We start from the raw sequence: 106,518 nt of genomic DNA on the forward strand, positions 1-106,518 counted from the left end.
TTTTTACCACGGTGTGATGTGTATTTCTTGGATTTTAGACAATAAGGAAGAAATAAAAATAAGCTTACCACGAAATATGTACCATATTGCGTTTTGGCACTTGCACGGTGCTAAAGTGGTTGGACATATTGGAATATCAAAAACATTAGCGAAAATAAGAAATTCAGCTTATTACTGGCATAAAATGCGTCAGTATACTCAGGACTACAATATATGTATCGGCTTGTAATATTTGTGAGGAGAGGAAAAATACCGTCTATGCAGCATTGTTAAGGCTTGAATAAGGGGGCAGGGCCTAATTTATACGGGAAAAGTTTACTGTGACGTCACACAAAAATATGACTTTCATGTATTTCTCATTATACCTGAAAATAAAATAGTTTGCAACTTTTAACTGTATTGGCATAATAAACAACAATAAAACTTATCAATGCATTTAAAAAAAACTTGCTAGTTAAATCCCATGTAGCTGGTTATAGACAAAGCACTAATCGCGATGAACTTGTAAACATGACGTCATTTTGGTATAAATGACGTATTTCATGTGCAGTGAGAGGCAGATTGGGGAATTTTTAACAAGGAAAATGTGTGGGGGGGTTTATTAAACGGAATATCATTTACAGGTTTTAAATAGTCGATTAATACCAATGCATATCCTTTGTTTAGTTTGATTATTAATTAACTATCAAGAGAATGTATTTTATTAATTATGTCGTGTTTTTATGTACATGCTACGAATATTTTACATCGAGATGCCTAATAAAATCGTATTTTCACAAGGGCATACACTTAATAGATCTTAACCATTTTTTTAATGAAGATAAAGGATATTTTTCTTAACTTGAAAGGTGCTGCTGCTTTCTTTAAATCGACGGCGTGATTTTATAAATACACAAAATATTTGGTAAAAGTCAAACACATTTCGACATTTGTTTATATGTACCTGAAAATTTATCTATTAAAACGCGAATTCTATTCAAAGCAGCAGCACTTTTCAGAATCTACAAAGTATGCAGAAATAATCAATAGCTTGAATTTTTAATTTCCACTAGGGTACATCTATGCCCTTGCGATATTGAAATTTGTTCATAACCTACATTCAGTACTCGAACTATGCATTCATCACGTGACTGTCCATCGATGGGACCAAACTTCATACAGTACAGAGTGGGTTAAACTGTGCTATTTCCATAAGTATTTAACTTCTGTGATAACAGAACAGGCTAATTAAAATAAATTCAATTTTAAAAAGGTCCCCCTTTTTTGCACGTCTATTTTCCGTTGATTTCTCATAGTAGGCCTTAACAGTGCTGCGTAGGAAAAAAGAGGTCACACATGAAAACTTTTCTGAGTATACTAGCATCCATTTCTATCGAAAAAATACCATTCCTAATCGATAAAAGTTTTATCTTATTGTATAATTTTATCTATCCTATGCGATGTTTTTCTTCCTCTTTTTCAATAATTGTGTTTTGGGAAATATGTCAAGACTAGAACTGGTTGTAAACTCAATTAAATACGAACAACATATTTAAAGTGATTATTGAATATAAATCGTTTTATTATCGAATAGAAATGAAAAAGTATCAGATAGGATTCACATATCTTCGAATAGAATGACAATTTAAAGGTGGTGAATTCTCGAACAGAAATAACATTCTTTTTCCGCACAAGAATAACAACAAATCAAATAGGAATCATATTTTATCGAACAGGAATGACATGATTTAGAAAAAGAACAACATTTTGCTAAATAAGAACAACAAAAAAGTATTATAATGCAATGTTTTACCCACCATTTCATAAACATTTGATAGCGGAATATTACTTTACAAATAGGGAAGGTTTCTTTGGAAAAGATAAATATATAAGGCAAACATTTTTTTTTTTAAAAAGAATTACAAAAATGAAAAAAAAACACCTCAGTCACAAATAAAAAAAAAACAACATTTTTTTAAATATATATATATATATATATATATATATATGGAGAATCATATCCATTTTTTTTTTCAAGTACTACCACTTAATCTTCTGTCTTTGACTACATTGTAACATGCCTGTTGAAAAGGGGGGTTTAATCAATTTAACTTTGTTAAAATTCTATCTTCGCAAATACGGTGTGTGTGTGTGTCAAAAGGGGGGGGGGGGGGGTCTTTAAGACAATAAAATCCCTAGATATATATGCGGAGTGTTACAGGTAACGCTTTCTTGCTGACAATCACGCTATATTCCGAGTACTTAAGCTTGCAAAAATAACGGGAAAATTGAACACGTTTCTTTCCCGATTGAAAAGAAGTCTGAGTTTTGGAAAAAATATTTTAAAGATGCCACCTAAAACAGGTTTAAAAAAGAAAGAGGGGAAATCCTATCTTCTTCTGAACCTGAACCCGTTCGATCAGAGGCAACATCAGTGAAAAAAAGATAAGAAATAGTTATACTGCTTCTTTTGCTCTACTTTGACAGCAATAACATATGATCATGACCATAGTTACACAACTATGTTGTCATCAACCTTTGCTTCTGCCATTATTATTGATTGTTTGTTAATGTTTTGTTTAATTTTCAATGGATAAAATATTTTAAATCTTTAAAAGTAATTACAAAATTTTAATATGTCTATCGGGAAAAAAATCGTAGCTCAAAGCGTGTTCTATCTTGATCCTGATCGTGTAAGGCATTGCAATGAACGTGTTATTCTATCGTACATTAGTGCAAGAGTGGTCGATGAACGTATTATATTGTAAAACGTGGGCGATCCTTTTTAATCGAGAATTCGGATCATGATATTCGTGACAGATCGAAGTCTTTTTTCGACTAAATCTTTATAATCCTATTGGTACGTAATTCATCTTATCCGAACTGTAGTCAGATCGTCAGAGATCGCATCACATGAAAATCTCATGGTCATAGCGCATAAAAGCGTAACGAAACGCATCTCTTCGTATCTTGGCATAAAATTTAATAAAAAACTCTGCGACCAACTACGATTGATCTATCGTGAATTTCGCACGACAGTTTGATTAATACATCCTTTGAATTAAAAATTTTAATTTTAAAATATAATTAAATTTTTATGAAGTTTTAGGTTTTCGATATGTATGCCAACTCTTGTAATTGAACTGTCGATCCATAAGCAATAATTTTTTTTTTCTACATTGCTAAAGGTTGGTCCTTGTTACACTTTTGCCGGTTTCTGATTTTAATTTACTTAGATTCAATATTCAATCAGAATTCTGGATTATTAAAGAACTTTCTTCGGTAATAACCAATATTTCCCCCCAAATCAACTTTGATGGAGATATATTTAATTAAGTTCTTAAACAGGGGAGTATAAGCTGTTTTCAAAGCACTGAATATTTTCATAAGTAATGACGTCATATGTACGTAATGACGTCACAAACAGGACGTGAATTTCAGGTTTTTAATGAATTTTACTGAAAAATGTACATATCTCGTCGATATTTTGAGTAAAAGTCACCGAGCGCATTTGTGTTCAGGATCAATATTTTCATATAATGTGTAGAATGATAATATCAATGAAATATGTCAATATTGTTCCTGAACAAACTTGCGCTCTATAAATTTTTAAGCTAAAACTGTTGAAATTGTGTCCATTTTGTCCTCTTTCTGAAAAAGATCTAAATTCGGACTAGTTTGTGACGTCATAAAAACAAAAATTGTGAATACACTGCTTTGAAACTATAATCTTTTCTGTTAATTTATATTTCTCATACAATTTATTGAATTCAGCACATTTCAGGAAGTTTTCAAAATTTGACTTTTGTGGGGGCAAATATATGCAATATACCGCATATAGTTCTTTGTTTGTCTTAAATTATGAACATTATTTATTGAGAAATGGAAGACTACACAGGGAAAAGTGGCTCGCATGATTTTCATGCGATTTGCTTTTCGTATGAAATTCATGCAAAAATCATACAAAAATCGTGCGAAAAATCACACATGCAAATTTCATGCGAATGTTCTCATATAAAATTTATGCGAAATTCATGCGATTTTCATGTGACCATATTTTCGCATGATATACATGCGAATTTAAATTTATCAGTTTTTCATGTATAAATCGTGCGAAATTCGCATAAATATTATGCGATATTCATAGATCATTAGAAAAGCAATGAACAAAGAAATTTATCATTTCAATGTTTATTTAGGTGTTTCTGCCACAGTGAGGGATAACAGTTGATAGTCTCTGATGATTCTAATGTAATATTGTTCGGATGTTTCTAATTTATCCATTGATGTGAATAATGTCTGTGTTTAAAGGCAGTTTTTCAGTCTTTTTTTCAGTCTTGGGTCCTGACAAGCATTTCCTACAAAGAAATTTTATTGCAAAATTATATCTTCCCATACTAATATTCCAATTGTTTCGGTCAGTTGGAACCAATTCCTAAATTAGGATGACATGAAATAAAATAAATACAATGATATCACTTGAAAGGTCCATGTTTTATCAATTTGTATATCTTTAGGCTCACACAAGGAGATAATTTCACTAGTAGTGTTACTATATAGCTTTGATTAATCAAATAATTCATGAATAAAATATTTATTTAAAAAAATACATGCTGAGACAAAACTTTAAAATCAGACAAAATATGCCTTATGTACCTTTTAAGAAAGAAAATAAGGAGTAAACATACCTACCCTGAAATACATGTGAGTTTCAGATGTTGACAAACAGCGTACACACCATCCAGGACTTTGCATCATGTGCACCTAAAAAAGAGTTCCCTTTTAATTCAGTGGCACAATTCTGCTAAATATATTATATTCCTAGTACAGGAGTCCCAAATTAAAACTGTAGCCCTAAAAAAATTAAAAATTTGAAAATTGAAAAAAGAAAAAGAAATTGTCTCTCTACATATATTGTTCAACATTTGATTAAGTTCATTTTGATGATACTGCATGTATAATAAGTTATGCTTTGAGCAAAACAAAAGACCCTGTGTTTAGTACTTTCCTTTACTCCATTATAGAGACATGTGTCAGATATCATATGAAACAGTGTGTTATAAACCTAGTACATAAATTTGGGTTGCTATTGTAACCAAATGAAATAAAAATATCTAATTTTATTTGTGATGGCTCGTCACTTCAAACTCTTACAGCAACTCCTGTGCAAAGAGAAAATTCGGACTACTGCACATTCATTCGATAGAATTTTTTGACGCAGTAATTTGGACCCACAATGAATCACTTGTTAAAGCTACAATCTAACGAGAATAGAAGCAAAAGTTCAACTAAAAGTAAACATGCCATGATTTAATGTATTATAAGTATTGAAGATAAATAGTAAACGAAAGGTTCTTCATTTACTTTCATCACTGTTCAGACTTCTTTTTGGAAATATGTAACTTACATATGACGTCATGTGACGTCAGAGTCTAGACGCACCAAATGTCTTGCAGTTTGCCGAGCCCAGTCTAAAATGTATTACAAAATAAATATCTGTTCTCGCCATACTGTCGCCGTACTGTCAACATTTTATTCTTATTTGATGACAAAGGATTGAACAGACTTATAATACTGAAAAGATGACTTTTTTTAAAATCTGCATAGAATGATCAGAATTCCTGAACAGTGAAAACATCAAATGCAACAGTTATCTATTTTTTTTAATTTTTGGCATAGCCCTCAAATCAATCCCCAAGAAGATGGATCTTTAGTAGGACCTATGTCCAAAAATATTTTGTGTTTACAAGTCTCCACACATGTGTCAAAATTATGCACGCAGTATGAGTTAAAATAAAAATAACTTTTTAAATAGTGTTTACATCTGATGAAAAAAAAATGAAATTTTCAACAGAAAAACAATCAGAAAGAGCTAGAAAGGCTTACACAATAACTTTTTGAATTACTTACACAAGACTTTGTAAAGCCTTCAAATAGGTGTCGCTCAGTTCACCTTCACCTTGCCGTGTTACGGTCATGTAGAACCTGAATTAAAAACAAGATCCGAATTTACTCTGAAAATTTTCGTTGCAAACTGAATATCAATAAATAAGTGCATTGCAAACACAAAATATGGCAAACGATTGAAAGAGCATTCATTTTTACCTTTGTTTCAAGGATTAGAGCGCAATCAGCCAAAAGGAAAGTCTGGAACAAGCCACACGAGGTTCTTTCGCTGACGTTTTTTTTTTCCTGTAACAGGAAGTGCAAGTAGAACCTGGCTTATTCGGCTTGTCGGTTTCGTATTCGTCACAGAATCGGGAAATACCCTATAACTTTAATTTTCGTCTTTCAGTTTTTTTTATCTTGAAAATCTATTTCCGTGTTGAAGTCGAACTTTGATGACAACGGTTATAAGATTTACGTTACGGAACCAAAGGTAGTTTTACTATGGAATGCCGTACGTCAAATATTACGTCATCATGCGGCTCAGAAAGCAGACAAGAAAGAGCAGAACGACTGCATATTTTCTGTAAGTTTATATTTTCATCTTGAATTTTCTACTTTTTATACCAGATAGATGTAATAACTTTCTTGGGGATATCTGTTCACAACTTAAATAACAGATCCAGGTAGATAACGTTATGCTGGTGTGTTGAAAGATGGACATGGCACAGGCTCTCTGCATTCTTATATTATCACGATACTATTGTAAAGGCTTAGTGAACTAGGAGAGGCCTAATGTTTGTTTTTTTTTAAATACTGTTGCACCTGAGTGTCTGAAATATAAAATGCAGCAAGCCATATTACACAACACTGTAGAATTATACATACATCTACAAATTTTCAAGAAGGTTTTCCATTGAGGTAATTTAAAAGCAAGAGTTATTCCCCATGGCTGCCATGTTGTCGGGCAACATTCCCAGATCCCTTCATTATTCAACCAAGTTCAATTTGTTATACTGGTTACTGAGGTAAAGTTATCACGATTTTTCTTTTGAAAATACGTTTGTTAAAGTCTCTGTTAATTCATAATCTTGAGAATGTAAATATTTTCCTCCATATATTTCTGGCACGTATGTTTAAAATTGGTTGCTCAAAGAGGAAAATTCACTGCTTTGCCCTACAAGATGGCGGCTAAGGGGAATAACTCCTAGGCAAAATATGTCAAAGAAGTAGGTAAAGATTATGCCTGGTAAAGTTCTCATGAAAAGAGCTGTCTTTTTTATATAAATATCAGCTGTTATAGCCATTAGGTATTTCACTTGTGTACATGTACATTCAAAAATATATGCTGATATTAAGAAGCTTAGTTATCATGGTAGTACATTATATAATAGGCCCATCAAGAAGGCAAGACAGGAGTCTCAGGGGCGGATCCAGGAATTGAAGATAAGGGGGGGGGGCAAGACTTCTGGGTAGGGTTGCCGCCTTGAGACCCCAAGTGGGTCCAGGGCAAAGTTCATGGATTCTAGAGGTTTTGTAGGGTAAAAATGAGGTCTACCGAGTAGACATTTTAAACATTTTCTCGACAAAACTATGTTTTATGCTAACTTTGACAATTTTAGGGGGGCGCGCACCCGGTGCGCCCCAACTTAAGTCCGCCACTGAGTCTAAGCCTAGTTACTTTCCAATAATGATCAGTTGTCACGTACAATTAATACTCACTAATGTAGGTCTATATTCTTTATTGTGGTTACTAAATAATAATGGCCAAGTTCAAAAGCAGTTGCCAATCCTGTTATTTTTAGACTGGGTAGGAAGGTAACTATAGTAATATTAAAAGGATTTTTTTAATGTTCTCAGATTTTTGTTGGATAACAAATAATAGAACTTTTCATAGACTGCCCCCCCACTAAATATGAATAAGCTCCACTCTTCATCTCTTGTCAAAATCACAGCTGTTTGGTAAACAACAATTAAACGAAGTCAAAAATAAAATAGTTTTAATGTCCTAAAATATTGAGAAAAAATATTAAAAATGGCTAGAAAAGATTAATTGGGTCGGATGCATTTTCTATTGGACGGTAGGCAACTTACAACAAACAAATATTTATTTTAGGCCTATGTTTTAAAATATTTAGTAAATATTGTACATGTGTATTCTATACGTACAGGTACATGTATTTGCTAGTAATTATAAGCAGATGGTACTCCATTATACTGCACTGATATGATACATGCAAACAGGTAAGAAAGTTCTAGAATAGAGGGAAATATTTGTTGCAGATGTACAGTTGTGTCACCGGGTCAACAGGTGCGTGAAAGTCAGTCAACATATCGGGTCTCAATAGCTCAGTGGGTAGAGTGCTGGCACTGTACACCAGAGGCCCTGGGTTCGTGTCTTGTTTGAAACTTGACTTTTCACCACCTGTTACAGTTGTAGCAATTGATATATGAATATAGTACATGTATTATATTATCACATTGTATATCACTTGTGTTAATTATTGAATGCATAGCAAAACCATTCGCATTCTGACTAAATTAAGTTAAATAATAGTTAACTTTGTTAATACATAGAAAACTTGTGTCTTGTGTAATAAATATGTTATAAAGATAATGAACAAAATGTTTTTTAACTGACATTTTTGAGTCTCTCTGTAGGCACAGTTAAAACGTCAATCATCACAAGATCAAACTTCAGTACCAGAGTAACCCTAAATCATCCTGATTTGTCAAAAGACTACATGTAAGTAATTTGTATGAATATTTTAATTAATTTGGACACTTTAATCTTAACAATTATGTCTAAGCTGCACATATTTAGTTTTTCCCATCTAAACCAGAGTTCAATATTACAGAGAACAGTCTAGAGGTGGAAACTGATAGATCATTTGAAGAGGATCCTGTTAAAGCAGTCATAAATATGCTTCACAAAACAATGAACACCTTGTTACAGCATATCTTGAACAGCCTAGAACAGGTATTTGTTACTTTCACTCAGAATTGTCTGAAAACTCTAACAATACACAACATGTAAGCTAAACTCTTAAGTTCAATATTACAGAGAACAGTCTGGAGGCGGAAACTGGTGAATCACTTGAAGAGGAAATTGTTAAAGCACAGAGACGTGTACCAAGGAACAACAAGACATGATTGTTGCAGCATATCTTGAACAGCCTGGCATATTTATTTGTCACTAAATTTAAGGTCTAAAGAGTACAAATGTATTTACATATTTTTAGGTCACCTGAGTAAACTCAAGTTCAGGGTTTTGGTGTTAGGGCGGGGCTCTAATGAACGATTAAAGTAAAAAATGCATGAATTCCTCGAAAACCTTTTCCTTTGCTCCTGATTATTAAGTGTTCTAATTAAGTACATATTAATGATGATGAAAGGTGCCTTTACCAAATGGTTAGTTTCAGATCCCCTGGGTCAGGGTACTTGGGATTGGGGTGGAATTACATAGTCTGAAAATAAATTAATGCTTTGACATTTTCTTTTTGGTAATAATCACCCATTTATGTTGAAATAAATTTTATGATAAAATTTCCAGAATTAAGAAATATGTGCCCCCAGGGTCATTGGTTCCTTGAGGGTTAGAGTGCACAACTGGTTAAAAAGTGGAAATACATTTTCTCTTTGTTACTCTGATCTAACTCTGGGTATTAAGTTACTAAAGAAAGCAAGCTAAGTATATAGTTATGATAAGCAACAGTGCCTCTTTCAAAATTTTGAATTTAATGGCCTTTGATTTAAAACATAAACCGGCAATTCAATTGTTGGACAGTTGTTACATGATACTCAGGTGACCTGTAAGGCCCACGGGCCTCCTGTGTTAAATCACAATTCTATAATGGAAACATTTAGATAGACAAAAAGTGTTTGTGACTGAAAGGTCTAAAGGGCTATATATCCCAACTCTAACATAGGGTAATTTGATATATAGATATCATGATATGCTTTTAATTAAAATATAAAATAATAACTTTCATGAAGATATATTCTAAATAAAGGCTGCTTTACTATCACCAGAGGCAGTGAAATAACTTTGCATGCTGTTCATATAAGCAGTGTCAAAGTCACGGGGATAGAATTTTAAATTTTTGGCCATAACATAATAACTAATGAATGTAAAAGTAGGATCTAAATCTCAATATACTGTTAATGGTTGATTATAATTATCATTTGATACATTGTATTAAATTTCCAAAACAGCTAGAGGTCATAAGGCAAGGTCAAGTTTGCAGAATTTATAGAAAATTTACTAAAAAGTACAACTTTTTATATGATAGTATGAAGAGAACATTATCTTACTTGGCATACAGCTGATCATGGCCAAGAAATATCAATCCTACTTAAGGGCATTTAGAGCATATATTTAAATCAGAAAATTTATTGTCCATTTTGCATTTTAATATAATCTTATAGAATGTTTACCATTTGTATTTTCAGTGTTTACTAACAACACCACCTCAACAGAACTTCAAGATAAAGAAATTTTATGTGATGAGAACCTCAATAAAGAAGATAGAAAAAGATCAATGGTTTTCTAGTTGTCAATGTAGAAGCTGATGTCACAAATGTCTTTACTTAGTCAGGGAGTCCAGAAACAAGTTTTGATTCTTTAAAATTGAAAGTGACTTTTTGTAAAATCATTCATTTCTTGTATCTGGGTTAATTGACTAAGTAAGAAAAAAGAGAAGATATTAAATCCATGGAATTATCCAAGAAAAAAGATCATTTGCAGAAACTGCTAAGAGGCAAAAATTGTGTTTCCAAGGATTTGAAGGATAGAATTAATGGATTGAGTTTTGGGGCACTCAAAAATAATAGTTTGATATCAATTTCAAGGGTACAAAAAATATGCTTGTCATCGCATGATATTTATATGAAACCTGGGTTCTTTTTTCGCATGAATTTCATGCGATTTTCTTTTCGCATCATATACCTGCGAATATCATGTAAAAATCACATGATATTTTTATGCGAATATCATGCAAGTTGTTTTTCGTCTCCTTTTCGTGCGAAGAATTCGCATGATATTCGTGTGAATTTCATATGAAAATCATGTGAGCCACTTTTGCCTGTGTAGAAATTCAATCAAATTAACCCTTTTTTCTTTAAAAATCGAATGCTCATTGTCCTATTCTGTTTCGACACTTTTCGCCCGAGCGACTGGGTAAACTATTACTATATTATATTAAAGATATCCAATAAACTTCAAGTTCCACGATAACATGTTTAGCATATTTTCTGAGTTGTACGATTACATAATTATATAGAATCATTGCTGATCGCCAAAACGTTTGACATGTGTGCTTTTCAAATCGTTTTTAATGTTTTTTGTTTCATGAAGGACTTCGAATCGGAGAACTGTGATGATTTAAACTCTAATGGCTGGTTGTGTATCTTTGGCTCAGATAAGTATAGCTCAGTGGTTGATCCGTGGATCATGTCAGCCGGGTTTAAACCGCAGCTGAGTCGGGTTTACCTGAGTCGCATTTCTGTTGCAAAATTGCAAATATGCCTTTTGGAATGTCAAATTTACGTAATAATGTAAGAAATACTGCTTAATCAAGCTTCGTGTGAACCTTTTGGACAATTAAGTTGAAGGAAAAATTAACTTTTACGAACGATGAGATGTTTAAATCTTTAAAGTGAAAACTTTGTAAGAAAATCGCAAAGAAACAAGACAACATACAGTTTTATTAACCCCATCTTCCTCATGTAGATTTTGAATTAATTAACGATCGGTGTTGTCGATCTCATCAGAATTGCTAATTATTCGTTCACTATCACATCATCACGCCATTAATACGATATTGCAACATTGTGATAACGATGAAGCAATAGTGCAATACACATTCTTGTAAAATGTGCTTTAAAATTTATATCCTCTATTTGAATTAATTTCCAAATAATTGTTTATCACTTCCAAACTCAATGACCGTGTTGTGTAGTACAGCGTTCGAGAAATCCATCGGCATCGGAAGCAAGTTTTATTGCTTGCCTTGCGCGCTATTCCTTTACTACCAGGAAAAAAATTCCGTAGGTCGTGAGCTCAACCCCGCACTAAGGCGGAAGTGGGTATCCTAATATAGTGAATTTCTTTGTGTTTTTCTATATTAAGATTTCTTTATTTATGGTAGTTATGTTAGTTTTTAAGCTCTTATATGTATGTGGGAGTGTGAGCATGTATGTGAGAGAGAGTGAGAGCGTGCGTAGAAGGGTGTGTGAGGGTGATTGAGAGAATGAGGGTGATAACATTTAAAGAAAATAAAGGGAAAAAATACAGTGATTAAAATATGCATTGATTTATTGAGGTTTTATTGCTTTTCTAAATAAGTTAAATTTTAAAGATTTTTTTTGTGCTATACCCTAAAAATAAAATAACTTGTTGGAACAAAATGTTTGTCATGTAAATGTTATATATATAAAATAAGTGAATTCATGAAGGTATTTATGTTTCACGACAACAAATCACCATAATCCTCTCGGACTTCTTAGAAATTGAGAAAAAAATCGTAATAAGCTTAAATATTGTATTTGAGGTTGTATTATTATTTTTTTTCAGTAAGATGGAAAAAAAATAAAATACAAATATTTATCAATAGAATAATTGCATAGCCAAAATTTGTACAAATATGAAAATTACAAGAATTACTTACCAGGAATCGTTTTAAAGATTCAATATTGTGATCTGCGTGTGCGTGGAGAGGGCACGTATTTCCGCAATGAAAAAACAAGAAGGACTCTTCCATGAAAGTTTTCCCGAGCTCTTTACCAAATTCTGTATTAGTACAGCTGTATCCAAAGTCATAAGAAAGGTCCCTGGTAAATGTTTTTGTTAGAGAAGACAACATCTTAAGTATTTTTTGTTTAGCGTTTTTAAATGCCTCTAGCATTGATTCTCCTTGTTTCTGATCATCATACAGCATAAGCTGTATGTAGCTTTTACTGACTCCTAAAACTAAAACACGTTCCTGATAATAAAACATAGCAGTGTCAATATATATACATTTTCTTCCGTCTATCAAAGGTTTCCAAAGCGACTTCAAACAAAGCACAATCAGTCTGTAAAAGAGAAATACAGGTAAAACAGGAAATCTGATGTACAGAGTTGGAGATTTGTTGGGATGTGAATGAATCTTTGATTTTACGTGCTCTGGTACTCTCATCCTGTTCATGCTTGGAATAAAGTATACGTCAGACTTTTCTTCTATCGCCATTATACCTAAACGTTCCATGTATTTTATCATATCATCCTTGTATTCCACTGCTTTTGTATTACCTGTGTTTTCCCAGATTGCTTTTAAAAACCTTCCGGAGATCTCTCCTGTATCTTTAAACGTATTAAATTCATCTATTGTTGCGGCTGCATCGAACACTTCTATTGTTGAAGCCGCTTCGAACATGTTTTGATCTTCATCTGAAACGTCCGTTTTCGTAGCTTTATTCCAAACCTCTGTTACATTTTCTTGCTCTAAATCTGTCACTACATACTTAAATGAATTCACAAACCATTGAATATCAACAACCACAACGTCAGACTCAGAATAAGGTTCAATGTAATCATGAATATCATTATCTCTAAATGAATAGTAGATAATCAAACCAATATCATGATAAAAATGTAAGAGATCTGCGAATTCCTGCTTAGTTAGAGGTAACAATTTGTCAAATGATTTCTTCAGTTTCAAAAGACTTTGAATTTTTGTAGTTTTTTCCTCTAAAATGAATTCCTCAAATTTAGCCCAGTCCTTTGGCACCTCCTCTCCCCACTGTTTCCGTGTTTTTGCTACTTCTACAATGCATCTTTCTAATTCAGTTAAATTCTCCAAAGATGATTGACCTTTCCTCGGAAGACATATTGTAAAATACCTTTTGCTGGACAAGTGTTCTTTTATTGTGGATGTCGCAGGAAAGGTCTCTATTACTTTTTTGTAGTAATTTGCCTTTTCCTTGAAGATATATAATAAATTCATGTAATGTTTCTTCTTCTCCATGTATACTGTCATTCAAAAACTACATTCCCTAAATTTTAATTTTATTTTGATATGAAATGATTCATTATTCATACACGTAATTACAATAAATGTCTTTATAGATACCTGTTGTGATTTTCCCTCTGCATGTGTAGCTACAAGGACAACAGGGGCTTCACGGCCACAGTAGCAATCCACAGATTTTAACCAAAACAACAGATAATCTGAAAAATGTCAGGTATATTTTTTAACAAGAGGTCCAAGGGTCATCTGAGAAAATCACAATAATGTAAGAATCCATAGACGTATAAAAGAAAAGAAAATTAACTCATAGATGACATCACGTGTCATAGTGAAAAACAGAAATTTTGCCAAAATTATGGAGCTATCTCTCTTTGTTATCCCTAATTAGTCACGTTTTATAAAATTTCATATAAATATCTATAAAAATTTTGAAAATCATTAGACTATGTTAACTTTTGAAAATTGACCTGGAGGAAGGCGGGAGAACAATGCTATTGTTCGTAGTTAATTATAAAATTTGTTTGTCTCAAGGTGCCTCACGAGCAGAGAAGATTTTCAAAAGCATTAATGCATATTTACAATATTATCAATAGAATCCAGTCACAACATTAAAACCTCTAACCCTGAAACCCTGAAATTCACAAGTTTAGTAGATATACCCATGCTCTTCATAACTATGCATTTAGACTGTTTGCTAAGGGGCAGAGAAAAATGTTAAAAGGCTCAAGAATTTATCAATATGAAAAAAACCAATTTCCATTTGAATTAATTATGACCTCATATTTGACATCACTGAAAAACAAATAATTTCATTCTTAAAGTGGAATTTAATAAAATTCTGATACTGCTTTATCAGAGTAAGTCACTAGTTCCTGTGATTCCGGCAATGCATGAAAATAAATTTTACAGTTTGCAAAGAACATACTATTAGCAATATACAGTGGAAGTTGTATATTACAGTGGAAGTTGTATATATCTGTTAAATTTTGTAACAAATTGAAGAGATGCATTAACAAAGAGAAGGGAAAAAATGAAGACAATATTAAGAACACATGAACACATATAGAATGCTACTAATTAAAGAGGCATTGTTCCAGGTCGATAATCACATGTAAAATAATTGAGTTTGTGGACAAATTGAGTAAGTCAGGTGTAGATTAGAAGCTGAAATATGTTTTGAATCATAAACCTTGAACTTTTAAGAACAAATGTTTGGAGGACCATTCAGCTCTTTATTAAATTGGGCCACCACACTAACCTTACTTAACACTCCAAAACTTTTATCTATGGGGATATTTTATGGACAAAGTGCCCGATCCCTCCCACCCCCTTCTCCCAAAAAAGAAGAGATACATGTAATTCAATATTATTTGGAAAATGGGACTTTATTTATTTCATTGAGACTCGATCTTTGCAATAGTTATGAGTTCTTTCTTGCATTTTATAGATTTATTCTTTCAGCTAAACTTATGCCATTTAGAGCATTTTTTTTGAGTTGAATGTAACAAGTTTCTTTTTTCTGTTGTAATTCATTAAGTATTTGTCATATTAATTTTATTTTCACAAGACAAGAATAAATCTTAAAATTGTGACTTTTATAATTAGGTATGTTGGGGCATTGTATTAGTTAAAACACTAGTAAAAACTTATATATATATATATATATATATATATATATATATATATATATATATATATATATATATATATATATATATATATATTAAAAAAAAAGTAACCTCAGTTAAGCTTTAGCGCTTTCATTTTCAATCTTCAGAAGCATTTATATATATATATATATATATATATATATATATATATATATATATATATATATATATATATATATATATATATATATATATATATATATATATAAGTAAAATTAAAATAAAAAAGGCAAAAAACCGGACACTGTGAAATTTTCAAGTTTAATTTTTTTAAAACGTCTGAAGAAAACAATGAAAGCGCTTACGTTTTAACAAGTGTTGCCTTTTTATTTTATTTTAATATTGATTACCGGACACTGAGATATTTATTTTATTTCTTTTGGATATATATATATATATATATATATATATATATATATATATATATATATATATATATATATATATATATATATATATATATATATATATATATATATATATATATAGTGACGTCACTTCATAATTTTTTTGACGTAATAACTCCGAAAATGACATCAGAATATAGAATGTTTAGCATACTGACCATAAACATGACGTAACAAAAGAAATAATTTGATCAAATTAAAATTTTCAAGGCCACTTTTGCTCATTACTGGGACGCAAGTTAACGGACGCAAATGCCAGTTGGTGGAATGTTTACAAAGACTACAGTCTATCATATGGTATTTTATTTGGCGATATTCTTGTTCTGAAATGGTTTTAGCGAGTGTCAAAATCAGCATGGTTTTATCGAATATCGCTCAAACTTTTGCGTAAAGGAAACCTAAATGTAAGAAAAAGACAAAGTTGACAATCAAAGAAAAATAGCCTATCGTGTTACAAAATTCGATTGCATAAATTCTTCAGGTGTTTTAACCAGATTTGTGGGATCGATGAAGGCTCAAGAGAAATTAAGTTTAGTGTGCCCCATATTTTCTCGTAAAATCCAAAATGGCGCCAGCACAGTCGTAACCCAACCATACCTCCACATATTCGCAAATTTTAATGCATGGAAAATAGATAAGACTTTACATGTCTGAGTAACTTATATTCATTTTTTGGATTCAAAAGTCAAAAGCAGTGGTGAGTTTTTGGGGCGCCGAAGTTGAATTTATATGAAAAAATACGAACAGAATCAAGTCGAGGACAAGATACAGTACATTTTATTCGTAGACGGTAAGAGTCCTGTCACTCAAAATATATTTGATGAAAACTGCATTAATATACTACAGTTTAATACAGAACATGTTTTATTTCAAACAATGGAGAATTATATACAAGAGGCCCACGGGCCTTATAGGTCACCTGAGCATTATGCAACAATTTTCCAGTTATTGAATTTGATTCATGTTTTAAGCCAGATGCTATATGACATTCACAATTTTGAAAGAGGCACCATTGATCATCACAACAATACACTTAGCAGTTGCTTAGCTTGGTTACTGAATACCCATATGCAGGGTAGGGGAACAAAAATGCATTCCAACTAACCAGTAGTGCCCCTAACACTCTGACATAAACCCCTGACCCTAGGTCCACACATTGCACAAATTTCAAAAAGGCACCCTTAATATCAAAAAATAAATAAATGTTTTATAAATACAAAAGAGCAGGTTTCAAACAATAAATTCATTTTCAGTATATAAGTAGAGCCCCCACCCCACCCCTGACCCTGGGGCTTTGAAATTCACAATTCTGCAAGATTAGGGCCCTTGCTCATCATAACTATAAAGGTAGTTCATCTGCTTTATACCCAGAGACAAAGAAAAAAAATTTCAAAGATTTAATGTATTTTCATTATATAATCATTCAATTTTAAAAGAGGCATTCTTGCTCATCATAACTATGTACTTAGTTTATTTAATTCCTAGGAGCAGAGAAGAAGATTTTCAAAGAATTCATGTATTTTCAATATATAATCAATAGAGCCCTGCCCTAACACCAGAAACCCTGACCCTGGGACCATAAAATTCACAATTTTGGTAAAAGCACTCTTGCTCATCATAACTATGCACTTAGTTAGTTTATTTAATACCTAGGAGCAGAGAAGAAGATTTTCAAAGAATTCATGTATTTTTACTATATATAATCTATAGAGCCCCGCCCTAACACCAGAACCCTTGAGCCATAAAATTCACAATTTTGGTTGAGGCACTCGTGCTCATCATAACTATGCACTTAGTTGGTTTATTTAATACCTAGGAGCAGAGTAGAAGATTTTCAAAGAATTCATGTATTTTCACTATATAATCAATAGAGCCCCACCCCTAACACCAGAACCCTTGACCCTGGAGCCATAAAATTCACAATTTTGGTAGAGGCACTCTTGCTCATCATAACTATGCTCTTAGTTAGTATATTTAATACCCAGGGGCAGAGAAGAAGATTTTCAAAGAAATCATGTATTTTCACTATATATAATCAATAGAGCCCCACCCTAACACCAGAACCCCTGACCCTGGGGCCATAAAATTCACAATTTTGGTAGAGGCACTCTTGCTCATCATAACTATGTACTTAGTTGGTTTATTTAATACCCAGGAGTAGAGAAGATTTCCAAAGAAATAATGCATTTTCACTATATACTTATTGAGCCCCGCCCTAGCACTAGAACCCCTGACCCCAGGGCCATGAATTTCACAATTTTGGTAAAGGACTCAATGCTGATTACAATCATGCAAACAGTTTGACTGCTTGATGTCCAGGAGTAAAGAAGAAGATTTTTAAAGATTGCATTAATTTTAGTGGTTTTGGCCCCACCCCTCAGGCCCCAGGGGGGCAGGGATCATGAAATTCACAATTTTTGTTTCCCTTCACCCATAGATGCTTTGTGCCATATTTGGTTGAAATTGGTTCAGTGGTTGCAGAGAAGAAGCTGAAAATGTTCAAATGTTAACACACGACGGACGACGAACGACGGACGACGACGGACGAAAACGGATAGCAATAGGTCACCTGAGTTTACTCAGGTGACCTAAAAAGACCGAAAATCCAGCCGTATCATGTAAAAAAAAAATCTTAAATGAATGTCTATGATAGCAAAACCGGACATAAACTGTGCTCGTAAACAAACCAAACAATGAAAAATGGAATTGCTGATAAACAGTATCATAGTCCTACTCTACCTCTTTGCAAATTAAAATTTTCGTTTAAATATTTTTCAAATAAGCCGTTGGTGGAACTTTTACAATCAACTCATATGGATAAAAACGTGACTTTTCAGTATACTTAACATTCCGTATTCAGATGTCATTTTCGGAGTTATTACGTCATAAAAATTATAAAGTGACGTCACAATATGTATATATATTTTTCTGATCTTTCCAATGATGTCAAACTCAATAATTTCCGTAAAACGGTTAATCTTTTATGAAACAGTTGCCAGAACTTTTGAAATGCCCCTCGGAAGCTTGAAATGGGTAGCGGAAAAAAAATCCAAATGAGGTACTTAAGTGCACTCATTCTTTAATGAATGTGACAAAAAAAAAAGAAATTGGAAAGGCAAAAATAATAAAATAATGAAAAATCTTGGCACCTTCCTAACAGATTTCTAATAATTGTTACTTTATAATTTATATCCAATTGCCACTTCAGGATCTTAATTGGAATGCATGAACAGTATAATAATAAGAGTAAAAAATATATGTATGGGTAGTTGAAATTTTAATATTTCAGATACAATGTATGGTCATTATTCTTTGAATTCACCGCAAATAAGAATTAAAGGTTACACTAAGATTGACCAATAAAGGTTGTTGTTATAAAATGATATATTTATGTAGATTTCTCTTACCCCTATAACTCCATTTTGAGAACATTGTATCCTTCTGATCGCAGAGCTCCTCATCTATGATATCTTCCAAGTTTTTGGACATGTCAACTACCAGAATGTAGAATGCTCGTTTGCTGAGGTAGATCTGATGACAAGCGTAATACATGCACTGTCCTCCAAAATCCAGGATACTTAGAAGCTTTGTCTCCTCTGTCTTTTCAGTATGATCAATTGGGACATTTTCTTTTATATGGATCGAAGGTTCGCTTTTACAAACAGCAACTTTTAATTGAAATTTTTAACACAGCTTTATATAATATTAAATATTAAAAATTATATAATATGTCTCATAGCTTAATTTTAAATCGATTGTAAAATACGATGTATTCTTGTTTATAAAATTTAGAAATTACAAAAAAAACTGTTAGTGGAAGTATATAAGGTTATGCCAAAGTGTTAAAAATATATTGAAGATTTCTTGTTTATTTTTTTATATGGTCTCTACAGAAAAATATTAAAACAAATGTTTCATTTACAAGTACTCTCTCTCTCCCCCTCTCTCTCACTCTCACAATCTACCTATAAAGACAATTAATTTGCGTATACTTCTACCTTCTAGTTTTCCTTCCTTTTCCAGTACTTCAAAAATATCATTGTGAACGTCTAATCCCACAGTAGACTCGATTTTTTGTATGTCCTTCATTGATTTCTTTTGCAGTCTTTCTAATAAAGTTGTTTTTCCAGCTCCCGCACAACCAACTATCATTGCTCGTGCTCTAAATATCGGTGTTTTTCCCTTTTTCAAGTACTCTAGATATCGCTTTCGGGCATCTAATTCCCATTGTAATACCTCTTCAGGGATTTTCACTGAAAAAGATAACTACCTCTAAGTAAATTAATTTACTTTAAGTTACTGACTGGCAATCCATTTTCATATTTCATAATTGTCCTGTGTTGGATCGAACTCAAAAGTATTAAGAAAATTAACATAACAGATTTTTAACCACCTCCTTCCCGTTACTAAAACAATCAATCCAATTTATGATTGAACGTCTGAAACGTCTATTGTCTGCATAAACCTTGTATAAACTATATTATTATAAATACTTCAAAGGAATTTCCAAGTTGTACCTTAACTTTACAGCCATTCGTTGCTAGAGTTAATCTTTGACAATCATTTTTCGTCACGAGTCACTTACATATTGACGTTATTTTGACACTGTGGCGTAAAAATGATGGAGAAAATCGTTACTTCTCGTATGCTATTAATAGAAACTGTACATGACTATAGATGTGCATCGTCTCAATCCACGGTCCGGAGTCCGCATATAGCTCTCTCCTATCCGTGGCTGCTTGATCACAAAAAGTGTCTTAATCTTGAATATATACGCCTCTCTATTGTGACGTCATATTCAGTCAGTGGCAAGTTTTGTTTCCATCGCAATCGAAATGAACAACTGACGTCACAGTACACAAGAAATTTTTCCTATACGAGGGTTGTCCCGTAAAATCGTGGACAAGTTGTCTAGTGTGAAAAATAAACATTGCTGCGTTCTGAAATTTTCACTAATATTTAGTACATATTTTAGTAATATACACAGCAAATTTCAGATAGATATATGCATAAATAAACAAATAATGAGATTTTATGCCATGTATTGTATCACCTTACGGCGCATGGATTATAACGTCAAAGTGTCTAAAACAGCGTCACGTTTTATCTTAATTTGCTGAAAATGAAGTTGGATGCATGAGTCCGACTTAAATTTAGGAATTTCATTGATACACATTCTTTAGTCTCCATAAACAGCCGAAGAACCAATTGGCACCCTCATGCGATCTTCTGAAGATCTATTAGTAAGTTACGGACAATATTCTCACCCTCATTTAAAAAATAGAAAATCTCATATCGGCGGTCCACTGTAACAGCGTCTTTTGCTATTACATTAGGCGTTTGTCCGTATGTTTTGTACTCCCCAGGGACTCGATCAAAAAAAAAACTTCGGTAAGAAAACTCCTATTTCATTTGTATACTTATGATATGGTGATATTTTTATAATCTTTTTTCTTCTATGGGCATTTCAAGTCTCTAAAGGTGTCATTACAACATCGAAATAAAACTGAACTGTTCTCCGGTGCGCCGTAACGTCATAAAACGTCGCCATATTTCGTGTGTTGTGTTTACCATTTTCCCATTTCGAATGCTCGACAAACTGCCAAAAATTAAGCAAATGCCCTTAAAATTTTTACAAAGACTACAGAATTGATTGTGGAATTGAATTAGGATAATTTTAATCCAAATCTTATGTATTTAAAACTTTTATTTTGATTTCAAACTTGTGTATTCTTTAATAAAACCTTGTTTTTTTACCGTGCGCCGTAGGACAATACCTTGTGCACATGCAAGCATAATAAAATCTTTATTTTTGCCTATATTTTATCAAAAAAATTATCATGCACTTAAATATGATGAATAAATATTTACTGAAATTTTCAGCTTAGTGCGCCCATTACTTTTCGAGAAAAACGCTTTGTCCACGATTTTACGGGACAACCCTCGTATATTTTGAAAAGTGCTGGGAGCTTATCCTGGTCTGCATAACATTATTTTTATTCATAACAGAATTTGAGTGAAGTGGGAATTTCTGGCTATTATGCATATTTTCGTGTTCAGTACCTCTCAAACACCACAGACTAGCTCCCAGCACTTTTTGTGTAGGGAAAATTAAAATCTTTAAAGGTGTATCAATTTTTCTCTTGAAAAACAAGAATATGCCCTTGCACTTTCCTCATTTCCTTCATTCAGATTAACAATTTTATTTTAATACAAGTCACGTGACAAACAGCTGATACATGCGATATAACTGGTTCTGTGTTCAGCCTAGTCTTGTCTATACTGGGGAACTATATAACATTTTCTACGGGTATTCAGTAGCTTTGTTGCACTTTTTAAACGAAGTAGTATGATTAAAACGGTGCCCATGTCACATTTTCCATATAGGTCCTTAACATTGCCGAGTACGAATTATCCATCCTCAAATTTTAGTAAAGGAGAAGAAAAACCCACGTACAACGTAAATGTTTTATTACTAGTGACAAGGTTTAAAACAAAAGGTCTTTGTTTCTAAGACTTCATATTTCACAGACATTTCAAGGAAATCAAAATCCAAGATCAAGGTTAAAGTGTCAATGTCGTTGGTATTAAATGATAGATCTTGAAACACGGATTACATATGTGGAGTATGTAGCTCAAGCCATTACCATACAGATGTTATGGCCGATGTTAAAGATTTTTGAAAGTGGGTACATTTTCAAGGTTAAGTTCAAAAGGTCAGTCTTGTTGGATGAAATGTCTTGCAACAAAGATTATACATTAAAGTTTGAACGTCCTAGAACCTACTGTTTAACAGTTATTGCCAAGGTTAAAGATTTTTTAAATCTTGTGATAACCAAAGAAAGGTCTTGTCACAAGGAAAACACCTGTGAAATATGAAATCCCATCTCCCTCAGTTTTAAGTTAGGGACAAGCAAAAAGTTTTTGTGGACAAATAGACTGATAGCTAGATCTGACGTCACAATCACAAGTCTGGTGTAAAAGTACGTAATACGAAAATCTTGAGTGAAGCTAGCGTTAATATTTTGTTGTGTATTTCGAATAAATTTTCGACAATGAAAAAAAGGAAAAATTATTAAAAGTTCCATTTAATTTTTTTTTTGTGGAAAGGTCAATGGGCAATGCCAGTAATTCTTGGGAAATACTGGAAAATAAGAAATGACTACAAAGTTAAAATTTTAATCATATTTGATTGGTGAAAGACATATAATACACCTTACTGGCTACGATATCAACATGGTATTGAAAGAAAAGCTCTGGTTTTTTTACTGCTATATTTTGAATATGGAAAAATTGTTTGTTGTATGTTGTTTCATTCAAGATGTGTTCAACCAATTTGCATGCGTAATAATTTTCATACACGCCGTTCTATGCACAACAAGAGGCCCATGGGCCACAGCGCTCACCTGTACACTGTGGCTTTGAAAATGTGAAAATTGGTTTTATAATTGAAAAGTTTAAATCCAAAAATAAAATTTTTGACCAGTTATGGTTTTGCTATACTTGAGAAGATGATTTTTGAAGAATTCCCTAATATTTCTCTATTTAAAACTTTGGTCCGCCATTATGGCCCCGCCCTACCCCTGGGGGTCATGATTTGAACAAACTTGAATCTACACTACCTGAGGATGCTTCCATATAAATATGATCAATTATGACTTTGTTATTCTTGAGAAGAAGATTATTAAAGAATTATCCCGTATATTTCTATGTAAAACTTTGGTCCGCCATTATGGCCCCGCCCTTCCCCCGGGTGTCATTATTTGAAGACACTTGAATCTACACTACCTCAGGATGCTTCCATATAAATATGATTAATCATGGCTTTGTTATTCTTGAGAAGAAGATTTTTAAAGAATTTTCCTAGATTTTCTATGTAAAAATTTGGTCGGCCATTGTGGCCCTGCCCTAGCTACCCCCGGGGGTCAGGATTTGAACAAACTTGAATCTACACTACCTGAGGGTGTTTCCCCATAAGTTTCATCTTTCCTGGCACAGTGATGCTTGAGAAGATTTTTTTTAACATAAAACCAAACTTTCTTTAAGTCATGATTATCTCCCCTTGAATGAGGGCGTGGCCCTTCATTTGAACAAACGTGAATCCCCTTCACCCAAGGATGCTTTGTGGTAAGTTTGGTTGAAATTGGCCCAGCGGTTCTTGAGAAGAAGTCGAAAATGTGAAAAATGTACAGAGAGACGGACAGCTAGACAGACGGACCGACAGACAGACAGACAGACGCCGGACAAAATCAGAAAATCAGAAAATCAGAAAATCAAAATCAGAGAATCAAAATCAGAAAAGCTCACTTGAGCCTTCGGCTCAGGTGAGCATAAAACAAGGGTTGAGAAAATATAATTCTTACAATATGTATTACTATGCCCAAAACGGCGAAAATGGCGATTCCGACACCTGATTCTTACTTTTTAAGCTACGTATATGAAGGAACTAATAGCTCCATGAAGGAAACATTTTTTTTTATTATTTTGTTATCTTATCTCGGCACCAACAACATTGGAAATATAATTATATAATCATAATGAATATCATAGCACATAATACTTATACAATGTATACCAGTTATGAGTGTCAGTTATTTCATGCTTAATTCAGATGTACTCTATAAAGCAGGGTTGGGGTTAATTACTTTAAAAATGTTGAACTAACATACATTCGAAAACATCGATGATTTGTCAATTACTTACAACTACAATGGCTTTAAACTTTAGAAAAATGTCATTAATCATTCTCAATTACTTTTAGGAAATCAATGTAATTAAAAAGATATCATTTAACATTTTTATTTCCAGACATTTTAAGCAAAAATATTAGCGTTATTAAAATCAAATTTCAGTTTCCTATTGCCATGGGTATGCAGCATTGTTAAGACTTGAAAAAGGGGGCGGGGCCTAATTTATACGGGAAAAGTTAACTGTGACGTCACACAAAATAAGACTTTTATGTATTTCTCATATTACCTTGAAATGAAATAATTCGCAATTTTTAACTGTATTAGCATAATAAACAACAATAAAAACATCAATGTTGCTAGTTGTCAGTTAAGTTCCATGTAGCTGGTTAAAAACAAAGCACTGATCGCAATGAACTTGTGAATACGACGTCACTTTTGTAAAATCTACGTATTTCATGTGCTGTGAGAGGCAGATTGGGGAATTTTTTAACAATGAAAAATGCGTTTGATAATGAAACGGAATATTATTCACATGTTTGAAATTGTCAATTAATACTAATTTATATCCTTTGTTTTGTGCGATTATTCATTAACTATTCATTAACTATCAGGAGAATGTACTTTACTAATTATGTCGTGTTTGTATGTACAGGTTATGTATATTTTACATCGAGATGCCTCATAAAATCGTACTTTCGCAAGGGTATACACTGCACAGATCTTAACCATTTTTTTAATATAGATAAAGGATATTTTCCATAACTTGAACAGTACTACTGCTTTCTTTAAATCGAGGGCGTGATTTATAAGTTCACAAAATATTTGGTAAAAGTCAAACATATGTCGACATTGGCCTATTTACTTTAAAAGAGTAAAGTCCACGAACCATCAAAAAATGCCTCTCGCAAGATATAAACGCAATTTATATCATAGACAGTATAGACTTTAAGCTTTTCATAACCGTTTTTCTTTTTTCAATATCTATTATACTTTTTAAAAACGAGGTCTTGCAATATTGCAATGTTTAAATAGAAAAACGCAATAGGAACGTCATTTTTTGTAACGTAACGTCACGTCAATTAGCGATAGAATGACCTTGCTATTACAATGCACAGATATTCAGAAAAATAGGACTTTTAAAATGCAATAATTAGAACCAATTTTATATTTATCTTATCAACTTCATAATCAATCAAGATGATAATTCTGAATGAATAGAATTAAAAAAATATTGGAAATTACTTCCGCTGCGGTAGTTTTAGATACATAAAATAGTTGATAGTGTAGCCTTTTATCGCAAATCTTGGTTGAAAGTACACACTTCGGCCGATATTGTGAAACGTTGGGTGATGATACTGATGAATATGACTGAAATACAATTGAATCTTACCGACTTACGATTGTGCAATCCAACAAAGAATCTGATTGGTGATTTTTTTATAGGCCCGCCCACTTTTTGAAATGTACGGCCGAAAATATGGAATGTTTCGAAGTAAAAATAGAACATCTGTAGAAAACGGGCAAAAAAGTGGTATATTTTGAACTAAGAATTTTTAAATAGACCTTTACAATACCTTATTAATTATTGTGATTGTGGGCAATCTGTATAATGATCTTCAAATACGATATTTCAGAGCTGGCAGCAGTCATGTCATGTTATATCAGGTGCATGTTCCCGGGGCACATGAACACAACCGTTGGCGTTTCTCTTTTTTTTTCTTCAATGCACCAATAAAAATAAAACGTACTTCGATTTGGTAAATGTTGTTACATTAGTTATTTTTCACATGAATTATAAGTAATATTATATTTTATATTTTTAATGAATAACATTCGCAATAACAGTAAAAATTTCACTTCCCACAAAAAAGAACAAAGATCTAGATTTTTCTGGACGCATGTTTATTGCCATGGCGACCGTTGAAATGGGGACGTAGTATCAAGGATACATTTAAAACATATGGTTATATTTTTGACAGTATGGACAATAAAACAGTATACTTTTGAATAAATTCGATGTTTTACGCGTTTTACCACCTGATTATGAATTTATTTTTTCCCCACTGAATACAGGCACGTAGCATCGTTTTTGAAAGTTGGGGGCAACCTGAGAATTTTTTTTTTTACTTACCTGAAAAAGTTGACAAGCCAAAAAAAAAAAAATTAAAAGTTGCCCAATCTCAAAAATCCTATTTCGTAGTTTTTTCCTTACAATCCTTGCTGTCACTATACTATGGTGATAAAGTGGGGGGGGGGGGAGGGGGCAACCATCCCATCAATGAACATTTACTATAGTAAAGGTTATGTTGGGGAAAAAAAGTGGGGGGGCCCCGGCCCCCCCCCCCTTGGATGCTACGTCCCTTGAATAACAAGCTGTCCGCTATCAGCTGGGTAATAAATGATTTCCAGTAATATCCCGTTTTAAATTTGTGTTTGCCAGGACAATGAAAAAGCTTAGTCACTTATGACTAAAACATGGGGAAAAAAATTTAATGCACTGAAAAGTCGCACAGAAAAAACACCTAAAGTGTAAAATGTCGTCAATAGGAAATCGGCAGAAATACATGTATGTAGGATGAAATGAAATAGTGTGTGCCATCGAGTGATATCCATGTATCGTCTGCGTAAGGAATATATCACATGCTAAAAAAAAAAATTTCCAGTTTGTTTGTTGACTTGTTTTTTTTTCCGCGCGAGAGTGGGCGGGTTCTTATCAACCAATTAAAACGCTTCTTTAACAAAACGAAATCCGTGATTCTAATTGTTCAATTGTCAGATCCAGTAGTATCATCACACAACACAACTCTATTTCGGCCGGAGAGTATACTTTGAAGCGAGATTTGCAATAAAAATCTAGATCTAAATACCAGTACATTACTTGAAAAGAAGTACATGTACATGTACACAATAGTTGAAAGGACCTTTTTTTCTATACATTCTTAAGAACTTGGCGAGCACCCGCGAATATTAGGCCTCAGCTGTTAATTAATTTTCACAAGCAAGCGAGAAATATCCGCAAGATTCGCGCACACCTCAATCTCACAGATATTTTTTCTCATCTTCGCGAACCAGCCAATCGCTGGGTCATCTTTAATCCAGTAAAATAATTTATGTATGGAGTAAGGTATTTGTAGTGTGTTGTTAATACTTTGTTAGCGATTGACTTATATGTAATAATTTTATCATGTTTTTTTTTAATTGTGCATTGCTAGCTTATCGTTTATCACTTTCCATTTCATGTTCACATTATGATTTCCATGCGTATGTAATTCTTATAAATACGTGTCAAAATAAAAAGTTAAATACAAGTACAGACATCAACATTTTACTTATACTTACAGGGAAAGATTGATTTTACGCGAAAAAGGCTCCTTAATAAGACCTTATTATAGACACATTTATAAGAGGAAAGTGTAAAATAGTCAAAGTTTTTCTTGAAATAGAAAAGACATTTATGGTCGTAGTAAGCAATTTTAGAAAAGAAAGGGGGGGGGGGGGGTATACAAAGGACGAACATATACAAAGTTGTATCTTTTAAAAATATTGTTTTAAAGGAAAGTGTTACAGTAAATTATTTAATTTTAAAGTATATTTTAGAAAAATCCTGTACTTCACAATAATGCTCATATAATTGTATGTAATGAACGTATAATTTATGTCAAAGCATGGACCCCCCCCGGGACCTCTTCTAATCGTATAGTGATAAACTACTAATCTTCGTGGTAGCGGATCCAGCAATTTTCAGATATTAAATGCAGAGGAAGACATAGTCCCCCTACTCTACCTTTCCCCCCACCCTAAGCCATAACAATGCAGGGGCTATTTTGAATGTTGATCTACATGCAAAAAAATTAATACATGTGTACATAATAATCAATATTTGAAATGAGAAACACTATAGTGGCCAAAGAAGGATCTTTGATGTGATGTTCTTTTATAAATAATAATAAACACTATCTATATAGGGTCATATATTTTAAATTCAGCTCTTGTTTCTGAAAACAAAATTGAAACCAGTTCTTCATAATACTTTTAAAGAAAGCTAAAAATTATTTTTCACGTTATGCAAGTGCATAAAAATTATCTACGCGGTTTTATGAAGTGAAATAAATGATTTTTCGGTTTTGAAATAATAAAAAAAAAACCATTAATATATATTGCTGCTACATGTGATACTTATACATATATATGTATTGTATGCATCGACGTGAGGATTTGTTAAAGCGAACATGTGCATTTTATGTAAACACACACACGAGTTCTACGTTGAATCCAGTTCATAGAGTTGTTAAATTTTTTTAATAATAGATAATTTCCCATTTCAATTAAATGAATTTAACAAAACGACAGAAAACTACATGTATATCTTAAAAAAAAGAATTTTCCCCATTTATCCCTGCCACTGATTCCCAATGACTGCATCTATTATGACGTCACAAATGACGTACACCGAGTAATGTTCATGTACAACTGTGAACTCATAAGTTTGTTTTCCTTTGATTTCAGAAATGTAATTTTTAAATTCTTTGCAACATTTATTGCCTTCAATGAAAATTGACTGCTTTTTTCTATCACCATGTGTGTTATCTATTTATTTGATGTCTTATGACCTACCAATGAATCACTGACTGTCACTCTAAAAAAAATTACCGATTCTTGATAACAAAGTTTAGATTTAACTCTTATTTCTTATATACTCGTCACAGTCATAAACAAACATAATAATTGACATGAATGTTTATATTTGCGATAGCCATACATATAGTTAGTTGAAAGTTGTACTTGTCTGTAAATCAATCTAATTTTGGAAAAAGAACTGTCGATAAATCGACATTTTTAACGGATATGTTTTTAGACTGAAGCCATCATATTTATTCCAGTAGCCAGACGTGTCTATAGGTGCATCAGTTGACATTTTCTTGCTTGTGTGATATTAGTGTTCATCCACTTACATAATTAATATTATAAACTTTTCTAATTGATCCTTTAAAGTTTGTATAAAAGACAAAGACAAATATGGTTGTTCATGATCAAAGCATTTTTACACGCGTCGACATTTTATTTTATTTTTTTTTCACCATGAGCACACTCGTTACCGCAAAATATTTTCATTGGAAATTATTTGTCGAACAGTTATAATAATTTTTCTCTTTCAATATTTTGCGGTAACGACTGTGCTCTGTGTGAAATTCACGATTTATTGTGTAAAATTTGAGCAATTTTCCGGAAAAACTCGAACCATGCTGCGTTTTAGAATTTAGTATGACATCGTAACATCCGGTTTTGACAAAATTGTTGCACATGTGAAATGTGTCAATGTTCTAGGTTGATAATAACCCAAAACATATTTTCTAATGTCCTTTTCAAAATTTACATATTTGCTAGGCCAATTAAGGCATTTTGTGGATTGAATTCTTTAACAATTAAAACGCGAATTCTATTCAGAGCAGCAGTACTTTTAAGAAACTACAAAACATACAAAAACAATTAATAGCTTGATTTTTTTTAATTTCAACTAGGGAATGCCCTTGCAAAATTGAAATTTTTTAATGACCTACATTCGGTACACGAATTATGCATTTATCACGTGACTCCATCGATGGGATTAAAACTCCAGACAGTACAGAGTGGGTTATACTTTGCTTTTTCCACAAGTATTTAAGCTCTGTGATAATAAACAGCTTAATTAAAGGCCCTTTCACAATTGGCGCACGAGCACTTTACAACACTTTGCGATGGGAAAATTTTAGCTTCGCACGAGCTATCGCATACGTTGCACGATGTCTCGCATTCATTGCATGTGTTTTAGTGGTCGCATCAGGTCTCCTCAAAAAAGTCAACATGCACACTATTCAGACGCGACCAAATGCGATCCAAAATATCGCAATTCAACGCACGAATATTAGTACGATCGTTTTACAACGTTTTATGTACTCATAAGACTGATGCACGATTTTTAAAGATCGTAAGATTAATCGCAGCTGTCTTTGCGTGTGTTTTGCGACCATGAGACTGTTGCTCAACATGTCTCATGTAATCTTGCAACGTTTTACTACCATTGCTTGATTTATCACCTTCAATTGCCATGCTTTGCAACATGTATATATTATACTGTGTATAACTATAAGCATCTTAGCTATGCCAACTGAAGAGCGTCGGAAACGGGTGGTATATATACCCGGCCCTCAGAGTCGCACGAACATTCGTACTATGGAATGCATGAGCGCACGAGCAGTCGTATTGTCGCACGTTCAATCGTCCGATTACCTGATCAGTCGTGCAATCCTATCGCATTATCTTACAACACTCGCTTTCATTCTACAACAGTCGCATATAGACGCAAGATATATCGCAAAATTTATTGCACAACAGTCGCTTTAGATCGTGCGACTTTCGAACGAACACTTTTTACATATGCGATTATTTTGGCAACAGTTTACGATCATAAACAAAATATTCGGTCGCACGAATATTTTGTCGCTTCTGCTCGTGCGCCAATTGTGAAAGGGCCTTAAAATAAATTCATTTTTAAAAGAAATCCCTTTTTTGCACGTCTATTTTCCGTTGATATCTCATAGTAGGCCTTAACAGTGCTGCGCAGTGTGTTTATGCTATATATAATAATCATTTGACATCTAATTATTGAACAAACACAGGCTCGTACCAAACAGTCCTAGTATGCATTATTATAAAACACCCATTCAATATGATAATCTAACTTGAAGAAATTAAGCATTTCAATTGTAAATGAAATGTAACTAAAAATAACATAACAATTAAAGAATGTATTTTATACATATTATTACTTTTAATTTTGAGCAAATACAAATATTTTTAATTACATTGAGAAAAATGTATTTAATATCAGTAAATTACAATTACTTGTTTTTATTAAAATCCTACTATAAATGCTAAGGCCCATGAAATGAAGATAACGGTCCTAATTCAGATATTTTATGTGGTAATTCAAAAAGTTCATAGACTTTTGTCCTAACGTTTTTATTTAACGAAATATCATATTCAAATTGAGTACACTTATTTTAACTTGGAATTCGAATAATTTGAGTAAAAAAAATTACATTATATTCATATTTATAAAAATCATCCAAAATTTAGAACAGCAAAATGGGGTCAAGGAGCAAAGGTAAAACTAAGTAATTTACGAATATTCACTTTATAGTATCTGTTAGCTATACCTCTAATAAATGGAGCTGAAATAAAATAGATTTTACATGTCTGAATTAAGTCTTGCTTAAGATTCTATCAAGTAAAGTAATAATCATTTCGCTCTGTTTCAAAAAAAGATCATTTTCTGAATAAATAATCTAATGATGGACTTAATAATAATGGACTTTATTCAAAAGGCCAAAAACATGACACTGGAGGACATCACAGAGCAGCGAGTACCAATAAAATTGAGCTTCGTTTTCGGAAAACTTTCAACAATCAATAAGTCGTGTATTTGTATAAAACTGCTTAAAATTTTGTGAATGGTAGCGAGTTTGAATTGGATGATGAATTGTCTGAAGGAAAACAAAAACAGATTAAAGTTGAAAACTTTGTCAAAAGAGTTATAAGCATCGTTAAACATGATTTGCGCTTCACTGTTTTAAAAGTTATAGATCTATGCGGTGAGGAATTCGAAAACACCGACAATCTAGTTTAAGCTATTTGCAGAATTGTTAGCAAACTAGGTATCAAGTATTATGGATATGTTTGTAAGAATGGAGAAGACGTAAAAAACATATGTGAAATTAAAAACAAGAGTAATTCTGAAAAACTTTCTCGACGTCGTTTTTGAGGCTACAATGTTGGATACATGTACGAGGGCTGTTCAATAAATAATGTCCTCGGTGCTCAGAAAGAAGCAAAAGACGCTTTTCAATGATTTATTCTTCATGATTTTACTAATTAATCTCTTTTAAGTAAAGTACCTGTCCGTAACATTTTTTATCCAATTTCTGATCGCTTGTAGAACTCACTTTTAGGTATGTCCCTTAGTATACTGGTAAAAAGCAGATCAAATGATTTCCCGGACTTGTTTCTTCCTTCTGAAAGGTGTTTTTTCCAAGTTTGGAAATAGAAACAAGTCAAAAGGTCAAAGATCTGGCGAATATTGTTAATGTGAAAAAACATTAACTTTCTGTTTATCGCAAAAACCCCTTAACTCTTCAGGGCATGCGGGTTTGGACGCTGTCTTAAAGAAACTCAATGTAGTGGATTCCTGATTCTGGGTCCTTCCTCTAATAAACCTTTTGATTTTTTGGCCAAAAACGTGCTTTCTAGACTCCTCCAGAAATCAAACTGTCTCTCCGAATACGATTTTGAACAACAATACCAATAATGTTTAAGAAAATTACATATAAATCTGTCTTTGTGCTCTTGCATACCTATGCACTTGTCAGACATTTGCCGTTTTTATCAAGTACATCTTATGGTATATTTTGTTTTTAGGGTTTTAAGCAATAGATTCATGTTTCAATATCTGTTTGAAAATAAAACAAACGTGGATAACTACTATAACTGATATTCTAAAATAATTGTTAAGAATTTCGTACACGCTGTCATTTTCACTCATTTTTCAAAATATAGGGTGACTTTTGAGTATCAAGCTTTTCTACCGTCAAGCGTTTCTTCAATACAGTGTAAATTACCCCCGATGTGATGTCTATCAAATTTGCTATGTGTCCTAATGTCAATCATACATCATCAAATATTATTTGTTGAAATTTGGCGAACAGTACATAAGTTGTTATACTTTTTGTTGGCAAGGAGGGTGGCCATTTTTGATGCCCATTATATAATTTTTTATCATTGAAATCCACCTGCTCTTTTGCCTATTAAACAGGCATTGGTTGCTGTAAATGTCACATATTTCAGTAAATATTTCTTTGGGATTTTAACGAGTTTTACGGCACCTTTAATGAAGCTTTTATTTTCACTCTAGTTTACTGATTCTTTAACACCCATTTATAATGCAGTGTCTCGAAAAGCCCTTGTTTCCCAGCTTCTCACGATGAAACTATGTGATGAAAAGTGGTCACATAAACTGTTATAAATTCATGAAAGATTCAATAATGAGAGAAAGTCAAGTTTAATGTCATATGATATCTGTAATGCATGTCATATAGTTCAGGACATTATTTATTGAACAACCCTCGTACATGTAACCGTGCTCCGTGGTTACAAAATATGCTGTTTCTAAAATTTGCTAACATGATTTCTATTTAATCAAATTAAATAAAACTTCAAACTATGTGAAAATAAATGCTACTATGTTGATCGACAATCTTCTAATAATCATATTACGATTAGGAACACTGTATACGTAGTTTTTAAAATGATCCTCGTATTTCTTTTCTTCTCAAAATAATAATGCCTTAAAACAGGATCAGAATTGATTAGTTGAGAAAAAAATTATGATTGATTGTAATAACTACACTGTATATGGACATATTTTATAATTTATATTCAACTGTATTCATCTTCTGTTTTTCCGAAAACGAAAGCATAGACATTGCCATTACATGTTTACCTATGATGTCACATATAGAAGCATTTGATAGGACGAGTTATTCCCCTTTACACATTACCGTAAAACAATATATAACAACACATGGACATTATGGGAGGCGGGGGGTATCATTTAGTGATCTCATTGCTCACAGTACATATTGTACCTCTTGTTAACATAAACATAACGGAAACATTGTACAAATGAAAAAAATCAGCGGATTAAGTTTAGGGACTTCATCTCATTTTAAAATTGATTTATTTGAATTTTTATTTAAGATTTTTTTAAATCCATAAGCTGTACAATTATTTAATTTATTTTTGATAAAATCTTGAAAAGTGTTGTTCACACAAGTTAGGTACAAAATCCCGTAAAAACGTAGATGCGTTTCATTACAACCAGGTAGTATTCGAGGTTTCTAATTGACCCCAGCTGAGAGAGCAGTACAGGTATGTTCATGGTGAACAGACACGGGCCGAGGTGTCATTTAGGGGAGAAGGGGGATGGGATGTTGACCGCACAGGAAGGCAGTGTGTTGATTAGAGAGGTACACATAAGAGTCAGTTTTCTGATAATGAAAGCTCTTCGTTTGACACTAAGTTGGATTATATTTTCAGTTTATTTCCACGCCAAAAAGGTAAGCTGTTAAAAAACATCATGTTTTTCCATGTATATATTATTTCTAGATTATCTAATGCCAGATAAAATTAATAAAAAGCTTCTATTTTATAGTAACAGCCATAGTGTGATAAATTGGGTAAATTATTTTCATGCGTAATATTTATTAGTGAGTAATTTATTTATTAATTTTAATTTTTTTGTTAAATTTAGATATACATCGAGGAATTTAGCTAATTTAAATTAAAATAATTTAGCTAATTAAAAATAAAAAAAATAAACGTAAACGACCAAAATCGGTGTTAAAATCATGTGGAACAATATCTTATGCTTTATTATTTAAATAATATCATAATATTTAATTTTGACAAAATAAATCACACATCTCGATGAATTAAAAAAAAAGAGAGTAGGTGATCGATTATGATTTCATTTCCGAAAATAGAGTACATGTAACTGTTTAAATTTTGATAATCACTCTCTGCTTGTCCATAATATAATTATTTTATTTATTTCATTTATAATTTATTTATTAATGAATTCCGTTACTTATTTATTCTTTTCCTCCTACGCTTTAATATTTCTTTTAATGATGAAAAACAATGGAATAAAACTTTCTTTTCTCTTTTTCAGTTGAAGTAAACTTATTTTTTAGTTAACAAAACGAAAAAGAAACTCGGAATAGCTCAGTAGTTTCTTTCTATGGTAAAGATAAAAAGATGGGTGTCCGAATATACACGATAAATGCAAAACACGATACACGATAGAACAAGATAAACGATCTACTTGATAAAGGCAAAACCCGATAAACGGAAAACACGATAGAAAACGCTAAACCCGATAAACGTAAAAAAACACGATACGATAGGATACACGCACGATACGATAGGATACACGCAAGATAGTTTACGATAGAATTGCAAAGAATAACGATGCGAGTAGTGTACCTTATTTGTTCTACAGAAATAAGGTATAAATAGATGCAGGAAACCCCAAGGATTTACGATATTGCTGCAAAAATGTTGACACTGCAATTATTCAGTTACTATTCCAAAAGTTTTCAGTTAAACAAGGAAAAAATCTACCTTTCAGCGCAATTTTCCTAAAATTGTATTCAATCTCGGGAATTCATAAGATTTGTGCAGCAATTTTATTTATTTTTGAATATTCTCCTTTATATTCTACTTTATTTATTTAAAATCATTTAGAATATACTCCTCCATGGCACCTGGTCTAACCTCTGATGTTTTGGAGGTCCGTGTTTGCTCTGCTCCTATTTTGTATTGTTTTATGGATTTTTATTTACCTTGAATACTGTTCGTTATCTTCAAATGTTTCATGAAAAGAAAAAGAAGGATACTTACATTCGCTTGAAATAATAGAATGCAATGATTTATCATCCAAGATGTCATAACTGAGTATATCACTTCCAAGCTCAGAATTAATTCTCGTTAGTATCTGTCCATATATGGTAAATGTTTCTTTTCTTCTCCACCGATTGATATTTCTACTTCCTAAGCAGCGAACAAATTTTCCTGTCCGGTAATTTTTTGATCTAAAATATTTTACAGAACTATCTAGCGACAGATTAAGTAATTGTTTCTTAAAAAAGAGATCATCTTGGCTGTTTGGTCTCTTTTTACAACATGTATGCACGTAATCAAACATTGTCTCGTCTTGGACGCCATCTGAAGCAAATGTCACCTTTTCGTTCTCAATGGATACGAGTCCTTTCGATTGCAATCTTTGAATACTTTCACTTATATTCTTTGATACGTCCAGTGTTCCAATCATTTCTGATAATTGTTTTGTTAATGTTTCTGTGTTTTCCAGGATAAAGATATTCTTACTGCTGCAGAGTAGAAAATATAAAACAGCACGTTCCTCATTTGACAACTCTCTGAATATTCCTACAAAAAAGAACAAGGTTACTCATGCTTTAATATTTCATGAATGCAATGAAAACAGATTAGGGTGGACGAACTGAAAATGCAAAATGTTAAATAAACAATAAACCTTTCAGTTTTAAGCTAATTTTCGACCATGACATTTTATTCTTTTAGTCTTCAAAATAAATAGGGAACCGCCATCAATCATAAAAAGCTGTTGCTCAATTTCATTGAAATATAAAAAATCAAGAATAAAGAAGCTTTCACAAATTTTGTGATTTTTCCGTTTTCTGACATAAACATTGGGCCTTCTGTCTTCAAAGTTAATGCAAATGTGTAAATGATACAGGAAGGCACCACAAGGTAAAGAGTATTGTAGTAAACTGATACTTTTAACCAAGTAAACTTTTGCCTTGATTGATTTCAGTGTAAAACAGAGTTGATAAGAGGCCCAAGGCTTTATAGGTCACCTAGGTATCATGTAGCAATTTTCCAACAATTGAATTTGATTCGAGTTTTAATACAGAGACCATGAAATTCACAACTTGGAAAGAGGCATCATAAGGGCATTGCTTATCATAATGTCAACACTTAGCATGCTAACGCTGGTTGCTTTATACACAGAGTTTGATCAGAGTAACAAAGAAAAAATGCATTTCCATTTAAAATCCAGTTGTGCACCCACCCCACAAAAACCACAGACACTGGGGCGATATATTTCAAAATTTTGGAAATTTTTATCCTAAATTTCATTTCATCGTATATGGTTTATTAATACCAAAGAACAATTGCAAAGCATTAATTTATTTTCGGACTGTGTACATGTACCCCCATGTACTGACCCATCCACCCAACCTCGGTACCACTGACTGAGGTGCTCTGAAATTAACTATTTTGAAAGAGGCACCATTTTCATCAGAAATATAAACTTATAATGTATTATTGGCATAATACCCAGTAGCAAATAAAAAAAATTCAAAACATTCATCCATTTTCAATATGTAATCATCACAGCCATGCTCTAACATAAGAACCCTTGACCCAGGGGCCGTGAAATTCACAAATTTGAAACAAGCATCTTTCCTCATCATAACAACATGTATGTACATATATTTCAATGGTTTATAACCCAGGACAAGAGAGGAAGATTTCAAGAAGAATAATGCATTTTAACAATATTATCTATATGGCCCCGCCCTATCATTAGAACACCTGATCCTGGGGCCATAAATTTCACGATTTTTGTGGAGGACTCATACGATTAATGCTGATTACAATCAGTTTGACTGCTTGATATTCAGGAGTAAAGATCCATTAATTTAAGTAGTTTTGCCCCACGCCTTCAGGCCCCAGGTCGCCAGCGACCATGAAATTCATAATTATTGTCCTCCGTACCTATAGAAGCTTTATGCAAAAAATGGTTGAAATTGGTTGAGTGACTGCAGAGAAAAAGCTAAAAATGTTCACATGTTAACGCACAACGCACGATGAATGAGAATTATAGATACATTTACGTCAATATAATATTGCTGCTATCCTTGAAATATTCCGATCAGAACCCAACAAGTAGCCCTGCTTACAAATGCATTGTTTATACTTTTTTGCTTATGAAAAATATCAGAAAGATCATTTCATTGCACTTTTTTGTAATTTCAAGTATTTCCATTTATAACAACAATTCCTTAAAGTTTATATTAAGTTTATAAACTATTGAGTTTGAATTTGCTCAAGAAGAAATGTCATACATTATACAGTTATGGAATGAGTATGAGGGAAACAGCATATATTGATGGTTCCCAAGGGAAAAAAACTATTTCCCGATAAGGCAAAGCCCCCGAGGGAAAAAGTTTCCTTCCAAAGGCAACCATAGATATAGTATTTCCCGAGTATACATGTACATTTAACAACTGATTTATTATACCGAAGCAATCAGAGACGATTTATTGTTTTAAAAACAGAGTATTTAGACTTTTGAAACAATTTAGAGGCATTTCAATGATCACAAATGCATGTGCTTCAAAAGATTGTTTGATAACTGGTGCATCGATATCAAGGACAATAAAACTACTGTAAACGTGGTTATATTGACGAGTTGAAAAATTGACGATTTTTTATTTACGGAAATTGACGAGTGTTAATTTTGACGAAATATTGAATCAAGAGTTATGTACATGTATCTTTGAATTCGCGGGGATACAAAGGCAGCGACGGAATCACCAAAATTTAATTGTCATACGGATCATTAACAGGGTGTAAGATTGTACATTCTATCTACGTGTGTAAGATTTGATTAAATAAATTGCCCTCTTGTATTTTGTTTTCATAATAAGCGGTAAGTAGCCTGAGGTTACAAACTAGGTCAAGCACGGCGTGATAATTAGGCTGAGTAACGCATGCATTATTTGATGCACTACTTTAAATTAAATAGTTTTTAAAAATGTGATTAAATATCACAATGTTTTTATAACCAATTACAAAGGAAATTAACAGTAACGTTGATCTAGTTTTGATAGGAGAAAGCCGAGAAAATTAAGGGGTAATGTTATACAATGGTCAATGTCTGTTGTGACGCCATATATATGATGTGAAGTTTGACGAGTGTAAATTTTGACGAGAAAAAGAAAAATCGTCAATATAGTCAAAATTAGCACACCGTCAAAAGAACAAGGTTCACTTTTGCCTTATTTGGCCCTGTGAATTTCTGAAAAACTGAAACTGCATACTTTTAGTTAACAATGCATTAAAATATCACTTAGATCTTTGGTGACTCCGATCCAATAAAAAAATGACGTCATTTTCTGGCTAGTCAATGCATTATGACGTCACGAAATGCGTCAATTTCCTCATATACAGAAAAAGTCAACAAAAATGGCCAATTTTTAAAGTTAGCTTTTGATATTTGATAGAGAGCGCAACCTCTGATCTAAAATATGCAACTAGTAAATGATAGAACTGTTTCTGAGGATTCATGGACATGTTTTATTTTTTAGATCAGAAGGTGCGCTCATATTATTTTTCTTCACTGAAAGTACTAAATTATACCTGTTTTCCTAAATATTCAAGGACATTGCAATTTCATAAAGCCAGTTCTCCTAGACATGGACTTTGTGGAGAATTTTTTTAATAGAATATGAAAGCACCAAGTCTCTATTTTATTTCAATGCTTCAAATAGAAAATCAAGTGTTGATCAATTAATTGGTACATCTACAAGGCCATTTTATGCATAAAGTGAACCGACTTCTTTCCACGTTTACAGTATTTAAAAAGTAATTTTACTGAAATTTCGAAGAACAATCTTTGTCTTAGATTTGATGGAATTTCAGTATGATTTTGGCATTGCATGTTGAAAAGTTTTGTCATCATATCTACAATCTTGATACCATTACGTCAAGGACTCGAGATTTCGTGAACTGTTCATTTAATTGTTTAAGAAGGCTATCAAATTAACCACAAATTAACCACCAGATTTAACATTTTTTAGATACCGTCAGACTGTTACAGTAACTTAAGCTGTCTACTATCATTTGGCAAAGATAAAATTCATACAATTTAATCCTAAAATTTGATCATTTTTGTATATCTTTATATGGAGCTCTTCATTTAAAGGAGATCGAAATAGTCTGAAAATGGCTGCCACCCCCAGCCTCTTTAATATCGGTTATAAATAATGAGTGAATAGCCACACAGAGTAACACTGATATTTTTAGAGTCAAAGCGTAGTTCTCAGATGTGGGAAATAGGGAAATTTTGTGGTATTTATTTTATATGGAGTAATAACAGTTGAGGAAATTAGTTTAAAATAGTCCTTATAATTGCTATATAATAATGAATCCTGCATCTAATAATTTCTAGCTTGAATATGGATTGTTACAGTAGCCCATTGGTAGTGCGTTGTCTTAGTTTTTTTTTTCAAATTGATTGATTGCATATTGTTAGACCTTTTTAATTTTTCAGACTTGTGGAGACGCCGTCACTTGCCAGTGTAGAGCTACACATTTTGTCAGATATCAGAGCCAATGAGCGAGGGGTGGGCTATTTCGTTCCAGCACTTACTAGGTCACCAGACCTCGAAGGACCGAACTCCACATCCCAAAGTGGGATTCGATCCCGCGACGTAGGGATCCTCTCCTTACTTCGGGACTCCAGAGTAACTGGTCTAACCACTGCGCCACGTAGGCCAGTTATTCAGAGGTTCAATCTTTGAATTTTGAATTGAACATGAGGTACCGTGACACGGTTGACAAAACAAAGGACCCGCACTCCCAAATCCAATGACCGTAGGTGCTAAATCAGCATGAGATGACCTCACTTTTCGCGTGAAAAATTATCGAATACGTTAAACAATATGAAATCATATATAAATAATGTATTACTTAATATGGTTGAAACTTGTTGTCGATATAACATTAATTTACCTGACATCTCTGTTTTCCACACTTCGTAGCCATCAAGATGTATTCCAACTATTAAAAAATAGCCATAAATGTATGTTAAGTGATTGTGAACAAACAAATCATATTTCTCTGATTGGTAAGGAAGGGGTCAATGTTTGAAAAAAGAATGCATGAGGAAATTTGTTTAAAAAAAATAACTCTAACATGGCTATTTTGATCCAGCGAAAATGTAAACGAAAGATTACTGATAAGAATGCGGAAAATTTTCCAAAATGTGTTACATGCACATGACATACATACACTTCATGCAAATACATGTAAATTATCATTATTTGGTAAATTATTATTATTTGTGCTCGTATTCCAGCAAAAAAAAAATCAACTGTATTGAAGTCAAACTTTTAATACAGATTTAGAGTCATACTATGATAAAATATATCATTTTGTACGCTATGATGAGACCATTGCATATACATTGTTCATGGTTGCTAAAAATGATTCTAAACTGAATGATGTTTGGATTAAAATAATAAAAACTGATAAAATATTTTTTTTATAAAATATATTTTACTTTGAAATATAAATCTTGACCCTCTTTTCATATGCTTTTTATTAATCATTTTATTTTATTTATTTATTCCTATATTTTTAAAAGTTATTTTTCATTTTTTAATTTAATCTGGAAATATGTTTTATGTTTTATCTTGGCTGCGAGAATAGAGTCGTCTCTCCGTAAGATCTTTACTCAGCACTAAGGGCACTTAGTAAGAAATTGATATCTAATCTGATCTAATTTAAAGGTGCATGAACACAGATTTGAAGTTAACATATTCTGTATAATATTAGGACTTATATATTTTAATAGCATTTCACACACACACAAAAAAAATCTTATTTTATTTAAAAGTTATTAAAACTTCACTTTTTGGCGGGTTTGATTGACACAGTCATCCTTGCACTTTCATAAATTATAACTTTATTCTTAATACTTAGGAAAAGTGTCAATCTTGTTGTATATGAATAAAAAATATTAAAACTATAATCCAAAAAATTCAGAGGTGAACTGTCCGAAAGCAGAACATTAACACAATATATTGTCAGTCTGTGCAGTTGTGGTGAGTAGACTTTTAAAAATTGGACGCATCCGGTGAATCGCAAACATCAACAATAATAGAGCTCGTGCCCTGTTTACAAAATTTGTGTATGTTTTACAAGCGTAATCAATTTGCAAAACTCTGTATACAACACTTAGTTCGGAATGACGATACTTGTGAAAGAGTTTTGCGATCTAACATTTATACTCTGAATAAAATTATTTTTCTTGATTAAAGTTTTAACATTTCTAAACTCGGTGCAGACATTGCGAACGGACAGACGAAACTAATGAGGGGGTTTTAATTTCGATCATTTCTACTCTGAATTTCCTGTATTATAGTGTATTATATGTGTGTACACACCTTAAACAGAAAACATTAAAACATTTTACATGAAACTGGTGTCCACTTTATTCACATACCAGGAGTAAAAAAAATGCTTCTACCTCCCATTTGATTAATTTTTTTTTTATTTTTTCGTTTTGTATATAAAACATTTTTAAAATTATTTCCTTGTGTTACTAAAAATCATAGGTTTTTCAAGATATGGAGACCACTATGAGATCAGCAAACAGACTTTAAGTTAAGGTGGATATGCCGATTATAAATAAAAACTGAGATTGGTATATACATGTACAAATATTTCAAGAAAATACGAATGCGAATTTCCAAAATTTCAATCTCACCTTTCCTAAGCTCTTCTGAAATGATTCTATCGCTGTCCTTCAGATGTTTTGAATCACTGAATTTTCCCTCTCGAACGTCTTCATTCAGTGAGAAATAATTTATTTCCCTATTGTCTTTCGATGAGGGGTCTGTTGTTGTGTTGGTTTCATCTAAATGTGGTGTGTTGCTATGTATTTTTGCTATATCATTTTTCATAGATTCCTCATCGGACTTCCTTTTTCTTCCCTCTTCATCGGTTTTTTCTACGTCTGTTTTATCTAAAGGAAAAAAATGATCAGTTCAAACTTTTTTAACAAAACATTTTTTCCTTTATCATTGCCGAGCCTGCACCTCACGCCAATGTCTTGGTAAAATATATTCGTGCATAATATTGACTCGTACTCGCATAGAATTTTTTTTGGTAACAATTATTGTATACCTGTAGGTTATCATTTAATCAAAGTTTGAAAAGTATATCTGAAAATTCAGTATGAATCTTATTAATTTTTGAATTAATTTACAGAAGTGTTTAACTTTGAAAATTTTCTACCATGTTTTCATACTAAATAATTTAGACATTAAAGAAATCTAAAAACGAAGAGTAAAAAACAGACAGAAAGTCAGAATGTCAGTGAGAAAGCAATATAAAAATTATAATCTCTTCTATTTACTATTTCACATTTTCACATATCAGTGACTTTTTATTATATAAAATATATGTTCAATTAAATAGTATTTGAGTCCTTTGAAAGCCATTTACTGTTAGTTTTAGCCTTTTGAGGGTTTGCTTTTCTAATAGAAGCACTCAAAGATTAGGTGACAAGCTTTGACCTAAAGTGAATGGGTTAACTAATAAATTTCAAAAAGGGGATAGGAATTTCCAATATTGTATTCTCAAAGTTTAACCTCACCCATCTTAAGTTTTTCTGAATTTATTCTATCACTGCCCTCCTGTTGGCCTAAGTAACTGCTTATATCGTATTTATTCGACGAAGAATATTCTTCTTTGCCAACATCTTTCGATGGGAAGTCTGCAATCTTGCTGGTTTCATCTATACATTGTATGTCGCACTGTTCTTCCACTGCATAATCTGACAAGGAATTATCATCAGGCTTCGTTTCTTCTATTTCTTCCTCAAATTGTTTTCTGTTTATATTGTCTATAGGAAAAAACGTAACTTAAGAAGACCATTGATATGTTAACATTTTTTTAGAGAAACAAGATTTGTTTAGATTTGTTATTTGACCTACGTACATACATGTATTAAATTTCCGAGTATATAAGTATCAGTTTTAATAATATGACATGGGGTGAAACATACACATGAAAAAGGTTTTTTTTTTCAAATCATAATCTACCCATTCTTCATAAACCGTATTCATCAGCATAAAAAATAGTACTCAATTCGCCATAAACTGAGAGAGTAGTAAAACTTTCTAAATATTACTATTATGTTTTTTTTTTAAATCAAAAGGGGAAAAACAAATTTATCTGAGTTTTTTTTTTATCTATGCCTTGTGAACATTTGTAAAATAATGTAAGATAATCTATTGTCCATTAAAAAATTATGTTTTGATACACATTGCAATATATATTTCTATTATACGTTCACAAACCAAATAAATCCGACAGAAATGTGTTTTCTCAAACTTTCCTCTTACAATCATAATACAAACATATTTTTATGGAATGCCATATACGACAGCCAACTGCTTACTGCCAACTGCTGACTGCTTACTGCCAACTGTCAGCTGCTGACTGCTTACTGCCAACTGTCAGCTGCTAACTGCCAATTGCCACACACATTTGAATAAATTTTATTTTTACATTGATATTTTTGTAAATTTAAAAAAGAGGCGCGGATCTATAAGACATTTTTTTCCAAGAGGGTCACTCTGGTAGAAAAAAATCCAACCCAGAAATCTTTTGCCGAGAAAAAAAAACGTAGTCCTTTCCTAAATGTGAAAAAAAAAATTCGGCCGAGGAGAGGGTGGTTCTTATGCGTAATACCTTCATGTCTATGACATTTTTATACCAACTTAACACGCGAATCCACATTTTCGGTTGGGGAGGAGGGGGGGGGGTTCTATGGTCCTTTTTGGTTGATTTATTTTATACATTAAATAACTTTTTGTGGTTTAGTTTGTGTATTGAATAACTTTACGAATTTCAGAGGGGTGGTCCGGACCTCTCTCTCTAGAACTATGCATGTAAAACATATCTTATGCATGTAAAACATATCTTATTTGTAAAAAAACAAATTTTCTTAGTGGAGGGTCCAAGGTCAGTTACATGTATACCGGTAGTTCGTTTAGTGTCTATATTAACCCATGACTGTACAAATTTTAACCCCCCCCCCCCTGATCTATGCATGTGAAACAATATAACACACAGAGATACATGTATACATGACTGACTTGTACAACTTTTATTTGAGGATTTTTTTAGGTATAGAATATAATGGAAAAAGAAAATTTAGTTTCAAAACAGCTTTCTCTGCGAAACGACAAATCTTTTTTTCATTATTCTTTCTTCAAAGGTTTTGTTGACTCCGGGGAAAGCGGGGGGCTTCTTTAAAGATTAAAAGCAAAAAATAGTCATTTTATTACCAATTTCAAATAAAAAACAAATAAAACAATGTACTTTATCAACTGCATATATTAAATATTACATAAGATAAACATTTTGGTCATTTATTCGATTTAATTTTACTAGGGTGACCCTCTTGGAAAAACTGTCTTGGATCCGCGCCTGTTTTTTTCCTTACTTTTTTGTAAAAATTCATATAAATATCAATATAAATATAAAATTTATTCAAATATGTGTGGCAGTTGGCAGTAAGCAGCTGACAGTTGGCAGTAGGTAGTCAGCAGTTGGCAGTAAGCAGTTGGCTGTCGTATATGGCATTCCATATATTTTGGACTTTTTTATGAATTATAAAATTACAAACTTAAAGAGCTGTCTTCAAAACTATTTTCTTCGTTCAAGGTTTTTCTATTGGCCGGCAACAGTAAAGATTCGTCATTTAGTTCTTGGTTCCCTTCAGTTTCCTTTAATTCATTTTTAGATTCCATGAGTGGAATTTCTTCTACAAATAATAATATTTGTGTTGAATTATATAGTTTATTGTTGTATCAGATTATAATATAATTATCATAGATAGAGGATATCTATACTACACAATGTTCTATTAAACACCGTATGATATAAATACGGTGTTTGTTTAGTGTTTATTTTTTAATTTGAGATAAACCCCGTGAAACTATATGAAATATTTTGATTTCTATTCAAACTGATGACATATAAATTAATGATGTCGCACTTTTGATGATGGCATGGCGAAATGAGGAATATCATGTGAAAAATATGTCTTTGATATCTGCATCTTTTATTTATGACAATCAGTTTGAGGCTTATTTCAAACTAACTTTTGACTGAAAATTGCAAGTACCTAGGAATCATGAATTTTATTCTGTTATCATTCTTTCAACGGTGAAAGTGCAATCGGTGATAGGCTAACGTACATTGTAGATTCGGATCTATCGTAAGTTACACATACAATACTACTCGGCTATGTAAAGGAACGGTATGGAAAATGTGACCTTTGCACCATTTAAATATTAATTACTTTTTTTTTAAAAAAAAATACTTCAAATTTTGCCGAAAATGCTTATAACAGCTAAATATTTCCACTCCGCTTAAATTCTGTTATAAATAAAATAATGTTATGCAGACCAGGACCAGCTCCCAGCACTTTTCAAAATATACTCTATATAAGCAATATGTAACGTGGTTGAGCCAGGCTATCTCCAAATAACACTCAAGGCAGTTCCAATTAACGAAATTTATTTACAAAATGAAAGAAAAATATATTTACATAATCACACTAACACACACACGCACTTGCACACCTCTCTTTCACATATACTTGTAAGAAAAAAAGCAATAAACCTTATAACTTGACAGACAGACTAACAGACTTAATGTTTCCTTATAAAATTATAAAGTTATGATTTATATGGTTGCTCTGTAATGTTCACTTGCACAGTTCCGTTATCTAGGTTTGCCACAATCACGAGCTCTAAGTTCTATCTCCTTTCAGATCAACTTATCTGAATCTCAACACCAAAAGTTTCAGCTTAGGTTCATCAATCGTCCGATCGCTTCTGGGGCTGTAGTCCCGGAACTTGTGGAAAGGCGATGATAACCCTCAGAAAGCTTGACTGTATTGTCCCATCTGGATCGTAAGCTCTCTCAGTTACGTCCTCGTACTTCACCAACGTCATAACGCACGGTCTGCTCTTCCGTGCCTTTTGTTACTAGTTAGGTTCTGTACGTTGCATACTGCAAAATATACTGCCCCTGCAGTAAATTCAACTGCCCTCTAATATACGTCTTACTCACACGGCAGCTCACCCGGGAATTGTCCCAGCCAATTTAAGTCAGGTGACTTTTGCAACGACAAAGAACAATGGGAAATTATTGTTACAGGCCGTAAAGCTAACCTGATGCACAAGTGATTGTCACACAATAATATATTCTAAATTTCAGATCAAACAAAATAGTCTATGCCTTTGCACTTTTGATGTAAATCACGAATACGCTCATCGTTTTAGCGATATTCTCTACATTCCCTATCCCTTTGCAGCTTCAATGCTACTAGATTAATTCATATTCTATACACATTGTATTTATTCAATTATTTTCTTTTAGTTTTAATGATTAGGTTTAAAAATTAGTAATTGTATCATATTTATTTAAGAATTCTTGTAGATCTAATTATCAAACTAGTGAATCTAATCCTCTGGATCACTGTGCTGCGTCATGTCAAGGCTGATGACGTCATATTTAACGAAAGGCTTTCTTCTATTACTCGACCGTATTGATATCAAGTATTGCGATTTTACAAGATTTTATAAATAATCGATACAATAAATAAATTCGAGCTGTTATTTATGCATGATTATGTGGTTAATTAATTTTTGTGGCTTGTAAAATTTCAATGACGTCACAATTAACCTTCCAATACGATATACAAGGAATGTGAACTCTGACCTCTTAACATAGCTGAGTATACCCTATAAGGCATACATGTATATAATATAACGCAACATAAAACATCTCTGAAAGTGTCAAAGGAATTTTTCCTTAACAGTTGAATGCTAGACTCTTAGACCTACGTTTATCTAAAAAAAAAAAATAAATAACATTCGGGAGGGGGCGTTAACATCGGTATTTAGAGTAACCGATACAGATACTGACTTGACACTTCTTTGAATTATACGATTCTTGTTGCTGATTTTAGCAAAATTCTTGCATATCATTATTTATTATATAAGGCAAGATTTTTTACAAATCAAATTTTTAATAAATTTGTTCCTTGAAGCAACGAGGAGGGACCGTGTCATAAATCTGCTATTGATACAGCACCTACCCGTGGATAAGGCATATGTTTATATCACGAGTAGCATCATCCACGCGTATGCATTACAAGTTATTAACATTCTCATATTCAAAGTTGGTTTAATTTCCTTAACATTGACTTGATGTAAAAGAAGTCAAAATCGGTAAGACATACAGGTACTATGCTATCTTGTTTATGTTAATTTTAAATGTCTTTCAAAAAAGGGTACAGAATGGCAGATCATCCCTATATCTGAGAACATAAAGTCTTATTTTAAGAAGATAACCTGATACACCTTTGACATTTAAAATTTCTAATCCATAAATAAACAGGGCGATATACAGGCAGTAAAGCACATTATTTCTGATAAATTAATAGTTTTTGCTGTGTTTTTCTAATTGAATTGAATTAAATTTTTTTATGAAATTGATCTGAATGCTTTTAAGCTCACCTGAGCCAAAGGCTCAAGTGAGCTTTTCTGATAAAAATTTGTCCGTTGTCTGTTGTCGTCGTCGTTGTTGTCGTTGTTGTCGTCGTCGTCGTCGTCGTCGTTGTAAACTTTTCACATTTTCGACTACTTCTCAAGAACCACTGGGCCAGTTTCAACCAAACTTGTTACAAATTATCCTTGGGTAAAGATGATTCAAATTTGTTCATAGGAAGGGCCACGCCCTTTTTCAAGGGGAGATAGTTATGAATAAGAGAAAAATTAATGGCATTTAAAAAAAAATCTTCTTCTCAAGAACTACTGGGCCAGGAAAGATGAAACTCGTGTGAAATCATCACCAGGGAGTGTAGATTCAAGTTTGATCAAATCATTACCCCCGGTGGTAGGGTGGGGCCAAAATGGCCGATCAAAATTTTACATAGGAATATATAGGAAAAATCTTTTAGAATTTTCTTCTCAAGAACCACTGGGCCAGGAAAGATGAAACTCATGTGAAATCATCACCAGTTAGTGTAGATTCTAGTTTGTTCAAATCATGACCCCCGGGAGTAGGGTGGGGCCAAAATGGCAGATAAAAGTTTTAAATGGGAATATATAGGGAAACCTTTTAAAATCCTCTTTTCAAGTACTTCAAATCCATGCTTAGTGATATTTATATGGAATCATCCTCAGGTAGTGTAGATTCAAGTTTGTTCAAACCCAGACCCCCTAGGAGGTTAAAATTCAAGTCCCCCCCAACTGAGTAAACGTTCAGTTCGGTTCTGATATGTGCTTTTTTCCTAGCAAATTGCTCAGGTGAGCGATGTGGAACCTGGGCCTCTTGTTTTGTTTTATACTCACGCGTAGAAATATTCAAAGAGAAACTCGCGCTTAAGTAACATCACAATGAGACTACAGAGACGTTCATAAGATTTAAAAGTATAACGTTATAGGGCAGCGCTAATAAATCAATGAAAATATGTAAAGAGGATATTAAACACAGGTGTAAAAGTTATTTAAGAAATGTTTTAAGATTCGTGTGTGTTATTGGTGTGTGAAGCAAACAGACTTGTCACGTAGTCATATTTCATGAAGCACGCTAGTCACACAAAACTTACCTTATGTTTACATTTTGCATGTTTGGAAGCAAGTAAAATTTACTCAGTATTTGAATTCCTTACTACCCTATATCGTTGCTTTTTTACAACCGTCACTGCAACCTCATGGTGACGTCACGTGAACGCACTTTTCTCTGTGTATATTTCTAGTATACATGAAAATGGTATTCAAAGTGATTTCACAGTTGGTTTTGAAGAAAAACACAACAAATGTGAATATTGCATTTTACATTAATAATTTTATAAAGTAAAAAACATGAAAATAACATTTACCCGTTTTAAAAAATTCTCTTTCTCCAGAGATGTCCATTTTAAGGGGAATGGTCTCCTCCTCCTTGTGCCTCTCTATATTTCAAAAGAAAAGGATTAGAATGACTGTACATAATCATTTTAGTATCAATTTAAACTATATTCCTTTTGTTATTTCCCTTATTGACAAATATGCTGTCAATAAAAGTACAAATTTGAACTTAAGACGTATCAATAATAATCAGTTTAATTAGATGCATGTATTAATTTAAAAAAAAACAAATACTTCCTCATACCTTTGTTTTAAGTTAGATAATCTATCAATCTAATTAACTGAAATGTTGAAGCACACTAAGTGTATGAAAATAAAATTAATTCAACTTCAGCTAATGATGTTGAAATTTCTTTATTTGTGTTGAAGAAAATATATCTAAGGTAGTAAAATATTTTTAAAACTTTTATTAATAACCATTTAAATCTACTTTATGTAATATCATATCATTTCAAAAAAAATGTTTACAGTATAAATTGATATAAAATTTTATACCGCCCAAAGTCTTCAGATTTCCTCTTCTGATAATGAATATAAGCACACATACTAGTGTGAACACGATCAGAAATACTCCTATTACTAGTATCCAAACCCATGTATTACTTCCATCGATATCTGGGATGGGGGTATTTCCTAAACTTGTATTTAAGATGGTCGATCCCAAGTCGACGTTTGTTGTACCTTGAGTGACTTCTGAAGGTCCAATGGTAGTAATTCTTTTCAATAGCAAAAAAAGAATATTCTTATAAAATCTAAATGAACTGTAAATAAGTCTATCCTACATATTTTATTACTGTCTAAGAACCATTACAAGACAGAACCTTCTAACAATTATATGTGATCTTTGAGCTTCATGAAAATTAAATTTGGACATACCAGTACTGCACTGTGGCTTAAACATAAATTTATTTCAAACACACACTTGCATAGTGTACAAAGAGAGAGAGAGAGAGAGAGAGAGAGAGAGAGAGGGAAAGAGAGAGAGAATGTAAGAATGTACGTAAGGAATCTCTTACATACGAGGGTTGTTAGAAAAGTTCGCGGACACATTGAATTACGGAAAATCCATTGTGTACTGTGAAGTATGTCTGAATAAATTCCTACATTTTGTTTGTTGGTATCTAAAAAATCAGGTCCATATTATAAAATCTTCAAATTTTACAACTATTTTTACTATGGGGTAATGAGATTCACGGAGCAATCACTTGACGTAAGCGACGTGACAGCCAGATTTCAACCCGTTACGATCCTGAGATTTTGAGCATAATTTGGCCAGGTCCTTTATTTATAAAATTCTGCATCATTGTTAAGTTCTAACATTAAATCTGAATTCTACTGTGCAAATTTAACTATATTCAATGAAAAAAAAAAAAAAACAGCGATTAAATTTCATTCAAGTAGAATTAAGATAGGGACTATATTTTGTGGTGAAAGTTTTTTTTTACACGAAAATGATCAGTTTTTCCATTTTGAACTATAACAGTACTGTTAATTTTGGATTCTTTTTTTTCCTTTAGGTTGCACAAAAAGCTGGTATTTGCAGTTTAATGTGTTATGCTGAAATATCTATTAAAATATTTCTTATGAATTCTATTAACAAAGTGTGACAAATATAGTAAATTTATATTCTGAAAATCCGGGAAAAAAATTGAGCCAATTTTATCGTAAAATTGACACTTTTTTTTTAGAAATATCTAAAAATTTATATGATCTACCCCTGCTTTTCATGTTCTTTTCTAAATATTTAAGATTGATTTGGCCTATATGCTCAAAATCAGAAAAAGTTTAAGACTTTAAAATAATTTTCTTGCCAGAAAAATCACAGTTTATTAGTGCAGAAAGGTCAAATAATTGATTATGCGAAGCAATTTAAAACTTTTTCTTATTCACAATTTTGAAGTGTCTGTTTTTAAAACAAATTTTGTTTCATGCTTTAATTGAATAAAAATATTAGAGGGAAAACGTCAAAAATATAATTTTTAATTAAGTCAAAAATTCAGTGCAAAAAGGTCATATTAAATGTACTGTAGGCCAAAAGAAGCGTAGAGACCCCAATTTTTTGATTTGAATTTTAATTAGGCTATATATGTAGAAACTAAAAATATACTTGGCAAAAAAAGTTTAAGACTCTAAATATCAGTATCGAACGTCGGTTAAGCTTTGTCGCAGTTCTTAAAATCTTTCATTTCTTCAGTTTTTCCTATGTTTTTTTTCTACTTTAAAATTGAATACTTGTATCAAGACATCAAACTTTTCTACTATAATGTCTTTTGTACTGATTTGGATATTATTGAGATCTTTAAAAAAATCTATGCAGCTAATTGATCAGGTACGGAAACTATGCAAAACCATAGGCGCAACGCAACGTCCATGCCATAAGGGGGAATTGAAGTATCGATGGAGTTAATCATTCAAAATGTTAATCCTTCCATTTTTATGAAGCTACAGCCATTTAAAAACTTGTTCTTGAATTTGTAGGAAATTCCCGGCAGCATCTTAAACATTTTAATCTCTTTTTGGACATTTTCCTGTCTGCACACTTAATTTTTACGTAGTGAAGTGCTCCATGACGATAAAAGACGTTCCCATTTTTGGCTGTGTTTTTACGCGTTGATCATTTATAAACGGCTATAAAACAGTCATATACGAGGGTTGATCCAAAAGTTCGTGGATTTTTTTCATATTTTATTCATTTTTAGGTTGAATTGGTTGAAAATTACAAATGAAAATATAGACACTTCATGAATATTATAAATTGAAAAACAGTTTAAATATCCTTGATAGTAACTCTATGGCAGTTGCCATAGAAACGGTTGTTTGGTAATGCGGGGGAGACATTAACACGTTCATTTTCATTTTAATTCTTAATACGTGAAATGAGATTGAAACCGGCCTGTGTGGTATAGAAAACGAAAATTTTGTCATTATTACGATTGTTTGGTCTTTTATAAACCTTTGTGTGAAAGTTTTACTGATTTTACTGTATATTCAGTTTATTAATTGATTATTTATTGTTCATCTTTAAGTCGTTAGACAACGTCAAATTTCGGTCAAGTCATACGTTTTGTGAAAAATACGTGATCACTCTATCTTAAATGTGTATATAATAGACAAAGACTTGAGGAAAATGCATTTAGTTTGTATTGGTTTTTCGGTGGCATGAGAAATATAAGAAAATAGAACTGCCATGGACGTTATTAAAGGTGCGGTGACTTTTTGGAGACTGTTTTAGGAGCAGAACCCCTTTAAAGAATTAAAAGCGTTAATTAATGGACGTTGTACGCTGCATTACAGTTCTGAAATTGGATCATGATCATTGGAATATCATATGGAAAGATGGGTTGTAAATTGAAATATGAGTGGAAAATGAAGATAAGTTGGTGCAAGAGGATAACCAGGCTTTTTTGAGAGAAAAAATAAAGAAAAGACAGCTTTTTGCAGAGTTACGAATTCATATTGGAAATTAGGGCGAGTTGCATCTATATAACGTGACGTGACAAATCTAACTTGACGTTACGTCGAAGTCTCCCCCGGGTTTCACAACTATCCATTTTCAGGAAGCTCGTGTGACCTCATTGAAAATTGGAAAGTAGTAAAATTTTCCAATATTGTTGCATTATGACTCTATATTATGAATATGCCTGTTGTTTGCTTTCATCAAATCCCGATAAAATTTTAGAAAGAAATTCCACGAACTTTTGGATCAACCCTCGTATATACTAGTTCAAAATTTCTCCCAGTGACGTTTCCTGCATGCTTTAACGGCAGGTAAAATATCATAAATCTCTTTTCGCTAAAATTGTGCAATTTTTAATTTTAATAAAGAATCTTCATGGTCTTTGTGATGTTAACTTGCCAAAATGTAGCATGCTCCGTGAAGCAAGTTTTATCAAAATAAAAGAGCTGTATATTTTTCAATAATCACCGGAGAACACCAAATTCTTGTATATAAATTGGAAAAAAAGGTTAAGATTTTATCTGGAAAGTTTGACCGGTTTCGTGGAAGAAGGATATAGAGATAACGAACAGTATTCAATCTCAACGTCCATTAAACAATATACAAAAAAAGAGCAGAGCAAACACGGACCTCTGAAACATTAGAGGTGGGATCAGGTGCCATGGAGGAGTGAGCATCCCCTGCCGACCGGTCACACCCGCCGTGTGCTCGTTGTCAATAGCGCGCTCACAATAGAACTTGTCCGCGAACTTTTCTAACACCCCTCGTACATGTACATATGAACAATTTTTTTTATATATAAATGTTAAATATAGGAGGTTTCTTTATCTTTGACACCTTTCAACATGAAATAGAAGTGAATTTTAATCAAGTCTAGTGAACATATCTATGATTATATTATAAAATGATTTTCTTATTTGTTATTTTGATATTATTTCTTCTGGCGAGGAGAATACTAATCACATACCCTTCATCTTTACAAAGAGGCTCATCAAGAAAACATCTATTTCCAATAGATAGGCAACTTGGATCTTTAAATGAATTACTCAACATTATAAAATAAAAAAAAAGATTCGAAAATCTATCATATGATTAACATTAAATGATAAGTATACGTATTTAAAGAATAAATCAATTTTGTTTCTTAAAGATATATTTAAAAAATAAATACTCAAAACATTTTTAATATCAAAGTAAATTCAGTACTGTAATCGATTACTGTGTATTTTTATATAATTTTTGATAGCGGTGGTTTACTCGGAATATATATTTTTATAGCATTATTTTTCATGAAAATCAATGGTAATAAGAAGTTAGATTAGAGATCAATATTTACTGAAATGCCTTAAACCTTTTTAAATTTAAAAAGCATTATGATATACTTTAATTTAACAAAAACAATTTTTTTATGATAGGTGTAATAAGTACATTCCAAGATTCCATCGCTCCAGTACAGCTTATCTGGACACCCGTTTCTAAATTGTTTACAGCTGTAGGCGTCAACAAGAGACGTTGATTTCTTTAGTATCAAACAGATATCTAAAAAAATGTTTTAATCTAAAGTATGACGTTTCAGTTGTATTATTATTATAAATAATAAATGAAGAAATGTCGTGAGACTTTTTTTTTCCTCAAAAAAAAAAAAAAAAAAAAAACAGAATTCTCTGTCGAGACTATAGCTCTACTGGTTTGTATTTATAAAAAAAAAAAGAAGAGAAAAGTAACAGCAATAAATAAAACTAGAGAATCTGCTATTGCAAGCAATGGCGTTTGTCACCCAGAACTGTTTCCCTATTTCCAAGGCAGCTATTGATAATTTCGGTCAAGACTTGCATTTTTTGTATCACTAATACAATACCCATTAGCTAAGCTTGAACAACTATCAATTCGTATCAGTCCTTTCAGTACTTTCATTTAAAAATCAAACTTAAAGAATGTTCACTTTCCTCTTGTGTTCATGACAATAACCGATCATTTGAAAATTTAAAATGCGAATCACAATTACTAATCAATAAAATAAAAAAAAAAGTTTCATGACAAATGTTCAACGAACCAGAGAGAACACTTGCGGACAAAATTTGTCACTTTTTGCAGGTTTCCATGGCAACGGTAGCCATTTTGAAACTGAATGACCACATGGCACAACAACAACCAGTGATCGTCCTTTGAGGAAAGTTTCAGAAATATTGTTTCAATATCCGAAGATATCAATTGTTGTGAAAATATACGTTATAAAATGACTGAATACAGTATTTGGTGTCTTAAAGTATCAAAAAGGAATAACATCGGCGAAGTGCACGATACTTTGATCGAAATTGGAGCTTGTGGAAAGGTCTGTTCCGTATTTTGAGATTATAATCGTAATTTCCTCAGTCAACTAGCAATTGCGTTGACCATAAAAATAAACACCGATGAAGAGTATAAAAATAGATCGGAAAGAAATACATCTACATTTACAATATTTTATGAACATTAGAAAATAAATTCACTGTTATTGTTACATATTTTTTTCGTTTTACGTTATTTTTTAACGGGATTAACAAGTGATGTTTACATTACACAAGTGTACATAGTAATCTGACTCATCAGCTGGAAATGCCTGGGACGCATATATATATATATATATATATATACAGTGACACTGAGTGTAGCGTGGACGAAATTAAAAGTGTATGAAATTAAAAATATTTCGCTTGGTTTACGTTTTTCTGAGCTGAAATATTTCAAAGAATCGTAAAAAAATATTGGTTACCGAACATGTTGAGAGAGAGAGAGAGAGAGAGAGAGAGAGAGAGAGTTGGGGAAGAAGTGAAGGTGCCAAGATTTGTCAAATCTAGCACAGGGGCTTGCTCACGGCGTGTAAAAATTTACTAATTCATTTTGAAAAAAAAAGCATAACAGTAATGATAAAACAACTCATTGTTTTATTATTTCCATATAATAGCATGATTTTTTAAAAATAAATAAAATATTACACACCGGGAGCAAGTCCCAGTGATCTAGTCAAACTTATAAAAGATATTCACAAGAACGTCCAAGTCCCTTTCTCTAAATGACTAATGCAATATTCCTCTGGCACTTACCACCAACTCTATCAAGATTACCCTTTATCAATTAGAATTTATAAAATTTTACGGATCATATAATTATTGACATTCCTATGAAACATTCTTAAGTATCAGTCACATTATCCAGCGATGGGGTATACGATAAGAAACCGATGCATTTTTTATGAAAATGGTGTGGTTGCCGGACGGGCACTACTAGTGATCGGCAGGTGACTGAGGCTTTTTTGCGAATCGGTGGGGTCATCGGTAAGAAATAATTCGTAGTTAAATTCCAGCTATGTCTTCAACGATGCCTAATATCGCTCCTCAACGGCAACCCATCATTAACACATCTTTAAAGGATCGGCCGATGTATGGCCGAGCATCGTCCAATATCCGTGGAATCTGAGGTCATCGGGGAGTTGATTGGTGTTCAACAGATAACGGCCGATCATCGGTCGATGTTCGACCAAACATTGTCCCGTAGTCGACCGATGTACGAACGATGTTCACCAATGTATGAGCGATGTATTATACATCGGCCGGTTATACTGGAACATTGTTTTATAATTAGCAATGCATCACTGGGCCTTTGTTAGTCCGGGCGGTAACCACGCCATTTTTAACATAAAATGCATTGGTTGCCCATCGGATACCCATCGCTGGATAATGTGATACTGATACTTTTAGGACTGCTAGGCCGATGTGGACCGATGTTGGGACATCTTTAACACCACGGATTACTACCGATTACCACCGGTCTACGGCTACCGGCCGGGAAATGTAACCTACATGTAGGTATTACCCAGCTGATACTCAGTGTCACTCTTCAAAGTTTTGTTTTTTTTCAAAATGTGACTGTGTCAAGGGTGTGCGTAAAACAAACAACTTGTAAGTAATTTCTGCTAAATATTGTATACAAAAAAATATATTACTGCAGAATTCTAAATAGGAGTGTGTGTTAGTGCCCACAATCTGATTTAAACCAGATCTTTGGTATGCTCCGAATTTCTGATGGTTGCTGTACATATCAAAGATTTAAGCGACCATCAGAAATTCATGGGGTAACAAAAATCTGATTTTAATAGGAGGTTTTAAAATAATTACACAATAAAAACTTTTCAAATAATTTTAGACAACAGTTATATTGTATATTATTGTTTTAATATAATGACATGTGCAAAAACAAATAAAATATGCCATATGCCGAATTAGAAATCATACACTTAAAATATTGTACCTAATTTTCAATGCCATATTAGACTTTCAAATCCTATACATGTATGATCAATCATAATGAAGAATTACATCCATGGGTTTCTTTTAAGGAATCCTTCCATTTATCTTTGTAAAAAAACTGTCATGATTGTTTACAGCCTTTCAAATCCATATCATATTTTTATCACAATATACTGCTCAGGCTAATCTGATGTAAAATGAGTCCAAGTTTAATAATTCAGTGGTTAATTTCCTCATAAATCTCGGATTCTCTGCCTAGACCAAAGGCCACCTTGTGGGAGTGTCTGCTTTTCTTGATATTTCAGTCAATTCCTAAAACACGAAATATACCGAATTTACATTAGATTTAATTATCAATTTTTATGTCACAAATAATAAATAAATAATGCCCTTGTATCTCCAAATAAAGATAAATGATGGGATTTTAAAAGTTCTGTAGGGGATCAAAATAATTAAAGCCCCCTATGTTAAACAACAGGTTTCTAAACAGATATGTCCCAGAATTTTCAAGTAAACTGCTGAATAATTTAAATTGAGGGGTAATCCTTGACAACTGTCACAGCGCTAGGCATTCTAATTACATGTACATACCTTATTAAATATACAGTCTAACTGTGTACTTCTTTTGCTTTATGCTAAATCTTCCTCAATTCCAAGCAAAAATTGGAAAGATCAGGCTCTAAATATCAAGGCCTTTAAAACCTTTAATTATAGTTGTCTTATAAATGGTCAAGAAAACTATAAATTTACAGATTAAAATAATATGTTACACTACAGTCAACGCGGTTTCCGTATTTACCGCGAGTCCTCGCGGTGTGAAATTGATCGCAGCTTAACACATGTAACTCAGGTAAAACCGCGTATTCCCGCGGTACGGGCCCTCACCTGATCCGCACCATCGCGGTTTGCGATATCGGTCTCAGGTACTAAATAAAAGTAATCGCCGTAAACGCGAGTTACCTCCCCCAACATTTCGCACAGAGTAAAATGCATGTCATATATTTAGCGTCATTTTGGTTTTTAAAAAATGGTAAAAAAAAAAAGAATTGATAAATATATAATTTGTATATTTTGATCTATTTAACGCCATTTTCTTGAAGGCCAGCATATTTTTTTGCCGTTAGAAGTATTTTTTCCTAAAAATCGGACCAGACTAAAGTCTTCGGTAGGCAAATATCATTTATTTTAATCCAAAACATTTGAAAAATATATAAATGGATTAGTGATTCACATGGTGATTGATTGAAAATTATTATTTTATTTACTTATCTTTTACATTTTGTATATTTCTATATTTCCCCTCCAGTCCGGTTATTAACGGATATTACGAATTAATGCCTTCCCTTTTTCTAGCAAATAAATTTGAAAAATTAGAAAATCTGAAAACCCCAAACAATATAAACTTAATTAAAGTTTATATTTATTTTTTTCCAACTCATTTATTCAATTTACCGTGTCTTTGATGGTTTCTACATTTAGGAATTGATATCATTCCGATCCCGACTAAGTCATATTTTTTTTATATTTGATGCAGTGTTATATTTTTTAAATTCAACTTTGTGTATTTTATATTATTTTTAAATTAGGTATGAATTCCTTTTAAGTTGGTCATTAATAATCATAATTATGGTTCAAAGCAGTTAATTTTTATTAATGGCCATCAAGCTTGATGAGCAAATTATCCCCCCCCCCTCCTCCATTTTACACCACAATAGCTAAATTATTGTTGTCAGTGGTATTAATGGATTCTGAAACAAGGCTTTTCCCTTTCAACTATCTAAACATTATAAGTAAAGCAACAGGAGAGGTATTACCTAACATTACGTATATACCCCGTAGTTTGTGTGTATCGAAAGTGGGGTGGTTTCCTTCGGGGTAGGTGCCCCGCTAACTTTGGAAATCTATAGTCCGTTCTTACCAACACATTAATTCATTATTTTAATAATCTTATGTTATGTTCTTAATTTTTATTTTTAATATTTTTATTCATTTGCTTGCCTTAATTCAGAATTACTATCTTAGGAGTTCTTCGAGATAAACAAATAAAAGCTTCGCAAAATAAATATTTCCCAACCCGATGCGCTCGATAAATTTAGACAAGACATAAACAGACTATAGCATGGGTGTAGAATACTTGCATTTGAACTTGTTTGATAGAAACATGACTGTATAACAAAATGAAGGTGTATATTGAAAATAGACCTGTTGTATATATAAAAGTAAAAAAAAAATAGTTAATGAGACACAACGTATTCGACGTAATTAGAAGTAACCCTTCAAGAAAATACAGTCAAGCATTTAAATACTGAAGTTATTGTGATTTGGGTCAAAAATAAAAAAAAATTTCAGTTCAAAATTTTAAATTGTAAATTTAAAAAAAATAATTATGTCGGTTTTCTATTATGATCATGACATTAATGTCTTTATTTTATCTCTTTAATTTATCTGAAAAATATTTACATAGATTAATATATATGTGTGATTTAGAATAAAATTCATCTCATGAAATTTGTTGCATCGTTTATTCCTTTGGTGGATGAAACTTCTACCGTACGATGAATTACAATGCCGTAAACCCGTGCACAGACAGGAAGTGTTATGTAATTGATAATTCTACACATGTGTATACATAGGAAAATCATTTGAACAGTACGGTGATCACTACATGTAAATTATACCAGAGGTGCACCGTAAATAAAAGCCAAGGGTTAAAAAAAATAGACAAGTTTATAAAGAAAGGAATGAAGTAAACGTATACATGTAATTATTGTACATATATAGGAGAAGACAAACAGTTTTAAAATTTTCATAATAATTTCAAGCCGACCCTGCCGAATCATGCTTATTATTGTTTTTAATTTTAACTAGACCACGATTTGTAATTAAATGTATATTTTAAATTAAACATATAATTATAAATATGTATTATTTAGAAACGTAAAATTTAAAATTATTAATATGTATGATTGTATGAGCGTCTGAATTAATTAAATACAACACTTAACCCCCCCCCCCCCAATTCATAGAAAATTTATAAAATATTAATTATATTAATTCAGGTAAAGAAACATTTAACACACATTAAATCTAGCAGTATGCTGTAAACTAGTTTACTTTAATATATACACATCAAAATACAAATATAAACGAGCTTAAAATAAATCACCAATTCATATCTAGACATATCTTGGCATGTGCATTTTTATTTATACATTTACACCTATCTGCATTCATATTTATATTGTAATTATATGCACATTATAATTTACACACCGAACCCACTAACACTTACATGTACGCACACTCAATATGTTTGTCGCGTATATTTGAAGAATTATACTTTTTGGAAATAAATTTAGTAAAATATTAAAATACGGCAGATGAAAAACGAAAATGAAATAGAGGTTGACGCGATGCATTCATCAATATTTTTGATAAAAGATACTCAAAATATATTTGACTTTCTTAAACAAGAAAACAGTTAACTTTGAATTCTTCATTTGAAATAAGAAATGTTCAAATTATAACATTTTTTTTATTTACACCGAACTCTTATTTAAAAATATCGTGTAACATTTCTAGATTTATCGTTATCTTTTTTTTTTATATGAACAGAGAATAAAAAAGAGAACAAGCACTTCTAGATTTAATCTCAACAACGGTACCTAACACCGTCACGGTAAACTCGTGGGCCCGCGATCACTGCGATGAGAAAACCGTGACGGTGTATCGCGGAAAGGATTAAAACACCATCGCGGGGTCGCGGGAAAATACGGGATCCGCGTTGACCGTAGTGTACATGGGTGTGAAATTTTAACTTCATGTGTATTTTGTACTAAGATCAACATAAAATAATATATAATAAAAACTAATTAAATGCATTTAGACTCGTATTGTAGCTTTTCACAATTAAATCATTATTGATTTATATCTGTTCATAGTTTATTAATTTATTGTTATGAACACCACAGATACGTTTGACACTGAACCCCCCCCCCCCCCCATCCTGTAAACCTGTGAAAACGACACATAATTTACAGGATTTACTGAGAATATATATATTTTAAAGTTAAAAAACTTTTTAAATACGAAAAAAACTAAATGAGGTATATATACCTTCTGATGTTGCAGAGATGGACGTCTCCCCAAATGCATGTGGCACATCACCACAGGCGAGGTTTTTGTAGCGAAATTCATGATCGGCTTTTTGTATGGCCGATACCTAACGTTTCCCTTGCTTTTTATCTACAGTAAAGCTTAATTAACAACAGCTCAAACACTTGGGAATCCTAGAAAACATCGATATACCATTGACAATTGCCCAGATTTGAAGTGTTTACTTGCTACCGGAAGTGTTGTTGAACCTAATTAATCGGTTGTGGCGCCACCTATACTTCTACAAAGGAGCAAGACTGACAAATATCGGCAAGTATCAGAATGTAGACTACTGACATGCCACATTATATTATAATCAGACTAAACCGGTTTTTTCAGTATCAGTTTGAAAGAATTGACAGAAGCCGTTTTTTAAGTAACCATGGCAACACTGTTCATCGAAAGGAAAACCAATTTACATAATTATGAATCTTTTTGCAGTAAACGTGTGTTCAAAGTTATTTAAAATCAGACCAAAACTGCATGAGGAGAAGCATTTCGAGACATTGTTTACACAAAGACAGAGAGACGGACGACGGACACACTACTATAATATAAGTTCTTATGATCCCTGACCTGTAGAGCTAAGAAAAATGTATGTTTTCACATGCAAATGTATAATCACATCAAAATACAAGGATTCAATAAGTATACTGAACTAAAAATCATAATTATCAATAATTTAATAATGGCAACAAAGTAAAGTGTTAAATTCTCCTAAAATAAGCATAAAATTAAATTGCCATTGTTTCTTTTTACCCTTTTCAATTGGAATCCTTGGATATCTGTAGCAAAACTCCAACAGCTGTGTAATGTTCTCATTGGGTATACACATGTATCCATTATTCTCTGTACAGTTTATGGCAGATGACCTACTTCTCCAATCTGATTGGTTCCTAGGACATGATACTGTGGTATACACAGGGAATGAGTAGAAATCCAGCTTATCCTTAGAAGTAGAAATAGAGTTGAATATATCAAATTTGTTTAAACTGTATACTACATTTATTGCAATCTTTTACTTTAACAATATCAAATGAAAGGAAAAACATCACATACATGTACATGACCAACAGGAGATTGAACTTGTAAACTAATTGTTCAGAGAACAATAAGACGTCTCTCCACCTTCTTAAGTCTTTCCGTGTCATTTGGGTTGAAAAAAATGAAGAAAAACACCAGAAAAACGCCAAAAAATCAAAAATTAAAAAAAAGAAAAGATTAAAAGGTCTTCCAGGTGAATTCGATCCTTGGACCTTCTGATTAACAGTCGAGCGTTCTAACCACTACACCACAGATTCCGTTGCAGTCAACTCGTATTATTGTCGAGTTAAAGTTACCGGGATTTCCTTGATTCATTGACCAGTCAAGTAGTAACAGTTAATAAACTTCTGACAAGCTCCTGGGTGAATATGTGAGTTTAAATGAGATTGTTTTCGAGTTAATATCTAAGGGATATTGTCTGATTACAATTATGATATTGCTATTAACGGGTATACATGCATTTGAGGTTGCGTAGCAATTTATGTATTTGAAAAAGGCCGCTTTCGTTTTCACAGATGTAGTTAACTCATAGGTAAGATTTAATAATCATTTCTATTTGAATTGAATTAGTAATAACCAGCATAAATTTAACTTGAAACATGCATCTCAGGAAGAAAACGGTGTCATTGAGAGCGTGGAAATTTATTTGACAGGAAAAATCGCTATTTTCTAGATTCATTCCATAAATATTAAATCTAATTAAAATTGAAATAAATTCCACGTACTAAAGAAAGCAAGACTATTTGGTATTAAATGTTGTAGTAGAGCAGGAGAATTGAATGATATTAACCACAATCGAAAAAATAGCCAATACAAGCTTAAATTAATTTTTATACTCAGCAACAATTAAATTTCAGACAGAAAAAAATGTAGATTTTGCCGATATTCACTAGAATTTAATTGTACTTAAGAGACTCACCGTAATACTCTCAGGGCAAGGTCAAAGGTCAAGGTCATAAAAAACACTTATAAAGTTGAACTTTACATTACAAGCTCAATCTAGGTAAAAGTAATGAATATATCTTTTTAACTTGTGAGAAAAGGTCAAGGAAAAAGGTCAAGGTCAAAGTTCAAGGTCAAATATGAAGGTCAAAGGTCAAGGTCATTTACAAGAAAAAACATATATAAGAAATTTTGATACTTTCCAAATGACCTTGACCTTTACCTTATCTTCAAGTTCAAAGGTCGAAATCTCTCATGCATTGTCCCGATGTCTTTACAACTTGTCGTTAAAAAGTTTTTAGTTCTTCGTAAACATCAGAAACTGTAAGGGGCAATAACAAGTAAATATGGTTGACAAATCCTTTCACAATGAATAGATTCAAGAGTCTACTAAATTAGTCGTAGGCATTATTGAAGGTTTCGAAAGTCTGCAGTTTACGGTTTCGGAAGAGTAGCGATAACAAGGGTTTACACTGAAAGGGCCATTAACTTTTAGAGGGGTCAGTCAAAGGGGACAAGCATGAAATCTCTGGAATGGTTTTAAGAGTACATATTAAAGATGCAAAGATGTTTAAAATTTGTTAAAGAACAAAGGAGCTACAAAAAAACCCCTTAATTTTTCATATTTTGAATGACCTTGACCTTTGACCTTGACCTACTTTTCAAGGTCAAAGGTCATAAGATCACACGCAGTTGGTTCCAAATGTTAACCACTTGTTGTTTAAAAGTTTTAATTTTTTTTGTGGTAAGCTTTAAAACTTTCAGGGGCAATAACTACTCGAAGGGGTTTAGGAAATCTTTCGCACTTCCCAGTTTGGAGAACCTACTAAATTAGTCGAAGACATGGGTGAAGCATGCGTACCTCTACGGTTTACGGTTCCGGAGGAGTATCGATAACAAGCATTTCTTCCGAAAGGGGCAATAACTTCGAAAGGGGTCATAGTTCATATGCGTTGGGTCAAATCTGTTCCTAACTTTTAATGACCTTTACGATGAACAAAAAGTCTCTTCGATAAATGTCGAAACAAAAAATCAGCGAAAGAAAAATAATAGGAATTTACAGAAGAAAACCAATAAGTCTTTCCACATACCTAAATATCAAAATGATGTGGCTACGCGATGTTTTGGATTCAGCTAATTTTTTTTCTCACTGAAACTTCAATGAATGAAAAGATTGACTATACGAAAGAAAGCATGGTAAATAACCTGGTTGTTATGGAAACAGGGCTAGAAGGTGTAAATTATAGTGGATATTGCTATTTATCAATAACATCAAGAAAAAAGTACTAGGCAAAGTGTCACAATTGATGTCCATATTTGATTTCCATATGTTTTTGTCTGATAACTATTTAACTAATAATATAAGCCCAAAATGTTTACCATACTTTTAAGGTTGTTAAGCAGGTTTTCCCTGGCGATTTAAATCCCTTGAAATCAGATTGGGCGTAGCAATTGGAGAGAGCAGAAGTGTTTAAGGCTGCTCAACTTTCTACCTTATTTTTGATATATGTTTTAATATCTTATGACCAGAGGTCCCCCTATTCTGGATTAGTGTATTTTATTTGTTTTTGTAAGTTGTATTATTTATTGACGGTTTTTATTCCTGAAATGGCCACAGAACTGTGTTCTATAATTTCAGACGTAAGTTAGATTCAAAGTAATATTTGCTCATGTAAAGTATATGTGTTATAAGTAAAAGTATAAGTGTATGAGTATATGTATAATGTAGACGTAGTGATGTATGTATAAAGTATGGCGTACATTATTCGTCTTAAAGTGGTTGTCTACAAGTACATGTAATACACTTAGTTTATGTGTGAACGTAAAAGTTCTCTAAAGTAAAGTAGTATGAAGTGTATTGAAGTATGAGCACAGTGCAGTAAATGCAACAATGTAATGTGTAATGCAGTAAAATGCACCTAAGTAAATGTACAGCAAAATGTACAAGTAAGAGCAATGTATAATTATCTTATGTCTGTATCTAACTTTGATTTATATTATAGATCCCATTTAGGCCAGCTATCCAGCCATCCAGCAGTGAGCCATTGAGCCATGTAGAAACTCGTGTATTTGTACATTTTTGTAAATAAAAACTATATAAAAACTGATTTTGGGAAGCCGCCAGCCACCCTGTGACACAAAGCTGTTTTTTGTGCATTTTTAGCTCACCTGAGCCGAAGGCTCAAGTGAGCTTTTCTGATCACATTTTGTCCGTCGTCCGTCCGTCTGTCTGTCCGTCTGTCCGTCTGTCCGTCTGTAAACTTTTCACATTTTCGACTTCTTCTCAAGAACCACTGGGCCAATTTTGATCAAACTTGGTACAAAGCATCCTTGGGTGAAGGGGAATTTAAATCGTTAAAATGAAGGGACATACATTTGTATCCCCTCGCAAGGGGAGATAATCAAGAAAAGACAAAAATAGGGTGGGGTCATTAAAAAATCTTCTTCTCAAGAACCACTGGGCCAGAAAAGCTGAAACTTATGTGAAAGCATCCTAGGGTAGTGTAGATATTAAATTGTTCAAATCATGACCCCCGGGGGAAGGGCGGGGCCACAATGGGGAATCAAAATTTTACATAGAAATACATGTATATAGAAAGATCTTTAAAAATTTTCTTCTCAAGAACTACTTGGCCAGAAAAGCTAAAACTTATGTGGAAGCATCCTAGGGTAGTGTAGATATTAAATTGTTCAAATCATGACCCCCGGGGGAAGGGCGGGGCCACAATGGGGAATCAAAGTTTTACATAGAGATATATAGGAAAAATCTTGGAAAATCTTCTTCTCAAGAACTACTGGGCCAGAAAAGCTGAAACTTATGTGGAAGCATCCTGGGATAGTGTAGATTCTAAATTATAAAAATCATGACCCCCAGGGGGAAGGGTGTGGCCACAATGGGGAATCAAAGTTTTACATAGAAATATATAGGAAAAATCTTGGAAAATCTTCTTCTCAAGAACCACTGAGCCAGAAAAGTTGAAACTTATGTGGAAGCATTCTTGGGTAGTGTAGATTCTAAATTGTTCAAATCATGACCCCCGGGGGAAGGGTGGGGCCACAATTGGTAATCAAAGTTTTACATAGAAATATATTGGAAAAATCTTTGAAAATCTTCTTCTCAAGAACTACTTGGCCAGAAAAGCTGAAACTTATTTGCACATGGAAGGATCCTCATACATGTCCAAGAACAAATATGATGTCGATATCGACGATATCGACAATATTATGTCGATATCGTATCGATATCGATCGTAATCAGCACTATTAATTTGAAATACATGGTGCTGTATTTGAGACTCTATATTATGTCGATGTCGTCGATATCGACAATATCATGACGATATCGTATCGATATCGATCCTATTTGCACAATCTATTTTCACATTGAGGTATAACATAATTTTGGAAAGTCACAAGTGAAGTCCAAATTGATTCCTTATTGGATATAAAAATAAATCAATATGATAAAGAAAATTTTAGGGTTGTTATTGTTTTAGATTAGATTAAAAGTAAGATATTGGATTAGTGTGAAAATTCTTGAAAATATTGTAACAATCATGATTCGATATCGACACGATATCGTCGATATCGACGATATCGACAGTAAGTAAACTGTTTAAACACAGAAGTGATGTAAAAATAAAGTTTTTATATTAGGATAAAGATTGGTAAAGTAATATGCTCTTAACAATCATGAATCGATATCGATACGATATCGTCGATATCGACGATATTTATGGCAGATAAAATCTTCGTAAAAGTAAAGTATTTAAGCATCAACACATTCAAAAAAACAGGGAAGGTATTTACCAAGAACTCAGCAAACATGATTCGATATCGAAGCGATATCGTCGATATCGACGATATCGACACACCAGGGAAAGATTTATCAAGAAATTTTTAAGTAACAGTTGTTAAAAACACCATATTAAGGATGGAAATCACAATTCCTAGAGCAACCATGATTCGATATCAGCACGATATCGAGGATATTAACAGTAAGGAAATAGTCTTAAAACAAAAAGTATTGTAATATACACATGAGAATATAGAACTATTATAGTAAACTATATAAAAGTAATGTGTCGATATCGTAACTACATCGTGTCTTGGACATAACTCAGGATCCTGGGGTAGTTGATTTCAAAATGTCTTAATTATGATCAGTGGGGTAGGGTGGGGATACATAATTTTATTACAAGGGGGAAATCTGGTTAAGAACAGAATGGTCAAAGCTTCTCAGGTGAGCGATGTGGCCCATGGGCCTCTTGTTTAAATATGACAATCAAAACTATGTAGAAAATAGTATATGTCATTTTTTTTTTACAATTTCTAATTTTTTGATTCCAAAAAGTGAAAAATTAGTCATTCTCACCTCCCTTGTCAGACGTAGTATTTAAACACTTTGGCAAGTGATGTGAGAATCCTAGTAGGGAGATTTATATTCCTGAAATGTTATTTTGCAAATATCATTTAAATCATTTATAGGTAAATGAAAAATAAACATTTTATTACACCATAAAGTTGGTCTAAATGTGCTTTTTCTTTATCCGAGTAATTTCCCATGTTGGAGCTCTTCGGCATTGAAGAATACAAAATGTGTACAATGTAAGCAAGATGGCAGACAATAAAAAATCTGCATGTTTTTCTTCTTGTTTTGAAACACCTTGTTCAAGAAAATTGTACCTCAAGAGACTCAGAATTTGATGAAAAACAGTTCACAAAGTAGAGATTTTTGCCAGCATCTTACACCAGAAAGTTTATTAACTGTAATATTTATCGGAATTAAATCTTCAAGAAAAGCTAAAGGATGGATCTGGACATGATGGGTATTACACGTAGCTACTCGTACAAAGGTAAATATGAGGAAATCAGGGAATGGGGCGAAGGCGGAGAGGATTTTTTTTATTTGTTCCTTTCAAGAAGTCTTTGAAATAGAGATCGATCGTGAGATACATGTAGTGGTGTGGTAGTCCTCGGCCGATCCCCATTGCAATGTGTAAGTATTTTTTATTTATAATTCTATTCAGGTGACACATGTCCTCGGTAACTGACTGTATATTGAAATATAAAACAATAAGAAAAAACAAAACCACGAAAACTTGAATGCACAGTTGCACATATTACATGTACAAGATACAAGATACAAGATTTTATTAATCCAATTTGGGCTCCCGGAGGAGCAAAAAGATTTACAAATAGAAGGAGGAGGATCCAAATGATAGAACAAGCATGATGATGATATTACAAATAAAGAGCAATTGTTAAAAAAAACCAATTCGCAAAAAAGTATATGAGATATACTGAATATACATACATGTATTGTATTGTAAGTTACATACAAATATATAATTTATACATATATATAGTTAAAGGCAAGAAACTGGGAAAGAGGTATATAATTTTTTATGCTTATCACAATATCTTCAATTAAGGTAAATTACTAAGGAATCCAGCAAGTGATCTAAGGATGTCTGGGTCTTCATTACTCATGAGCCAATAAAATTGATTATCATAAGATAGAGACTGAAAATTTTTACATTTAATTTTACAAATATTTATGAGTTCAAGTCTTTGTACATTAAGATGAGGACATACAAGGAGAAAATGAATTTCATCCTGAATCTCGTTGTGATGACAAAGTGAACAAATTCGTTCCTCTCTAGGTATTTTTTGGTAACGTCCAATTTCAATTTTAAGCCTGTGAGCCGATATTCTTAACTTTGTTAAAACTGATCTATGTTGATTGTTTGTAAGAATATCTAGATAAGGTTCAAAACAAAATTTAGTCTTTATGCTGGTAAAGGTAGACAATTTGCCATCTTTATGTAAATTCCTGTCTTTTTCCCATTTTAATTTATAGAAATTCAGTAATATTCTTTTCAAATTGATTTTAAATTGTGGGGTTGACATACCTAGGAAATCACTAATTTTAATATCAATATGGTTAAGTAAGAAGTTAACACAAGAATACCATGAAGTAAAACCATTTTGGTGTAGTGTTTTAGAGCAGTTAAAAGCCTCACTAAGCAAGGGAAATTCACCATCTAGATTCTCTAATCTATGCCAGTATAACAACATATTTTTAATGACATCAAAATGTAAATTCAAACGTCCTAGCTCAGATCTTACAGCAAAATTGCTGCTTTTACCATGAACCATTAGTAAATGTTTGTAAAATTTAAGATTTAAAATTTCGCCTTCTAAGCTTTGGTATATTTTGTCTAGTGTTATATTTGGATTTCTCTTAAATTTAGAGGTTGTTGGGTCAAAAAAACCCCATAACTCCGAACCATACAGGATAATGGGTTTAATAGTGTGGTCAAATACATTTAAAGCAGTTCTAATTGATGGATTAAATGTTAGAAAGTCTTTTTGAAGTTTGAAATAGGCTTTTTTGGCTTTGTACATATAATATACTTACTGTGAAATATATTTGCCAGTTTTGGGTACCGGTATTTTATATTCTATAAAATTCAGTATATTTAAAGCATTTTGAATATATTTATTTTTCCAAGTAATAATATGTATGTGTCTATTCTATTTCGATAAACAAGATTTGTAGAATTCATACCACGAAAATATTAAACCTTTTTTTGACAATGATAACTGAATAGTGGGTTAAACTTGTTGAGATTTTAAGCAATATCCGGACCGTAGAATATTTTAAAGAATTGATCACAAATGTATAATTGTAAATTTATGAAAATTAACTCGGTACACGCAGACACAGGAACGACTTTAATTTACCAGTCCCCAGAAAAAGCGCTAAAATGTAGTGTCGCCGAAGGCAACTTCAGAATATACGAGATCGCTTGAGCGATCGAGAAAAAATAAAAAATACAAAGCTTCTGACTTTTTTGACAACTAAATTGAATTCTACGGTTAAAAGTTTAGTCGTTTTTTACCTCGTTCTCTGAGAAGATTAATAAATATTGTTTATTTATGGAAAAACATGAGGAAGAATAATTCTGAACTAAGCCCGTGTTTCGCATGCTTAGTGTCATTTTTTTTTTCGGACTTGGGCATTCTTCAATGTAAACAAACTAACGAAATGCCGTTAAAGCTGAATTATGATCTTGCAAAAATTACAGAAACAACTGATTTCTTAACTTGTCTAAAAGAACAAGTCATTTACCCTAATTTCTCGGATGGTATTCAAGGACTTAGACGATTAGACGAAATAAAGTGCAAGGACTTACCCTAATCTCTCAGATGGATACGAAACTAACCTTAATCAGTCGAATACTTGTGCAAGGACTAACCCTATAAATCAGTCGAAAAGTGTGCAAAGTTAATCCTTATCAGTTGCATGACGTAAATGTTACGTCATAGTCCAATGAGCGCATTGATTCGCAGCTAGGTTAAGGTCAAGATCTAGTAAATGAAAGGTGCCTACAGATTTATCAAACTTGAGAAATAAATTCCTTTGATGATGCTTTACAGCTTTAGCTTGGTCACATAAGGTGTTTCGGGGCATATTTTGTAGGTAAACAAGATGCAAAACTGTATTTAAAACTGTCATTTTCAATGAAAAATTAAGAAAACCAGTCATGAATATGGGATTTTTTTTTGTATTCGGCAAAGGAAATGTATCCAGATTTCCTACAGTCTCTCAGAAAACGGTCATTAGTATGGTCATGGCCTCTTCTTTGAATCAAAATCAAAATTAATATAGGTATCCGGTTTACTTTTCATATGATTTCAAATTGAATGACATTAAAATTTTCTACATAATTCTGCTAAAGCCGCAAAGTACGGGAAAAAGAAAGTTGAAATTAATTATGACGTCATAATGGATCTAGCACCAAAGAATTAGTCTCAAGTTATTTACTAGATCTTGATCTTAAGGTCAAGATCTAGTAAATGGAAGGTGCCTACTGATTTTTCAGATTTAAGAAATTAATTCCTTTAATGATGTTTTATAACATTTCACTGGTCAAAATAGTTGTTTCGGGGCATATTTTGTAGAAAAACAAGATAAAAACCATATTTTATACTATCATTTTCAATGAAAAGTTAAGAAAACCAGTATTGAAAATGGGAGGTTTTTCTATATCAGACAAGGAAAATGCATCGAGATTGCCTACAGTTTTTCAAAAAACGGTTATTTGTATGTTCTTAGTTTCTACTTTAAAATAATGTCAAATTTAAGATAGGTATCGGGACTACTTTTCGTGTGATTTCAAATTGAATTCCAAGGATATACTTTGTTTTCTTCATAATTCTATTAGAGCCGTAAAGTACGGGAAAAAGAAAGATGAAAGTGATTATGACGTCATAATGGATTTGACTCTAAAAAGTTATTCTTAAGTCATTTACTAGATCTTGACCTTAAGAACTGCCAAAGGTAGATCAGCCTATGCAGAGCTTCGGTAAATCGATTATGACGTTACGATGAAACTGCACAAATGAATCTCGGCGAATAATTGTCTTTTTCATAAACTTTTACATATAGAGATATATTATAATTATAGTAAACATAGATTTTTGTGTAACTTATCTTGTCGTTATAACACTGTTTGAATGTAATAAGAAAGCCAACTTGATCTCGCTGTACTGACAGATACTGACAGATATGACGTCATAGACTAGTTTGACACGCAGTTTCTCTGCACTTGAGATGCAGATCAAGCTATGAATGTAACTTGTAAATGTGAAATTTAAAACTAAATAAGCGTGATCTGACAAGAATTGAGTCATATTTTTGAATGCATTAATTAATATTTCATAGTCGTATATTAAATTCATAACGAATATGTCTCTTATAGAACCACAGTCATGCACTTTTACACACAAACGAACCACAATCACATACACAACCCCTCGAAAATCTCAAAAGTTCAACGATATCCGCTTAACTATAAATTATGATATTTTGTACACATCTAGCTATTATCTCTACTATTTTAAAAAAGCGCTGGGAGCAGGTTGTGTGCTGTTGCTTTTTTCTAATCTTAACCAAGTCACGTGACATACAGCTGATGTACGTAAAGTCGCTTTGGCCAAACTCTGTTGAGACCTCATACATATATATGAATTAGTACAATTCCCATTAAATTTAAACTCATGCTAATAAAAAAGATAACAAAATTATATTGATTTTCTCGGAATAATTTACGACAAAGTTTCTATGGGCGCCCTTAATCTAGCTGCCTCTTGTGGATCTGGGGACCGGTTAAGTAAAGTCTATCTCATACACATTGATTTACAGCTGCTAATAAAGTGAAGGAAAGGTGTTCTAGATCTTAGTACGTCTACTTTGGCATGCTATGTGAAATTATTTTTGGGACCTTGAAACAAGTTATTTACTCTGCAAGGTAATGTAATTGTAAAGTAGGTAAAGAAATCTATCCAAGAGTGTAAGAATGTGACAACTCCATTTGTACTTCTTCATTATTAATCGTCACGAAGCACTCTTTCTATGACTTTTCTAAGATGCAGCTTTCTGTCTCATAATAATATTTTACTGATCACCGTTTTTTAGTTATATATTACAGGCATAGCAATCATGCACATATTTATGAATAGTATTAGTTTTACAGTATTGATCTGTACAGATGAGATCATTCTGATGCTGTGAACTTTACAGGTCAAGGATATATTGTACAAAAATAGTCACATTAAAGAACAAAATAAATTATACCACATTACGTGTAGTATCCATAAAACATGTATGTTTTTATTACTGTACAATTAAATCATGATATAATAACATTAATTTTCATTTACCACTTTCAAAATTAATTGTTGTCAAATTCATTTCTACTCTTCAGCAATTTGTCCGAACTGCAGGAAAGCTTTAACTATGTGTAAATTGAAATAAAAATTGCTTGATGACAACATTTATTCCCCTCCTTTATCAATCATTTCTCAGGATTCAGAAAACTATCAAGATAACATTTAAATACCAGTTACATGTAATATATATATATTTATATTATGTTGAGGATCTTAACCCAAACTTTCAAATCAAAAAATAATTTGATCATTGCACCCTTGCAAAATTTTCCTAATGAAGATTCTCGGGATTACAGATCCACTAACAAGGAGACCAGAGAGGTACATGCATTGTTTATGACTGTAAACTACTTTTATTCGCGACGAATTTTTTTCACGATTTACCGGGCGTTAAGTTGTTCGCGACAATGAAGCCTTTTTAGGGTCTGTTTTTAATACAAGAGAGACTTTCAGGATCAGTTCGCTGCGAGAATTATTCGTGATGGCTATGCTCTCGCGAACCTTGCGAAAATTTCTCGCACGCAAATAAAAGTTAGTTTACAGTAAGTTGGATGGATTTATTGTTAATTTGAACATTGTAACTTAAGACATGATTGCCTTGACAATGCATAAAGGGAGATAATACTGATCAGAGGTTGAAAATGTATGTTTTTATATAGCAACATTTAAAGATTCCAGTTTTAAGTTTTTAAAATTTATTTTTAATGATTTTTTATCCAAACTGATCAAAAATTTATGGTATTTTATTTTATTTTCATGAGAACAGATAGAAATGACCAGAGGACACACAGCCCACGCCCTCCAAAAAAAATCATTTCATGGTGGTCTGGAAGTAATTTTTACATGAAAAATACAAGTAGGAAAAGGAACAGAAAGAAAAGAAGATCCAGTTATAGTTGTCACTGGTGCAAGATGGATAGAGAGGGTTTTCTAAAGATTATTACTAAAATCCACAACAAATTGCAAGCTACTTTTCAAAAGTATACAAAAGGACATAAATATGAATTTGAGAAAAACAAGCTGACATAAAATGAGAGAATATGAAGGAACAAATTTTAGTGTAATTTTTTTCTTTAAGCAGAGCATCTGTTTTCTTCAGAGAATACTTGTATTCTTAATTGATTTCTTGTATTTTTGAAAAATGTCACTGTTTAATTGGAGCTTTTATTCCAATGTCATGTTTATGTCTTTTCTATAAAAGCAGTGTTATGAAAAGAATGTGTATCTTCTCTTTTTAATTTATCACTCTGCAGGAGAGGTGGTATACTGATTTATTATACACCGCCACATGGGCTCACAAATGTTTAGTTTTATACTGGCAGGCTTCTGACAGTATGTCATATATGATTAGAATATGAATACATTTTCACAAAACAACAAAAAAGATTAATGCTGAAATACTGATTCCCCCATACATGGCAGCTTATGCCAAGACTCACCAGATATCACAAGAAAGGTTTTGTCACAAGGAAAATGCATGTGAAATATGAAAATCCAAATTCAAAAGTTGTGGTCATCAAGGTTAAAGTGTTTTAAATGGGTAAATGTCTAAGGTCAAGTTCAAATGGTTAAAAATATTTATATCTATGAAAAGAACATAATTGCATAACTGGTCATCTGAAAATGCTTATAAGCAATGTCATAATACGAATTTATTCCACAAAATTTAGCATACAAGGTCATTTGAAAAAAAAAATGGCTGCCTTATCCCAACAGACTAAAAACATTTTTACATTGCAAGACAGGATTTTTTTTTTCTTTTTATTCATCTTATCTCATCAACAAATATTTTGAAATTTTCTGCGAAAAAGAATTTCCAACCTACCTATGGACTTAATAATATTCCCCTGAGTTGGGAGAGGGCAAACAAACATTAAAATCAAGATGGTCTTGCCACCTTGTTTTGACATTATATTATCTGACTTACTTTCATATTTTCATAAGATACTTTCATATTATTAATTGATTATGACTTTTCCTTTTACTTAAATTATATATTAAAAAAAGATAACCAGAAAACAATTGTTTTGAATTTGAACATATTTTAGTGAATAAATCCAAAGGATTGGAAACAATTACAGGTTATGAAAAGATTTGTAACAACTGCTGGAAACTCACTTGTTTTATTCCATAAAATAACTAGAAGCCTGATTTGTTTCCATGGCAACACCTGTGACTGAGTTATTTGCAGAAGCAGAAGTTCTATTCAATTATTAAAAAGGATTTAAAAACTTGACATTTATTACCTAACAATTTTGTTCAATTTGGTAAAACGTGTTCTTAGATGATCTCTGTAATTTGTGATTTATGGCAGGGGTGGGGGTTGGGGGTGGGGGGGGGGGTTCATGCAATTTGTAAAAAACTGTAAATTTACCTAATATTTTTTTAAATTCTCATAAAACCTTAGAATATATAGTTTATTTAATGATACAGGGTTACAAATATATCTTCTGTCAAAATGGTGAAAAATTTCATTGACTATGACTAAAAAAAAGTCAATTTTGACAAATTGCCAATTTTCATGCAATAATTTGTAGAAAGATTTGGATTTACCCATTAATTTTTTTTTTATTTTCATAAAACCTATGAATATATAGTTAATTTAATGATACATGGTAAAAAATATATCTGCTGTCAAAATGGTGAAAAATTTCATTGGATATGACTTAAAAAGACAAATTTGGCAAATTGCCAATTTGCTAACAGTCTTAATTCTGCGATAAAAATTCGCTTAACCTCCATTCAAATACCTTAAATAAAATTTAGCTCTCAGATTTAATTAATATGAGCCCGGGGAATATAATTTTCATGTGAATTAATAGTAATTTATTGAATGTGCACTAACTTGATTTAAAACAGAGCAAAATTTGCTTAATCAGAGGGTTCTAAAAATAGCATCTTGTCACCATGGCAACCAAATTGAAAAGTTATACTTTAACATCATATTTATTAAAGCTATGTCAATTGTACTAAATGTTGTGAATTTCAGCTAAATCGAAGACATGTCATTTCCACAACCCTATTTAAAATTTGATTTTTATAGAGAATTGATATTAATATTCAAAAATTAAATTGAAGTCACCTGCAATAACAATGTGTTGAAAACAATTTATCTCCTCTATTTTATTTAGTAAACTTAGAAAAAAAATTGGGTGTATCACAATTAGGACCGTATATATTTATCAGTAAAAAAGGTAAGTCTTCAATGAGGACATCGAAAATAAGATAGTTTCCCACATTATCCTTAAACTCATTGCATATTTTTACTTCACAATTATTATTAAATAAGATAGCAACTCCTCTTGAATTGGACTTAAAAGAACTAAAAAAGCTTTATACCCCCACTGTGTTCTTATCATGTTCTCATCCTTTTCCACAAAATGTGTATCTTGAAGAAAATAAACATTATATTTCTTAGCTTTAAGATTTTTGAAAACATCACCTCTTTTATCTGTATCCCCCAGGCCTTGGCAGTTTACTGACAATATTTTTATGTTATTTTCCCTATGTTCCATAAATGTCTGTATGATGATAGGAAAATGCTGACCCCCAGATGTCAAAAACAAATATATGGGGAAAAAAGTATGAAAAAAGAGACATGCCTCTTGTTGTTGATTATTTTCAGGGGGCGGGGGAATTTTGCCAAAAAACTTTTTTTAAGTTATGATAATAAATTGGAAGTAAGCATATTTATAAAAATTAAAGATGCTAACGGATTGTAGAGAATACTATGCACAAAGACTTTTCTATTTAACAAAAATAAAGAAGATAAGCACAGAAAGTTATGATTAAAGTTTAATAACTTCAACAATAACAGAGAAAACTATTTTTGGTTTTAAACAAATCATAACTTGATTATTTTGTATCAATTAGCTAATGTATATATGTTTGATATTATAGAGACTATGTGCATAGATTCTCCCATTGTTATGTGGTATTTATGTCTAATATTATAATTCACATATTATGTTAACACCAGGCAGTATTTGAAACGAAACGAAAAGAAAATTGTTTACCAAATGCGAAAAACAAAACAGGAAATACCACATTTCAAAAAAAGTCGGAATAATTGGATAAAAAATAAATATCCGGAATATTTCAATAGACACACGTGATGTTTATTTCACTTTGAAACAATGTTAAAGGTAATAAGATTGGTTCATGATAGTGGTTCACTCAAATAACTGTCGGAATTCACCTTTTATGCGAGACTGAAAGTTATATCAAACTGAGACTGGTAACTTCTTTGCCGCACCGAGACCTGCTTCCTTAATGTGCGAGAAGCGACGGGGTCCGATGTTATTTCCGTGCCATCTTGACACAACTACAAGTGCATTGTTAATTTCGTTATCGGCCAGAGTTTTTAATAACAACCTACCAGCTCCATGCTCTCCATCGTCATTTGAACCTTCGTGCACCTATCCATCACTACTTGAGAAACGGTAGGCGTAAATATTATGACTCGCACTTGGCACCGTCTCGACACGCATGATATCCACCAGCGATATCTTGATCTGTTTGTAGGAGTCGACCTGCGTAGCGTGTGCTATGAACCGGTTCCCGTTATCTTCTATGGACTTTCCTGTACTAACGGTAGTATTTACCACGTCATTTGTGATCACTTCGTCTGCGGTAGGCAGAGGTCAAACTTTCTCCCGGTAAACTGAGTTGCTTTGCGTGAACACAAGTTTATCACCTTTGATTTTTGACTCTATGCGTGCTGCATAATTCTTTTGAACTTCGTAGAGTTGCTTTCTCCTCTCTCGGATCTCTTCCGGCTGCTGCTGGGCTACTCTTATAACTGATTCTTTTTCTTTCAAGACTTTAATATGCTTCATCACAAGGTCTTTTTGAGTCTAATCTCTGAATTGTACACAGATGGGTCTCGGGATCTTTCTTTGTACATCATACTCCCCCATGCAGAAAAGTTTGTTTATTCGGAATTCGTTTACTGTTGCCTCTTCCATCCCCATTTCAGAGATGAAAACATTTCTAAGAATATTAGCGAGATTTTCCGGAGACTTTCTCTCTGGACCCTTTTCATCCAACCCACTGATAATAATATTGTTCTCCATTGATCTTGATTTTAGGTCGATAATTTGACTATTTTGCGTGTTCACACGATATTCGAGCTTAACTACGTAATCTCTGAGTCTATTTAATTCTCTCTCCATTTTCTTCTGATTGTCCTGCAACTCTGTTACGAGGTAGATAGTATCATTGGCCTGCTCCTGGACATTCTCTAGCCTCTCCTGAATACCACTTTGGCTCTAATTTCTTTTGTAATATCGTTTAGATGCTTACCCTGACCATCGAATCGTAACATGAAATTAGCTAGCGTTGTCTGTATGCTGGAAATGCCCTGCATAATTTCTCTAAGTTGAAAACCTTCAGTTTTCTGTTCATCTTGTTCCATTGACCATTCACCTGTATTATCTGTTTTGTCCAGCGATCGTTTTTTAGAGATCTCCAACATTGTGAAGACAAAGAAGTAGAATAACACTGTATTTAGGTATACGAGTATCGCTCACCGTTTAACAGTTAAATGCCACTGACTTACCGAAAAGTTTACCAAGAATTTTAATGCTTTGGAATATAGGGAATAGAAGATTTGCAATGAAATATTTAACGAGAAAATCCACTTTATAGATGCTCTTTTTGATAAGAGCTCTTACATGTAGCTATTGTTCCAATTTTGGCAATTGACAATTTTCCTTAGGTCCATAATTTCACAATTTTGAAAGAAGCGTTCTTGATGATCATTTTCACTTTATAAAAAAATTAGAACCCGACCCAAACTTTTTACCCTACTGCCTCCAAATTCAAAATTATGGTACAAAAATAAAAAAAATTGTCATTTTAATGTCTTCAGTTCGACTAAACCCATATATTTCAGCTAGGCTGAATTGTTTGTGTAAAGCTTCAACAAAGCAAATTTTACTTGTACACAAGAGTAACTTTCAAATAAAGTAGTCATAAAATAAACTTACACATTTTACCACCCAGTATGCCAGTGTTGTCATCAAAATCCAGAAATAATCATATATCGAGCTATGTGCCATGGACATGATGGAAAGTTGTCTTGTCTACTGTCTTGATCCACATTTATGATCTGTCTTTGTCTCTAAAAAGCTTAAAAATTAATCAAAAATCCCCAAAACTAAAGGCACACCTTTTTAAACGAAAACTAATATGGCGGATTCACCAGTAAATTCTTAAGAACAGACGTCCTCAAATCGGTTTACTTTTTATTGTGCACATTTAAGTAGTAAAAGATAACAACCGAAACTGTGACATAAATCAGACACTTGGTTTGAACAGTGTTTCAGTATAAAGTAAATATTTCAATAGGTGTGTGCATTACTTCAGGGTATAACTCTTAGAATATGCACATAAAATTATACTTAAGGAGAAAGGAATCTGCATTGCTTAAAATAGCCTATCTGTGGAGGAGACAATAGCCATTTTAATTTCCTACACAATACATGCCATGCTGATACATGCATTAGCTGTTTTTGATCAAAGTACTCAAAGTACGGGCTTATTCATGAAACAGGGAGGAGGACCATTTTACATGAATATACATTAAATATATAACTCAACATAAAAAGTTCGGTATCTTACTGCAATAAATTATTAAATATGTCTAAGTCAAAAAAGCAGTTTTCTGTTATCTCTGTAGAATAAAGTATAACCTAAATGTCAGGATATCGCAGTAAGTTACTTATATTTGATTGAATGGATCACTTTTCAGTTTATTTTGTTTCATACTCTAATTTTACAAACTTTTGTCCTCCGTGATTATTTTCCTTTTATTCTTTTTTATCATTTTCATTCAATATGCCTCATATTACAATACGTGTATCTATCTAGTAACGCGAGGCAGTGAAGTTTTCAATAATTCTATAAATAAATGTCTTATCAGCTAAAAATATTTTGATTGTGTGTCATACATGGCCTGTGTGTACATAAGGCAACATTACGTTCACTCTTTCACAGATAATATCTAAATTTGTTTCCTGACATTGGTTAATAAGTGTAATTTCTTTAGCGGCAGCGAGTGGAATCTAAAACAGAACACAAGTACTAATGTACTTACATTAACTTTCCTTAACAGGGATTGATCCTGATATTAAAAGTCTTAACTTTTTTTGATCAAATATATATTTAGTGAAAAATATTTTGCACTGAAATTTGTACATGTATATTAATTTAGAATCATATCTTCGAGTTTTCTCCGCAATCTTTTTATTCAAATTCTATTTAAGAAAAAACTTTGAAATTGTGAATAGAAAAACATTTAAATTGTTCCACATAATTAATTCATTTTATCTTTTTTTATTCGCAAAATATGTTTTTTATGGAATTGAAAATTTAACAAGCCAAAAATTATTCTAATTGGTCATATAATAAACCTGCAATACACGACGTCTCTTTTAATTGATTAATTTCTACCTTATGTTAACCAGCAGTAAGGTCTACATTATATTTGTATTCAACTGTATTCAGTCCATTTGAAACTTTTAAATCGCCTTCTTGAAAAGGCCAAGGAAAGTTCAAATTTTTATTCCTCTACTCAAAATATAGGCTCGGATCTGTGATAATGGATATTGCATATCATGGCTTTTTAAATCAGCACGTTTTGCGGAAGAAAATGCAGCTAAAACAATCCGTCTTTTCCTTAAACTTCAAATGCCTATAAAGGAATTGACGCAGTTAATACGAGAGTTGTCCCAGAAAATGCGATTTTTTTTAATATTTCATAGACTGTTAAATCAAATCTAATAATTTTTGGCATGTTGTTGGGAAGTTATCTTTTAGATATTCTGACAAAATATTATTGGCCTTTTAAATCATACGCATATAAAACAGCATTTAAATTATCTTATATATCGTTGGTCGGCGCAAGACATTTTTTTGACTTTTACAAATAGCATTGCGATTGAAGTTTTTGTTGTTATCAGGCTATTTGGCAATATATGTAAAAAATTTTACTTACTTGCACCTGATCCCACCTCTGATGTTTCTTAGGTCCGTGTTTGCTCTGCTTCTATTTTGTATTGGTTTATGGACTTTGAGATTGTATACTGTTCGTTATCTTTATATCTTTCCAATATATGGTGCGTTTGTAAACTCAAAAATAAGAGTTTACAGATGGGACAGCACGTTTAATGGAATTAAATGCACGTTTCTAATGACAAAAATTTATGAAGATCGTCAAAAGCAGTAACCAAAAATACAAAATAAGAGCAAAGCAAACAAGGACCTCCGAAACATCAGAGGTGGGATCAGGTGCCATGGGGGAGTAAGCATCCCCTGCCGACCGGTCGCACCCGCCGTGTGCTCCTTGTAATGATCAGGAAATAACGGACAAATCCGTCGTCAATTCAGTGTATTAATAATGGACTAACAATTGGTATGAAAGATGTCAGTCAGAATTTGACTCAATGATAAATTGTATTTGCTGACAAGGTCAATTTTACTCATATATTTTATTTCATTATATACCAATGACACATCGAGCAAGAATTCACCTTTTTATTCAAGTACTGCAGACTTCGTGTTTTAACCCATCTTGATGGCCAATGTATTTCGGTGGGTCAATTGAAACATGCGTGTTTCATAATTCACTGACTTGCTTCAAGTTTTGAAACAATATCAATTAAAGATATAATTATTTATGAATCTTATTTAATTTGTATTGAAAACCATAAGGAACAAAAACAATATTGAATGCCATTCGTTTATTATTTACCTGATTGAAAAATATATTTTTTTTAAAAAGTAAGATAATCACTGTAGGGGATACTTTTCCTACACAAATACTATATCTAAGCCAAGTAAACAAGGCGATGCATTAGTCTCAGGGGTTATAAGGAAGCATTCAGAATATTTTATTTAGACTTAATCAGTGATACATTATGACGTCAATGCAGGGTAGACAAGATGATGTCAGTTTAAGAAGTTATCGTCATACTGGTATTAAGAAATGTAATTTAACTCCAGAAAATGAATAGAAAGATATAAACATTAAAAAACATTTTGTTACCGAAAATGTTACCTGTATCTGTCTTATGGATTGAAATCAAGGACTGATGACGTCATTAGTGTACAACAAAGACCTTGGGGATTGATCATGCTGTGTAAAGAGAATTTGGCTAAGGCCGCATGTACAAAGTTACGTATAATGTGAATAAAAGCAAATATCGTGAATATTAGATTAAATTCATACACAAGTAAGGTTCATTAAACAGAAATGATAGTTAATTTTCATCGATTATATATATTTTTTCGAAGACAGTCAGCTATTTACATAACCTGGTCGGCCTTTCCTCGCTCATTCGGGACAAAAAAAATGAAAAAGAACAACAGTAAGCTGAATATTTCAAAACATAATATCTGTACATATCGAAATATGTCTTTAATACTTGGAAAGTGATCCCAGATGAAAAAATACTATTAGAATTCAATCGGAGTATTCAGTTGACAACTAACTGAGTCAACTGACCGTCAATTGACCATTAGTTGAATTTTGCTATGCAAATGAGGGAGCATTCAACTCATTTGCATAGAGTGGGCCACTGTTGAATGCTCCTATATATTCTTTACAGTTGACAGCCAGTTGAATATTCCTCTATTCCCTTTACAGTTGAGCGCTAGTTGAATACTCCTGTATTTCCTTTTCAGTTGAGCGCTAGTTGAATACTCCTCTATTTCCTTTGCAGTTGACCGCTAGTTGAATGCTTCATTTGTCAGTGCACGTAGGTTGCATGCATTATTTGAAAGAAATGGAGGGAGATTTGAAATCTAAGAAAAGCAGTGTTCTTGAACATACGAAAAGTCAAAACAATGGATTTACTTCTAAATTGGCATAAATGTACATGTAAATCTAAATGCATTATAAATGAATTAAGTTGGCACACTGTCATAAGTTGTAACATATGCTTTCTTCATTTTCTGTGCAGGAAAGGTTATATATAGAATTAGTCTAAAGCAATGGCATATTTTACCAAGTAAACACAACAAGAAACACAACAAAATTCTTGATGCATGACTAATTTTCAGAATTTTTTTTATATTTTAAAATAGTACACAAAATAGGGATCTATATTGACTACAGTTTTTTTTGTGTTCTTAATATCTGTTTAAAAAATAACAAGCTTAGTAAAACAAATCTTTAAATTTTATACTTACAATAGTACATAAGATGTGTCACACGCTGAATCATCACGAAGACAATGAAGTTTCAAATCAAAATTCCCACCTTCTACAGAAAACACATATGAACTGATTCAAATCTTGATTGTTGTATTTATACATTGTATATATAAAAAAACCCGATCTATGATGATGTAATTTAAACATAAATGTAGCGTGGGAGAAAATTTCTAAGAAGTCGAAGTGGTCATTTCTTGTTTTGCATGAAAATTTCTAAGTATTAGCATTCAACTTATGGTCAACTGGCCATTTTATGCAAATCAGTTGAACGCCTTTCAGAAAAGAATTCAACTTCTAGTGGTCAGCTGTTTTTGCATTATCGGTTGAAGTCTAAATTCACTGCTAGTTGACGACCAACTTCACATTTTCGTATGGTAATCTCAAGGTAAACATATGGTTTCACGAAAAAAATCTCTGTTAATATGTGTAAATTTCAAAACATCGTGTGGGGTTTCGTGTGAACGTGTGGAATAGTAAATTTATTTATGGGAAAGTGGAAGTCTGAGAGCACTTTTAATGAATACATTTAATAGATAATTTCAACTTTATTATTAACTCCAGGGTACTTTTGTTCTTTTAGCTGTTTTTATTTTTACCAATATTTTATTCATACAGTCGCGCAGTGGTTAGAGCGTCTGCTCTAGAATTACGAAGTAATGAGTCGATCCTTACGTCGCGAGTTCGAATCACACTTTGGGACTTGGTGACCAGTCCTTCCAATGAGACCGTATAATCCGAGGTCCCATGTCACAGGAAAAAAAACCTCCACTGCTCAATGGCCCTGAATGCAGAGTACAGGACTAAATTGTAGCTCTCCATCGGCAAGTGGTAGCGTCCCCATATGAGTGAACAATTCTTGAAAGGGAAGTTAAACATAACATACAATCAGTCAATCAATAGAAGTTACGTGATGCCGTGGTGATGGCACATGTCTTTGCCTTAGACACACTTTATATTTATGTAATTGTTAATTTAAGTTTACATTTTATCAGCGACTTGGGCAATTTATTAAACACAATTTTCTTTAAAAAGTCAAAATTTCCCAAGAAGTTATTTTTTAATGCTTCCTTTACATACACGCGGTTGTGAAGATATTATTTTAATTTGTTTTCAACGTTTTTCAGCAGGTTGATTCATATTATAGCAAGCATGGTTTTTGAAAAGCAAGTCACCTAGCATTTTTTTTTTGTACCCATGATGTAATACGACTTGATATTCTGCTTTACATATTTTGATAGATTATGACTCGACTCTTTAAATATAGATAAATCGAAAATTGTAATCCTGGACCCATTCCAGGGCGTCGCTTTTATGCTATTTAACATTTATTATTTTGATTTAATTCTTAGCTTAAAGCATTATGAGCTGCATTTTTGAGAATAACATTTTGCTGATATGAGTTATTATGATAACTCTCTATGTTATTTTCACCCTTTTGATCAATGAGATTAAAATGAATTTTAAAAATGTTTTAGAAGAAATATTTCTGTACGACCGAATAGACAGTATTATATAAGAAATCATTATTGTACAAAACGACAATAATTCAATTTTGCTTTAATCAAAGCTTAAGGGATGTTTTTCCATAGGAAATAACAACAACAGAGTTTATCAATGTTCTATTTTTCTGTCATTGAAATGGTAAATTAGATATTTTTCATCATTTTTTCCGAAGTCAAACATGCAGCTCATATTGCTTAATTAGGAAATCCTGTCTTTTTTCTGTGAGGAGATACATTTTTAAAAATCAAAACCACTTTTAATCGATTTTTATATTTACAAAAAGTTAAAAATGAAAATTATTAGTTATTAATCATGTCTAAATATCGCAATAGCACGAACAACAAACATACCGGTACTTTATCTATAGTATATTTTCTGTTTATTACATTTTTACCCGTGAAATACTGTAATTTATTCATTGAATAACAATGATATCCTGTCACAGTGTGAAAGGATAGCAAAATGATACCCTGTCACAGTGTGAAAGGATATCAGAAGTGCGGGAAAATTCTCGATTTCCCTTCCCATAATGAAGATTGCTGTAAAAAAAACTTCCTTGACCTAATAAAAGGTAGATGGAAATAAATAAAACCATTCTGACAGTGAATAAAACTGTCAAAATTACCAAATATATGTTGCTAAACCAATGTTTACTGTGTTTTCACCTCACTTAGCTATGACGTCTCAACCGCTCAACTATGACGTAACAAGCCTATGACTGTATTACGAAAAGACAGAGGCAAAGGAAAAATCAGAGAATTTTTTTTTAAAAATGTAATAAACAGAAAATTCAATGTTTTGTAGTTGAATATGGAATTTATTTAACTCGTGAGACAGGATTTTTTGATATTTTAACTCGTGCTTCGCACTTATGAAAATATCAAATATCCTGTCCCACTCGTGAAATAAATTCCATATTCAACTACAAAACATTGAATATCATATATCTATACATGTTTGGTCTACAAAATAGATTTAGAATGATTGGCAGTTTTTGTCATGGCTTTATTGATTAATAGTCAAATCAATCATCAATGCAATGAAAATAATGATGTACACAAGGTATCTCTGCAATGATGTACATAAAGTATCAATTCAATGATGTACACAAAGTGTATATTGAATAGTAAATATACAATGGGTACAATGATATTCATTGATAAGCAATGATATTCAATCAATGATGTACGAAAAGTATATACATGTATTATACAATGGGTTAAATGATATCCAATGATATGCAATAATATTCAATGATATTCAATGATATTCAATGATAAATGATTTGCAATGAGCAGGTAGCAATGTATCACAAAGACAATGGTCTACGTCGACTTTATCAACAATATAAGACGCAAGGTTTTACAAAAGAACTTACGACTAAGATCAAAAACTTCAGATTGTTGTAACATTTTCCCAAATTAATATTTCTCTTTGAAATTGTGTGTGTAAAAATATCATACCACATTCCCTTTAAAGAGGTTTAAAATAATTTTCGATATAATGTTTATTACAAAGTTATACAAAGAATTAAATTTGGTCTTAAGTCGTAAGTCCTTTTGTAAAACGGGCCCAGGAGAGTATTTAGGGAAATGAAAACATGTGGAGGTCTGCACAGTACAGCACAAGCACCCCAGACCAAGCTGAAGCTTTACCAGCGCAGTGTTGAATCAACTCTCCTTTATGGATCAGAGTGCTGGGGAATAACAGAGACAGATCTTGGCAAACTACGATCCTTTCATACCACCTGCCCCCGCCGTATACTCAGGATTTATTGGCCCGAGAAGATAACAAATGAAGACCTGCTGAGAGGACATGGGTACCAACATAACCAAACGCCGGTGGAGGTGGATGGACATGTTCACCGAAAAGACCACTAGTCAACAACTAGAACAGCACCACATTGGACACTAGAGGGCAAAAGACAGAAAGGGTGGCCAATAACATAATGGCAAAGGACAGTAGAAGGCAAAATTCGACCATATGTCTTCACATGGGAGCTAAAAGTTATATATTTTGATGCATATTTGAATGGTTGGACCTCTTCCCAGGTCATTCCTCTTTGACCAAACCATCTGATATGGATGTTGTATTGTTCTAAGTCCAATTCTCATCATCAAAATTGATGAGTGTGTGTTTTTTTTGCAAAATATATAAAAAATGATCCAACAAATCATACCATGACAGAAATGCCTGCAAACTTAGGATACTGTAAAAATACGGTAAAAGATGATGTCAAGTGTCTGACCGATCAGAATCGAATGAAATGTGTGGACTTTCATCCCCCTTTAATAATGTTTACATAATATTCAGACAAGCCTGATGAATTAAAGTGTGTTGCACCCCTAATTCAAAGAGAATTAGCCTTAAATGTTTTAGTGTCCAAGCCAAAAAACTGAATAAATTTCTGTAGCATTTAAGTAAATTGGAGGGAAGAGAAGGCTTTACACTAAGGTAAGTCAAAAACTGAACCTGGGTCTAATTGACAAGTAGTTGTGAAGTATTTTGAATAATATAGATGTTTCTTGGTTTCACAAAATGTGGACATGTGTGGTAATGCTTTTGCATGGTGGTTCTTTTTTGAACCCCTAATATGTACTTCAACTTAAGTTTTGTAACTTAGCATACAATATCGCTAGTGCCGATGATTTATTTAACTATTCATTTATTTTTAATAAAATCGAAAATTCTAAGGAGTTGTTACAGTATACAAGGCTGTTTCATCTGTAGGAATATACAGGTGACTCTCGATCTCTCGACGTTCAAGGGACCGCAAGAAAAGTTCGAGAGATCGAGGGGTTCGAGAGATAGAAAGTAAAAAAATCCGGAATTTTCAGATCCGATCACCGAAGTTCTACTTTTATAGCTACCGGAAGTATATGTAAATAAAGTCATTGTACGTTTTCAATCGTATTTGACAGGTAATTTACGTGATATCAACAACAATTATTGTATTTCAAATAAATAAGACAAATTTCTAAAGTTTCAGTATTTATTTGTTCCTATTTCTTGATTACATGAAACCGAATAGCAATTGTCGGTTTGGCTATTCCGCGGCTTGATCGGGACCTTCAACAGTGTTCACCAGATTTTTCTTAATTGGTATTCAGTCCTTGAGAAAGGAATTTTCTTGTGCGATATTTGCCATGCTGGAATTATTTAGAATCTTTTTAATCATAATAAAAGTTCATAGTCTGTCGGAACTTACTGAAACGAACATCTATAAATAAAATTTCTAAAAATTATCGTCTAAGTTTCAATTCGAAATAAGTTGTGAATTTGTTTATAATCTACCCTGTAATTAATAACCAATTAATTATATCAAAACACGGATGACCCACAGGTGTAGTGTCATCTATGTAAACACCCAATTAACACCTCAATGCCAGCCCAAGGCGTTCATTGTTTCCAGGTAAGTCCAGTCTGCATCAATTTTACGCTTGATTGGCGTGTATAAACGCGCAATCCAAACTTCGAGAGATAGAGAGTAAAATTCAATGAAATATGTGTAACGGGACCAAGATTTTGGTTCAAGAAATAGAGAACTTCGGGAGATAGAAGTTCGAGAGATCAGGAGTAAATCTGCTTTATTATATAGAGGGAAAAAACGGAACCGCAGGTTCACTTCGAGAGATCGAGAACTTCGAGAGATCGGAGTTCGAGCCATCGAGAGTCACCTGTAATCATCAAACTTTAGCATCATGTAACATGTCCAAAGAAATTTTTACAATTATTTTTTATCTATTTATTTTATTTATTTATCTATTCAATTTAATAATTAATTAACTTATTTATTTATCAATTTATATTTATTTATTTTTATTTATTTATTTTTTATTAGCCTATGGGCATTATGAAATCTTCAGCGACATGCCATGCTTCCTGATAAAATTTTACTGTTTAGCCAAAATTGAATGACAATGGCATAACATTGAATATTGAATTTGAAAGGTTAACTTCTTGAAATTAAAAATAAAAAGCTGAACAATTTTTTTAAAACTCTTTACAACTGTGCTCTAGAATGAATACGGTTTGGCTTGTGGAATTTATAACTAAACAAAAAAATGTTAAATAAGTTTTAATCTGAATTAATTGGAATTCTTATTTCCTGAGAAGTTTGTTGAAATGTTTAGGTAGATTCTAACACTCTAAGGAACCCTTGGAATTTATTTATTTATGATTATTTTTTAGATTATTTATTTACTTTATTTTATTTTTGGTTACCTACCGACTGACAATCCAATAGAGATAAGAAAAAAAATTTCCAAAAGTAGGACACGTCATTGATGAGCCAAGGAGCATGCACTTATCTTATATATGGAATTTATCTGGAATATAAATATCTAATGGGCAAAAATCGGAGGGATGTACTGGCAAAAGCCTGAAAGGACTTGACTAATCAATCTTGCAGAACAAATCACTTTTAACCCACTTTTGGATTATTTGTGTTACTTGATTACTGGGTTTGATTAAAAATTGGTGATAAGTAGCTTTTTATGATTGGACTAGAATGAGTACAGTTGAATTTTTGTGTTAAAACATGCATGGATGCTGGTATTTACGTGACTGTTTAGCCTGACTGAATTTAAAGTTAAATCAAAACATTTAAGTGGAGAGAGTGTTTGTATCACAGGGAATTATCAATGATGATTTAACTACCGGTAAAATTAATCTGAACTAATTTCAACTAATTTTTAATATTCTCTTTTTGAATAGAAATTCTTCTTATAATTAATAAAAATATGGCATTTGAATATATATTCATTATATTATAGTTCTAAAATTGATCCCAAGATTAACAATCGGAATCCAATTTTTTGCTACATTTATCAAAATTTTTTCGGAGGAGCTTGCAACTGACCATAGTTGTAAATTCACATTCAGTGCTAATGTTTAGCACCAAATCTCATTTTCCCTCTTTAACCGAAAAAGAGGGAGTCAAATTAAATACATGTAATTTGGAAGACGTGCTATAGGCCTTAAATATATTATGACTTACGTCGGTTGACTTTTTCTTTCTTTTTTGCTTTTAAATTTTGGTAAATGTGAAAAGACATCTACTACCTGACTGAATTGCACTGGTTTCCGAAGTGACTGAAGAAGTCAAGTCGAAGAAGAGACAAGAGCTACGCATACTGCCTGCAGTGTATTATAAGTATAAGCAGCACATCTACTTAGCTGCGATGGTTGCTGCATGGTGTACACCTGGTTGTGATTGAGTACATATGAATATATTAGACGAATTCTTATCATATGTTCTATTGTATGCATTTTGTTTGTTTTTATTTTCATCTGAAGTCAAACATGACTAAACCTGACATGAATGAATTGCAGTGTGATGATTTTTTTTTCTTGAAAGAATCAAGCAACATGTTATATGTCGTGTGGCTTCTTTCCTACGCATAAATCGTCACCAAATTTTTACCTCTCTGCCACAATATTAACACATATCCTGGATTTCTTAGAAACGACCTGTTTGAGTCAAAAATCAGAAAAATTAATTGCATTAGATTCAAACAAGTGCTTTTTTTATTTCAAGGGAGTGGATTCTATAAAAAAAAAATTGACAAAGTATATATTTAAAGTCGTTTTAATCATGAAAATCATACGTTTTTTAAAAAACAAGAATAGAAAATCAGGTCTGCCAATAAGGGGGCAAAATCGATTTCCGATTATTCCCAGCAGGCACGCAACGTTGTTTCAACGTTGAAAGGAGGTGGAATATAGGTTGCAACGTTGATCAACTATATTTCAACGTTGTTTCAATGTTGAGGTTTAAACGTTGAATCCTCAACCTTTTTTCAACGTTGAAACAACGTTGAAGCTGCAACATATTTTCAACGTTGAATGTTCGTCGATATTTCAACGTTGAAGCAACGTTGAGGCTGCAACATATTTTCAACGTTGAATGTTCGTCGATATTTCAACGTTGAAGCAACGTTGAGGCTGCAACATATTTTCAACGTTGAATGTTCGTCGATATTTCAACGTTGAAACAACGTTGAAGCTGCAACATATTCTCAACGTTTGATGTTTGTTGATATTTCAACGTTAAAACAACGTTGAAGCTGCAACATATTTTCAACGTTGAATACTCGTCGATATTCAACGTTGAAGATTCAACATGTTTTCAACGTTGAGTATTTTCTGATACTGTAGAGTTAAAACAAGGTTTAAAAATGCAAAGTTGACTGTCTATTAAATTTATTTCAACATTGAAACAACATTGGAGATGCAACATATTTTCAACTTTAGGATAGAAAAATTTAACGTTGAAACAACGGGTAACGAGTATTGCGCACTTTAGTTTTTAAGTTCTAAATATAAAGGTGTCTTTAACTTCTAATCTATGCGATTTTTCGCAATAAACACACAGCTGTATGCATTGTTAGAAAATATTATATATATAATAATTATACTTAATAAATGAAACACATGCGTTATGAATTGATTTACTCAAAAGAGTTGTGCCATTAGCTAGTACAGTGTACATGTAGAATTTTAAATATGAGTTTATATAAAGCATGGCATCTACATTTAACACTTCATCATAATTATGTTTCAAAAAAGATTTTTTTTTTAAATAAATTGTGAATGCTATTTTTTTTTGACATATTTATTAAATATGTTAAATATAAGCTTTTAATAAATAATAACATCTTTATCCAACATCTCACTGTAATCCCATGTTACTATAGAATTAATAAAAATAATTATTCCGAATTATATAAAAATCTAAGAAGTCTTATTTCATTAGATTGTGCTTTTTGTTGTGTGTATTAATTCTATAATCTTTCTTTTCACAAAATATAAAAAAAAAATTCAAATAAACACATAAAAATTTTCACACTGACAATTAACCCCGGTCAAGTTGCATTACTTAAGATCCACTCCCCCAAAACCTTCGAGATATCAGATAAGGAGTGCCTCTCGCTTAGTTGGTCAGTTTCAGTGTCAGGATAACCTTGTTATGCAATTTTCTTGGTGTTTGCAGCTTATCTAGGTCAACATTTGAATTCAACTGATGGACAAGAAGTGCGTGTTTCTTTGCTGTTCATAATTCATGTGTTTTTCAAGCTATACACACAAGGATTTAGGCTGGAATATCAACTTCTGCTCAGTAAGTATTATTTCCTTTTCATGAATTTAAGAAATTAAGTTTTTTTTAGTGTCTGTTTATCATTTAATTCTTGTTTTATAAGTATATTTGAAATCTGCGTGAAATGCACATCCTCGGTTCGTGTATTAATGTGTTTTGTTCATATTCATTTGGTTATGAAATATAAGCTAGTATACTAATATATTATACAATTTAACTAAATGTAGTTCGTCGTAAGGTTCAATCAACCAGTGGTGCAGGGAATTGATTGTATAGTCAGCCTTGATTGCATCAGATTCTTCGCCTGTGAAAATTATACAAAGGAATGCAACATTTTGTAAGTACACTTTGTATATGTATGTCTATTACATTTTTCTTTAGTAATAATTCTACGAATTTTAATATAAAGTCAACTATAATTCTTTTAATCATGTTAATTAAATCCAAGTAACGGAATATATTCCTTTGTCTGATTTTTTAAATCATTCATGAATATTTATTTTTATAGTTTGAAATAACGTTTTACGTACATTTTATCGAACAAATGGCTTTAACATCTTTATTTCTTTTATCAATAGGCTTTAGCTTTAGGGGGTGGATTTTCCTGTTCATTTCTTTCATTCGTGGAACTTAACTATATGCGTGATTAAAATCAATGGATCCGCCACTTTGTGGAATTTAGAAGTGTAAGGCAGACGCGTACTTTGAAGGACCTGGATGTGATTACTGTGACCCACTTTTCACTAGGAATATAAATTTTGTCAAGCAATGATTTTTGAGATTCAGTGATTGAATCCGAATTTGTGTTTGTCTTTAAAATACATATAAAATAAATTCTCTCACAATCATCAAATGATCAGATCACTGAATTACAACTTATATAAATATTATTGAACTTGAATAAAAATTTTTATTAGAATTTGAAATGTATTTGTTTATAAAGCAAAATGTATTGTTATACCTTTAAAAATGTGTTCCTATACAAATCTATACAGAAAAAAGTCTAACATTTTTAATGTTTTGCTGAGCGGGCATAAAAAAATCGATGTTGGACCGCTGAGTGAGATGTTGGACCGCTCGGAGAGATGTTGGACCGCTTACGTCACAGAATGGGCGGAGCTTAATCTCATTTTCATTCGTTGGTGTTAAACAGTGACAGATCTGATGTTATATTACGGAATATAGTACAAAATACATTTATGTCAAAAAATACAAAATAAAATGAAAGGTATAACAAACATTTATTGAAAGAGTTCTCAGGCAAAATTCGTTTTGTCGGACACTTGAACCAAACTGTCTGCCTTCTGCCTAATGCCCTGAAGCAGACAGTTTGATTCTTGTGTCCAACAAAACGCATGTTGCCCTTGAACTCAGTCAATAAATGTATAATATGAATTCAACGTGATTTCAACCAAATATCAATGTTTGTACAACAGAAAAATTTCAACCAAATCTCAACCTAATTTCAACCAATGTTCACTTTTGTTCAATGTTGATATTTGACATTGAAACAACGTTGAAACTTCAACGTTGCCTCAACTTTCATTTGCAAGCATAAATCAACCAAAAATTCAACCCATTTTCAACGTTTATTCAACGTTGAAAATTGACGTTGAAACAACGTTATGTCTCAACGTTGCCTCAACTTTCATATGCAACCAAAATTCAACGTTGATTCAACGTTGAAGTGCAACGTTGATTCAACGTTGAATCAACGTTGAAATGCCTGCTGGGTTACCTATGAATGTTCTATATCGCTTGTTAGTATATAAAAGTATATGTAACAAAACAAAATAAGTTGAAGATGACAAGTAGCAAGAAGTGAATTATAAAACAGTTGCACATGTAGATGGTATGTGGTAGAAAAGTTAATCCTCTTTGCGTGAATGCATGTCGGGATCCGATTTCTAAATATAGAACTCATTTTTTGTGGCAGCAGTGAGAGATACACATACTGTGTTTCTCTCACTTTTATCTTGAGTTTGTATGTCCTAAATATTGATGATTTGTATTTTATTCCTTCTCCGTTACAAAAACTAACGCTACTACAGCTGTCAAAAAGCCTCCTCGGTAGTTATATTATCTCGGAGAACGGATGCATCCTTGGAAAGGTTTTGAAAGACAGACGTTGATAGCAGACCAAGGTAGGGCTAATTTTCTCTTAGGTGTTAATGTGACCTTTAATTAACAAAAAACTAGACTTTCAGCAGATATTTCTTATTGCAGGTTACTGCCTTAGATGACCAAGAAAGTATGAATATATTTTTAATGCAAATCAAGGATATATTTTTTGTGTCCATTGTATGCATCCGGTTCGATGAAATTATAAGTTCTTTGGTCTGCCCGCACGTATGAATTAGTGTACCATTCTGTGTTTAGAGGTATGTTTGAATTTTATGACCCAATATCCGTATTGGATCCAAATATTTACAAGGTATGATAACCTAATTTAATTCGTACAATTTATTTCAAAATATTTGTATAATCTGAAGTGCTTTGTGTAAAAAAAAAGACAAGCAACTGACGCTGATACAAGTGTCAACAATATCATTCAATAATTATTTCAAAAATTCTAAAGCTGATATACAGACTTTATCTATCTTAGTTGATTCAAGACGCAAAAGCATTCTCTACTGACTGATGTTTTCATTTTAATTGTTAGTACAATGTTTTTACACTGAATTAATGACGCATTTTTCCGTTATTTCCCATCCATGATAAGGACCACGAGTAGTTGTGACCATTCGGGAAGGGATGGCACCCGATCCCACCTCTGATGTTATGAAGCTCCGTGTTTGCTCTGGTCCTATTTTATTTTATTGTTTTATGAACTTTTTATCTTGAATGCTGTTCGTTATTCCATTTTCATGGAACCTGACCCCCTCTACTTTAAGAGATCCGTTGTTTACTCATGTTTAAAATTTGTATTTGTTTAGTGTATTCTTATTTGTTTAGTATATTCTTATTCAAGATGAGATGTAATGACGCATAAATAAATACTAGTATATATTAAACAGTTTATTAAGATAAACCTGAATAAATTAAATAATAAATTCATTATTGTGATTAAACTGTTTTCCTTCAAATAGCATATACATGTATAAATTATATGTACGTTTTCTCCTTCTTTTTTTTTAAAAAAGATGATTTTTAAAATGATGTACAACGTACTAGTGTTCATAATTCAAGGGAGTTCCAAACGCCTTTCAATTCAAATGTTACCATCAAACTACAAGAGACAGATGTATGCTTCCCTTATCAGACTAAATGAAATGTGAAGAATAAAAAAAATGATGTTACATCCAATAAAACATCTCTAAGAGGCATTGAGTTCATCACATCATGTCCTTATGTCATATACAGTATATCTGTTGGGATGAAGTATGATTTACTTTTTTTGTCTGTCTCTGTTAAATACTTACAATTTTTTTAAATTTAATTTTGGTAAGAAATAAACCAAGACAGAACAGCTCAGATTCATTTAGAAGATTTTTACATAATATAAATTATGTTTATGAAAAAATCCAAAAAGCAAAATACAATATTTGAAAATGTGTAGGGAAAGCCACTAAATATACAAATATTCTTTTGCAAAATATAGCATATGCATTTCAAATCAATAAATTTTAACAAAAACATATGAGATTGATACAAAAAGTGAATTGCTGTTACAAATAAGTGCCAAAATGAAGAATGTTGGAAAAAATATAATTTCACGTGTAAACAGTCCGCACCTGTATATAACTCACGTGAGGGTATATTTATACTACTTTTCACATTGTTAGGAATATTGAAAGGATTTTATTCGTGTGCTGTATACAACAGATTAATGAACTCTTTGAATTAAAAATGCTCCTTAAGCCAGAGTTGATCTTAATAGGTTAAAATCGCTGATTGTTCTTTGGGAGTTTAATTTATATTACATGAATAGGAAACGCAGAACTTATAAACAAACGAGTATTTTTCCATTCTTACTATTAATATTTTAACCTTCATTTAACTTTTTGATTATTTATTCCAGATACAGTTTTTTCTTCTTTTTTAATACAAAACTGGGGGCAGTACAATATCGTACACATATTGTCGTCGGCAGTGCATGATGGAACAACGTATCCAATCGAACATTAAATATTTATACTTTTTATTTTCAAGTTAAATCTAGACCTCAATTGTAATTAAAAAATAATAATCCGTCAGCATGAATCGATTAAGCTGGTGTTTTAAAATGCATGGAAAAAAAGGATAATGGCTACGTATTCTCATTATTTTCTTTTTAGATAAATGTTCCATATATATATATTTTTTGGAAAAATTCTCTTTTTAAAATTTCTGCTGTCGAGAATATAGCACACAATTTTACATATTATATTCCTGTTTTAATTTTGACTTTCATTGACAGTTATATGCTTACATATTTTGCAATTTTTACATCCACAATTTTATTCATATTAGAAAACAAATATTTTTACATATTATTTACAAAATTTATTAGCATTATAGAATTAAATAGATAAAAAAGTCCATATTGCTCAAAAGATAAAAGTTGTGGCATATTCATCAATGCATATATGTACATTTGTCATATCATTTCTATGCTAATTACAAAATAAATGTAGCACATAGTAGGCACCCAGCATCGGGGGATGCACCAAAACTTTTTTTTAAAATAATAACCTTTTGCTATCTCATATGAACATTAAAGGCTAGTTTACCCATTTTTTGTAGCAAAGTATTATAGCTTGATATTGTATAAACAATATGCGGTTGTACAGAAAGTTATGTCCTTCCAAAATAGGATGTTCGAGTTTGAGAATTTGAACATTTCTCATTTCCCTTGTCAGGGTTTTCAGATCAATTATAATTTTTGTACCCATCGCCTCTAAAATTGCGACCTTCAAAAGGATACTGCGTGCCTATACATAATAAAAGTATAAAATATGACACTTTTAACAAGTAGGACATAATTTCAGTATACTTTTTAACAGGACTGGATTAAAATGAATTTCAATTAAAGCGGGTTAGCACAGGATTCATTTGTTACCATTCATATTCCTCGTCAGATTCTCCATATAATGTTAAGGGGATCATTTTCTATAAAAAAGAGAAAAATAGTAATGAAAACAGTCATGTATATGTAAAGATGACATGACAGTGAATTAAATTATAATTATGTTATATCCATATTTCCGTTTTTGAATCTCCAAAATAAAGAGTTATTTTCAAAATCATTTATTTGCAGGAACACTGAGCTCCGGAAATAAAAACTGATAAACAAAACCCAGACAATCATCAGGCAAATGTACAATATTAAATGAATGTAAAATAAAAATATAAAAAAAAAAAACAAAAGCAAAAACATATTCCAAGAAGATGTGTTTGTGAAACACTATGTGCCCGGCGGCAACAACTCTTTTAAAAAGCTATTTTTAGCACATATGTTACAGTCAAGGTCACAAGGCCATCGACCTTCGTGTCATTTGAAAGAAATTTTAAATGAAGTATGCATTCTGAAATCGAAGTCTATATTTTCATGGTTCAAAAGTTATGGCGAAAGTTAAAGTTTGCAGTTTAAAAGCTATTTTAGCATACAGGTCACAGTTGAGGTCACAAGGTCATTGACCTTGGTTTCATTTAAAAGAAATTAATAAGTGGAGTATGCATACTAAATACGAAGTCTCTATCTTTCATGGTTCAAAAAGTTATGGCGAAGGTTAACGTTTGCAGACAGACAAAGAAACAAACCTATAGACAGACATGACAAAAACAATATTCGCCCCGGATCTATCAATCTGGACGCATTAAAAACGAGTTATGGAACATATGAGTAAACAAGAGGCCCAGGGGCCAAATTGCTCATCTCAGGGAAAAAACAAATCAAATCCGAATTGAAAAATTTACTAAGGGGGGGGGGGGGGTGAATTCTAATGCATGTCTCACTATAAATACTGCATATAACTCCTAAAGAAAGTTCTTGTGAAAAAGATTTTTAAAGATTTTTTATAACATTTTGTTTGTATATATTACTTTGTAATAATTTGAATTTGAATCCCCATTGTTTCTCTCCCTATCCTCATTGTGGTCCCACCCGAGGTAATGATTTGTACAAACTAGTATCTACACTACATAAGTATGCTTCCATTGGAGTATCCCTAATCATGGCTTTACAATACTTGAGAAGAAAATTTTAAAGATTTCCCTATTTATTCCTGTGTAAAAATTGATCAGCTATTGTGGTCCCACACTACCCCTGGGGGCATGATTTGAAAAAATTGGAATATACACTACATGAGAATGATTCAACATGAGTTTCATCTTTCCTGTCCCCGTTGCTTTTGAGAAGAAGATTTTGAAGGTTTTTCTTATATATTCCTATCTTAAACTTCGATCGGCCATTGTGGCCCCACCCTACCCCTGGGGGTCATGATTTGAACAAACTTGAACGTACACTTTCTGAGGAGGATTCAACATGAGTTTCATCTTTCCTGTCCCTATGGATCATGAGAAGAAAAGTGTTAAAGATTTATACTATATATTCCTATGTTAAACACTTTGATCGGCTATTGTGGCCCCACCATTTCCCCGGGGGTCATGATTTGTACAAAGTCGAATGTACACTATCTAAAATTATTCCACATAAGTTTCATCTTTCGTGACCCATTGTGTCTTGAGAAGAAGATCTTTTTAAAATGGCATTAATTTTTCATTAATTCAAGATTATCTCCCATTGGAAGAGGGCGTGGGTCTTCATTTAAATAAATTTGAATTCCCTATACACAAGGATACTTTATAGCAAGTTTGGTTGAATTTGGTCCAGCGGTTCTTGAGAAGATGAAAATGTGAAAAATTTACAACGACAACGACGCCAACGACGACGACTGACAACGGACAAAGAGCCAACTCAAGTTTTAAACGGAAATCATCTGTTTCTATTTATACTGTAGATACATGTACCTTTTCAATTCAAGATGACACTACATGTATTTAATCATTTGTGGCCCAGTGTTATATTTTCAAAGTTTGTTACATTAAAATCATTTTAATTGTTCAATACTCTTATTCTGAACAAAAATTCTAGAAAATTTCAAAAATATAACAAGTTAGGAGCTATGACTGTGGGTCATGAAAAAAGTTTAGGACTGTTGTTTCCAGAGATTTATCAATGTGTATTGTTGTATTATATATCTTTTTCATTATTTATACATATGTAATAAAATGATAAAAGAAAACAAAGGAAAAAGGCACAGAGAGAAAAAATAAAAGCATAGATAATTAGGAAACTCATTCTGCGAGATTCGAACTCACGATCATTATGTCTAAAATCCAGCAATTATACCACAACGCCACGAAGACGTTGTAAAGAAACGGATAACTTTAAGAGAGATTGTTAAATCTTAAAAGAAATTTGAGAAGTAAAATCAAATACATGTTTTCAACATTAACAGTATGAAGACTACCTTTAATCAAAATTATCTACATGTAATGAAGTGCAGTCATATTCAAATAAAATATTCAGACGTTGTTTTTTTTTGGTTAAGGGTGGACTTTTGCTACTGTTTGTCATTGTTTAGGAGGATACCTCAATATTTACTATACTCTCCAAATAAACTGAACGATTTTTATATCTAACATATGAGGGAATTAGTAATATTTAAATATTATTTTTGTGTGATTTGCTTTAAAGCATGTATAAACTAACATTGTAGGACAAAATTTTGGTTGAACAATGTATTTTAAAAATCACTACAAGAGTAAGCAAAGTGTCTATCAAATACGCTATAGTTCTTTGATCAGAAAAAGGCTCAATTGAGCCTTTGGCTAAGGTGAGCTAATAAGACCGAAAAATACATTTGCTATAGATAAAAAATTGAAACCTGAGTTTGAATTTCGTCATAGTTAAAATGACGTCAAAGTGAGTTAAATATTTGGCTAGGTTGGTCTTGATTATGTGTCTTTGGATGAGGTTTCCTTAGATTTCAAAAAACATAGAAGAAATTTTATAAAGTATAAATATTGTTCTAAATGGATAAAATAACTAAGTTCTAACTCAATATCAATTTATAAGTTTAATATATTATTATGATTCAGTGTATTGCAATGCAGAGGAAATTCAGACTAAATTTCTAATTTTTGTAAAATTTTTGCTTTCTGGCAATATTAATCATTTTGTCAAGGTTACATATACGTTTAGAAATAATTTTGCAAAATTGATATTATATTGTTAAAGCTAATAAATTATTCCAAATAATTGAATGCTACATGTATGAAGTAAAGAAGGTCAAACATATATGAACAAAACCCATTCCAGACAACATATCTCAATAAATTGATTATTGACCCTATACACTTTTAATACCATCAGAATTAGGGAAACAAGAGTAACATTGGGCTATAAATAATCTAGAGATCTTATTATTCAGACTTCTTTTTTAATCTATTAAAAATGGAAAAAAATATAATTAAGATAAAAGAAAATCGGGATGTAATCATTATTATGTTTATGGCCCAAACTCTAGTCGTTTTTCTATATGAAGCAACGCTGTTTCATTGCTATGATATTTTATTATTTAAAGAGTTTTGTTGCTTGTAATATTTTGAGAGTGAAGAAAAATTTTTGAGAGTGAAGAAAAAAATGGTTTTAGTGTGAGAAGGTATTTCCCGAGAAATGCTCAGGGGCCACTGGCATGAAAAGTAGGCCATTGACCTAGATAATTTTGACATAGTTAATTGAAACTGAAATATAACACAAGAATTATAGGTGTACAATGTGCAATAGGTCGTTTTTCTATCAACTCTCGTATTTTAATAAATATACATGCACATTTTATGCAAAAACAACCTTGCAACATGATTTATTTGGAAATATTGTGAATTTCAAGTAAATATTTATAAGTTTTATCTTATTTCATTTTAACTTATTAGTTTTTTTTTTCAGATTGAGCCTTGTTAAAAGATTCAAGGAATTCACTAAATATCTCTAAGAGTTAAATAAATATTTGTATAGGAATATTATTTATCCCGTGAGTACATTGATTGCATGTAAAAAGGGGAGAAAAAAATAAATTATGATGTCCGTGTATTCCTGTTACTGAAAGATTTGTCTTAAAAATTTTTGTTAATTTTCAGAACGGATTCTACAACGTCATCATGGCTGCATATCCGTCGAGACTTTATACTAGTAGCTTTCTCAGCTAAAACGAGAATTTTCCTAATAGCAGGAACCTAAAAAAGATGTTTTTATTTTCCATATGCTAAAATGATTTTTCATGCAAATTTAATTTAATAATAATTATTCCATCTTTCATCTTTTATGAAATGAAAAGAAAGATGTTACAAGTTTGAGAGAAAACGGAGGAAAAACCGTCATCACATCAAGATATAGGACATGTACATTCCTACACATTTTTTTGATATTTTCATCTACTTTAGGTATATGTAAGACAGTGCGACCATTAGCGACGGTGGTGTCTGCTAATTCTATTGTTCAATAAACAAATAACCTGTAAGTCAGTGTAAAAAATATCATAACATAGAACTGAGTTCTTTTAAAAAGAATCTTTTCTACTACCAGAATTATTTTTCATTCAAATAATGCAATCTATGAATCTAATAAATCTGAGAAACTTTTACTAATATTTTTCATTATGAGATGAATAATTGTTTAGCCAGAGTGCTAAATATCGAAGAGGATATTAGAGAAAAAGAGCAGAGAGGATGTATTGGACATGTCAAGGATTCAACGTACTCAAGCCCAAGGAATGTAATCACCTCGGCCCAACAACACCTCAAACTTTATATCAACTCATTCAATCGTATATCTGTCCAATAATATTAAACAAACAGACTTTCCTTAGCACCATTTCCTAGTCTTTGACTTCTTCAGATGCATATTTAAAGACATTGATTGAGAAACCTCAAGTCATTCAATTTTCAACAGTTACTTCGATTATATGTACATTGTCATGACACTATATAAAAGTAATGTCAATTGTCAGGACCAGATCAGAATTCGAACTAAGGATCCAAACTACAGACAGATGATCAACTTCTTAGATGAAACAAACTGACAACACTGGAATGTTGATGTGAGGACTGAAAGGATATCAGCATCACACCATTTCTGAGAAATATGGATTTTAGAAAGTTGTCATGCTTGAAGATAACTGAAATCGTATACTGATCAAAATGTACATAAATTATATACACGGGATGATAGGCTCATTTCTATTAAATTCATTTGATCAATTTTATTTCTATTAATCTTGAAAAGGAAATAATTGAAGCCGAGATATAAATATAGAGATACTGATAAATCCCGTAAAGCAACTTCCCACTTCAAAAAATATTCAGACTCTATTGTGGGGTCGATGTTCAACAGAGTCAATTTTCAACTTGTTTAATTCATCATGAATAAGAAAAAAATATCAAGCTGTTGAAAAATGACCCCGGTATAAATTAAACGACTTTTGATCTTAATTTTCAACGGAGAAAAAAAAACACACCGGTTTAATATTCAACGTTGAAAAATGAACCCCGGGTCAATTTAAACTCGAATTGGGTCAATATTTAACGTTACACGGGATTCGAGATACAAATGTACCCTGATATCGATGTCATTTTCAGATTCTATATATTAAGATCCGTATTTGGTAGATATGTTCTATTTGATTAACTTTGATATAAGAAACCAAATTTTTACGAAATGATTTACCATGTAAAGTCTCAAATAATAATAATTATATGAAAGTATTTCCTGTATGTTAAAAAAAACAATCGTCATCCAATGACTCAGATCTGGAGAAACTTAAGAATATGCTGAAAAAATCTGTAAAAGCTTATCGGGTCATTTTTAAAGATATGAATTCAAATCCAAATCAAAATTGATAATAAGTTCATAAAAGTTGTACTTTCTTGTTCAAGGATCTCTTACCGCGAATCTGCGTAAAGCTCCAACACCATGATCTTTTGTGTGTGCGTGGAGGGGGCATTGTTTCCCGTTGTAATCAAATAAATCCTTCTCTATCAAAAAAGTGTTTTCTAGCTCTTTTCCAAATTCTGTAGGTGTACAGCTATATCCAACTTCATAATGAAGGTCGATGTTAAATGTTTTTGTTAAAGAATACAACATTTTCATTACTTTTCTTTTAACATCACCAAAGGTCCTCTGTATTAATTCTTCTTGCGTCTGATCATCATCATTATACAGCATCAACTGTATATAACTCTCACTGACTCCTAAAACTAAAACGTGTTTTTGATAATAAAACATAGCAGTGTCAATATAGATACATTTTCTTCCGTCCATCAAAGGTTCCCACTGCGACTTTAAACAACACACAATCAGTCTGTAGAAGAGAAATACAGGTAAAACAGGGAATCTGAAGTACAGAGTTGGTGATTTTTTAAGACGGGAATGAATCTTTGATTTAACATCCTTTGGGACTTTCATTCTATTCATACTTGGAATAAAACATATATCTGACTTTTCTTCTATCGCCATGAGACCCAATCGTTCCATGTATTTCATCATATCATCCTTGTATTCAACTGCTGTTTGATTTTTTGTAACTGTCCAGATTGCTCGTAAGAATGCCCCGGATATTTCTCCTGTAGTTGTAAATGTATCAAGCGCCTCTCTAGTGGGGGCTGCATCAATTACTTTATTGAAACTGGCTTGCTTTGAATCAGTTATAACATATTTGAATGAATTGACAAACCACTGAATATCCAGGATAACTATTTCAGTACCAAACTGAAACTGACGGTCATCATTTTTTATTGGTTCTTCTGATGAAAAATATAGAATCACACCAATATCATGATAAAAGCGTAATAAATCTTTGAATTCCTGTCTGCTTAAAGGAAGCAATTCATCAAATGATTTCTTTAATTTGTCCAGTTTCTGAAGCTTTGTTTCTTTTTTCTCTGAAATGAATTTTTCAAATATGGCCCAATCCAGGGGTATCTCTTCTCCCCACTGTTTTTGTGACATAACTACTTCCACAATGCTTCTTTCTAATTCATCTAGACTTTCAATACATGCTGCATCATGCTTTTTAAGACTTAATGTAAAATATCTATCGCTGCACAAGTGTGTTTTAATCGTCGAAGACACAGGAAACGTCTTGATAAGTTCTTGGTAATATTCCGTCCTTTTCTTGAAAATATTGTTTCATATATAGTTTGCTGTATTGTTCGTGAACTTCGATTAGTTTTAAATATGATTTCAAAAATCTTTATGAATGATTTATACATGTGACTAAAACAGCTATTGAAATACCTGTTCCGATTTTCCCTCTGCGTGAGTAGCTACAAGAATAACAGGGGCCTCATTTCCACAATAACAGTTTACAGATTTCAACCAAAATAGAAGATAATCTGCAAAAAAATATTGTTCACAAATTTCTTTATATATAATTCAAACATTTCTGAGTGTACTTTTATTATTATTCATTGTTTGTAATCAAAACATTATTCTGATCATTAAATGGTAAATTTTTAATTCAGTTTTGGTTGTTTAATATGACAGTTTTATTTCAATTTTTTTTTCTTGCAAACCATTTACTTTATTTTATTGAGTGCTGATTTTCGGCGTCAGTCTGTATCTGGTCTAAAGGAAAGTTATTTTTCGGTAATTCTTTTTTTTAATATATATTTGCATTTAATAAAAATAAAAAATCATGAAGAAACAAAACTTGAAGTTAGTTTAATCGTTGTTAATTGTGGGATATTGAATCTGCACTTAAGGTAGTCCGACCCTCAGGTTTATAAAATAAGCAGTTGAGTAATCAAAAATACTAATAACAGTATCTTTATATCCACAAAGTTATAAATATTTATCCACAGTATTTCTTAAAAATTAAAGTTAATCATATTATATAGGTAAAATTGTGAAATCTCCAATATTTTTGCAGAAAAAGCGAATTGAAATATCAGCAATGCATTTTCCTATTGCAAATTGATCAACAAATATATTTTAGATTATAGAACGATAGGTATCCAGGTATTCAGAGAAATTGCTATGATTTCAAACTCATTTGGGATTTTTTCTGTCTTTTATTTCCGTAATGCATTGTATAATACGTAGTGTAAAAGGCTTTTGCTTTCATTGCAAGACACCACAGATCACTTCCTATTTCATATCATGCTAATAAACATTGATATCTAAGGCTAGATTTAAGAAAATCTTATTTCTAAAAACCTGTATTTATTTCATTTTATAGGGTACAAATATCAAGTTTCAAAAACCTTGAATTTATAAAGATTATTAAATGAAAATTGCTGCATGAAAAAAAAATTGATTTTCAAGCTTCATTTTGATGGAATTCAAATAAAATAATAATTTTTGGAGTTATCCTTCCTGACTGAGAATTGGATATCCTTAACGAGGTCAAGTTTAAGTCGATTGCCATATATATGTAACGTTAATGGCTCTAAAAATGTGCTTTTAAGAAAAAACACCAAGAGGTCCAAGGGCCTCAAATCGCTCTTCTGATAAATTGCACAATCTTTCACTTCTATTTGAAGCCCCTGAGTATCCTGCATATATAAGTAAATCCTTGAAATTACAAATGTACGTCATCAAGACCTACAGTTTAGTTGAAACACTGTAATTGTCAATGATAATCAACTTATGATGATTCTTAGCCAAAACGTACTACATGTAATACTTGAGATATTCAGTAGTAGGTCAAGAAGACTTACTTTTTGGTCCACATTCTTCGATACCCAAGATGCATCAACTGACCAATTAGAAGATTCTAAGTCAATAGGTATCCAGAATACTTTAATATAGTGATAAGAGGTAAAAAAGTAGGTCATCATGACCTACTATTCTGGTGTATCAACTGACAAAGTTTGATTGTTCTAAGCCAATTAGCTAGTATCCGAGAGGTACTTATATATAACCATAAAATGTCAAAAATATGCCACCTTTTCTGAAAGGTGCATCAATTAAAAAAGTTTGATAATAATAGGTCTGAACTATTAAAATATACCATTAAAACAA

The 106,518-nt window shown here is 32.1% G+C and overlaps 3 protein-coding genes and 3 long non-coding RNA genes across 6 annotated transcripts; 2 read left to right on the top strand and 4 right to left on the bottom strand.

The window, feature by feature from the left end:
* Positions 1-3,876: 3,876 nt before the first annotated feature.
* Positions 3,877-7,098, bottom strand: LOC134269963 (uncharacterized). The gene is made up of 4 exons (XR_009992690.1): positions 6,085-7,098; positions 5,890-5,964; positions 4,672-4,743; positions 3,877-4,337 (listed from the first exon to the last, which is right to left on the bottom strand). It is a non-coding gene; the product is annotated as an uncharacterized LOC134269963 (long non-coding RNA).
* Positions 7,099-8,524: 1,426 nt separating this feature from the next.
* LOC134269964 (uncharacterized) lies at positions 8,525-9,036 on the top strand. Its single transcript, XR_009992691.1, has 3 exons — positions 8,525-8,611; positions 8,724-8,845; positions 8,930-9,036. It is a non-coding gene; the product is annotated as an uncharacterized LOC134269964 (long non-coding RNA).
* Positions 9,037-12,332: 3,296 nt separating this feature from the next.
* Positions 12,333-43,101, bottom strand: LOC134269967 (probable serine/threonine-protein kinase roco5). Its single transcript, XM_062752138.1, has 8 exons — positions 42,838-43,101; positions 41,079-41,126; positions 19,950-20,204; positions 19,359-19,619; positions 13,977-14,074; positions 13,026-13,826; positions 12,650-12,848; positions 12,333-12,367 (listed from the first exon to the last, which is right to left on the bottom strand). The coding sequence occupies exons 1-8, from the start codon at positions 43,031-43,033 to the stop codon at positions 12,333-12,335; spliced, it is 1,893 nt and encodes a 630-aa protein (XP_062608122.1). The 5' UTR covers positions 43,034-43,101.
* A 610-nt stretch (positions 43,102-43,711) lies between these two features.
* On the bottom strand, positions 43,712-79,836 carry LOC134269962 (uncharacterized). Its single transcript, XM_062752136.1, has 8 exons — positions 79,684-79,836; positions 62,726-62,915; positions 54,954-55,064; positions 54,493-54,556; positions 50,564-50,784; positions 50,041-50,112; positions 45,769-45,906; positions 43,712-43,977 (listed from the first exon to the last, which is right to left on the bottom strand). Exons 1-8 carry the CDS (start codon positions 79,759-79,761, stop codon positions 43,712-43,714), a joined length of 1,140 nt encoding a protein of 379 aa, XP_062608120.1. The 5' UTR covers positions 79,762-79,836.
* Positions 79,837-92,435: 12,599 nt separating this feature from the next.
* LOC134269965 (uncharacterized) lies at positions 92,436-93,284 on the top strand. The gene is made up of 3 exons (XR_009992692.1): positions 92,436-92,534; positions 92,741-92,850; positions 93,092-93,284. It is a non-coding gene; the product is annotated as an uncharacterized LOC134269965 (long non-coding RNA).
* Positions 93,285-96,086: 2,802 nt separating this feature from the next.
* LOC134269966 (uncharacterized) lies at positions 96,087-104,884 on the bottom strand. The gene is made up of 4 exons (XM_062752137.1): positions 104,791-104,884; positions 103,441-104,667; positions 97,555-97,604; positions 96,087-97,426 (listed from the first exon to the last, which is right to left on the bottom strand). The coding sequence occupies exons 2-4, from the start codon at positions 104,500-104,502 to the stop codon at positions 97,408-97,410; spliced, it is 1,131 nt and encodes a 376-aa protein (XP_062608121.1). The 5' UTR covers positions 104,503-104,667; positions 104,791-104,884; the 3' UTR covers positions 96,087-97,407.
* Positions 104,885-106,518: the final 1,634 nt, after the last annotated feature.

Source organism: Saccostrea cucullata, unplaced genomic scaffold (genome assembly GCF_032062105.1).
Source record: "Saccostrea cucullata isolate Sc308-1 unplaced genomic scaffold, CSIRO_AGI_Scuc_v1 ctg1181, whole genome shotgun sequence".
Classification (NCBI taxonomy): Eukaryota; Metazoa; Mollusca; class Bivalvia; order Ostreida; family Ostreidae; genus Saccostrea; species Saccostrea cuccullata.

Excerpts from the sequence above, each read along its gene's own strand:
- LOC134269967 (XM_062752138.1), bottom strand. The coding sequence starts at position 43,033 with ATGAAAAATGATATAGCAAAAATACATAGCAACACACCACATTTAGAT. Across the intron at positions 20,205-41,078 it reads GTGGAAAACAGAGATGTCAG|TGAAAATCCCTGAAGAGGTA; the intron begins GTAAATTAATGT and ends TATCTTTTTCAG. Across the intron at positions 13,827-13,976 it reads CAGAGGGAAAATCACAACAG|GAAAAGGCAAATTACTACAA; the intron begins GTATCTATAAAG and ends TATATCTTCAAG.
- LOC134269966 (XM_062752137.1), bottom strand. The coding sequence starts at position 104,502 with ATGTCACAAAAACAGTGGGGAGAAGAGATACCCCTGGATTGGGCCATA. Across the intron at positions 97,605-103,440 it reads GAGCTTTACGCAGATTCGCG|AAAATGATCCCCTTAACATT; the intron begins GTAAGAGATCCT and ends TCTTTTTTATAG.
- LOC134269962 (XM_062752136.1), bottom strand. The coding sequence starts at position 79,761 with ATGTCCATGGCACATAGCTCGATATATGATTATTTCTGGATTTTGATG. Across the intron at positions 62,916-79,683 it reads CATACTGGGTGGTAAAATGT|GATAAGCTGGATTTCTACTC; the intron begins GTAAGTTTATTT and ends TCTACTTCTAAG. Across the intron at positions 50,113-50,563 it reads AAATCTGAAGACTTTGGGCG|AGAGGCACAAGGAGGAGGAG; the intron begins GTATAAAATTTT and ends TTTGAAATATAG.